The 144,179-nt window shown below is 40.5% G+C and overlaps 2 protein-coding genes across 2 annotated transcripts; one reads left to right on the top strand and one right to left on the bottom strand.

Annotated features, from left to right (window-relative positions):
• Positions 1 to 32,199: 32,199 nt before the first annotated feature.
• Positions 32,200 to 54,080, bottom strand: LOC139450885 (uncharacterized). Its single transcript, XM_071232719.1, has 6 exons — positions 53,999 to 54,080; positions 47,116 to 47,170; positions 41,804 to 41,978; positions 38,026 to 38,252; positions 35,699 to 35,950; positions 32,200 to 33,386 (listed from the first exon to the last, which is right to left on the bottom strand). The coding sequence occupies exons 2-6, from the start codon at positions 47,168 to 47,170 to the stop codon at positions 32,200 to 32,202; spliced, it is 1,896 nt and encodes a 631-aa protein (XP_071088820.1). The 5' UTR covers positions 53,999 to 54,080.
• Positions 54,081 to 64,605: 10,525 nt separating this feature from the next.
• Positions 64,606 to 117,608, top strand: LOC139454398 (Y+L amino acid transporter 2-like). Its single transcript, XM_071236072.1, has 12 exons — positions 64,606 to 64,922; positions 77,141 to 77,299; positions 79,667 to 79,802; positions 92,104 to 92,229; positions 94,110 to 94,209; positions 95,908 to 95,952; positions 97,363 to 97,486; positions 100,631 to 100,734; positions 102,357 to 102,453; positions 103,741 to 103,890; positions 106,109 to 106,286; positions 113,495 to 117,608. The coding sequence occupies exons 1-12, from the start codon at positions 64,698 to 64,700 to the stop codon at positions 113,590 to 113,592; spliced, it is 1,542 nt and encodes a 513-aa protein (XP_071092173.1). The 5' UTR covers positions 64,606 to 64,697; the 3' UTR covers positions 113,593 to 117,608.
• Positions 117,609 to 144,179: the final 26,571 nt, after the last annotated feature.

The raw sequence follows: 144,179 nt of genomic DNA, 5'->3' as shown, positions 1-144,179 counted from the left end.
CAAATGCTGTAGCTGCTGGAATTTGCTCGACATGAAGAGAAAGTTGACTACAGGAATGTTGAGGTTAACCCTCTTGTCATACATCCACGTGGAAAGTTTTTGTTGTTGTAAGGAATCTTTATGCATAGATCCAAATATGATGAGGCGATGTCACTGGTCACTTTTATTTCTGGTTCAGGTGGGTATACCAGTGGAAGGGAATTGGCTATTTGACCGGTATTGAACGATGTCATATCATCAAGATACCCGAATTTTAAGGTAAACTTCATGGCCGTTTTCCTCATTTTTGACAGCGCTAATTCGGACAGTAATTCCAATTCATTTGTATAAAGAAACAGATCAGCAAAAAGGGGGAGCATATTTTGTTCCCATGGGGATGCCCACTTCTTGGCTACTTGTATTTCTCCAAATTTCACATAGAGAGATGTTTTCTTATGTGGTGCTAAAGGGTATCCATGAACCTCGCCTGATGATGAATCTGTCCTGTTTGGTATCCGAGAGAGGTGGGGTCATGGCCCATGGGGTTAGCATCACCTCTTCTTCTTCTTCTTCTTCTTCTTCTTCTTCTTCTTCTTCTTCTTCTTCTTCTTCCGCCTTCTTCTCTTGGGGTGACTTTGCGGCGAGAGCTTGGGATGGGGAACAGGGTGTGGGGTGTTCTTGGCGTGGCGTGAGGCGGGTGTTGCTACTGCTGCTGCTTCTGCATCCATTGCCATAGTTGAGGATTTCCAATTATTTCATGGGGAACGTGACTGCTGGCCAATTGGTGACTCAAAAAGGTCCACCCTGCTGGTCCCTCTTTGGTTTTCCGGTGACGCACTAAATCGTTGATCAAGTCCGCCATGTGTTGGCCAGGGATTGGTTTCCCTTCCACGACCAGGGTCCCCTCTGGAGTCCAACTCAAGTCGGGATTGTTTTGAATCCTTTTCATCAAATTCATGGCTTTACTGGACATGGCTTTAGGAACACTCATGACCACTTCGTCGATCACCTGTTGAGGAGGAGGGGTAGGTCTACTTGGGGTGTCCATAGTTGATGGTGGTGGTGGTGGTGATGGTTTGGTGGTGATGGTGGTTTGGTGGCGGTGGAGGTGTGGTGCTGTTGGTGCTGTTGGCGCTGAAATTCTAGCATGCGTTGCAACAGTTGGCTGTATTCTTGTTCCCGCAGGTGAAAAGGCTGCTTTGACCTCTGCATCAACGTGTCGATCTCTTCCAAAAGAGGGGTGTGAAGGGTCTGACGATGCCGTTGTTTGGTGGCCTGTAGACTTTGCCATGTGTCTTCAGGCACCAACACCATCTTGTGTGCGTACTTCATGGTGACACACCACACACTGATCCCGGCCTTCCTGGTGTCACCCCTTTATGACCTTCCTCCAAACAACGAGGCTAGGGCAGAACCCATAAGAGGAATGAATCCTCCTAAAAATCCTCCTCCACGTTGAAGAAGTTTTCGTTTCTTGCTCAGAGGGACTTGTTTTTTCATGAGTGTATTCAAGACTGAGTGTATGCCATGCCGTTGCAAGTGTTGACCTTGAGTCATGGGAATATTGCCTGCATACAAGTTCACCACACATTCACAAAGGGCGCGAATGAGATCAGTAGGAGCATGTTTGAGAATGGCACTGCGCATCACTGGAGTGGCAGCACACAAATGACACAGAGCGTGTTTCTGTTTCCTGTGGCACCGAGACATCTTTTTGGACTTTCTTTTGGTGCGCATTTGCACCATCCGCATGAGGGCATCAGCTTGATATGCTTTCATGAGAGGGTCATGAGCCTTTACTCCTTTGGGCTTCCTTTTGGCTTTCGTCGACGTCGTCGTTGTCGTTGTAGGTCGGCAATCCTGTTTTTTAGGAGGGGTGCTTGAAAATAATGTGGCCATTGCAACAGGATACGTGTCAAGACCCCTACAAGTGTTCCACTGCCGCTGCGCTGCATCAGGTAGCCAAGACGTTCATCCATAGCTATACGTGGATTGACAATTTTATTCAGGGTATCTTTATATCTTTGCAACCACACCTTATGTTGAGCTTTCAAGGGGACGCGTCCTGATCTCAGGTTCTGCACGACAATCGTAAACCACTGCAAAAGTCGATTTCTTCCTTTTACGGCAAGGGTTGACGCATCCCTTGGCAGAATTATAGATGGTCTCTTGTCTTCTTTCTTCTTTTGCGAGGACGTCTTCTTCTCCTCCTTCTTCTGCTGCTGATGATGATGCGGAGGTTGAAAGTGTTGAAGATCGTGGGATGAGGAGGATGGTGAGGGCGCTGATGATGTTGAAGGACGTGGTTGTGGCTGCTGCTGACGATGCATGTTCACGGGTACCATCGAAGAGTGTGACGGTCCTGGTGGTGAAAGAGTCTTCTTCTGAAGTCCAGAGGACACAAATCCTCCCTCCTCCTCCACCTCCCTCACTCTTCCTCCCTCCCTCCTTCCCACCTTCCCTCCTTCCTCCTTCCCGCCGTCATCTTGGAGGGGGGGATGCCCCCTCGGAACCGGACGTGCCGTCCTCTTGGAGGCACACACACCCCTCCCCCGGAACCGGATGTAACGCCATCTTGGAGGCGCACGCATTACCCACAATGCCCCTCTTCGCGGATCCAAGATGGCGACACTTCCGGATACCATACGGGGTCCACAACTACTCATGGTGTTTCTTCATAGCTATGAAGGTCAGAGCCTTGTTTCCTGTGAGTAAAAGTGCTTGCCAATATACTTCCGCTATCCAAAGTGTGCAGTGAGCCCGTCTTATTGTTGATAGTCATTTTGGAGACATGAATGCGAAGTTTCATTGATGCGAACAAAGACCACTCGCATTTTTTTTCTTTTCAATTTAATTCACGCTCGCGTTAATTTCAAGATTAGCAGTAATTAAAGCTCAAAGGTTTTCAACTTCAATTGAAATAGCCCTCCTGTACAGACCAAGGAAACATTTAAAATAAAACCTACCTTGCCTCCTATGTGCTTCACAAGACAACAGTGAGATGTGTCCTGTGCATCTCGCTGAGGACGAGATCCTTTGACTGGTTGAAGTAAGCCTATCAATGAAACAATCATCAAATTACTCATAAATCAATATGGCGCAAAACATATAGGGTTTCTTCTTGACAAGAATAGTTTGCATTTTTGTCCTTCATGCAAACATTGAATAATTAAAAGGAACCAGACTCGAGCCACAGAGGGAACATCGATCGAGTACATAAAACCTTTCTTAGTCAAACTCATTTACGTAATGAGATAGTCATTTTACACTGTTTGGGACAAATATTGTTGGGCGTGTACTCTGTACTGTATGTTAGTCATCTGTATTTCTGAAAACTTGTGATTCATATTGGAGCACAAATGCATGTATGATGGAACCATTTAGATGTCTAAATTGTGCCTGTCCCTTTTTATTTAATTTAAACTTAAATTCCATCAATTATTATGAAACAGTAATTGTCCATGATTAGTTGTGGAAAGCGACATTTACAAACAAAAGTTCCGAAATACCATAATACCATAATATCCCGGCGATCTAAACATAGACGAAACATTAGAGATTCGAACCTTTGACCAGCAGGAACGCGTCTGTGTACAGCAATGGATAATGGTGGGAAGACGTGCCATTTCAATTTTTTTCAGTTTCTCGTGTAATATAGGGGACGGTCGGGTAGGCTAGTGGTTAAAGCATTCGCTCGTCACGCCGAAGACCCGGGTTCTAATCCCGACATGGGTACAATGTGTGAAGCCCATTTCTGGTGTCCCCCGCCGTGATATTGCTGGAATATTGCTAAAAGCGGGGTAAAACCATATTCACTCACTCACTCGTGTAATATGAGAGTGCAAAATGGATATTCTTCTTCAATTTTAAGCATTTCACAATTTTCACATAGCATTGATAATCGACCAACAATTTTGTTAGAACGTTATTTTGACATGTTTTTACCATGTTTTACAATCCGTGAAGATCCGGGGTAAAATAGGTCTTCCACAACCCATGCTTGCCGTAAAAGGCGTCTATGCTTGTCGTAAGAGGCGACTAACGGGATCGGGTGGTCAGGCTCGCTGACTTGGTTGATGCATTTCATCGGTCCCAACTGCGTGGATCGATGCTCATGCTGTCAATCACTGGATTGTGTAGTCCAGACTCAATTATTTACAGACCGCCGTCATATAGCTGGATTATTGTTGAGTGCGGCGTTAAACAAGAAACAAACAAACAAACAAAAACAAAAACATGTTTTACGCAATAAAATTTCGCCACTACGCTTACAAGATCTTATTCGGTTTCCAATAGTAATTTGCACTAATGTAAATTATTATAATGACTTGAAAATACAGATTTGCTTATGTTTCAATTCCAGTGTGGGGTATCAATATCAATACATCTGCGGGGGCGGTCGGGTAGCCTAGTGGTTAAAGCGTTCGCTTATCACGCCGAAGACCCGGGTTTAGAAAAACATACTCACTCACACGTCTTATTCGACGAGCCTGTATAGTGTACTACCGGACTAAAGAAAGTATACCCCCATGTTTGACGGTGGCTTAAACAAGAAATGTTTATACGATGGTGATGTATTTGATACGCGTATCTTAGTTTGCAGTGTTTCGGCGACTGTTTCCTGCCTAGAAACGTTTTCATGACGTTGGTAAGTTTTGGCTCAAATCCAATTTTCAAGTCTATACTTTCTCCTGCCATGCTGTTTACAACGCCGGTCGCGGAGAGTCCCTTGATGGATCTTGTCCCACACTTAAACACATGTAACACATGTGGTTTCTCCTTTGGGCAAGTGGCTCTGTTCACCCAGCAGTGAATGGGTACCCGGTAGTATGAGATGGCAATGTGGTTTTTAATCTTCTAGCGCTTAACAGGCAACTTGGGTAGTATACTCCCCAGGGAGCTGAGAATATTTGTTGAGTGCACACTGATCCACTCCCCGGGGTAATAATGTCTAAGCGTCTAATAATGTCTAAGCGTCTAATAATGTCTAAGCGTCTAATAATGTCTAAGCGTCTAATAATGTCTAAGCGTCTAAGGCGCTGTGTAGAGTTGCGTCCCTTGGCCACGCCAGAAATCTATGATTGTGGGTTCAAATCCCGGTTATGTTTCTAGGTTTGTCAGCACCATACCCGTGCTCGTGGGTCTCACCGAAGTGGTAAACGTCTGAGCCCTGCATCACTTCGGGCTTTCCTCCCACATTAAGCTGACACGCCGTGATATAACTGGAATACTGTTAAAAGCAGCGTTAAACCCAACTCACTCACTCACTCATTATGCATGGAGTACAACGCCATATAATGGACTCTTGTTATTATTATCTAATGTACACTTTGATTCAGAATCGTCCCTTTGGAATAATTTCGTTCTCAATTTGGTCTTATTTGTGCCCTCATAAGTTGTCCTTTTCTTTTTCTTTTTCTTTGTTTGGTTTTTGTTTTACGCCGCACCCAGTATAATTCTAAATGACGGCGGTCTGTAAATAATCGAGTCTGGACCAGACAATCCAGTGATTGACATCATCAGTATCGATATACGCAATTGGGATACGATGACGTGCATCAACCAAGTCAGCGAGCCTGACCACCCGATCCCGTTAGTCGCCTCTTACGACAAGGAAAGGTTGCTGAAGACCTATTCCTGTCCTGTTCTACTTGCTGCTGTTTATTCTGTCTATCCTTTTGAAACCAAAGGAAGCATGAACTACTTGAGAGCTAAGTTGTTATTTCCATGATTGATACTCAAAACATTCATATCTTAATTCTCGCTACCGCAAAACAAAGATCTGAGGACATCCTATTATGTAGATGACTAATATAGATAGTACATCAATACATGTCCTCCTCAAGTCCGGTAAACACACTAAAAATGTATTGACTGTCGGTATACGTCAAAAATGGGATTGGTTTTTTCAATTAGTTTGATCTAATTTGTTAGGACCGTTATGTGAACCGAGCCAAGTCCTTCTCTTGTCATTTACATTAATTTACAAGTCAATGAGAACGTCCTTTCTTCTTTATTAAAATGTATTCACCTTGCTGCCAGCCGTAGCGATGGAATGTAATCGTATTTCTTAACCGGCTCTTCAGAAACTACGGTTGTGGTCGCAAGGGAATTGAGCTGAAATGTTTCACTGTACCGTGGCACCAGGACTTTAGAACCACCTGCCGTGTCAGAGGGGAAGAACAAATTTCAGCTGCTACATGTTTAATACCCGCGTGGGAACAGTGATGACGGGATATTTTCTTTACCTGTAAATGATCAGTGGGTTGTTGTATTTGAATATTGATTTTAAACATTCGCTGGCAGAGACACAATGCTTTCTGTTGTTTGAATAGTTATTTGAAGGTATCGTTAGTCTGTCCGTTTGGCTCCAAATGAGAACGATGAATTGCATCTTCCCAAGTCAAGGGAATTTACTGACTCTAAAAGTCTAGTTTCCACCCTTGCCGAACTTGGCTGGAATTTCCTGGCTCGATCGTAGCGCCACCACCAGTTACGTCCCTTCTATGACCTTCCTGCTGACAATCAGATTCCACCTCTTGTATCACTGGCATTTGAAAATCAAAATCTATTTTGTAATAAAGCGGGTCTTACTTCGCGATTTGCGTCAGATCACATGAGCACCTTGATTGAAAAACATGAAAAGGTTTGGTAAATATGACATCGAGTTGGTGGTACACATCTGTACGACAGTTTAAGAACCGGATGTCGATTTCGTTACGCGATTTTGATTGGTTTTTGCATAGACTCGTTAGTCCAGCCAAATTATAACTCCAAAATTCCAGCCCAGTTCGGCAAGGGTGGAAACTGGACTTTTATAGTCAGTTAATTTCCTTGCCTCGGGAAGACGGGTGAATTGCAAATAACTCAAAATCGGGAATAGTCTATCAAATGCCAATACGGTACACAAAAATAAATACCCTGTACCCAACAATATCTGCTGTTTGTTATGTTTATTCCCATCACTGGAAAAAGTTGTTTACTGTCATGTTGTCATTTGTACAGGCATTCGCGACCAGCTCGTGTTATTCCGGGAACAAGCCGCATAGCGACTCGTGCCCATCTCGTGGCCATTTTTGCGACTGGGTTCCGTCTAAGCGCAAACGGGCATAGCTAAAAGAATTGTCAACTCCTTGCGTAATGATTCACGTATATTTCCCCCATGTATCGTTTATATTCCAGATGCTATTGAAAACACATCAGGACTTACAGTATTATACAGTATGATTGAACACATTTAACTGTATCTTGGGTATATTTTCAGATGCAAGACGTATGTAAAATCAAAAATTATTCCTGAGGGATTCTTTGATCAAAGTTCTTGAAGTCATATGCGCATTCTAAATGGTTTGTCGTATTTTTTGCACATAATATTCATCGATAGGGGGCCGAGTCTTCTTGCAGGTTACGGAAATGGGCGAGTGGTGACGAATGTCGTGCCCCTCTCGTGACCATTGTTGCGACTGTGTTCCGCCTAATCACAAACGGGCATAGTTAAAGGAATTGTCAACTCGTTGCGTAATGCTTCACGTATATTTCTAGGTTTTTCAGCGCCATAACCGTGCTTATGGATTTCATCAAAATGGTAAACGTCCTGCATCACTTCAGCCTTTCCTCCCACATGAAGCTGCTGTACCTGGAATGCTATTCAAATCGTCCTTCTCACTCACTCACTCACTCAATCATTTTCTTCTTCTTCTTCTTCTTTGTAAACAGCCCCGAGTATCAAGCCACATATTAGTCTCGCTAAATAATACTTAACCCTACAAAAAGCTTAGACGAACAGATCTATCCTCAAGACATGTATAGTTGAATAAAGTCTATGCAAACACGTCATGAGCACTGGCCATGTCCATGCTAATTACGTTTTCCCTTTTATTTCATTTGGTGGTGCCTGCAGACAAATCAATTCAGCAATGTTAAACTGGATCAAGCCTCAGGTTGATATGACAGTTTCTGTTTGCATCACCTGCAGAACAAACATCTTATTAGGTATGGACTGAAATATAGGTAAACAATAGCATAAGCATTCTGTTTGTTTGTAAACAACCCATCAGCGGATTGAAGTAATTCAAAGCAGATTTCAATATCTTTCCAGTTGCACAAATATGCAATCCCTATGCCTGGATTACGGTGGCCCATAAGGGACATGGCGTCTGTTTTTCCATATTTTAATATTTCACTTACTTTTATCGTTACCTTTTGCAAATTAACACGATTTGTCTTACAAATATGTGATAAATCATGTGTAAAGAAGATATTGAATCGCTGAAAAGTGAAACGAAAATGTCAAAAACTGAAATGAAAATGTCAAAAAACAAAAACGAAAATGTCAAAAACTAAAATGAAAATACAGAAAACTATTTCCACCGCGGTGATAATATTTACACCGCGGTGATAATATTTCTACCGCGGTGATAATACTTCTACCGCGGTGTTAATATTTCTACCGCGGTGATAATATTTCTACCGCGGTGAAAACTATTTCTACCAAGGTGATAATATTTACACCGCGGTGAAAACTATTTACACCGCGGTGGAAATAGTTTTCTGTATTTTCATTTTAGTTTTTGACATTTTCGCTTTTGTTTTTGACATTTTCGTTTTGGTTTTTGACATTTCCATTTTAGTTTTTGACATTTTCGCTTCACATTTCAGCGACTCAATAGCTACTTGAAAGTACATTTTCCATGTTTCCAGTTGTTTTTATACATGATTTATCACATATTTGTATGACAAATCGTGTTAATTTGCAAAAGGTTACGATAACAGTACGTGAAATATCAAAATATGGATAAACAGACTCCATGTCCCTTATGGGCCACCGTACTGGATAGATGGTAATATTGTTCTTCTGTCATTACCAAGATACTAACAAGGTTTTCTCTTTATCCCACATCACATCACAACAGTAAAGTACGCCTAGACATGTGCAATAGACAACAACATCTTGACATCGTGGTCTCATTAAACTGATTAAGTACATATTTGGTTAAAGCTATACCATCGTTAAGATAACAATATATACTTGAAATATTAATGCTGGAGACATAGAAATATGCTATATGCATGTCAATGGAAATGTATAAATAAAAACGGCCATTGTACGGCACCGAGTATATTATGAGCATGTTTATGAATTACTGTCAAATAGTGATGACACCAGTTGTTCGCAATACGGTGGTCGTATCCCCCTCACTGTAGGCTGACATCCCGATGTCAGGTATGCATTACTTTGGCTTGATAAGTATCGGACTTCTGCTCTTCACAGGTACGTAGATAAATATTGATATAACCCATCAGGGTAGAATGATCGTGTGTGATAACTTTCCGATATTTCCGTATGTGCATTTTTAGCGATTTGATCAATTGAAGCCACATTACGTCATGGGTGCATCATGGTACATATGACGCCATCCATTGTTCATGACGTCACAAACTGATTTTATTGCGTCATCTGAACAATAGGCTGCCTGCTGTGAAGTATCTCTGTAAGGTTGACATTTCATACGTTGGTGTAATCACTGAATTTAAGTGATCCATTCATATAACTGTCATCGCTATTTTGCCTTTTACTCGATATATTGTTTTAGACGATATCCATGTGAAATCCTTATAATAAGGATGGTCTGATAGTATAGTGTTTTTTGTGAAAAGTTTTGCTCAAGTTTGCGGTTACTTTTCCCTACCACAGAGTTCAAGAAAAATAACTTCGTCGGCCATATTGGTCAACATCTTGGATTTTAAATGGCCGGCTTTTTTTAAACTACCGTATATTCAATAATTTCTGCTTAGAAAACGTCATTTTAGAATGATAAATAAACCAATGGATTGGGTGGTGATGCTAAAGTAAAAGATGTTTTAAAACTGGCAATAACACATTATAATGACTCAAGAATAGCAGGATTCTTCGTTCATTTGGTAATACTAGGTTTCAGAAAACCTCCTAAGTGTCTTTATAACGTAGTTGGAACCGTGCAATAGACTATGCTTTTTGCAGAGATTCTTAACATCATGGAAAGGTTTTTGTAGCGTTTGTTTATTTATCACCGTGAAGTATGCCATTGTCTAAGACAGGTTCTTTACACGAAATATAAAGTTGAAATATATTCCTATTCCTATATAGCAGCCCGTTAAACACGTGTTGTATGTTTTTGAGCAGCAAATTTAATCCACTTTGGGGCAGTGTTTCTATGATTGTACTTATCAAAAAATATAGATTGATAATGACATAACATAGAAGCACTTTCAGTGGTCCATCCATAAAATTTTCACCGCTATTTTATTTATTGCGCCCAATGGAACTTGTTTCGGTGGATAATCGGGACTGGTTATTTTCTGGCATTTACGTTCTATATTTAACTTAATTATTCCGCCAAACGACTGAACTATTTCACTTTATGCACAGCAAGTTGCAGCTCCTGAATACATCCCCCATCAGCCATGCATGTTGTTTCAACCGATTATTTGCTAACATTCAACCATTAAATTTGTTTGTTTGTTTATTTGTTGTCTAACGCCGCACTCAGCCATATTCCAGCTATATGACGGCGGTCTGTAAAAAATCGAGTCTGGACCAGACAATCCAGTGATTGACATCATGGGCATCGATCCACGCAATTGGGATACGATGACATGCATCAACCAAGTAAAGCGAGTCTGACCACCCGATCCCGTTAGTCGCTTCTTACGACAAGCATAGTCGCCTTTTACGGCAAGCATGGGTTGCTGAAGAACTATTCTACCCCGGATCTTCATGGGTCACAACCATATAAAATCCTCTTGATATAACTGTAATATGCATGTGACTGAACATGCCATTGACTGTAACATTCAATCCTTTTTCAGGTTCGGCGATATGCCAGATGCATCAAGCGTTTACATTCGTGTTTGGTGAAGTTCCAACAACATGGAACAGAGCCAAACGTTTGTGTGAATCTAATGGAGCGCATATGTTGGATCTTTATCGTTCGAGGGAGTTTCGAAATGCCCTCGAATACCACACGAAGTCCATGGTCGGGTATGTATGCATCAACAGGTTAACCTCTATGGGGATTCATTGTCCGAGTGTATACCAAGTTCCAAATCTCATTGAAATCAGATTTTAGTGTCCGAAAGGTTTGTTCGTCTAGTGGAGGCGGCCATTGTCCATTCATTGCCTGGGTCAATATAGCGCCAGCGCAGCATACCCAAGGAACCAGGCTGGTCACGTCAGATAGACCTTTCATCCGACCAATCAAAGCGTCGCTTACCAGATCATGAAAGTGACAGTCGGAATGTGTTTTCAAAGTTTTCATGCAACCTCGAAAATGTTAATACGGGGTATTCCGAACGACAGTTACAGAGCGTACGACTGATTCCTTCAAAATTACCGTCTGTCTCTCGCTTCCGTCTCACGCTTACGTGGGATAAACATTTGAACGGAGAAGGCGTTGCACAGTACGTGGGAAGCACTGCCATACAATCGCAACCATATATTAGACATTCTGGAATGTTCGTTTGTTCAGTTTTCAAAATCTTAATCGAGAACTGTGTCAACATATTTTTTTCTGAAATGGAAGTCGAAACGGGTGTCGTAAAGCTCGAGAAAGCTGCTTTCTAATTGGCTGATGTCGACTTCTTGTCAGTCGTTTCAGTGGTCGGTCAAAGTTCGCGAAAGTTCGTTCTGACGTGACCCGTAAAGGGATGTAATGAAATTGACCAAGTTCCTCAAAACCGGTAACATTGTGATCGGGTTTTGTATTTTATCTTTGACCAGCAATCTGTGCAGAATATACCACGATTTATCGAGGAATATTTCATCATTGGCATGCAACTGTCCATGAAAGTGAGTGAGGTGTAACGCAACAACTGCAGGGTTCATATAACGCCCCCATGGAGAAAGTATCAGACCCATGGTGTTGTCGTGCAGTTACCGTTGTTGTCATCACTTTGGTATTTGCCATGTAAGAATTGACGTTCACTTCATTCGGTTTGGCTTTCACTCTATAAAGGTTTGTATTCCTATGAACTCACCCAAAGTGAAAGTCAAATCTATTTTTCGTATTCCTATTTGTTATCACATTTAAATAATAAATTATATTCTGATGTGTAGTTGACCCCTTTATGTAGAGGACGCACGGGCTGCCCAGTCGTGTAATTCGATGTGAATAATTGCCTCCCTTAGTCACGCCAGAAACCTGTGATCGTGGGTTCGAATCCCGGTTCGCCCCGATTATGTTTCCAGGTTTGTCAGCACTATACCCATGCTCGTGGGTTATAACAAAGCGGTAAACGTCTTAGACCTGCATCACTTTCGGCTCCCTGCCCCCATACATTTAATTTATACATTGCTATCGACTGCTGTTGTCAGTCTAGACACGGATCGCGTCGAGTGTGGAAGAAGTCCGTCAGTGTTTACGTCATTTCAAGATTACAGTCTCGTCCAAAACGTCTGAACGTCATAATGTGTCGTTCATACTATACTGAACCGCAAAAGAAACGTCACCCCAAGTAACATTACATGAAAAGTTGTCATTTAAATATCTGGGTAATTTTTGTCAAAGTTTCTAAAATTTAACATTACCTTGTCCGGAAAAATTAAATTTGATGATAAAAAAACAACGCAGATGACAATAAAACCGATCGCCCAAACGCATCACGGCAACGGCCATGGTAACCCGATGCACGTGAGTTCCGTGCAAATTGAAATGCACATGCGTTTCCCCATTTCTTGCGCTATAAAAATCCACCCAGATCGGATAACATTCATTCGTTATTGAATTGCTACCACATGCCATGATTGACACAAATCAGCGACACCAAGCCCTTGGACGATTGAAAAAAGTTGGACAAACCGCCCGGCAAGTAGGCAATGCATTTTAAGTCCACGGAAGGACAATACACAGGCTCCAGCAACGGTACCTACGGTGGCCCATAAATGACATGGAGTCTGTTTTTCAATATTTTGATGTTTAACTTACTTTTATCTTAACCTTTTGCAAATTTACACAATCTGCCATACAAATATGTGAATCATGTATAAAAACATCCAAAAACATAGAAAATGTACTTTTATGTAGCTTTGGAGTCGCTGAAATGTGAAGTGAAAATGTCAAAAACTAAAATGGAAATGTCAAAAACCAAAACGAAAAGGTCAAAAACTAAAATGAAAATGTCAAAAACACAAAACGAAAATGTCAAAAACTAAAATGAATACACAGAAAACTATTTCCACCGCGGTGGACATTTTCATTTTAGTTTTTGACATTTTCGTTTCGTTTTTCAGCGATTCAATATCTTCTTTACATATGATTTATCACATATTTGTAAGACAAATCGTGTTAATTTGCAAAAGGTTACGATAAATGCAAGTGAAATATCAAAATATTGAAAAACAGACTCCGTGTCCCTTATGGGCCACCGTAGGTACCAGACCACTAACACGACAGATGACCGACCACGTAGTGGAAGACCAAGGGTCACCAGTCGACGCCAGAATTGTCAGATTGTGCGACAGCATCTTCAAGATCGCTTTGTTACTGCTGAGGAAACTGCTCGACAGACCATGGGGACATACCAGCGAGACATTAGTGCGGACACCGTGCGCCGACGATTGACGAGCAGACACCTTCACTGTCACAGGCCACACCGAGGAACCATTCTGACACCACGTCATCGCCGGGACCGTCTTCAGTGGGCAACACAGTACCAGCATTGGCGCCACCAACAGAGGAGAAGAGGACTCATCTCAGACGAGAGCCGTTACTGTATCTCAACAGCAGATGGCAGAGAGAGAAAGAGAGAGTCTGGAGACGCTGTGGGGAACATTATTCGGATGTTTAGGTTGTTGAGAGAGACTCGTGGGGTGGTCCGAACATCATGGTGTGGGGTGGAATTGATCTTTCAAAGAGGGTCGGCCCTGTGTCACAGCAGCTCGGTACATTGATTAAGTCTTGAGACCAAACGTCATACCTCATTTGGCACGTCGCCGCAACCACGAGTTTCAGCACGATAACGCCCGTGCCCACACTGCGAGAGCAACAAAAGACTTCTTCCAACAGAATGGCACCAGAACCATGCAGTGACCTGCCCTCAGTCCCAATTTAAATCCCATTGAGCACCTGTGGGACGAGATTCAAAGAAGGCTGAATGACGTCCGACCAGGGCCGACAACTGCAGCTGAACTGCGTCAGGCGTTCCTCAGAGTGTGGGCTCAAGGGCCTATGGCCTTCATCAACCACCTCATCCATTACATGTATCGAAGTTGCACGGCAGTCATCAATGCACATGGCGGACACACGAGATACTCACTTGTGATGACATTTTTCGCTTTAAGAACATTTGACACTTTAATTTCAACCTTGATGATCAGTTTTGACACAAGTGTCATCTTTCTAATATGTCTCAAAGTATGTTTACAGTGTTTCTCATAAGGTTTCTCATATATCTATGTATGGTGACGTTTCTTTTGCTGTTCAGTATATAATGAACGTCAGTTTCGTGGGTGGTCATGTGACCGGTATCTCATCAAGTGATACGACAGATGTGCATTTCATCGTTTTTTCAAATTGATGGGTCGTAGCGAAGATAATCGTGAACGATCATGCCGTCAAACTCCCTTACTTAACCCAATTTATACTAAAAAGCTGACCCCAAGATTAAAGGGTCTAAATTATCAGAAACAACGCTTCTGTATGAACTCTTGCAAGATAATTCCCAGGGATTTCCCAAGGAATGTGGAAGTAGTCAGCGTTACGTCAGTTCAAGAATACAGTCTCGTAAAAAACGTGTAAACGTCAAAATGCGTCGTTCATATACTTATGAACGTCGGTTTCGCAGTCATGTGACCGACCTCTCGTCCAATGGAAAAGCCTTTTGTCGTGTAAACTTCACATTAAAATTATTTGTAAATATCGAGTACAATTCAACACTCCCTATATCTGTTGAAATAATAATGAATATATCCATAAATTGATAAAACCTATAATTCTAAAAAGAGAAAGCTAAATGTATTAAAATTAAACCTTTTCCTTTAACTTCACGATGCATTCATGTCTTGAAACATTTTAAGCATTTTGGGCTCTCGCAAGAAAATACGATTTACAGTATATGATCAGAATACTGTGAACATCGACGAAATTTGACACAGCTGTCTAAGTAATTGTCATAGACACTGATGATGTTCATAAACGCTCATCCCCATGACCACACCCACCCCCCCACACCCATCCCCAGCCCCAGATTATATTTACTCAGTTCTCGTGTCCACATTCAGGTCTGGTGGGGTATGGTTGGGTCTCCACGACGCTGGTAGTGCTGGTCTCAGGTGGAGCGACTGTACACCTCTCACGCGGTCTCGCTGGGACGCTGGCCAACCATGGAACAACGGGACGTGTGCGAAGATGAACAGTACCTCCTTCAAGTGGAGCATGGATCGCTGCAACAACCTGAACCTCCCCGTGTGTGTTCGGGAGACTGGTAACAAGCTCTCTCACATCACACAGCACTGTATGCATTTTGGGAATCAAAATCAAAGCTTTCCACCGCCCTGTTTGAACTAGATAAAATCACTTGAATATAAAGAATTACCTCGTTACATTCATTATAGCAGCTACATTTGTTCAAACATATCACATATTACACCTCAATAGAAGAACACACGATTCTTCATATAACTACATAACTTTATATTACTATAGTTAATCTGTCATGGTATGTAGCATGAAGGAATCTGGTGTTCTTTAATTGTTTTTATGTCTATGAAACAAAGGAATTGCGACAACTGTTCCTTGATCCTAGTCTATTAAACATTTGAAAAAAAAATATTGTCCAAATCAGTTTGAGACCAGATCGAGGTTTTGTTTGTTTGTTGTTTAATTTCACACTCAACAAATTCCAGCCATATGACAACCTGTAAATATTCGAGTCAGGACGAGACATTCCAGTGACTGATCTTGTGAGAAACGACCAACGTAATCAACCAAGGTATCTTGCATGCAACATACACCATGTACGTGGATGCATGCCCTTTGATAGTCAGTTGCCCCTCGCTCAAGTCTGATATTGATTTTAACTTTAAGTAGAGCAGCAGAAAAATGTCCTTGAAACGTGGATAATGCCGCTTAGTGCCAATCACTCTGTCAATACCTACATTCATACACAAGAACATTGATCAAACACAAGGAAGTTAAAATTGTGATTGCTTGCATGACTTCCTTATCTTTGTTAACAGGAAGTTGCCGTTTCGTCATTTCCTCAGACCAGTGTCAACAGCCTAGGGAGGTCACGCCAGTCGGAAAAGTGTCCCTTCAATCGTGCGTTGTGCAATGTTGGTTCCACACACAAAATGGCACCGACTGTTGGAGGCTCGCCTTCAACAATAACACGTGTAAACTCTTCTTCGGGCAAGACCCATATGCCTGTAAACGTCCCAACAAACAACATGACTTTAATGTGGAAACAGTCGCTGCCTTAAGAAAATGTCAGGTATTTTTCGGTACGTATTCCTGTGTCACGTGAATTGTCGGGCAACAGAAAGTATACACTTGGATATATGTAATATCGCCTGTGATGCCCGATTCAAATGCATCACCACTAAATAGCCATTCTTGTTTGTTTCAATTTAAGCCAACATCAAACAACATTGGGATGTACTTTCTTTTGCCTGGCAGTTTATACACAACAATGTCTACCAGGCCGCCATGTCTGTTTGCGTTTTGTCAGGGTTGTCGTAAACAATTGAGTGAGTATGGTTTTACGCCGCTTTTAGTAATATTCCAGCAATATCACGGCGGGGGACACCAGAAATGGGCTTCATACATTGTACCCATGTGGGGAATCGAACCCGGGCTTAAACCACTAGGTTGTCGAAAACAACTTTCATAGGGCGTAAAAGCCAAATAAGTAGTGGAAATTATGTGAATGATTCACTGAAAATATCGTTATCATATGGAAACGTCTCCATTCCTTACGTCTATCATATTGTAACGTTTCCATTCCTAACGTCAATCATATGGTAACGTCTCCATTTCCTTACATCTATCATAAGGTAACGTTTCCATTCCTTACGACAATCATATGGTAGCGTTTCCGTTCCTTTCGTCCATCATATGGTAACATATAATTCCTTACGTCAATCATTTGGTAACATATCATTCCTTACGTCAATCATATGGAAGCGTTTCCATTCCTTTCGTCCATCATATGGTAACATATCATTTCTTACGTCAATCATATGGTAACATATCATTCCTTACGTCAATCATATAGTAACATATCATTCCTTACGTCAATCATATGGTAACATATCATTCCTTACGTTTAACATAGAGTAACGTTTCCATTTACCACGTCAATCATATGGTAACGTTTCCATTCCTCACGTCAATCATATTGTAGCGATTTCATTTCTTCCGTCAATTATATGGTAACGTCTCCATTCCCCGTGTCAATCATATGGTAACATATCATTCCTTACGTCAAACATATAGTAACGTTTCCATTCCTTATGTCAATCATATGGTAGCGTTTCCACTCCTTACGTCAATCATATGTTAACATACCATTCCTTACGTCAATCATATGGTAACCAACCATTCCTTATGTCAATCATATGGCAGCGTTTCCATTCCTTACGTCAATCATATGTTAACATACTATTCCTTACGTCAATCATATGGTAACATACCATTCCTAACGTCAATCACATGGTAACATACCATTCTTTGCATCAAACATATGGTAACGTTTCCATTCCTTACGTCAATCATATCGTTACATATCATTCCTTACGCCAGTCACATGGTAACATATCATTCCTTACGTCAATCATATGGTAACATATCATTCCTTACGCCAATCACATGGTAACATATCATTCCTTACGTCAATCATATGGAAACATATCATTTCTTACGTCAATCATATGGAAACATATAATTTCTTACGTCAATCATATGGTAACATATCATTCCTTACGTCAAACATATGGTTACAGGGGCGGTCGGGTAGCCTAGTGGTTAAAGCGTTCGCTCGTCACGCCGAAGTCCCGGTTTCGATTCCTGACATGGGTACAAAGTGTGAAGCCCATTTGTGGTGTCCCCCGCCGTGATATTGCTGGAAAATTCCTAAAAGCGGCGTAAAACCATACTCCCTCACTACTTCATGTGTTTTGGAGGTTTAAATGCAAAATACACACGGATCCCTGCATGCATTTTATTAACATATTAGCAAAAACAATAACGGTTCCAACAAACATCCATTTAGTACTGTTCTCATGTGTATCATTCGCGGATGATGTCATTAAAAGATTGATACAACTGAATTTAATTGCTCAGAAATATCAATGACTTATTAAAGTTTGATTGCTTAAGTTTTCAGGTTAGCAGACAAAGCGACTTTTCGATAAACTTGCAGCAAACTTTCTAAATGGTTACACTGGCTAGAGCCTTGTTCCCTTCCTACAAGTTCGGAAAGAGGCTAATTTTATCAATATAATTCATGTAGTAGTGGTAGTAGTAGTAGTAGTAGTAGTAGTAGTAGTAGTAGTAGTAGTAGTAGTTCATCATATGGTAACATGTCATTCCTTATGTCAGTCATACGGTAACGTTTCCATTCCATACGTCAATCATATGCTAACATATCCATTCCTTACGTCTATCATGTGGCAACATATCATTCCTTACGTTTGACATTTAGTAACATATCATTTCTTGCGTTTGACATAAAGTAACATATCCATACCCCACGTCAATCATATAGTAACATATCCATTCCTTACGTCCATCATATGGTAGCGTTTCCATTCCTTACGTCTATCATATGGTAACATATCCATTCCTCACATCTATCATATGGTAACGTTGCCATTCCGCACGTCAATCATAAGGTAACATATCCGTTCCTTATGTCAATCATATGGTAACATCATTCCTGACATCAATCATATGGTAACGTTTCCATTCCTCATGTCAATCATATGGTAACACATCAATTCCTTATGTCAATCATATGGTAACATATGTTTACGCCAAACATATGGTAACATATCCATCCTTATGTCAATCATATGGTAAGATATCCATTCCTTACATCAATCATATGGTAACATGTCAATTCATTATGTCAAACATATGGTAACAAATCCATTCCTTATGTCAATCATATGGTAACATATTCTTACGTCAAACATATTGTCATTCCTTATGCCATTCATATTGTAACATCTCCATATCGTAGCGTCCATCATGTGGCAACATTGACCATATGACCACTGAATTATTGTTAATCCCACTCACTCACTCAATTTTACAGAAGAGTGGGTATGCTGGTTCCAGCACATAAGAAACATATCCAAATGTTTCCCAGAGGGTCCGAACTACAGCGATGTCTTTGAGGCCGACCATGAAATTTGTCAACGTACATGTAAATGGTACTCAGGTTGTTGGCTCTTTGTTCACAAAGAGGGACGTTGCTACCTATACGACCTCGAAGTCTCCAGTGTTTGTATCAGAGCAAACACGATTCCACTGTTTATCAACAAAGAGTGTTTCAAATGTAAGTTTGTCTCAATAGCAAGTACAAACAAAATTATACCCTACATGTCAGATAATAATTGTCATTCTACAAAAACACAACTTGCTATTCAGCAATCATCATCGTTCGGGATATGAAATGATGGCTTTTAGAATGTATTTGTTCATGTACGATATTCATAACATTCGCCAAACATTAACACTAGAAGGTTTTGAATCAAACTCATTAAAATCAGATCTTAGTTCTCGCTATCGCTAAACAAAGATCCTTTTGTGAGCGGGAGTGAAAACTAAGGTCTGATTTTTATGAGATTGGTTTTGAGAGGAATGTTTGAAAAGTCATACCTTGGAGACCATAATCAAATATTTCATACAAATGACAAATTGAGTCACCTTACCAATCGGTCTTCAGCAACCCATGTTTGACGTTAAAGGCGACTATGCTTGTCGTAAGATGCGACTAACGGGATCGGGTGGTCAGGCTCGCTGACTTGGTTGATGCATGTCATCCATCCCACTTGCGTGGATCGATGCTCATGTTGTCAGTCACTGTAATTTCTGGTCCACACTCGATTACTTACAGACCGCCGTCATACAGCTGGAATATTGCTGTGTTAAACAACAAACAAACAAACAAATCTTGTAAATCATATTCTCTGCATGTGCCTGAACTTCTATTATATGAACTGCGTTATGATTCTGTAAAATGTATACTAGGTTCTGTGTGAAAAGTTCCAAGCATAGCTTTTATCAAAATAAGACATTGTACCGAAAAATATGAATACAGTTTCGACGGTAATTGTTTCCTTTTCTGCTTCAGCGATATCAGTAACACTAAAGGACAACTACCATAACTCGGAATTTGGAGAGGACTCGCCCGTCAGCAGCTGCTTGGGCAAGGAAAGTAATACCATATCGTCACCAATGACTTCATCACACAAGACAACAACAATGCTGGACGAACCCACAATGATTTCCCGAGGAGATGATTCTATTACGTCATTAGCAAACAATGATATTGATGCTTCTACCTCAAAAGAGTCTGGAGAACCTGTTGTGAGTAGATCGTCCGTTACCGGAGCAACCATAACAAGTGCTCAGGAAACATTAAAAGCAGGTGCTGCACAGCCAACGAAATACACAACGTCTGAAAATGTTCACAAACCCACCACGACAAAGAAACCAACCTATGACGGCAATACTGAATCTACCACGACGCAGACAACAACCGACGAAGGCAATAGTAAATCTACCACTACACAGACAACAACAACCGACGAAGGCAATAGTAAATCTACCACTACACAGACAACAACAACCGACGAAGGCAATAGTAAATCTACCACTACACAGACAACAACCGACGAAGGCAATAGTAAATCTACCACTACACACACAACAACCGACGAAGGCAATAGTAAATCTACCACTACACAGACAACAACCGACGAAGGCAATAGTAAATCTACCACTACACAGACAACAACCGACGAAGGCAATAGTAAATCTACCACTACACAGACAACAACAACCGACGAAGGCAATAGTAAATCTACCACTACACACACAACAACAACCGACGAAGGCAATAGTAAATCTACCACTACACAGACAACAACCGACGAAGGCAATAGTAAATCTACCACTACACAGACAACAACAACTGATGACGGCAATAGTGAATCTACCACTGCACACACAACAACAACTGATGACGGCAATAGAGAATCTACCACTACACAGACAACAACTGATGACGGCAATAGTGAATCTACCACTACACACACAACAACAACTGATGACGGCAATGGTGAATCTACCACTACACAGACAACAACCGACGAAGGCAATAGTAAATCTACCACTACACAGACAACAACAACTGATGACGGCAATGGTGAATCTACCACTACACAGACAACAACAACTGATGACGGCAATGGTGAATCTACCACTACACAGACAACAACAACTGATGACGGCAATAGTGAATCTACCATTACACAGACAACAACAACTGATGACGGCAATAGTGAATCTACCATTACACAGACAACAACAACTGATGACGGCAATAGTGAATCTACCATTACACAGACAACAACAACTGATGACGGCAATAGTGAATCTACCACTACACAGACAACAACAACTGATGACGGCAATGGTGAATCTACCACTACACAGACAACAACAACTGATGACGGCAATAGTGAATCTACCATTACACAGACAACAACTGATGACGGCAATGGTGAATCTACCACTACACAGACAACAACAACTGATGACGGCAATGGTGAATCTACCACTACACACACAACAACAACTGATGACGGCAATAGTGAATCTACCACTACACATACTACAACTGATGACGGCAATAGTGAATCTACCACTACACAGACAACAACTGATGACGGCAATAGAGAATCTACCATTACACAGACAACAACTGATGACGGCAATAGTGAATCTACCACTACACAGACAACAACAACTGATGACGGAAATAGTGAATCTACCACTACACAGACAACAACCAATGACGGCAATAGTAAATCTACCACTACACAGACAACAACAACTGATGACGGCAATAGTGAATCTACCACAACACAGACAACAACAACTGATGACGGCAATAGAGAATCTACCACTACACACACAACAACAACTGAAGACGGCAATAGAGAATCTACCACTACACAGACAACAACTGATGACGGCAATAGTAAATCTACCACTACACAGACAACAACAACTGACGAAGGCAATAGAGAATCTACCACTACACATACTACAACTGATGACGGCAATAGTGAATCTACCACTACACAGACAACAGCTGATGACGGCAATAGAGAATCTACCATTACACAGACAACAACTGATGACGGCAATAGTGAATCTACCGCTACACAGACAACAACAACTGATGACGGCAATAGTGAATCTACCACTACACAGACAACAACCAATGACGGCAATAGTAAATCTACCACAACACAGACAACAACAACTGATGACGGCAATAGAGAATCTACCACTACACACACAACAACAACTGATGACGGCAATAGAGAATCTACCACTACACAGACAACAACCGACGAAGGCAATAGAGAATCTACCACTACACAGACAACAACAACTGATGACGGCAATAGAGAATCTACCACTACACATACTACAACTGATGACGGCAATAGAGAATCTACCACTACACACACAACAACAACTGATGACGGCAATAGAGAATCTACCACTACACAGACAACAACAACTGATGACGGCAATAGAGAATCTACCACTACACAGACAACAACAACTGATGACGGCAATAGTAAATCTACCACTACACAGACAACAACTGATGACGGCAATGGTGAATCTACCACTACACACACAACAACAACTGATGACGGCAATAGAGAATCTACCACTACACACACAACAACAACTGATGACGGCAATAGTAAATCTACCACTACACAGACAACAACAACTGATGACGGCAATAGTGAATCTACCACTACACAGACTACAACTGATGACGGCAATAGTGAATCTACCACTACACAGACTACAACTGATGACGGCAATAGTGAATCTACCACTACACAGACAACAACCAATGACGGCAATAGTGAATCTACCACTACACAGACAACAACCGACGACGGCAATAGTAAATCTACCACCTCACAAACTACAACTGATGACGGCAATAGTGAATCTACCACTGCACAGACAACAACTGATGACGGCAATAGTGAATCTACCACTACACAGACTACAATTGATGACGGCAATAGTGAATCTACCACTGCACAGACAACAACTGATGACGGCAATAGTAAATCTACCACTACACAGACAACTGATGACGGCAATAGTGAATCTACCACTACACATACTACAACCAATGACGGCAATAGTAAATCTACCACTACACAGACAACAACTGATGACGGCAATAGTGAATCTACCACTACACAGACAACAACCGACGACGGCAATAGTAAATCTACCACTTCACAAACTACAACTGATGACGGCAATAGTGAATCTACCACTGCACAGACAACAACAACTGATGACGGCAATAGTGAATCTACCACTACACAGACAACAACTGATGACGGCAATGGTGAAAAAACTACACAGACAACAGCGGATGACGGCAATCTTGAATCTACCACTACACAGACAACAACCGACGACGGCAATAGTAAATCTACCACTTCACATACTACAACTGATGACGACAATGGTGAATCTACCACTACACAGACAACAACAACTGATGAAGGCAATCGTGAATCTACCACTACACAGACTACAACTGATGACGGCAATAGTAAATCTACCACTACACACACAACAACTGATGACGGCAGTAGTGAATCTACCACTACACACACAACAACTGATGACGGCAATAGTGAATCTACCACTACACACACAACAACTGATGACGGCAATAGTGAATCTACCACTACACACACAACAACTGAAGACGCCAATAGTGAATCTACCACTACACACACAACAACTGATGACGGCAATAGTAAATCTACCACTACACACACAACAACAGATGACGGCAATAGTGAATCTACCACTACACAGACAACAACTGATGACGGCAATAGTGAATCTACCACTACACAGACAACAACTGATGACGGCAATGGTGAATCTACCATTACACAGACAACAACTGATGACGGCAATGGTGAATCTACCACTACACAGACTACAATCTACAACCCAGAAGAAGCAACTGCATTGTCAACACCTGCGTACACTCCGGGTGAATCTACTACATCGTCAACGCCTACGTACACTCCAGCTAAATCTACTACATCGTCAACTACATCAGCTGTGTCCAGGGGACATCCCCGACTCTGCGCCTGTTCTAAGCCTCCAGACCTCAACGCCGTGAAGGTGAAGAGGCTGAGGCGGGAGGAGCTGTCCGCATTCAGGAGGCAGAGAGAAAGCGCCGAAGACGACAGACCTTCCTCGAAACAATTGGGGGCTTTGGCAATTGGTTTTCTGGTAGCAGTGTCTGGTATCTTCATGCTGCTTGACGCATCTCGGCTCTGTGGCAGACACCGTACGTTACGCATATACAACTACGCCCGTGACAGTTCTCCAAAATCTGCAAATGTGAAGCGAGGGAACAGGGTGCCCTATGAAAGCGATGAGTGAAAACAGATGGTAACATTCAACTGACTGGGAACCATTGCAACGTAAGCTGAACTATATGGGGCAAAAGAAACAACATCTCTCAGTTGATTTTATCATGTGTTTGAGTTTCAATTATATCCAAAAATAAACTTTATTGGTTCTTAGTCAGAAGCTTATGCATGGTTATATTTTTTTTTAAATAATTAAATTTAACACTTTGTTTACAAATTCGCTTACAACTGCTGATGGGTATCTTCGGCATCCCATCTTTAAAATTCAATAAATTTTCTTTTTTTGTCACAAATTTACAACATTCGAACATGGTAGGGGTCAAGTGGTTTCAAATTCAACTCGTACCCCAGTCTTCATTTAACTAATTGTTACACAAAAATATCCCGCAACATACATATTGTTGCAGGAATAAGTGATGGTCAAATAGACAAAATCAAATTTAACAACCGTTCTTTCAATTTTACATAAATAACAAACTCGGTACACTTTCTTTTGCCCCCCAGTTTATCATAAAAATGATTTTTTGAATGGCTTTGTTTCAACCCTATCTGTCCAAGATCATTCGACTTAATTTGGCATTGAATAAATAATTAATGAATTGCCTCAAGAATCATGTTGTGAATTTACGTTTACGTCCATTCATTGGAATCTGTTTCGGCAGATAATCAAGTGAGAGTATGGTTTTTTTACGCCGCTTTTAGCAATATTCCAGCAATATCACGGCGGGGGACACCAGAAATGGGCTTCACACATTGTACCCATGTCGGGAATCGAACCCGGGTCTTCGGCGTGACCGTCGAACGCTTTAACCACTAGGCTACCCGACCGCCCCGCAGATAATCGAGACTGGTTATTCCCTGGCGTTGATGCTTTATATTTAATCGTAACTTTGTAATAAACAAAGACAAAGGTTACCACTTGACCAACTGCTAATAAGGATTCTGGGTCCAGTCCAGGTAAAGGAGGTACCCGCTAACGTGAGATCACCTGCTCCAGCGTATTGGCAGTCCTTGAAAATGTTCTGGGAACTCAAATGTGATCAGTTGTATAAATCTAACTGTTGATGATCACCTTTAAAGTCGACATCATGAGCTCATTCATGTCAGGCCGCCTCCGTGGTCTTGTGAAAACACGGTATGTTTATCTTCCACTGGTCCTGGTAGTCCTGCTAGCACTGGGACCGCCTCCGTGGGAGGTCGATCCAAGGTCGCGTCATACGAAAAGACGTTAAAAGATGCTACTTGTTGTTACCCTGCCTGGCGCTCGTCCTTATGGGGCTAAACAAGGACCAGTGCAAGCAGCCGCGCACATACTCGGTTTAAGGGTTATTATCGGAGTTTTCTTAATTCAGATCGACAATTCACTCATTGGACTCGACCAATGTCGCTTCACTACATTTTTGCGTCGGTCAAAGAGATCACATTTAGTCATTGTAGAACTGACATACCGAGTTTTCAATGTAGAACTTGGCTCTTGCACCCTGAAAACACGGTAGGTTTATCTTCTACCTGTTAGTCCTGCTGGCACAAGGGCCGCCTCCGTGGTCTCGTGGTAGAGCGTCCGCCCTGAGAGCGGAATGTCCGGGTTCGATCCCTGGCCGCGTCATACCTAAAGACGTTGAAAGATGGTACTTGTTGTTACCCTGACTGGTCGGCTCGGAGTCAGTATACTGTGTCTGAGTGGGGTATTCATGTTAATATGTGGCATGGTATCTCAGTGGGATAGCACTACTAAATCGGCATTAGCCGGGACGAGCACAAGCACACACACACACACACACACACACACACACACACACACACACACACACACACACAAACACAAACTCACACGCCCATAACCATCCCCCTGGCACACACACACACACGCTCCCACCCACTGACACACACACACACACACACACACTGACACTGACACACACACACACACACACACTGACACACACTGACACACACATTTCACTTCACCTATTCTATTCCTCGCTATGCTCCACAGTATGCATGCATCAAGTTAATCCCATCATGGACGGACTTTATATAAAATATACTGCTTGTAATAGGACTTAATGTGTAGGTCTTTTATGTCGGTATTAGCAATGTTCCAGCCATATCAAGGCAGGAGGACATGAGAAATGGGCTTCACACATTGTACACATGCTGTTGTCTTTTCGACGCTTTTAGCAACATGCGAACAGCCCACTTCCGGTGTCTCGCACCGTGATAGTGCTGAAATATGGCTAAAGATGGCGTAAAGCAATACTCACTCACCCACTGCATATCAAAAGGTCGGTCAGCATTTCGCCAGACATATTTCAACACGAAACACGCAAAGCTAATCGTACCATTTTCTTTCGGAGCAGCTGGAGATGCAGTAAGAACAGTTGTCGTGGTCGTAGCAGTCTTGGATCTGGAGGAGGAAGTGTGGGGAGATGTTGATCTGGTAGATGGGGATACGGTACTGGTTCACACACACACACACAAACACAATGACACACGCACACTCACACACACTCACACACACACACACACACACACACACACACACACACACACACACACACACACATGAACTTGTGTTATTTATGCCAATCGTCGCTTAGATCGCCAAACTCTAAGCGTGATACTAGATAAGGTGTGTAAATCAGTGGAACGTTATCGTTATTGAACGATATCAGATTATCGATAAAGCTGAATATTAAGTTAAACTTCTTGGCTAATTCCCTTATTTTGATTTTACCAATTCGGACAGATATTTTTATTCATTTATATAAAGAAACAGATCAGCAAGGAGGGGAACACAACTGGTACCAGCGGGGATGCCGAATTCTTGCCTAAATGTTGTACCCCTAAGTTTTACTACAGATAACACTTGCTTTCAATTTTTGACAAACAGCCCTGGCCCTGAAGATGTAACTATATCTATGGTCACCACATTCAGTGACAAATGTCCCATAGATCAAGGAATACAGCTTTTCCTTAAATTTGTCCTGTGGGAAAGTGGTGTACAAAGCTGAAAAATCAAATGACATACTTGAACTGGGTACATTTCTGAGATTGCAATAATTCAAACAAATCCACTGAGTTTTTGAGAGTCCGCACAGTGTTGATTCCATCGGTCTCAAATACTTTCCGTGAATATACAGATATACATATGATGCGGTTTCACTGGTCTCCGGGTTAGAAGAGGTCTTCAGCAACCCATGCGTGCCGTAAGAGGCGACTAACGGGGTCGGGTGGTCAGGCTCTCTTTCTAGATTGATGCATGTCATCGTATCCCAATTGCATGGTTCGATTATCATGATGTCAATCACTGGATTGTCTGGACCAGACTTTATTATGTTAACAAACAAACCTTTAACTATGTGTATGATATTTTTAGCATCGGAGAGATTTAACAAGCGCTTCCTGTAATGCTGATTTCACACCGGAGTGTCTGTTTCCAAAAAATAATTTACAGTACAATGTACAGCCGACATAATGTTTCAAAAGAGTCGGATAGGTTTTCTTCAGAAGAGTATTTTTTCAACCGGGATGTTAAGTATAATTGCAGTAATGAAACAAATAACAGTTTTAAAGGAAACTGCCGGGCAAAAGAAAGCATACTTGTTTGATGGTGGCTAAAAGTTATAAAAAAACAAGATAAGGTATCATAGTTGTGTTGGACCTTATTTTGCAGTGTTTCCGCGACTGGTTTAAGTCTAGTAACGTTTTATGACGGGATGACGTCAATCACTGGATTTTCTGGTCCAGACTCGATTACTTTCAGACCGCCGTCATATAGCAGCAATATTGCTGAGTGCGGCGTTAAACACCAAACAAACAAACACTACTGCGGTATATGTCAAGGACCCGTGTTTTTTCAGGCTCTCTCCCCACGACCTGACCTGACACCTGGTGATAATACTTGAACGCTGTTCAAAGCCGCGTTAAACCCAGCTCACATACTCAACCTTAAGTCATATGCGTGAGCTGATGGTCGCCACACAATCAATGGCAACGTCTTATAGTCTGTATATACACCAGCTAAACGATGTTTGATGTTCATGTTCAAAAGACAACATAATCTTTATTAATTCTGTTTTAAGGCAATGATTCGTGTCGATTCGAGCACCACCTTAGCAAGGGGATCTGCGATCATGCATTTTAAGTACCAGTCTGTCGATCCACTTTTCACCTTCTCGCACTCGCTTAGGAAATACAAGAATTCTAACACTCGTTTCGTAAAATTAGTGTGACACACTTGCGAGCGTAATAAACTCCATATATAACGCAATGCAACATGCATGTAATGATAATAATAATAATAATAATAATAATAATAAAGGTGTACTTTATATTAAAGATTCCATTTCAGTGATTGACATCATGAGCATGAATCCACGCAATTGGGATCGATGACATGCTTCAACCAAGTCAGCTAGCCTGACCACCCGATCCCGTTAGTCGCCTCTTACGACAAGCATAGTCGCCTTTTACGGCAAATGTCTTTTGTATGAAATCCTATACATAAAAGTCTACGAAGTAAGACAAGCCCACATCTAGACACAACTGTCTACTTATTTAAATATTGCACATTAATGTCTACTCTATAAAACTTTGCACATAAATTTATACATTTTGAGTGACTGAGTGAGGGACGTATTACGCCGCTTTTAGCAATATTCCAGCAATATCACGGCGGGGGACACCAGAAATGGGCTTCACACACTGTACCCATGTCGGGAATGGAACCCAGGTCTTCCGCGTGAGGAGCGAACGCTTTAACCACTAGGCTACCCGACCGCCCCTTATACATTTTGAAATCTTTGAATAAACATCTCTACAGCAGGTAACTTGCACATAAATGTCTACTTTATGAAATCTTACACATTAATGTCTAATTTATGAAATATTGCACATGAATATATACATTAAGAAATCTTTGCACAAATATGTCTACATAATGTCTACTCTTTTAAATATTGCACAAACATGACTACTTATGACATATTGCACATAAATGTCTACGCAATGAAATCTTGCACAAGAAAGTCTACAATCTGAAATCATGCCCAAAATGCCTACTTAAAAAAAATCTTGCATATAAATATCTAATTTATGAATTCATGTACATGAAAAACCGTCTACATTGTGAAATCCTGCGCAAAATGTCTACTTTCTGACATCTTGCACACAAATGTCAACTTTATGAATTCATTCACATAAACGTCTACTTTATGAAATCTTGCACAAGAACGCCTTTTTGAAATGCGCAAAATGCCTTCTTCGGGAAAGTCTATTTTATGAACTCTTGCACAAGAGAGTTTACAATCTGAAATAATGCGCAAAATGTCTACTTTAGGAAATCTTGGACAAAATGTCTATTTTATAAAAATGTGTACTTTGTGATATACTGCACATGCATCTCTACCTTATGTAAATTTTCACAAAAAGTCTTTTTGATGAAATCTTGGAACAAAAAAGCCCACTTTCCTAACATAATTGTGATGCATATATATGCATATAAACACCTGTATGAAACCGTCATATGTCCGTCATATATAACCTGTATGAAAATGTCCACTTGATTCAATCTTTGACAAAAATGTCCACCTGATAAAAGTAAATATGATGCATATAATTAAGAATTGCCTTTCACTTTGTGTGCATGAACTGGAGTATGAACCTTCATAGAGTGAGAGCCAGGCTCTATGAACGTCGGAGTTTGCGACGTCAAGACAAGACATCAAAATGGCCGACACGACACATGTGACGGAGAAAAGATTTCCGAAGATGTCTAGGACCCTGTGACGATTACAAATGTTCATCATCATTGGTCGATCATTGAAAGGTGACTATAAAGATGTGTCAAATAGATACTAAAGTAAATTCATAAATTACTGTAGACTCACACTGTCAGTCTAGACATAGATCAAGTCGATACGACGATAGTTTGGATGCGCGTTTCTTCGTTTAGTTCACTAGGAAGGGTCGTAGCGAGGATATTCGTGAATGATCATACAGTCAAACTCTCCTTTTTCTCAATGTATGCTAAAACGTTCAAGATTATAGGGTTCAAATGATCAGAAACAAAACTTCTGAATGTATTCGCGCGAGGGAATTCCCAGGGATGTCCCCTAAATATTTACGTCATTTCAAGAATACAGTCTCGTGAAAAACGTATGCTTATGAACGCCAGTTTCGCGGTCGCTTGACCGGCATCTGGTCCAGCGCAAAAGCCGTATATCGTGTCAAAAGCGCCATAGTTTGTTTAAGGGCTATTGTCGGGGTTGTATTTATTCAGATCGACAATCCACTCATGGGACTTGACCAATGTCGCTTCACTACATTTTTGCGTCGGCCAAAGAGAGAACATTTAGTCGTGGTAGAATTGACATACCGGGTTTTCAATGTAGAGGTTGGCTCTTGCAGCCTGAAAACACAGTAGGTTTATCTTCTACTGGTGCTGTTAGTCCTGCTGGCACAAGGGCCGCCTCAATGGTCTCGTGGTAGAGCGTCCGCTCAGATAGCGGAATATCCGGGTTCGATCCCTGGCCGCGTCATACCTAAAGACGTTAAACGATGGTATTTGTTGTTACCCTGTCTGGCGCTCAGCATTAGGCGGCTTAAAGAAGGATCGGTCGGCTCGGAGTCAGTATACTGTATCTGAGTGGGGTATTAAAGTTAAACTTGTGGCATGGTATCTCAGATGCATCACTTCGGCCTTTCCTCTCACAATAAGCTGACACGCTAAAACTGGAATTCTGTTCAGGGCGGCGTTAACCCAACTCACTCACTCACTCATTCGTACTAAACAGGCAACACTGTATCGGTGTCTAATAGTGGGACGCTTCATTACAATATTGGAATCTAAAGATCTGCTTCTTGGCCAAAAGATTGGGGATCCTTTTCTAACACGCACCATGTATTTACATCAGTTCTGGAGATTGTGCAGTCACTCCTTACCCCAAAGGATAACACTACCAACTTCAAATACACATTGTTGTTGCAATTCTAGGAAAATACTTAAAAGTATTTTCAAGGGGTTGAAAACACACGTGATTGTATTATTACTGCCGAACTAAATATAGTATATTCATTGGGGCCAGTGCATTATCCCTCTCTAATACTGAGACCACACCCTCCCGTACTCCCGTGGGGTTTTACGTCGCGTCCAAGATAATTGCACTTATATAGCGGCGTACATGCACGTGTGTGTGCTGCTGCTTGTACTAGTCCGGACTGACGCCGATTGATAGTGCTAGCACACTGAGATACCATGCCGCAGTTTAACATGAATACCCCACTCAGACACAGTATACTGACTCCGAGCCGACCAGTCCTTGTTTTCGCCCCTTAATGCCGAGCGCCAGACAGGGTAACAACAAGTACCATCTTTAAACGTCTTTTGGTATGACGCGGCCGGGGATCGAACCAAGGAATTTCCGCTCTCCGGGCGGACGCTCTACCACTAGATCACGGAGGTGGTCTGTTGTAGTTCCAAGGTCGTCTAATCACACCTACTGCTGTGCAGCGACGAGGTGCTTCTTCTTGAAGCCATGCACCGCGTGCATCAAGATGCTCGTGCAGTCAGGCAAGATAATGACGAGCGCCGCTGTAACAAGCAGCATGATGGCCACCCCTCCTCCCACGTGTTGAGCCGACGGACGCTCATCTTCCGCACTGGACTTCTTCCTCCGATACGAGGAGAGGTTCTTCTTGTCCAGAGAGAGGTCGTCCACCAGGTCGTCTGTTCGCTTCTTTCTTTCCGCCGCGGTGAAAGTCTGCACCGACACACAGACCTCGTAGACATGCCTACCAAGGGAGGCAACTGCCGGGGAAGAGGCAGACGTGGAACTGGCGAGAGCGGCATCAAGACGAGACAGGTAGGTGGTGAGAGAAGGCGTGTAGGCTGCTCCGGTCGAATTACTTGAAGATGCAGCTGTTGATGTGTCTATGGTAGATGTTGGAGTATCAGTGTCTCTTGTAGCCGTAGTTGCAGTGGATGCCGTTGATGCTATTATGGTATCGGTAGTGGTAGCTTGGGACGTAACCTTGTCGTCTAAGGGTGATGATGTCGTTGTTGTCTTGTCTGGTGCTGAGAACGTTGTTTCCAATGTTTCTGCTGTTGCTGTTGTATCTGGTGTTGAAGCTGCTGATGTTGCTGATGCTTCGAATGTTGTAGATGTCATAGTTGTGTCTCGTGTTGTTTCTGGCGTTGATGTTGTATCTGATGTTGTAGGTGCAGATGTTGTTGTTGTTGTTGTTGTTGTTGTTGTTGTTTCGAGTGATGGAGATGTCATAGGGGTGTCTCGTGTTGTTTCTGGCGTTGATGCTGTATCTGATGTTGTAGGTGCAGATGTTGTTGTTGTTGCTGTTGTTGTTGTTGTTTCGAGTGATGGAGATGTCATAGTTGTGTCTCGTGTTGTTTCTGGCGTTGATGCTGTATCTGATGTTGTAGGTGTAGATGTTGTTGTTGATGTTGTTGGTGCTGTTGTTGTTTCGAGTGATGGAGATGTAGTTGTCGTGTCTTGTGTTGCTGATGCCATTGTCAATGTGTACCTAGTAGCTGCGACATTTGTTGTACTTATATAAGGTGTATTATCGCTCGTTGTTGTAATAGATGTTGTTTGTGAAGCTGTCACCTCTATTTTGTTGCAGGTAGGAAAATCTTCGCCTTTTACCTCGGACCCCGTGATGTCTGAAACTAAAGAGAAGCAAAGGTCAATCGAATGAGTGAGTGAGTGAGCTTGGGTTGGACAGTATTACAGTGATATCATGGCGTGTCAGCTTAATGCAGGAGGAAAGCCCGAAGTGATGCAGCCCTCGGACGTTACCACTTTAATAAAACCCACGAGTATAATATATGGGTATAGTAGTGAAGAAATGAAAGGTCAAGGGAAAGAAGCGTCCGAAGAAGGAAGCATCAAGGGAAGGAAGCATCAAGGGAAAGACGCGTCAAAGGCAGGATGTGCGTCAAGGTTAGGAAGTATCAAGGGAAAGATGAGTCAAGGGAAGGAAGCATCAAGGGAAGGAAGCACCAAGGGAAAGATGAGTCAAGGGAAGGAATCGTCAATGGAAAGATGAGTCAAGGGAAGGATCAATCAAGAGAATGAAGCATCAAGGAAAGGAAGCATCAAGGGAAAGATTAGTCAAGGGAAGGAAGCATCAGGGAAAGGAAGCATCAAGGGAAGAAAGCATCAAGGGAAGGACGCATCAAGGGAAGGGAGTATCAAGGGACGGAAGCATCAAGGGAAGGATGAGTCAAGGAAAGGAAGTTTCAAGGGAAGGATGAGTCAAGGAAAGGAAGTTTCAAGGGAAGGACGTATCAAGGAAAGGAAGTATCAAGGGAAGGACGCATCAAGGGAAGGGAGTATCAAGGGAAGAAAGCATCAAGGGAAGGGAGTATCAAGTGAAGGAAGTATGAAGGGAAGGACGCATCAAGGGAAGGAAGCATCAAGGAAAGGAAGCATCAAGGGAAGAAAGCATCAAGGGAAGGGAGTATCAAGTGAAGGAAGTATCAAGGGAAGGACGCATCAAGGGAAGGAAGCATCAAGGAAAGGAAGCATCAAGGCAAGGATGAGTCAAGGAAGGAAGCATCAAGGGAAGGAAGCATCAAGGGAAGGATGAGTCAAGGGAAGGAAGTATCAAGGGAAAGATTAGTAAAGAGAATGGAAGTATCAAGGGAAGGAAGCGTCAGGAGAAGGGATTATCAAGGGAAGGAAGTATCAAGGGAAGGAAGCATCAAGGGAAGGAAGTATCAAGGAAAGGAAGCATCAAGGGAAGGAAGTATCAAGGAAAGGAAGTATCGAGGGAAGGAAGTATCAAAGGGAAAGAACCGAACAATTGACATATGCGGGAGAGGTCGGGATTACCAAATATTAATCAACTTGAAAACCTTAATGTTATATGGCCGGTTGCTAAGACAACAAGTTTACACAGAAACTGTCATAGCACCACAGTACAAAAAACGATCTAATATCCATCGGTGATAGGCTTCCCTTCACTACATGTAATATTTCTTGACGACCATAAGCGACTCTGCTTGTGTTAAATCAAGTATTAAACATCCAATATGGTAGTGAATAACATTGTCGGTTTGCTACTGTAATTGTTATAACACACTGAACGCATATTTCGATGATGGTCCCCTACACCTTCACAATATGCAGTGTTGTGGCAGTATTCGTCATGATCACACGTTTTAAACATGTCCGCCATGGCCTAAAATCAGTATATATCAGGATGTTGTTGAATTAACCCCTAATCTAGTGTAAAGCTGTTGACTTTACTCTCGTCTGATGTAAAGTGGTTATTTTTACTTCTGGTCTGATAAAAAGCTTTCGACACATACCTACTCTATATTAATGTGCTGTAACAACTCTGGTCTGAGGGGGGTATCATTTCAGTGAAATCTACAAACCTAGAAACATAATGAGGGTGAGATGAGATTTGAACACACGATTATAGGTTTCTGGCGCAGCAAACTTCGTTTTGGTCGGCTGTGCCACCCATCTCCATTTGGTCTATTTACTTGTTTGTTGGTTGGGCCCGTCGAGATCCGGGTTAGAATAGGTCTTCAGCAACCCATGCTTGCCGTAAAAGGCGACTATGTTTGTCGTAAGAGGCGACTAACGGGATCGGGTGGTCAGGCTCGGTGACTTGGTTGATGCATGTCATCGATCCCAATTGCGTGGATCGATTCTCATGATATTAATCACTGGATAGTCTGGTCCAGACTCGATTATTTACATACCTACGTCATATGTTGGTTTGTTGGTTTGTTGTTTAACGCCGTACTCACAAATATTCCAGCTATATGACGGAGGTCTGTAAATAATCGAGTCTGGACCAAACAATCCAGTGACTGACCCATGAGCATCGATCCACGAAAATGGGATACGATGACATGCATCAACCAAGTCAGCGAGCCTGACCACCCGATCCCGTTAGTCGCCTCTTACGACAAGCATAGGTTGCAATATATGCGTTGTAAAGAATACGTGGAATGTGACCTACATTTGAAGCATCTTCTTCTGCCTGTGACGAAGCCCATATTCGCTTGCAGTGTCTCACACATGTACGGGTCAGACCCAAACAAAAGTTTGCACTGCTTTGATTGCGTGTTGTATTCATACGCCCAACAGATGTCACTTCCGTCCATGTCCTCTTGACATCGAGTTGCGCATGCGTCGTTCTCCATCTCACTTCTCAAGAGCACACCACCCATTTCGCACGTTTGTCCATCTGCTGTTTCGAAGGTACAGTCACCTGTTTACCGAAAACAAATTATTTAAACCATAAGTTTGTTTGTTTGTTGTTTAACGCCGCACTCAAGACAAGACAAGAAGTTTATTGTATAAAAGGCCTCCGGCCTATATACAAATACACACAATGTATACATACTTTCAACATATATGTGCGTTCTAGGAGACATTTGTATTTTCAAGTTCTTGCCGAATATTGAGTGCTTGATGGAGAAACTGAGCTAGACTGTAGATTACACTCAGCAATATTCCATCTATATGACGGCGGTCTGTAAATAATCGAGTCTGGACCAGACAATCCAGTGAGAAACACATGTAATAGTTTACCAGAATCGGTTCGGGTAAAGTTCTATAACATATCTACGATAAACACATGTCACGAACTGCTAGGGCAGACATGTGACAGGGAGTTGTCTAGGCGTTCGGTAAAAAGTCAAACAATTTAAAAATAAAACATTGGGTGATTGCGGTTTGGACATCAGGTTAAATATATTGATAAGTAACATTTTATTACCCAATAGTTTACATTATTGGACTGGAAGTATTGAAAACCTATTAATTTCTTTTAAAAAACTGCCGTCATAGAGCTTGAATATTGCTGAGTGCGGCGTTAAACAACAAACAAACAAACATTTAAAAAACTGTCCAAAACCCTAACGATGAATGAAATGGCGCTGTATTCACAAATCGCTTGTCATAAGTACCCTGTCTCTGACAGACGGTTTGTTTACCATGAAGATACGTGAGGTGAAATGGAGTTTAACATCGCGTCCAAGATTATTGCACTTATATAGCAACGTGCATGCACGTGTATGTGTGTGTGTGGCTGCTGCTTGTACTAGTCCGGACTGATGCCGATTTATAGTGCTAGCACACTGAGATACCATGCCGCAGTTTAACATGAATACCCAACTCAGACACAGTATACTGACTCCGAGCCCACCAGTCCTTGTTTTAGCCCCTTAATGCCGAGCGCCAGACAGGGTATCAACAAGTACCATCTTTTAACGTCTTTTGGTATGACGCGGCTGGGGATCGAACCCCGGGCCTTCCGCTCTCCGGGCGGACGCTCTACCATTAGACCACGGAGGCGGTCCTGAAGATACGTGAGTATGAATGGGGCTTCTTACACCTGTATCACCTACATCGGCATCCGGTGGAGGATCCATATGAACCAGTGGGTGATAGCATGAGCGACGATCCATGCACTGGTGGCAGGGCTAACTCTTTACTACCATCACTGTGATCCCCCGAATCACATATTAGTCACACAATGTGACAAGCGAGGAGACCCGGTATAGTAGGCTCAAATGACACCCCTAAATTTGACTCAAGAGTCATATGGGGACCCTTTTCTCCCCGCTTCCACTAAGATAGAAACTAATTATACAATTTTCACTCCCTACCGCCTCACTGCAAAACGGACCCGTGAAGATCCGGGGTAGAATATGTCTGTCTTCAGTAACCCATGCTTGCCGTAAAAGGCGACTATGCTTGTCGTAAGAGGCGACTCACGGGATCGGAAGGTCAGGCTTGCTGACTTGGTTGATGGATGTCATCGTATCCCAATTGCGTGGATCAATGCTCATGATGTCAATCACTGGATTGTCCAGACCCGATTATTTACAGACCTGAGTCATATAGCTTGAATATTCCTGAGTTCGGCCACAAAAACATGATCATATATACTTGGTAATCGCCGCCCTCAATTAATTAATTAGACCAGGGACAGATAACACGATTTCTTAGCTGTTACTGTTAATCCTTCACCTACTATATAATTATATATTCTGTACCATGTTCATTATTCAGTCTTGTTTGACAACGGTCAAAGAATCTACGCCGAAACTTGCAATTAAAGTAAAACATAGCAGTTGTTATCCACAAATTGCGTCTACTTTGAAATAGGTTTTAATAACATTTTAAACAATATAGCCAATCGGGGATCAAGGAGTAGATCCTTCAGCGCACATTTGGGCACTTTTCTGTGTTTAAACCGTAGTTCCCACATATAAAAAATATGTTAAACAACAGCTGTATGAGGGGATACGATAACTCCAACTGATTTAGTATAATTACTTTTGAGAGCGTATTCACAAAAGAAGGGGTGTGTTTCGGTACAATCCCTCGTCTTCCACTCGTATTCAAGGGAGGCAATTATGCAGCGGTGAATCTTCACATAGTTTGGTTCCCCGGGATACCAGATGGCGGTGTTGTCGTCGAGATGGTTGCAGTCGGCCCATACGTACACAGGAACGTCGGAAGTTGTATCTGCGTTGTGCAGTCCCATCCAGATGTCTGTTGAACTGTCCCAGGAACAAAAAACAGTCATAGATGTGAGCATATTTGTAAAGAGCACGACAAAGATAATCCGGTCATTTTGAAGTTTTATTTAATAGGATTAGCAATTTGATTTTGTCCTTACTTCATAACAAAAGTCATTGGGTCATGAATTAAGTTCTTTTACGGGTTTTAGACCTCAAGGATTCTAAATGTGAGCTTTGTTTTGAAATAGAAGTGCGTTTTCTGCAAGTTAGTGGTTGAAAAAATTCAAATCAAATTTATTTTTTATGGTCATTTTACCTCATAGAAGAGTTAACAACTGAGAACAACATAAGATATAAATGAAAAAATTACAAGCTTAAAGATTTCTATTTCGAGATTTCAACAGAATCCATGTTTTGTTCTTGGATGCCTGACAAGATTTGTTTGTTTGTTTGTTTATTTATTGTTTAACGCCGCACTCAGCAATATTCCAGCTGTATGACGGCGGTCTGTAAATAATCGAGTCTGGACCCGACAATCCAGTGATTGACATCATGAGCATCGATCTACGCAATTTGGACACGATGACATGCATCAACCAAGTCAGCGAGCCTGACCACACGATCTCGTTAGTCGCCTTTTCCGACAAGCATAGTCGCCTTTTACGGCAAGCATGGGTTGCTAATAGGCCTAATACCCATTCTACCCCAGATCTTCACGGGTCTGCATGTCAAGAAACACCTTTTGGCGGCAATATTTCATTTTCAGCTTTTGAGCCATAACCGAAATTGCCATTAACTGTGTAACTCAGTCAGGGACAGTTTACAGCAATGGACATTCAACATAACATGTCATTGTTTTAGTTTGACTTTACGCCAGATCCTCCGGCAGCGGGGAGATTTCATTTTTTGTGTTTAAAGAAGCGTCCATAAAATCGGTAAAAACACAAGGTTTACCGAAAAGCGAGCCCTGTATAATAAGAGGATGCATCCAGGGAAAAGCAGGTGGTAAGTCAAACAAAAACCTTTGTAGGTTTTATAATTTGAAACTAAACACTTCTACTTTTTGTTTGTAGTCGGCGGCTAAAAACCAAAATAGTTCATCCCTCACGCACCGTGATACAGGTTGCAAATTTCGTGGCTCTCTCTGAGTAAGTTAAAAAGTTAACGGTAATTCTGGTAATGGCTTTCATTGTTTGTTTCTCTTTAAGAGCAACACTCATACGTTTAACAGTAATGGAAATTAAAAAGGTTGTTTCTTTTTTACAACACATTCCCTGTCGATGTATTAAGCGGAAGACAGTTAAGTTGGGATATTTTATTTTTTCGGCACACAAGAAAGAAGCGTCAATAAAATGGCTTACAACACACCGTTCACTGCCTTTGCAATAGACGAAGGATCGGGGGCAGACAAAAAAGTATTGTCAACAAGATACGTGAAATACCCCACTGCCATTGCATCGACAATGGATCCGATGTAAAATCAATAAATCGTCGTAGTTTTTTATGTGAAAGACCTTTACTGTAAACATATGCTTTTCGAAGCTAAAGAGAATAACAATCAAAGCCAAAACAGACATAACCATTCACTTTGTAACTTACTCGGCAAGTGCCATGGAATTTTATTTTATATCTTTCTCACTGTGCTTGGGGGATGGGTTCTTTTGTTTCAAGCGAGTGAGTATGGTTTTGTGCCGGTTTAAGCAATATGCCAGTGATATCACGGCGGGGAGATACCAGAAATGGGCTTCACACATTGTATCCATGTGGGGAATCGAACCCGGGTCTTCGGCGTGAAGAGCGAAAACTTTACCCACTAGGCCAGCCGACTGCCCCTTGTTTTAAGGTCCTTGTGGTTTCCGAAGCGATATATTTAAAGCCATAAGTATAAATACCTTTGCTAATAATTGAGACACAGTGATTAGACTTTCAGTTGTGTGAATAATAAAGTAATTGCAGAAATGGTTGTTCTCGTTTTTCAAATCCAATGGTCCATCTCCACTCCAATAAATCTAAACAAAAAGAACCAATCAAAACTTTTTATACGTTACCATGGTTACTTTAGTAAATATTTCATAATCAACCTGCTTAAAGCGGCGCTAATCCAAACTCATTCAATCATTTAATCACCCGATGACATCCCTTTTGAGATGCTTGCTATGTTAAGAACATATTTCACAATAATGTCATTGCGATGTCTGTATAGTTCAACCTTCAGAAAACCGACGACCCTTCAAACCCCAGACTGAACTCCATCCCTGCCGAGTCATGCATGCACACTTGTCATGGTTGTGACTTATATACATGGGAATTAGTTAAGCACCCCATGTTTGCGACCAGGTATGTCTAGCAAGCAACTTGGTGTCAGTCGCGCCCACGCTGAAGTATGTTTTTAAAAATAAATACCATCTGGCAGACGGGGCTCTGGACTAACAAACACATAAATAATTATTGCAATGTTCAATGTTTTAATTGCATGGATAACAGGTGAGGTGAGGTGAAATGGGGTTTAACGTCGCGTCCAAGATTATTGCACTTACATAGCGACGTGCATGTACGTGTGTGTGTTTGTGTGGCTGCTTGTACTAGTCCGGACTGATGCCGATTTATAGTGCTAGCACACTGAGATACCATGCCGCAGTTTAACATGAATATCCCACTCAGACATAGAATACTGACTCCGAGCCGACCAGTCCTTGTTTTAGCCCATTAATGTCGAGCGCCAGACAGGGTAACAACAAGTACCATCTTTTAACGTCTTTTGGTATGACGCGGCCGGGGATCGAACCCCGGACCTTCCGCTCTCCGGGCGTCCGCTCTACCACTGGACCACGGAGGCGGTCGCATGGATAACAAAGTTTCAACAGTAAACATTAGTCAAAATGGGAACCACAAGAAATAGTGATGATGTGGAAAGGTGTATTGTCGGGTATACATTATCATTGCTGTTGGAAAACGTTCATAATCTCATAACACAGGGGCGGTCGGATAGCCTAGTGGTAAAAACGTTCGCTCGTCACGCCGAAGACCCAGGTTCGATTCCCGACAAGGGTACAATGTGTGAAGCTTATTTCTGGTGTCCCCCGCTGTGGTATTGCTGGAATATTGCTCAAACCGGCGTAAAACCATACTCACTCACTCATAAAGACAATCCAAGACAAAGACACACCGCCACGTGCACGACACCCGATCATAGAACTTCCCAGATGTCATATTTCATGCCTAACAGACTAAAGGTGAATAATAAGAGATGGGGTCTAATATGGGCCGTGCGCTAGGATATAAAAATGAAATACAAGGTACCGTGTGTGCTTGTCCGACTAATGCCGGTTTCCGAGCCGACCAGTCCTGGTTTTATCACCGTAATGCCAAACACCAGGTAGGGTAACAACAAGTGCCATCTCTTAACGTCTTTTGGTATGATCCGACCACCGACTTTCCGCTCTCAAGCACACCCTCTATCCACTATCCACACTAGTCGGGAGTTGCTTTACTAAGGCGTGGCATTGTGGTGGGTAATCTAAACAATCTGAAATAAACCTCTCTCTCTCTCTCTCCTATTTATTTCTAACATTTATTTCTAAACGACTTACATTGCTGCCGCCACCGGCTGAGCACGGATGTAGTTGAGTGCGTTGATGGTGATGTTGTTGTCCACAGTGAGGAGATGACCCCCACTCTTGGAGCAGGTAGCGTAGGCTGTGTTCCATGATACGCCGGTGGAACTGTACGTCAGGTACCGACCTTGGTAACTTGCCGCTTGTGTACCTGGGTGTGTCAAGCATTAGGACTTTTCTTTTGTTTGTTTGTTCGTTGTTTACGCCGCACTCAGCAATATTCCAGCTGTACGAATGCGGTCTGCAAATAATCGAGTCTGGACCAAACAATCCAGTGATTGACATCATGCGCATCCATCTACGCAATTGTGATGCTATGAGTGAGTGTGAGTGAGTTGGGGCGTGTCAGCTTAATGTGGGAGTAAAGCCCGAAGTGATGCAGGTCTTAGACGTTTACCACTTCGGTGAAACCCACGAGCACGGGTATGGTGCTGACAAACCTAGAAACATAATCGGGGCGAAACGGGATTCCAACCCACAATCATAGGTTTCTGGCGTGCCCAAGGGACGCAACTCTGCACAGCGAATTGCTGCGCCTAAAAACGACTGGGCCACCCGTGCCTCCTGTGATGCTATGACATACACCAACAAAGTCACCGAGCTTGACCCCTCTATCCCGTTTGTGGTCCCTTACGACAGGTAAGCATGGATTGCTAAAGATCTTTTCTAACCCGGATCTTCATTTTATCGAGAGTGGCTTGGTGTGCGAATATCCATGAATTTCGCTGAAAGGTGTCTGTGCTTTGTGCAAGTATATGAATGTCAGATTGGGGACACTGATTCTGATTCCAATGTGCTATTTTGATACGTTTTACCGTTTCGGGTTGGATTTCTTTTTGGACAATGAATTTGTATTTGGGATTTTTTTATTTTCATTTTTGGATACTCTCATTTTGACTTGTGATGTAACTGATTATTGGTCACATGTTGTTTGTTGGCGTTGTGTGGCACATGTCATCGGACTTTTGTTATTTAAATATGTCTTCACCCAATGTTGTCTTTGTTTATTTCAACAGATGCACAAACTTTCACGTATTACCTTTTAAAGTGGTGATCCTTTGCAAACTTTGAGTAGTATATTACGTGATAAAACATAATGACCAGCTGCCTCGGTCAGTACGGTTGTCTCGGGATGATACGGGGCATGATATGGAAAACAGAGGGTGATAATCTCTATATATCACCCGACGTTAATTAGAGGCCGGCGTGTATTGGAGTCTCGGCGTCGAAATACATGTAGAGGAGATGAGTTAGCTGAGTGTGACACTAAAAATGCATTCAAGCGACCTGATCAATATCTGTTCAATACAATCTGAATATTATTCTGTTTTCCAGAGCCTACGAAGATAATTCGGGCATCGCTTGTGACATTTCTAAGAGGTTTTCAATCGCGTATGTAGCCCAATATGCCAAAGAAAATCGAAGAAACACAATTAAGAATTTATTTTTAAAGAATCAATAAACAATTGATTACATTTGTATTCTCACATTTGACATGATACTTGCCACACTCCGGCGCAGTGAAGACTTAGCATCACACCACTGCAACAAGCTAATTTGCATTTTACGTGACCAGACCAAATACTTTCATTCTGAAATGAGAACTGACGGGCTCAATACAAGCCTTTGGGTGCGCTTTACATATTGTTTTGCATAATTATATAGATCTGCTACTACAGCTGACACAGTAAGATGCATGACAATATATGTTTATACATCAAAGACCGTATCGCTAGCTCGCACGATGAGCCGTAAACATAGGATAACTTCGCAAATGGAAATGGTTTTTCACGTTTTAGGATATTTTTCTCAATGAAAGTTAAAACTTCTGTGACATGTGTTTACTACATGACTTGTTTTGAGTTGACTCCAGTAGCGGGGGTTCTGGGGGTGGCATCTTTTCATGCATAAAATAATTAATAAATCCGTTTGTGGACCATGATTGGTAGACTACCGTTTTTTTCCCCGCCTGTATGTTGTCATCACCGGACATTTTGTGAGAGAATGCAAAGAGCAGGAATATTACTATTTTCTAGACCGTCCACGAAAGCACAACAAGACATCAGTAAATATTTATCGAACTTATTGTTTACTCTAGATAATATATATGGTTTATGCTTACGGCTGTTGATCTCGTACACATTTCGACCGTTATTACGGGGGTATTAAAAAGACTATAGAACACATGTAGAATTGGTTATAAAGGCGCGTCTTATCATTGAAATCGGTTGAGATTGTATGACTTCTCTGGCGCATTTAATACCTCCATCTTTAGTATCACATATTATTTGGGAGCTTTTTATTTTGTTTGGTTTATTTCCCCACAAGAATATAAAAACATTCTGTTTATAATAATATTGTTTGGGGCGGATATGGAATAGAGAATATGTGGTTGGGTTTGGGCAGAACTAGTGATTTGAGAATAGTAGTCCTACCAAAAGGTGTTAGGTGTCTTATTGACCATATTGACATCAGTGTTTCACATTGCCGGAACCTGTTTTCAAAGCTAATATCCACCATATCATCCGGATTAAGACAGAATTTTATGCCCAATAACTCGAAAGGTTCCTCTGTCCAGACTAAATACTATTTCAGGCAGAGTTTCATTTTCGATCTCTCCTTTGATCCTATCCAAATTTATTTTGTCCTATCTGTGTTTACTTTTAAACCTGAAGGAATGTCAAGACATGCTAGACTGCGTAGAGGCATCGTTCAGAACCATCTAATGAGCAGGTTGTGTCTTCTGCATATTGTGTCACCAATTGTTATTCCCTTTATATCGTGGTGACCCGTGAAGATTCTTGGTAGAATAGGTCTTCAGCAAACCGTGCTTGCCGTAAGAGGTGACAATGCTTGTCGTAAGAGGTGACCCGTGAAGATTCTTGGTAGAATAGGTCTTCAGCAAACCGTGCTTGCCGTAAGAGGCGACTATGCTTGTCGTAAGAGGTGACCCGTGAAGATTCTTGGTAGAATAGGTCTTCAGCAACCCGTGCTTGCCGTAAGAGGCGACTATGCTTGTCGTAAGAGGTGACCCGTGAAGATTCTTGGTAGAATAGGTCTTCAGCAACCCATGCTTGCCGTAAGAGGCGACTATGCTTGTCGTAAGAGGCCACTAGCGGGATCGGGTGGTCAGGCTCGCTGACTTGGTTGATGCATATCATCGTATCCCAACTGTGTGAATCGATGCTCATGATGTCAATCACTGCATTGTCTGGTCCAGACTCGATTATTGACAGACCGCCGTCATATACCTGGAATATTGCTGAGTGCGGTGTTAAACAACAAACCAACCAATCATATCCTGGTTATTTCTTGTAAGTATTGTAGTATTTCTACGCGAAATAAGACTATATAACGTGATAAGGATCGCCTTGGCGGCATCCTATTGATATGTCAAAGAGTGAGGAGCCAAAACCATTCACAAGACATCATGATAGTATTCCATTGTAGAAAGCATGAACCCATTGTTGATTGATTCTCCAAAGCCAAAGTAACTCAGTGTTTCATTTCTGAAATTCTAATCGACAGTATTAAAGGATTTTTCAAAATCGATCAACTGTTTCAGAATATTGCATGAGATCATCTGTCTTGTTATTTCCCCAATGTATCGCCCAGCCATGAAACCCTTCAGATCTTCGTTAAAAAATATACAGATTTTATACTACGCGATACAGCTATAGAGGCAACCTTATAGAAAACCGATTTTAATGGGTATTGGTTTGGTTTATTATCTTCAGGTACACAAAATTAGTCCTGGATTGTTCACCTGTTTTGTATGCAAAAATGAGAGATCTTATTAAGTATTTACCAATATCATTCGAGAAGAAGTTTAAGAATTTCGCAGTACTCCAATCCGGTCCCGGACCTTTGCCATTTTTCAGACATGTAACTACTTCGAGGACATCATAATCGTTCAGTTCGCCTTCAATCTTCAGAGACAACTCACGGGATAGCTTTGGAACTTTAAATTTACCAAGTAGGGTGGAAAACTGGCTTCCCCAAAAAGAGGAAAATAGATATTCATATTCCAAAAGAAAACTTTTTACACGGATATACCTTACTAAACAATAATTCTTTAAACACAATGATATTAGTGCTGAAAAATGTCATATTTGACAAAAGAATTCCACACAAACTGCCAATTTTTCAGAACATCTAATGGGAGTTTACTCAATACTTCTTACTAACAAAATACATTGCAAATGTAAATTATGATATTGGCTACTTCAACAAGTACTGGCCAAGCTGTCACCTAATCTTCTCTTAATAAGCAGCAACTATATTTGTGAGGCTCAATGTAAAGTGAAGCAACAGAATAAAAACTTAAAAACAAAACAAAACAAAACCCTTAAATGTTACCTTCCATGAAGACATTTTGAAGTAATATTAATAATGGTTTACATATCGTGTTTATGATTTTTGAAATGGACGCCAAACCCCCACACCACTGAAGGTACATTTGGCTTAACTGAACCCATGGTGTGATGCTCTAGTTAACAGGCTCAAAGTGACGTCATCGTTAAAGCTAATTAGTCCATCTATTCAATTATTCTTGAAAAAAAATAGCGAATATAATTAAGTAGGTGTTGATACTAGTATATATGTACATGCGTCAGGCAATTTAACTTTCGTTTGTTAATGTAAACACCGCAGGATCAATACTGCCACTTTGGTGATGATTTTGCATCTGTTTGATGTCCTACGCCTTGTGTTGAACTACTTATCGTGTTACAACTCATAAAGTAGACAAGGTCCAATGGAAGCTTTGTCAAATAATATAACACGTGTTAACCTCTCATAGTTGCATGTTACAGCAAAACACGTGGCTGTCGTGTTTCTCCTACTATTGACAGACATTTTGTATTGTATCTAAGACTGCATTTTTTTTTATTTTGGGTATTTTTCCCAAGATGTGCATGATTAACATTGATTCACTCAGGTTGGATCGTGTCAACACTGGTAGCCAGCAAGGTTGTTTGTTTGTTGTTTAACGCCGCACTCAGCAATATTCCAGCTATATGACGGCGGTCTGTGAATAATCGAGTCTGAACTCGACAATCCAGTGATTGATACCATGCTCATCTATCTACGTAATTGGGATTGATGACATGCATCAACCAAGTCAGCGAGCCTGACCACCCGATCCCGTTAGTCGCCTCTTACGACAAGCATAGTCGCCTTTTACGGCAAGCATGGGTTGCTGAAGACTTATTCTTCACGGACAGAAATGTGGTACCCTCGTTTGTCTCGGTTCACTAACATTTTAATAATCGAAGTCAGGTACTTACCACAGGTGGAGATGCAGAGAACCAGGTATCCGAAAGCAGCATACAATAGCTCCATCTGGTGAAATATTAAATCTAATTTACAAATGATAACCAGAAAAAAGACAATGTAGCTTATGGTACAGGATCTTCATACGTATACATATATGTATACCAATTAACAAAGCAACGGGGGACACGGCGGACCAAGTCGTGTAAGGCGCCGCAGTTCGCCTTGATTACGTTTCAAGGTTTGTCAGAACCATACCCGTGCACGGGTTTCACCGAAGTGGTAAACGTCCGAAACCTGCATCACTTCAGGCTTTCCTCCCACATTAAGCTGACACGCCGTGATAACTGTAATACTGTTAAAAGCGATAGTTGTAATTGCCAAATACATTATTTTGCATGAGTGAGTGAGTTTGATTTTACGCCGTTTTTAGCAATATTCCAGCAATATCTCGTCGGGGGACACCAGAAATGGGCTTCACGCATTGTACCCATGTCGGGAATCGAACCCGGGTTTTCGGCGTGACGAGCGAACGCTTTAACCACTAGGCTACCCGACCGCCCCTTAATTGCATGAACATAAAACATGATTCAATAGTAATTTGATAACATGAAGTGTATATAGGGGCACAATCACAAGTGTGGGGTATATTGTCCGGCATTCGATAATTCAACAATGCATTTGGTGAACCGTTTAAGGTCTGTCCTGGTAGCATGATTGTCACGGGCTCGCGTGTGGAGATGGTCATGAATATGCATGAGGTCGTCTATTTTTAGATATGGACTCCTGTGGGTGAAGAAGCTGAAGGTGACTGGGGTCATGAATATTGAAGATCTGGAATGGGTACAAGAGGACGACTTACAGGGACCAGTCCATGCACGTAGCTCGTTAAGGAATTTCATAGTCTGTCTTACAGACCCTGATACAAATACTTATCAAATTCAGTTGAACCCTTTCGCAGTATCCAAGGGTATACATGGCATTGCAGGTGACGTCAAAAACATTAAACGCTTGCGTTCAGGTGCATTGTTAATTTAGAGTAGTACAAGGCAGCAAGCAACAAACCTCTTGTCAACTGAGTCTTTTATCTGCGTCCCGGTTTCGGTCTCTGCACACAGAACACTTAACACGAGCAAAGGAATTGTGAGAGACCGAGATAGATTGTTTGCTGACATGGATGAAACTGATATCGTCTCAGGAATGAAAGACCAAGGTGTTACTTTCGTCCAACGCTTCACAACCCGTAAAAACAATGTGACCTCTCCGACCAATACGCACCTTTTTCATCTCCTACCTCTTTTTCATGTGCTCACTGTGGTGAGAAGACACATGTAGCAGAAGGTGAGGTGAGGTGAAATGGGGGTTAACGTCGCGTCCGAGATTATTGCACTCATATAGCGACGTGCATGTACGGGTGTGTGTTTGTGTGGCTGCTTGTACTAGTCCGGACTGATGCCGATTTATAGTGCTAGCTCACTGAGATAACATGCCGCAGTTTAACATGAATACCCCACTCAGACTGACTCCGAGCCGACCATTCCTTGTTTTAGCCCCTTAATGTCGAGCGCCAGACAGGGTAACAACAAGTACCATCTTTTAACGTCTTTTGGTATGACGCGGCCGGGAATCGAACCTTGGACCTTCCGCTCTCCAAGCGGACGCTCTACCACTAGACCACGGAGGCGGTTACATGTAACAGAAGATTGTGACAGTAACCATAAAAAGTGTGCCAACTGTGCCGGAAGCCATTCGTCTTTCTCAAAGACCCGTATGGAAATATGAAATGGAAGTAAACACAATTAAATACACCAGAAACATCAGTTTTACTGATGCTAAAAAACTTATCCAAACTCCTGAACTAAAAGAAACGTATGCATCTGTCACAAGATCACCATCTGAAACCACCACAAAACGTCCTTACCAGTCACCAATCAATCCATAAATTGCCAAACTGATCTTACATTGGTGAAAACCGATACTCCACAGTTGTTTTCACCTGAACAATCCACACAAACGCCAGAGACACTTCCCAACACGTCTCAGATTCAATCATCCTGTGATCAGGACTCGTCTCTCACACAGGTACAATCAACATCTCAGTCGGGTTCAAAACATCAGACCCGTGAAGATTCCGGGGTAGAATAGGTCTTCAGCAGCCCATGCTTGCCGTAAAAGGTGACTATGTTTGTCGTGAAAGGCGACTAACGGGATCGGGTGGTCAGACTCGCTGACTTGGTTGGTGCATGTCATCAAACCCAATTGCGTGGATCGATCCTCATGATATTAATCACTGGATTGTCTGGTCCAGACTCGATTATTTACAGACCGCCGTCATATAGCTTGAATAATGCTAGGTGCGGCGTTAAACGACAAACAAAAACAAAAAATCAAAACATCAATCGGAAACAAATGTCAAACAAGTTGTCAAAAGCAAAAGCAAACCACGGTCAGAATCTTCAAAGAAATATCAAAGTGGCAGAGCTTCAGAAAATGAAATCAAAATATTCAATAAATTTGGTTCACTTGAAGACATGGATGTGTCAGAACACACCCATCCAAGGGCACATAGCTTGTCGCCCTCAAACAAAGTGCGGGGTAGATCCCCAATCAATCCCCCCCAAAAGATAGTATATTCAAATAATATTGTGCAGTGGAATTGTAGCGGACTGAAGACTAATTTTAATGAATTGCAGCTATTAGTCCGGGATTTGAAACCTTCAGCATTCTGTTTGCAAGAAACTTATCTAAAACAGACAGATAGTTTTAACTTACGTCAGTTCAATGCATATCACTATTTTTCTCCTCCCGGCGATAGAGTCAGTGGAGTTTCGTCAATCATTGTGAGACATGATGTTATCCATAGTCCTGTTACACTTAAAACTAATCTCCAAGCCGTTGCAGTTTGACTTACTTTGAACGTTGCTTTTACTCTCTGCTCATTGTGTATTCCGCCTTCATCAGCTCTCCAGCAGACTGATCTTCATGCGCTATATGATGAACTCCCTAAACCCTGAGTAATCATGGGGGATCTAAATGGACACAACCCACTCTAGGGTGGTACACACACTAACAGTAAAGGTAAAATAATTGAGGAGTTCCTCACTAATAATGACCTGTGCATATTTAATGATGATTCCAACACTTACCTACATCCTGCATCTGGCACCTACTCTGCTCTAGATTTGTCTATCTCTCACTCAAATCTACTCAACGAATTTGAATGGTAAGTACATTACGATCTTTGTGGAAGTGACCATTTCTTAACTATCATTAAAGCAATCAATCCATCTGATAATCCACCTTCAACTAGACGGAATTTTACAAAGGATAACTGGACTTTATTTAAATCATTATGCACAAATAAGCTCATTCCTGAGTGTTTCAGTGATGTTGCTGATCCTAATCAGATTTTTTCTGACGTTTTAAAGGAAATTGCTGATGAATGTATACCCAAATCCTCTACAAATCCACAGGGTGACACATTACTAACTGATAAATCTGATATAGCCAATAAATTAGGAGAAACTGTGGCTGAACATTCTTCATCATCTAATTATGTACCAACATTTCAGAAATTTAAAGACCAACAAGACAGAAAGAAAATTAATTTTAACTCTGATAATGGTGAAGATTATAATGAAGTTTTTTTTCCATTCATGAGCTAAATACTGCCTTAAGGCAAGCTCATGATACTGCTATAAGGACTGATAATATCCACTATCAGTTACTTAAACATCTACCTGAATCCTGTTTAGAAACACTATTAAATATATTTGATAATATCTGGACAACTGGTAATTATAGACCAATATTGCTTACTAGCTGTGTATGCAAGACCATGGAAAGAATGCTCAATAATAGATTAATATGGTACTTAGAAACAAATTATTTAATAACAAATATTCAATGTGGTTTCAGGAAAAATAGAAGTACTATGGACCATTTAGTTAGATTAGAATCATTTGTTAAAAATGCTATCATCAATAAACAACACACGGTATCTATATTTTTCGATTTAGAAAAAGTATACGATACGACCTGGAAACATGGAATTTTAAAGGATCTTCATGAGATGGGGTTGAGAGGCCGTTTGCCTTCTTTTATATCTCAGTTTTTAACAGATAGAAGTTTCCACTTTGTCTGATTTTTACGATCAAGATCAAGGTGTCCCCCAAGGTAGCATTTTATCAGTAACGTTGTTTAGTATAAAGGTAAATAGTTTAGCTAAGGTTTTGAATGACTGTTGATGGGTCATTATTTGTTGACGATTTTAATATATCATGTCGAGGTAAAAATATGCACACGATTGAAAGACAGTTACAACTTTGTCTAAATAAATCAATGTATGGGCAGAGCAGAACGGATTTACGTTTTCTAAATCTAAAACAAATTGTATCCATTTCTGTCGAAAATATAAACCACACCAGGACCCAGAATTAGATCTAGCTGGATCTCCAATTAGTCGTAAAAGAAGCTAACTTTTTAGGAATAATTTTTTATCATCACCTTACTTTCTTACCGCATATTAAATATTTGAAAGCTAAATGTCTGAAGGCACTAGATTTATCAAAGGTCGTTTCTAATTCCAAGTGAGGAGGAGATCAGACGACCCACCTTCACTTATAGTGATCACTTGTCCGTTCTAAACTCGACTATGGCTCCAACATCTATGGTGGAGCCTGTAAAAGCAATCTTAAACTTCTAGATACAATCCATCATCAAAGTCTAAGACTCTGTCTTGGATCTTTCTGAACCTCCCCTGTTGACAGTTTGTACATTGAGGCTGACGAGCCATCTCTTATACAGCGCCGTATTAAACTTTCGTTACAGTACATCACAAAGTTATATTCTAATGAGTCACACCCCGCATACAGCTGTGTATTTAATCCCCTTTATAAGGACCTGTACAGTAAAAAGTCATCTCTTATTCCGCCTCTCGGAATAAGAATTAAACCTTTTATTTCTGCTGCTGATATTAAACTGCGTTCCTCTCCTCTTGGCAAATGGTAAAGCCACAGGTGGATCTAAACTAAAGAAGTCTGACACTAATCAACTACAATATCAACAAGAATATAATCAGTTAAGAAGCGAAAATAACACTTACAAAGCAATATTTACAGGTGGATCCAAGGATGGAGGTGTTGTTGCCAGCGCAACCATTATTGGATCCAGAACTATATCAAACAGATTACCAGATGACTCTTCAATTTTTACAGCAGAATCAAAGGCCATATTAACTGCTCTTAACTACATAAATAGCCAGTCCAAACATAAGGAATTTATCATTATTCAGACTCATTATCCTGTCTTCAAACAATAAAAAATATGTCGTGTCAGCATCCAATTTTACTTGAAAAAAATGAATTACACAATAATCTTGCAACTGGCCAATACGACATCTCTTTTGTTGGTTACCCAGCCATGTTGGGATCGTTGGTAACACTCTGGCTGATGCTGATGCTAAGGCAGCACTCAACAAATCTGTGACACCACTTCTTATACCCTATAGTGATTATAAACCTGTTATTAGATGTTTCATCAGAGATCTAATACAGAAGAAGTGGGACACCCAAGTGGGTATAAATAAATTACATGCAATAAAAGCAAATATAGGTTATAACTACTTGGGTTGTCAGTCCAAATTTGAAGAGGTCGTATTAAGACGACGTCGTATTGGTCATTCTCGTTATACTCATTAATATTTATTGAAAGGTGAGGATCCTCCATTTTGTATCCCTTGTGATGAAAGAATCACGGTCAAGCATGTCCCGCTTGACTGCATTGATTTTTCCATCACAAGGGATAACTATTTCAAAGGTTCATCGCTCAAGGATCTTTTTTTATCAGGTAAGTTCTCATTTATTTATTGTTTTTTAAAAAGAATAGAATTATTAAATAAATTTTGAATATATGTTTTATAATTAATAAATATTTTAGAAATGGTCGAGGAAAACTTGCTAACGGAGATTGTTAGTGGCTTTACCCTTGATGGGGGTTGAAGAAGTGTAAAATGATTGTCCCCCAGGGAGGGTATGTCAGACCACGTCATTCAAAGTAATTGTTTTTCCACCACAATTTTAATCGTAGTATATATATGTTCATTTAACCTGGCTAAATTTGTCATTAGTCGCCAACAGCGGATGATGTAAATCCGGCTGGGGTCCATGCAGGTAGCAAAAATACTTTAAGTCGCCATGGACCCTAGCATTGTGATCTACCTTCAGCTGCTGGCGATCTATAGCCCTTTTTTATATTGTACCGTTATTTATAGTGATATCTTTTTTTATAGTTGTATGCTAGTTTTAAATATAATCTGTGATATTCTAGTAATTTAATTGTCCAGGTTTTTAATTTAGCTAAAATATATATGTAATAAAAATGTATATTTTTTCGTCACGATATGGCTGAAATATTGCCGATGTGACGTAAAACATTAACCCACTCACTCACAGTAAACTACGTTCATAACGAACACGCTTATAAAGAACTGACGGATATAACGAACTTATTTTTAGTCCCTTTTAATCACTTTGGTGAAACCCACGAGCACGGGTATGGTGCTGACACAACCTAGAAACGTAATCGGGATGAACCGGGATTCGAACCCACAATCATAGGTTTCTGGCGTGCCAAAGGGACGCAACTCTGCCACCCGTGCCCCCAAATAGCACACAACTCGCCATGCGGTTATAACTGTAAAGTCATAATTCCCGTGGCATTTTCATCATCAATTTGAATTTTGATTCATTTAATTTGCTTTATTGCGAACTGTTTTTCGCATAAAGACACTTGTTACATAAAAAGTCATCATGGTTAACCCCCACAGCGACAATGATAATGAAACCAACACCAAAAATCCTTCACAGTATTCAACAACACAGCACATTTCACACTTACCTTTCCACACCGACTTCAACATGAAGTAAGTCCTATTCACAAGGTGTCGTTGTAACTTTAAGATGTGTTGGTTAAAGAGAACACCATCTGCAGTCTTCACTTGAGGAGTGATTAAATGCCTGATGCGCGAAGCGCATCAAGGTACATTTGCTCACGTGCGGCAATGTCTTCATCAGCTGATGAACGTCAATAACTACAACTTCTATTGACAACAATCCTATTGACCGTTGTCAAGCAAGACTGAATGAGGGACATAGTACGGAATATATATAGTAGGTGGAGGATTAACAGTAGAGGATTAACAGTAACAACAATTAAACATAGTAGGTGGAGGATTAACAGTAGAGGATTAACCCTAACAACAATTGCATATATATATATATATATATATATATATATATATATATATATATATATATATATATATATATATATATATATATATATATATATATATAATAAAATAATAAAGTCCACGTTAGTCCATCATCTTCTTTATATCAGTATGAAACTGATATAAAGTAGATGATGGACTAACGTGGACTTTATTTTTTCATTATATATTACATATAAATCGAGTGAACATTTACCTCATTTTGGTATATATATATATTTGCAATTGTTGTTACTGTTAATCCTCTACTGTTAATCCTCCACCTACTATGTATATTCTCTGTCCATCGTGTTGTGACAGAATTATATATATACTCTTCAAAAAAAGAAACTTGACATAGATGTAAAACCACATTTTGCCAAAAATCTAAAATAATTACATTTAATGAGAACCAAATAAGTCAAACAGAAAGATGATGTGTCTATAATTCGCGAAAACACATGCAAAGCACATAAACGTAGTGTTTGCGGATCCATTTTACAGCTTCATCCAAACGCAACCGCCTGTAAAACACGTGCAGCATAGGATCCTGCATTTAGGCATGCAGGCCCCCCTGGGAGGCCATTGGGAGATTACAAGCTGGAGCAACTCAGCAAGAAGTGGCCGGGCACTTTGGCGTATCCAGACAGACAATCTCCGCACTGTGGACCCGATACAAAAACACCAGTAGAGTTGACGACAGACCAAGGTCAGGAAGACCAAGGGTGACAACCCAAGCACAAGATCGATACATCTGGCTGCGACCGCACTACCACAGCCACGTCTACAACCACACAGATCCCTGGGGTACGCAGAATATCAGATCAAACGGTACGTAACAAACTGAGGGAGGCTTGACTTTTTCCACGAAGACCTCTTCGACGTCATGTATTGACCTCACGTCGTCTGGCGGACCGTCTGCTTTGGTGCAAACAGAGGGTTAGATGGGCACGTGCAAGGTGGAGAAATGTACTCTGTTTACTGACGAGTCCCGTTTCCTACTCACACGTGCTGATGGGCGCGCACGTGTCTACAGACGTCGTGGTGGACGTTACGCCCCCGACTGTGAGCAGGTTGTCCCATTTGGCGGCGGGAGTGTCATGGTATGGGCCGGAATTCATCACGGTGGTAGGACGCCTCTCGTGCATGTGGCAGGTGCATTGACAGGTGTGCGTTACAGAGACTTGATCCTACAGCCTTACGTTCTTCCTCACGTCAACGTTCATGGCGGACAGTTCCAGCAGGACAACGCTTGACCGCATATTGCACGTGTTTGTCAGGACTTCTTACAGCACAACAACATCCAGACACTACCTTGACCAGCCTGGTCACCAGATTTGTCCCCGATTGAGCATCTGTGGGACGAGTTGGATCGACACGTTCGCAAAAGGAATCGACCGCCCCAAACACTTCCGGCGCTTCTTGATGCACTTCAGCATGAATGGCAGCACATCCAACAGCGTGTTATTGACAACTTGATTGAATCTGTGGGTCGTCGGTGTCAAGCGGTGATTGATGCACGTGGTGGGCACAACCGATACTGACATTTTCTGTACCCCTGTGACATTAACTGTATCGTGGACGTGTGTCTGCCTAGGTGACACGATTAATGTTTTGAACATTGTGTACATTGATCTTCAAACAGTGTTTCAATTATAGTTTCTGTGTCCTATTTTGAAACAATCGCATTATATTACATTTTGAAAGTCAGTGTCAAGTTTCTTTTTTTGAAGAGTATATATATAATACTGTCACAACACGATGGACAGAGAACACATAGGTTGAAGCCAATGGGACATGAAGCAAATTAAACAGGATAAGTTTACATAGGTGTGGTGATTATTGCTTGATGAGTTGATAGTAGGCGAATGGGATGAAATAGACTTGATCTCTGTTGATCGATGGCTTGTGGCGGCGAATGTGGACTGCTTCTGTTAGTTTTCTTTAAGTGAAATCATGGACGTAGTCCCAGTTGATGATGTGATTAGGACAGTTGCTGATATGGTTCGAGATGACTGATTTACTGTCGGATTTAATGATGGAGGTTTTGTGCTCTTTCATTCTGGTGTTGATTGGGCAGGATGTTTCACCTACGTAAGATTGTCAACAGTTGCAGTCAATTTTGTAAACTACACCTTTAGGCTCTTGGTGTTTGGTTGTGTTCCTGACGTTGGCTCTTAGCAGGGTGTTGAGGGAGTTGGAGCTGGTGAAGTGGGTGTCGATGTTGGCTTGCTGTTTGAGGAGGCGGCGAATGATGTGGGAGGCTTTTCCTATGAACGGGAGGGCGATGCGGAAGGGCGCTGTTTCGGGTTTAAGAGTCGCAAGTATGGGTGTGGGATGGATTACAGAGGTGATGACTTTGTCGACGAGATTGGGTGGAAAATTGTTGAGGTGGGTGAAGACTTGGCGGAGGTGTTCGATCTCAGGTTTCGGGTCAGCAGAATATAGGTTGATGGCTCGTTTGGTGAGGGTGGAGATGATGCCAGTCTTGGTTCTAAGGGGGTGGTTGGAGTTGAAGTGGATACAGTGGTTGGTGTGGGTGGGCTTCCGGTAGACACTGGTTTGGATTCTGTTTGTTGGGCTTCTGGGGACGAGACAATATAGGAAGGGTAGTTGGTTGTCCTTTTCTATTTCAATCTTTAATCATTTAAAGGAACTATATATTTTAACGCGGCGAGTTACTTATGGTAAGTCACCACTGCGCCGGTGTGTGATACCGTCCCTATTTGACGTTATTTTTAGACATTGGGGGATTCCCCTAAAGTAGTTCTGTGTCTCTCTAATCGATTGATAACGTAACATTTCACACGACATACTGACGTTCATATGGAAATGAACGACAATTAGCTTGGTAATTAATGTTCATCTAGGCGGGATCACCCGTTACTGTCAATATTAACAAATGCTTAGAAAGGGTAGACTGTCACACGCCGGACACTGAATGAAACGTTGACAATATTATTTCAAGTTCTTGAAAAAACTGGTTCCATGAATGAGAAAACTTAAATATCGGTTAAGTAGATCAAACTTGCAAGAATGAATCTTGTTTTTATCTGAACGACATTAGAATATGACTCAGTTGTCTGGAACACAGTTGCTCTTCTTATAAAGCTAATAAATTAGAATCACTACAGCTTGGGACGGCTACAGTATTCTATTTTATGATATCACAAATTCGATTGCTTGATATCCCAAACAGAATTATTGATATCTCAAAATTGAATTTATGATATAAAATAATTAAGACTTTCAGACATCACAAATTCGATTTAGTGATATCATAAAATATAGTTTTAGATATCACAAATCACATTTTTAGATATCACAAATTCATTATATTACATATACACTTCTAGTTTGTGATGTCAATAACTATTTTACGGCATCATTAATTCGATTTTGTGATATCAATAATTCATTTTGGATATCAAAAAATGATATTTGAATCTGGATTAAATTGTAAAACGGTGCCTCATATGAACAGGATTAACCAAATGTTCTTCCCGTCGCAGCCTACCTCACAAAACTGGATGGCAGCCATTAGTGTATTATACTGTATAGAAGGAACGTCAAAAACTTAATTAATAAGTAATGCCTGATCTTATATCACAATCTATGTCACAGAACGTCCGTTATAATCCCATGTATTGTTGTACTATTGGCACGGACGCCTACGTTTATAATGTCTTATGTCATAGATACACAGGGCCAATGCGGTCAGAAGTTAAGGATAGTTCGTCAATACCTTCTTTTAAAGTGAGTGAGTGAGTTATGTTTAACGCCGCTTTTAACAGTATTCCAGTTATATCGCAGCGTGTCAGCTTAATGTGGGAGGAAAGCCCGAAATGACGCAGGTCTCAAGACGTTTACCACTTCGGTGAAACCCACGAGCATGAGGTATGGTGCTGACAAACCTAGAAACATAATCGGGGCGAACTGGGATTCGAACCCACAATCATACTGTATGGATGAGAAGCCGGCAATGGGTGTTACACTTGTGCCCATACCCATTGCCTTTTTGGACAACATTTTTAAACTAACATATAGAACACGCACAACGAGAAATGAACTACACACACTACTGTAAGCAGTCTATAATGGTATACTGCGCCAACTCATCTCGTCTTACGGCAATTGCAATTAAACTGAATACCTGTTCATCGGAGTTTGTCAACCATGGCATGGCAGTTTGTTCACTGGCATAATGTTAAGAATAAGGGATAACAAACAAACAAAACATAACAAAACTTTCTCTTTAAACATCATTACAACGATTAGTAAAGGAAAAAATATCATTTACAAGAACTTGACGATAGTTTTATTGATATAAAAGTGTTTTCCACATGGAATATAATAAGATTTAAATGATTTTTTGGGACGCTGTATTCAGCAATTTCCCAGCTATAAGACGGCGATATGTAATATTAATCGAGTCTCGACCAGACAATCCAGTGATTGACATCATGAGCATCGATGCATGCAACTAAGTCTGCAAGCCTGACCACCCGATCTTGTTAGTTGCCTCTTACGACCAACATAGGTTGCTGAGGATCTACATTCGTACCCGGAATACCCACGGCTTGATGATGATGATGATGATGATGGTGATGATGATGATGATTATGATGATCATTATTGATGATGATGATGGTGGTGGTGGTGGTGATGATGATGATTGATGATTGATGATGATGATTATTATTATTGATGATGATTATTATTATTATTATTGTTGTTGTTGTTGTTGTTGTTGATGATGATTGATGATGATGATGATGATGATGTGTTTTCTCTTCTTCTCAAGAATAGGTTGTTGAAGTGTTAGCTGCTCACGCCTAGTACATGGTTACAACATCTGAAACCCTTTCGCAGCAAAAACTCCGTGATATTGCTGGGCAATACATGTATAATCTTCGTGTTGATATATTTGACAACAACGTCTGGGGTGAAGTTCAAGATCTAAAAGCCTACTCACTCGTAAACAAAAGCTGATGAAGAAATACATTGTGTTATTTAATTAAAGTGTGTGTTGATACGCCCGCGTTGTTACTTTTAAACGGTTTTATTTATTCAACATTTCCGCAAAGCTTCACATTGCAGGTGGCAGCGACTATCAGGCAGATGTACTTTCTAAGAACAAAACTTAATGAAGCGTGAATTTTCTGCGCTCAAAGCCCCATTGAATGCTGTCCTTTAAAAAAAAATAAGTGTGCTACAAACTGTTGAAAAAAATGAAATTGTCAGCTACAAAATGTTCTGAATTCATTATGGAAAATTAATTGTCTAATGACTGAAATATTTTTGCATTTTGCGATATGCCAAAGTAAAAAAATTAGTCATTTACACATTGACTGAACCATCTGTAGTGGAGCGGCATACAAAGGGAGATAACTCCTGTTGGTATATGTGGTTGAGGGGCCGGCTCAAAAGTTCTATGTCGGATAAAATAAAACAAAACTATATCCTTAAATTTGTGACACAATTATAAAAATACTGACTTTCCCAATGAGATTTTTTTTTTCTCACCTGTATGGCATCTAGTTTCACCTACGTTAGTGAATCTTTTCATTTAAAGTGTACATATGACGATTAGAGCTGCTGCGTACTGACTTTCACTGTATAAACCGTTTAAGTGAATGAAAGTTGTCTGAACAAGGCAAACCATGGCTAGTGGTCGAAAGCATGAGCACCGATCCACGTCCTCACGTTATGGGGACTTCCGGAATTCATGCTGAGTTGTATAGTTAGTTATAAGGTACTTACTTATCGTAAGTGGGTTTGGATCTTAAGGGCGTTTTGAACAGTATTTCAGTTATATCATAGCGTGTCAGCTTGATGTGAGAGTATTTCAGTTATGTCACGGCGTGTCAGTTTGATGTGTGAGGAAAACCCGGGACGCATATCTCACTCTTGGCACTATAAATTGGCACCAGTCCGGGCTAGTACAAGCAGCCATACACACATACACGTGCATGCACGTCGCTATATAAGTGCAATAATCTTGGATGCGACCTTAAACCCAATCTCACCTCACCTCACCTCACCTCACCTCACCTCACCATATTAGTTCCCAGCTTAAACCGGCGGCAAAATAAAGTATGCATTGCAAATTGAATTGGATCTAAAAATAACAAACGTTATCAAAACGTTACTATGCTGAAAACAGTTGACGAAAAACTGCTAAAACATAACCATGATACCCTGTATCAAATACATCACCATCAAACATGGGTGTATATTTTCGTTATCCGGGAGGGTGAGCTCTAGAGGTTTATACACCATATTGTGTGTAAAAGCTGAATTATTAGGTTAACTGCCAGGACTCGGTTGTGTCAAAACATTAGCTAATGGAAATATTGAACCGTAATGGTTCATAAATGTATTTCATTAGTTAATGGCGGCATAAACGTGGGTAGTACACAGCTGTCATTGAAAGATAAATATACTAGGTCCGTTAGTGCAAGATGCCCGATAACATGTCCTTAAATTAGGGCATCCCTATAATGTATCCACAGTTCCTTTTTCGTAAACAGTCCCGTGAAGATTCCGGGTTAGAATTGGCCTTCAGCAACCCATGCTTGTTAGAGGCGACTAACGGGATTGTCACTGGAGTGTCTGGTCCAGACTCGATTATTTACAGACCGCCGTCATACAGCAGGAGTGCGGCGTTAAACAACAAACAAACAAAACAAATCTTTGGCAAACAATCATTTTCTCGTTCCTGCCATCTGCCCAGTGACTTGAGTCATAGCAGTACTGTCGACTCGAAGGTTTTTTAAGTCATAACTGACAAATTTTCTACTTCTCACGTTTGTTTCGACGTACTTCATGTGTTTTGGAGGTTGTGTGGTGGTGGTGGCGGCGGTAGTAGTAGTAGTAGTAGTAGTAGTAGTAGTGGCTTTGGTGGTAGTGCCACCTCAAAATGCAAAAGGGGTTCTTGTACTTTGAATGCCAGAACCTTTCTTCCCCGTTGTGGCTGTTTCACATCATGTTTACTCATTCTTATGTAAACATCGGGGTCACGTAAGCGTCTCGCCTTCACCTAATTCTTTGGTCTAATTTAAACGATAAACCTGCTTAGAAATTATACCTGATACTGATCGACATGCGGAATATGACAACCTCGGGCGATGAAGATATGGGTCGGCTGTATCTTGGGGTACGGGTGGAGAAGTCGTCAAGCTGCCGTGTAGAGTTGCTTCCATCAGACCTTCAAGGGGCCTTTCATCATGGGTTCGAATCCCAGACGTGATACGAACCTGCGCGAATTCAGCGCCAAACCCGTGCTAGTGGATTTTGTCAAAGTGCTAAACGTCTTAGACCTGCATCACGACTCTACTCCCAAACGAAATGACAGTGTCACTCTTTTGACGTGAATGAGTGAGTGAGTATGGTTTTACCCGGCTTTTAGCAATATACCAGTAATATCAAGGTGGGCGACACAAGAAATTGGCTTCACGCCCATGTTGTAATTGAACACGGGTCTTTAGTGTGACGAGCGAACGCTTCAGCCACAAGGCAACCCCAACACCCCACTCTCTTCTATATCTGAGTTAAATCCTATTCGCTCGCTCATTCTACACAGCATCTATTTCTGTTTGTTTGTTGTTTAACGCCACACACTGTCGGTCTGTAGATAATCGAATCTGGTCCAGACAATACAGTGATTGACATGAGCATTAATCTTCGCAATTTGGAATACGGTGACACGCATCAACGAAGTCATCGTGCCTGACCACCCGATCCCGTTGGACGCCTCTTACGACCTCTCTAGGTTGCTGAAGACCGAGATCTTCGTTGGTTGGTTGGTTGGTTTGTTGTTTAACGCCGCACTCAGCAATATTCAAGCTATATGACGGCGGTCTGTGAATAATCGAGTCTGGACCTGACAATACAGTGATTAATATCATGAGCATCGATCCTTGCAATTGGGATCGATGACATGCATCAACCAAGTCAGCGAGCCTGACCACCCGATCCCGTTAGTCGCCTTTTAAGACAATCAAATCACCTTTTACGCAAGCATGGGTTGCTTAAGACCTATTCTACCCCGGAATCTTCACGGGTCACCAGGATCTTCACTGGGGAGACAGCTTCTATACAGCAGACCTCTATGTAAACCCAGCAACTGCAGCCCACAATGATATGGATGGAACCAGGGATGTCACACAAGAGACTAGCGTGTCGTGCATGTTACAATTTGTATTGTCAAAGACAGCCTCCGTGGTCTGGTAGATAGAGCGTCTGTCAGGAGAGCGGAATATCGGTGGTTCGACCCCCGGCAATATTTCAGCTATATGACGGCGGTCTGTAAATATTCGAGTCTGGACCTGACAATCCAGTGATTGATATTATGAGCATCGAAACCACGCAATTAGGACACGATGATATGCATCAACCAAGTCAGCGAGCCCGACCATCCGATCCCGTTAGTCGCCTCTGACGAGAAGCAAAGTCGCCTATAACGACAAGAACGGGTTGCTGAAGACCTATTCTAACCAGGATCTTCATGGTTCGTTGGCAATTGTTGTTTTGCCTATGTGTAGTTACGCCACTGTATAAGAAAACAGGTTTTGGCTGGAACTATATTGACTGTCGTCTTTGTCCGATCTGACACATCACTTACCTTCTGACGTAATATATATTAATGCGCATATTCCAGTAAAACCTGCAATATTAACGCGTTCGGTTCCCTGACACATTAATGCCATTCTATACTAAAATCAGTGGCTATTTGAATTACATCGTCGCAATTGTTATGCATTGAAGCTCAGTCATTCACCACTGTACACACAATATCGATTTTCATAACACATACATGAATATAGATTTTTATCTTATAATGGGTAGGTTTCTCGGCAGGATAAAGCCAACGGATAAAAACGCTATTCGTTTGGGTCATATACGGATAGAGATGCAAATATCAAAGGTAAAGTTGGGACTACTTTCAGTGTTTACAAACAAACATGGCGTCGCTATTGTCATTCGTCGATCGAGTCAGTATTAACCATCGGTATTCTGGAGAAACTACTGGGATAATTGCTATCGTTATTAAAAGAATAGTTTCATATACTGAAAATCAGTGTCTAACTGTGACGTAGCTAAGATTTTGCAACTTTGGGCGTAACAATTGAGCGAGGACGCTAGCCTAGCATGATCAGTTTCCATATAATGTGCTTGTAGACCTCTTCGGCTTGGAACCATTTCCCCAAATTAAAACAGTTGGATTTGGTCGAAATATGTCCAAATTGTTACTTTTAAAAAAAACCTGTTTCATACAGACTCAACAAACGTGACGTCTCATAGACTAGGATTAGAGTAGTTTCCCTTTGATAAAGGACAGTTACTCGAGCGGACAGAAAAATGGATTGCCGTTTGTTTGTTTGTTTGTTTGTGTGTTGTTTAACGACGCACTCAGCAATATTCCAGCTATATGACTGCAGTCTGTAAATATACGAATCTGGACCAGACAATCCAGTGATTGACATCCAGTAATTGATTGAGCATCCATCCGCACAATATTGGAATACGATGACATGCATCCCGTTAGTTGCCTCTTACGACAAGCATAATCGCCTTTTACGGCAAGAATGGGTTGCTGAAGACCTTATTCTATCCCGGATCTTCATGGTCCGTAGGCAATTGTTGTTTTGCCTATATGTAGTTACGCCACTGTATAAGAAACAGGTTTTAGCTGGAACTATTGACTGTCGTCTTTGTCCGATCTGACACTTCACTTACCTTTTGACGTAATATATATTAATGCGCATATTCCAGTAAAACCTGCAATATCAAGGCGTTCGGTTCCGATTTCAATTCAACGCGGTTAAATCTACAGGTAACCTAGCTCTACATTGAAAAGACAGTATGTTTATCTCCTAATTACAAACTACGATTTTTTTGCGAATTTATTTTTTATTCTTATTAGTTACATGGTACTGTATAGGTTTAGATTTTCTATCTACGCAGTGTGCACATAATAATAGTTCATGAATATTAACACGTTATTCATATGCTGCGATACAAATCTCTTGTTTAGTAGACAGGTAGACGCCAGGAGATTCTTCTCTACTCCCATTTTATATCCAAATATAGATTGTGCAGACAGAACATGTATACTCCTGATGCACTGAGTTCGGCGGGCATTGAAGCGAGTGACCGCACTGTAGCATTCTGACACACCAGTTCGTAACGGGCGGAAATTACCGATGGTAGCCGAACGCCTCTCGCTATGCGTACACGTGGGTTAGACCCGGCAATGAATGTGATGGGTTCGACAGATACACAGTCGGTTGGAAACCATCAGACGTGATACAGGAGCCCAAAATGCCTCCGATAGGCACTGGTCAGGAGGGCCAGCTTTTGGATGCGGTGGACGACAATAAACAACCAAACGGACAGTCGTCAACACCAGCAGGAAATCAACCAAACAGTGTTGTTGAGTTAAAAAAGAGGATCACGTTGTGGAATGGAGTGGCGATCATTGTCGGATCTATCATAGGCTCGGGTATATTTGTCAGCCCTAAAGGTGTATTGAAACATACAGGATCGGTAAGTTATATTTAAGTTTATGTTTCCTTTGTTTATGAAGAGAACGTTGTGTGATCTGTAGAGTAACCTGTCACATATGTTACAACTGTCAAGAGGACCGGTAGACTCAATATTGTAAACAAGACTTGGCATTGATCACGATGATGCAATACACACGTAATGATCACACGAACATGCTGTATGCCCCAAATGAAGGGACAAACCATATGTGAATGGCAGTGATCACATCTTTAGTTGTGGACAGATTTATGATTAAGAATAAGAAATCGTGCTTTGGCACATATTTTGTGGACGGGATTTGTTTCCTGAATCTTGGAGGGTTTTTTTCCCAACTCATTTTTGATAGAATTGGGGATCTGCAAAGAGAATTTCATAGAGAAACTACATCTACCTGTACATTTTTATGTGTATTTCACAATTATTTGTATCATCATTCGTTGTTGTGATTATTATTGTTCAATATTAATATTATTATTATTCTAAACATGCAAATTCAAGAGACATAGCTTCACAAACAGAAAGCATTCATTTACTAAAATGTCATAATAATTATATGCATAGTATTAATTGTACATATGAATAAAAATTCCTACCACATGTATGCGCTTCATATTGTCTAAAGATATAAATTAGATACAAGTATGTCTTGATTGGAGCATGTGGAGGGACTCAGACAATTATTAGGAAAGTTTTTCACATGTAAAAACCTGCGTAAAAACGAACTATATGTCTGGGCATTTATTGGAGGAAGTACAGTACTTCTAGCCAACGGTTAGAAAATAAAATATTTGAGGCAAGGTTATATGCGCAGAAGTTTTACCAATTTAGAGAACAAGCTAGTTTAAGAGTCATTAATTATTTTATCTTTATCAGCATCTATAGATGTCTATGATTACTTTTAATTATATAATGACAATACCTTCATTTCACTTGAGGCACCCAATAAATACAGAAAAGGTTGGAGGTGATAAAAGATGGAACTTGTTGTTAACTTGCCTGACGCTCTTCATCATGTTCATTAGGTGACAAAACAAGAACTAGCCATCTCGGAGTCAGTGTACTTTGACTGAGTGGCGTATCCATATTATACTGCAACTTCGTATCTCAGCAGGCTTGCTCTATGAAACCGGGAATTAGATCACAACATCAGACTTCATTTCACACCACATGTAAGGGACTTGTTGTTTATAGGGAGGGTCTTTAGAACACATGTTTAGGGGATAGTTAGGCGAATAAAGGTAAGCTTTGTGGGGAGTTATGGTTAAAAAACCCCAGTAATTTCTTGAAGTTTTGTCCAGTAGTCAATGGTAGAACTTGCTGAGTAATCACTGGATTTAGGAATGTGCTTCTATAGCAAATGTGTTTTTGGTCTATCAAAAAATGTGTTTGGTTCCTATTATGTGGAAAAATAAAAGAAGGTAGGTAGGAACATTATTTTACATGGCACAGAGCTCCAGATAAGCTTTTGGTGTTGTGGGTATTTTACCCATGCATTTTAAAATCATTGGGTATCAGTAATTCTATCTGGGTATTCAAATTGCTGTTACCCACTAGCTTTTACACATGTGGGTATTTAAGTTAAATATTTAAAAACACTATTCATCTAGTCCCTGCAAACTGGTGTCGTGTGGGTACGAGAGCTTTATAGCACTCAAAAATACCACGATACTTCCACAAGAAAGTGTGATGGCAAATGATCATGATGTAACTGTCATCATGGAGTTTGGCAAGATTGACGGAATGCCCGTTTATAATTTCAAAATAAGTTGCTGATTTGCTAATCGAATACGCAGGGTTACCTCACAATATTTTGATGATATGCACAAGTTTTATTTTTGTAGCGTATCTGTAATGTTCGTTGCGTATTTGATACACTTGGATTTTATTTTACTGCATATTTCAGCATTTCTGATGCATATTTTATGCAGATACGCAGCTTATCTGGACCTCTGTGGCATATCTAGCACTTCAAGTCTCTTGTTGTTGCTTGGGTGACAACAAAAAACCTTTATTTAAACAGTGTAAAAAGAATTTAATGAAAGTTGAAAACATATTGTCAGCACTGAACAAAATTATGAAAATTACACCAAGATAGGGTCGGGGGATTGCCTTATTTATTAAATCTGAGTAAAATTAGGAAGGAACGGGTGATAAATGTAGGCAGGGCCGGGTAACTGGAACCAGGCATATATTTTTTATACGCCTTACTTAATGGCATTGTCGTGACACTTATCATACTCATGAACCGACATGTGAACTGCACATATGTCCACACAAACAAACGGCATTGAAGCCACATCTCGCATGTATGCAGCTTTGAGAAAGGTTCATTTTCTAGGACATTGACAGACTGATTGTCATTTTAAATGTCCTAAAGAAAAATTTCAATGTTGGTCAGGGATAGCAAAATATGATTCAGGGCTTTACATGACACATATTTGTGCGACCAGAAATAAGGGGCGCTTATTAGAATAGTATGTTGGTGAAAAAAAGAGAGTTGAAAGATAAATTTCGTGGTTTATGCTGACAGCATGAAATGTTTATGTACGACAGATATATTTTCCTGAATTTAATTGCCCATAATCAAGGGTGCATATAACACACAAGTGCATATTACACGGGAATAAATAAGTCGTGTGTACATTGATCAATCGGAAGGGGTGCTAATTGGGATTTTTCACCAGCCAATATCTTAGCAAATGTCGCCGTGGGCGCTTATTAGAGCGGGGCACTTATTACGTCGTACACGGTAGTTGGCAAGGGAGGTTGGAGCAGCGTGTTTGTCTGACAGTATACATGGTATAGACTTGCCAGCATGTGTCTGGACTACTCGGTGTTATGTAAGCAACTTGACAAGATAACTAGATGTGCTATTGCCCTGGATTTTTGTGCAATGTCATGAAAGGAGATACATCGAGAATAAATATTTCTACTTTTTTCAACAAATCTTGATATATTTGAGCTTTGATGCTACAAGGATGAGATTCTGTTTTTCATCAAGTCATTCCTCCAACTTGTTCTGTTTGTTTACAGTAATAACCAGTGTCATGAATGTAAATATACAGAACAAAAACAGTTAGGGATCATGAATATTTTTGGGAGATGTTTTTAAAGTGAAGAAAATATCCCCAAAAGATGTTCTTGATCTTGAACATTTTTTGTTTAGTAGAGATCAAATACTGTTTCAGTGGCAGAGAGATTAGTGATGTCATTTGATTGTAGCATCAGGGTAACTGATGTCACAATGGTCTGTACAGCATTGGGATGCAATTTAATCGTAGCGATATCTCCCCCCAAAATATCTCTGGGAGCCAGTTTAGATAATTGGTTTCACTAAACAATATATCGCGTGACTAACCACGGGTCCGGGTAGTCCTGTGGGTACCTGGGTCCTAGTCAGTACCCACCCGACTCTTGTACCAGAGTTACCTGTCCCAGCCCAAGTTTCTAGGTTTGTTAGCACCACAAGGACTGGTCTGCTCAGGTCAGTACACTGTGTCTGAGTGAAGTATCCATGTTAAACTGCAGCATGGTACTATGAGCCTTAGCCTCACCTTGAAAACAAATGGTATTATTTTCCACCAGAGGATTAACACTGTATTGTCACATTAATACTTGTCATGAATTTCTTTAGACGAAGGTGAACATCGTGAACTACAGGTACTCATTGTTTACTGCATACGTCTGCATTGCCACCTGCAGGTGCAAAGCAAGTAAGAATAATGACTTCTTCATGCTTGACTAGGTGAGTGGTCATGTGGTCAAAAAGGTTTTAAGAACCCATGCATTTGCCATATTTGACTAGCTTTGCAGGCATGATTTATACTACTCAAAAGAAGTTAAGGGACTCTTGTTGTTTCAGATACTGAACAAAAGTGTTAAAGGGGCACTGATCTAACGCAATTCCCCGGGACTGGTTGTTGCCTTTGTTATTGTTTTTTCCCAGTGAGTACCCGGATGTAGAGCAGAAATCTAGACTAGCTCGCGACCTCTGTTGCGCCATTCGTAAGCCCATTAGTCACTTTTATGGATACCGGTAGTAATAAGAGCGTATGGTCACATTGATCAACAAAATGAAATACAGTTTTCGAGATAATAAGGAAATGTAGGTATCTTTGTGGGTAGCATCGGTAATGGTGACGAAGTTTTGATAAGTCACTTGCTTGGTAATTTTGCGATTTTCGTTTACACTATTTTGACTTGCAACACAAAGTAAATATTTCACCTGAGCATTGCTTTTTTTATAGTGTGTATATTTTTTTACTGTCAAAATGTGTAACATATTTATTAAACGTCTAAATATTCAGTTATTTTACAAAGTGACTGAAAAACATTTCCATCTGTATTATTATGATAACGAATTCCAAACATTTTGATGTTTAATGTCATCACCAAGAGACTGAAAATGTTACGTTGAAAAGTACATTTCTATGTTGTTTGGCTTCTAATCCTACATAATAATCTGTTGTGATGTTTGTAGGCCCTTTTGATCGTCTTAATCAATCTGGACAGATTTTTTAGTCAAAATGACTGAAATATTTACACATTTTAAAAATTGCCTGAGAGAATCACATTTTACAAATTGACGGTAATCTATACACGCTCACAAAGGAAATGACCTGTGAAAACAACGTCTATCGCGCATTGAATAATTTCCCAACCAAGACATAGAAAAACAAGAACGAATCTGTTCAAATGAAGGAAAATAAAATGCAAATACCATTATTAGAAGTTACCAAATTTATGTGTATAAATAGGCAGCTTCCTTATTCGAAGCATGTATCCGTGAATATCCACACAAAGGAATAACATCCCACTCGTCTGCAGCTATACAAAATAACTTATTCGATGTCACGTGTCTCTGTAACTATCAAATATTCTAAAAGATATATATCGTTTCGGGTGTCAAGTCTCAAGGGTCGGCTGAGAAAGGCCACGTGACAACTATTTTCATTACGTCGACGGTTCCTAAAAAATCCATTGAGTTTGATAACAATGAGCAACCAATCAACGTATTATGAGTTAACCCTTTGAACAAATTGTATGTTGTTTTTACATCGGCACTTCACGCCATGATATGAGTGTATTCCCTTTGTTTTAGTAAACCTAGACATGTAAACACTCACTTTTGACATATCCACTGTGCAAGATAACAGTGATTAATCAATCAACATATTTTCTGTTAATCCTTTGATGACTTGGAACGATCCGTTGATTTACCAAAAAAAGTAAATCAACTGATCATTCATCTCTTGCTGGGCTGCCACGTGCATATTACATAACCTCACTTCAAACCTGGATTTAGATTGAATAATTACCCCAGACACAATAAATGCCAAATGAGAACCTTTGTCAGGTAATCTAAGTGGTGCTACCACTAATTGTACCTGTAATAAATTCATTAACTGAGCATCAAGTGAATGACGACAAATACACAAGTGTAGGGTTATACGAGAAAACGTGTATGACAACAAGGGAGTAGTAATCGTATTACACAATCCGAAATCCGAAAATGCTTTCACTGCATGGATACTTTTTTTAGTATTAAACTATAACCATCTGGGGTATTTCCAAATGACGACTTCCGAAGAGCTCCGCCGTTCTTTTTGTCTGTTTGTTTAGGCTGAAGAAATTATTTAACATGCGCCCTTTTTCGAATCTTTATAGATCACAGTTAACCAATCAGTGTTTATGCAAAAATGCGTAAAACAAATATTGCCTCCAGCCTCCAAGTTTATTTAGCTGTCCTTGCAGACGGTAGCCCAGTCTCTGGTCACGCTCAGTTGCGTTGCGTATCATCCGGGTACTCACGGGAGAAAAAACAATAACAAAGGCAACAACCAGTCCGGGGAATGGCGTTAGATCAGTGCCCCTTTAAGGGTCATGAACATTTTTGGGGATGTTTTTTTTTGTAGTGAAGACTGAGCACACAATTTCATAAAATATTCCAAAAGAATATTCATGATCCCTAACTTATTCCCTGCACAGCATGTTGCTATAGTCAGGCTGTCAGCAGTAACTGGAGTCATATGAAAACATTGGGTGTTTTTGTCCCCCGCCGTGCGAAAGCGCGAAGCGGGGGATATAGTATTCACGACCATCCGTACGTACGTCCTGTTTGTTGCCGCGATATCTCAAGAAATAAACACTGGATTGTCTTCATATTTGGAACTATGGTGTATATACAGACTCCGCAGACATCAGTCGGTTTGGGTGACCTTGACCCCATTTCAAGGTCACAGCAGGCAAATCTGCTTTTGGAGTTGGAAAACGGTGTTGCCGCGATATCTCAGGAACTAATCAATGGATTGTCTTCATATTTGGAATTATGGTGTATATACAGACACCGCAGACACCAGTCGGTTTTGGTGACCTTGACCCCATTTTCAAGGTCACAGCAGGCAATCGCTATATAAGTGCAATAATCTTGGACGCGACGTTAAACCCAATTTCACCCCACCTCACCACAGCAGGCAAATCTGCTTTTGGAGTTGGAAAACGGTGTTGCCGCAATATCTCAAGAACTAATCACTGGATTGTCTTCATATTTGGTACTATGTTGTATATACAGGCTAGGGACATTTCGTCACTTTGTGACAAATACTTGTTTTACTTCTTTTGAGTAGTGTGTCACAAAGTTTTTATGAAAGTTCCATCAGCATCCAGAAAGGCATTTTGGGTAAAAGATTATTTCTTTGAGCAGGATTGGTTTGGTTTGTTGTTTTTACTGAGCAATATTCCAGCTATATGACGGCGGTCTGTAAATAATCGAGTCTTGTCCAGACAATCCAGTGATTTAAATCATTAACATCGATTCACGCAATTGGGATCGATGACATGTATCAACCAAGTCAGCGAGTTTGACCACCTGATCCCGTTAGTGGCCTTTTGCGACAAGCATAGTCGCCTTTTATGGCTTGCTGAAAACCTATTATTCCCCGGATCCTCACAGGTTCTTTGAGCGGGAACCTTCTTGATCATAGCTGAACTATAGTTGTGGAAGCTCCCATGCTTTAGCATAGACTTATAGCAGCGTTCCCGTTTACCGGTAATTACCAGTTTTTTACTGGTAAAATTAGGCTTGGACCGGTAATTTCACGTGACTGCCAGTCCCTGTGGACCGGTAAATAAAGTACCTTAGAAATCTTTGTTGTTGAACAAAACATCGGTGATATTCATATAACTACATTTTTCAAACAAAGTCAGCTTGTCAGTTACCGGTACCATTAGGGTTTCCACTTGTCTATTTCAAGGTTAAATTTCCATTTGTAGCGACTTATTATTAAAGAAAGAAGAAGAGGAAATTGTGACTGAAGTTAGTGTGAATGACGTATAGACTTACTAAGTTACTTCAGAGATGATATCTTTGCACTGAACATGATGTTGAAAGAATTAAAACCAAATAACTTTCATATTTTCTTTTATTTGTTGAAAGTTGGGACTGGCAAAAATTAGGAAGGGATTGGAAATTTATAAAGTTGCCAGTCCCCAAGGACTAGCAGTTTCAAAAGCCAGCGGGAACACTGCTTATAGTCACAGGATAACAGTAACACTTAGATTGCTCTTACCTCATGATTCTGACTTCGTGGTACTGAAGGACTTGGTTTAGGCCAGGCTTTTTATCATTCTTGATTGTGGATTTTTTGTGAAAGTATTTTGTCGTGTTCTTCGGAAAGTTAATGTGTTGCCATATATGTGGGGATAGAAATTAGCACTAGTCCTATAGTCCTTGACAAACTGTCCTATAGTTAAGGTGTCATAAGTTCTTTAAATGGCATTTACAAGTTGGTATAATGAGTGTGAGTGAGTTTGGTTTGACGCCGCTTTTAACAGTATTCCAGTTATATTGCGGCGTGTCAGCTTAATGTGGGAGGAAAGCCCGAAGTGATGCAGGTCTCAGACGTTTACCACTTTGGTGAAACCCACGAACACGGGTATGGTGCTGACAAACCTAGAAACATAATCGGGGCAAACCGGGATTCGATCCCACAATCATAGGTTTCTGGCGCGCCCAAGGGACGCAACTCTGCCTAAGAAACGCAGTGCCTTAGACGACTGGGCCGCCCATGCCCCCTGGTATACAGAACAAGGGAGATAATTCTATTGATATGTTCTTTAATGCAGTGAATGTGATATGTAGATACTAACACTGTATATATTATAAAGCATGTAATATACCACATAAATATGATAAAAATCGAACAGATTAATCTTATCCATTTTTCATGTTTTTCTAAGTATCACCTTGCAAATACTAGTCATGTGCAACAAGTTGCAATATCTTTGTCATTGATGAATACTGCAATAATATTTGAAACTCGAACCCCTTAAATCTGTAATTCGGAACAGCATGGTTATGATAAGGACTCCCTGACTTTCATGCCTAATTTGGACTACTGAGCGTGATGTGCATGTTTGACAGGTGAAGCTAGACACACCAACAGATGTTGTCTTAAACGCGCTCACATCACGGAGAAGGGATCAGCTTCAAGCCTGTTTCAATAATTCACGCACAATTTTGATGATGCAACACCAGGCAAGGAGGATGACTCACAGTGCTGACACCTGAACTATTTACTCTTTAAATTTGAAATTCAAAAGAAATAATCACGCAAATAAGGAAACATTACTTCAGTGAAAAAAGTGGCTGATGCAATATTGGCAATTAGCAGATTAGTGATGAAATGACATGTATTTTTAAATTTTGTCGTGGACATTTTGACAAGAAGCATTGACTTTTATTGATTGAGTTTTCGTCTGAAATTTGTTCAGTCAATCTTGGGGTACATAAAAGTAATGTCTGTGTCTTGACATGCACCTTAATTTCAACCACCATTCCCCCAGTGTCTGATGTGTCTAGCTCAGTGAGAACATTGTTGCATGTTGTGAGTTCTTTGAGTGGCATTTAGAAGTTGGAATGGTAACTAAGACAAAATTGTTATGGATGAGCAACTTCTTAATTACAATTGGGCGACGTTTCGGTGTAGATTCTAACATCATTTGCTTGATAACGGAGTTAGAATCTACAACGAAACGTCCCAATTGTAATAAAGAAGTTGTTCATCCATAACAATTTTGTCTTAGTTATGTTGTGAGTTGTGGCGAGTATGGACCATGATGCAATACTTGATTTTAATATTTGGGAAATAAATCTTTAATCAACACCAAGGTGTCTGGTATTTCAAGGTCTACGTGAAAATTGTCTGATGTTGTGAATTGTGGAGGGTATGATGCAAGACTTGATTATATTATGTGGGAAATAAATCCTTAATTAACATCAAGGTGTCTGGTATGTCAAGGTCAATGTGAAAATTGTCTGATGTTGTGAATTGTGGAAGGTATGATGCAAGACTTGATTATATTATGTGGGAAAGAAATCCTTAATTAAAACCAAGGTGTCTGGTTTGTCTCGCCAAGCCTGAAAATCGTCTGAGGGGTTGAGTTGTGGAGATGATGATGCAATACTTGATTTATATGGGAAGTAAATCATTTGAGGTTGAGTTGATATACTTTGGACATGGGGTTTTCTCTTCCCATTTCTTTTTTCAAGCACTGTCTGGTCAAGACTTGTTTATTTACAGACCGCCATCATATAGCTGTAACATTGCTGAGTCCGGCATTAAACAAACAAAATATTATCATGATAGTTATCAAGGATTGTCTGGTCCAGATGTGGTTATTTACAGACTGTCATCATATTCCTGTAATATTGCTGAGTGCGGCATTAAACAAACAAAATATTATCATGATAGTTATCAAGGATTGTCTGTTCCAGACTTGATTATTTACAGACTGTCATCATATTCCTGTAACATTGCTGAGTGCGGCATTAAAGTTAAACAAACAAATCATTGTCATGATTGTAATCAAGGATTGGGGGCGGTCGGGTAGCCTAGTGGTTAAAGCGTTCGCTCATCACGCCAAAGACCAGGGTTCGATTCCGACATGGATACAATGTGTGAAGCCCATTTCTGGTGTCCCCTGCCGTGATATTGCTTGAATATTGCTAAAAGCGGCGTAAAACCAAACTCACTCACTCACTCACTCACTCACTCACTATCAAGGATGGTCTGTTCCAGACTTGATTATTTACAGACTCGTGTCGTCATAATCCTGTAATTTTGCTGAGTGCGGCATTAAACAAACAAAACATTATCATGATTGTTATCAAGGATTGTCAATCAGAATTGAAAGTGAAAACCTTCCACAATTTATTCTCCAAAACATTGATCAATTGAAACATTTAAAAGTTAGTGTCATATTGATTCCGAAACAAAAATACAGCTTACTGGCTGGTATCCACATGTTGAGAGCTCCATCTGTACCATTGTCAATATTTATGCTTAGATTGGCCTGGTTTGTTCGCTTGACTTGATTGATGGTCGTCATGGTCATAGTGGTAGCAATATAGTAGTTTTCATCTTTGGTCCAATCAAAAATATTCAGAAACCTAAGAATACTGGTGAAAAGGATTTAGGAAGCCTACATATTTCAAAACTGTCTGGCTTAGAGATTTTTTGATTATTACAAGACCACTGATTTTCTCAAAATCTGTGCGACTGTCTTATCTTGATAGCAAGTTCAACATTGTGTTTCAGCAATGTGCAAAGTGCACTCAGCAATATTCCAGCTATATGACGGCGAACTATAAATAATGAAGGCTGGACCTGACAATCCAGTGATTGACATCATAAGCATCGTTTCAAGCAATTGGGATACGATGACATGCATCAACCAAGTCAGCGAGCCTGACCACCCGATCCCTTTAGTCGCCTCTTACGACAAGTATAGTCACCTTTTACAGCAAGCAGGGGGGCACGGGTGGCCGAGTCATCTAAGGCGCCACGATTTGCTGTGCAGAGTTGCATCCCTTGGGCACGCCAGAAACCTACGATTGTGGGTCCGAATACCGGTTCACCCCAATTATGTTTCTAGGTTTGTCAGCACCATACCTGTGCTCATGGGTTTCACCGAAGGGGTAAACATCTGAGACCTGCATCACTTCGGGCTTTCCTCCCACATTAAGCTGACACGCCGTGATATAACTGGAATACTGTTAGAAGCGGCACTAAACCAAACTCACTCACTCACCCAATTTTACAGCAAGCATCGGTTGCTGAAGACCTGCTCTACCCCGGGTGTTTTATTAAGGTTTATTTACTACTTAGTACTAAGATGCTATCAGATTAACTCTGATGTTCATTTGGTAAGGATGGTCCGATCATCAATAACGATTATACAGCCAATTCCTAACACTAATACTGCTTATACTGACGATTCCTAAAAGTATATTGGTGTGTAGGATTTTATTTCGGGTGAGCTGCAGTACCTCTGCAGTTGGATTGTATTTTTTCATTGTCCTAAGTTGAATTGTTTTACCCTACTAGAAACAATATGCAGTGTCTCTGGGGCAGTGAGGGACTTTTTCTAAAGTTGTTTACGTCAGTGTCCTGTAGACATGGTAGAAGTAATGTATTGTGTCCGACTGGACACACCCATGAAATGCAGGACACATTCCGTCAACTGTATCAAACATTACACAATGCATTTCCTCGAATATCATTAAATTGAGAGTTTGGGTTGAATAAATTCCGATGTCAGTGACTTGGAGTGTTGACAAGGAAACAATAATTGTCTTTGTTTCCGACATTCCAACTGACCATTGTTTCACTTGCTATTTTGAAATGTTTATCACATCTGTGAGCAGTTGTCATGAAAAAAAAACAGAACTATGTCATTCTTTACTTACCTACCTGACCTACTTATTGATCCCAAATATATGAATCCTCCCTAGTGCTGGTGATGCGCATTTTGTTTGTTTGTTTAATGCCACACTTAGCAATATTACAGCTATATGGCAGCAGTCCACAAAAAAATTGAGTCTGGACCAGACAATCCGGTGATTGATATGATGAGTATCAATTCACACAATTGGGATACAATGACATGCATCAACTATGCTTGTCGTAAGAGGCGACTAATGGGATCAGGTGGTCAGACTAGCTGCCTTCGTTGATGCATGTCATCATATCCCAATTGCAGGGATCGGTGTTCATGATGTCAAACACTGTATTGTCTGGTCGAGACTCAATTATTTACAGGCCACCGTCATATAGTTGGAATATTGCTTAGTGCAACGTTAAACAACAAACAAACAAACAAAAATCCTTCGGGACTATGTATCATCCGACTCCAAATACCCCTTCGTTGTGTTCCAGGTCGGTTTGGCGTTGGTTGTCTGGTCAGGATGCGGGGTGCTGTCGCTGATTGGGGCAGTGTGTTACGCGGAGCTCGGAACAACTATTGCAAGGTCCGGAGGAGACTATGCCTATATCCTGGAGGCGTTCGGACCATTCTGTGCATTCCTTCAACTCTGGGTGAGATTTTACTTTGCTGTAATCGAGTTATGTTTTCATATTTATATGCTTTTTGAATGAGTTTTTAAGCTCATCAGATGAGCTTATGTCGTGGCATGTGGCCCTCTCAGAAACCACAGAACCTAGAAAACTGAAACTTCACATACTTGTTCCCACCAATGATGACCAAACTGTTCAAGATGTTCAAATCCAATTTTCAATATGGCTGCCATGTCAGCCATATTGAAAAACCCATTTATGGACATTCATCTGTCATTTTTGTACAAATACAATGAAATATTGTATATGTTGTTGGCAGTGCCGCTCCACATATCAAAAGGGAATTACCCCAACTCGTTTGTTTTGGTTAGTAAATGAATATCTTTAGATATGAGTAGTGAGAATCTTTCTAAATAAACATCTTAGTTTGTCCTCAAGGTGACATGGTTATGATTTGGTGCTTGCTACTTTAATTTTCTGTTTGAGATTTGAGGTTATCTGGGCCAAATCTGGGTTTCTGAACTTGCTCTGTTATCACAACTCAAGGCCACGAACCAAGTCACAGAACTTTAGTGGACGTGATTAGATGCTACCTTGTCCATGAATGCCAATTCTTCTGTGTATTAAGTGGCCATGTTGTGAACTGGGGGATTGACTACAGATCAGATCTATTCCGTCAAAATACCAAGTTACCAATGTTAAGAATATTTATTTTAGTTTTTTCAGTTTACCAGCAACTATTATCTTGATAATTCAGTATTTGTGGAACATTTATTTTAATTCTAACATACTAAGTCTGGCATGGTATTTCTATTCTACATTGTTATAAAGTCTATAGCCAAATAAATGCCAAAGCTAATTTGGTATTGTTTTTTATGTCAAGTAGGTAGAGAATTAAACAAATTTCTAAACTTTGCTACTTGACAGTCCTTGTCAGGTTAATTCAAAGTGGATGTATACTACTTAAAAAAACTTAAGGACCACCGATTCTTTCATATTTCGGTAATTAATCTGTCATGGCATGACAAATTGACTACAGCATGTACAGTAATATGAAAGAATGGGTGTTCTTTAACTTCTTTTGAGTAGTATAGATTAATCACCCAGTCACTTATTACCCTAATTACAAAGGGTTGTCATCACTCGTCCTACTGGCAAGGCAGTGTCTAGACACACACTGGGGATAGGCACAGAGTCAGGTCAGGTCACCTTGTTACAGAAGGCACAGTTACCTCAGCACTCTGCTGAATAATCAATTTAATAATATTATTATTTAATAATATTATTGTTATATTTCTGTTCAAATGGTACTTCTTCAATCAATAACAAGGGTGTGCACTGTTATTGGTATATTGGTAAATTGAGGTTCATTTTTTCCACGATACGTATCACAATATAATTTTTTCATGCTCGATTTATCGGGTGACGTCAAATAACAAGTTTTTATTGTTATTTTCTTGCCAAATGCCTTCGTTGTCCTTGAGCATGCATCTTGGGTCCCAAGATTGCTGCATATTTTTTTGTGTTTTTTATGTTGCACCAGCATCTTGTTTTGTTCCATTGTTGAACTTCAATTTATACCTTAAAGTATCAGATTGCTTCCGAATTCAAAATTTAGAATTATATTATATATATTGTGATGCATATCGCTAGACCTGTGAAGAACCGGGGTAGAATAGGTCTTCAGCAACCCATGCTTGCCCTAAAAGGAGACTATGCTTGTCTTAAAAAGCAACTAACAGGATTGGGTGGTCAGGCTCGCTGACTTGGTTGATGCATGTCATCAGTCCAACAAGCGTGGATCGATGCTCATGTTGTCAATCACTGGATTGTCTGGTCCAGACTCTATTATTAACAGACAGGCTACATATAGCTGGAATATTGCTGAGTGCGTTGTTAAACAACAAACAAAAACCAAAATCAACATGCTCGGTGAGCTTTGTTTGGTTCTCTATGCCATGTTGGTGAAGCGTTCTCTGACGTTGCATGGTATTCCATGCTTCATGATATTCCCTTTCATGGCATTCATTACAAGATGTTAATGCTGTTTCTCCTGTTCCATGCCGCTGAATCTTCTATTGTCCTTAACATGCTGATTAAGGGAGAAAAATTGTTTGCATCAAACATGACCTCATTGGTATTCCGGGTTGGAATAGGTTCTTTTGTTGTTTACTAGATGATTTACTCTGTGAATGGATGAGACGTTACACGCTCGGTGGCTTGTTTCATTGCTTACCCAGGCAGCAGGGGAAGGTGCTGAAAATATCAATTACTGGTTTTGCTTGGATAATTGATATATTTTGATAATTACCGTTTGATACATGTTGGTAATTGACATGCGATATGTTTTGACAAAAAATAACAATGTTTCTTTATTTTTGTTTCCAGGTAAATTTAATAATTATTCGACCTACAGCTCAAGCTATTGTGGCCTTGACCTTTGCAAATTATGCACTTCAACCCTTCTTCGTTGACTGTGTTGCTCCCGACACTGCAGTTCGTCTGTTGGCAGCATTGTGTATTAGTAAGTAGCCTGTGTTTTTTGTTACTTTTTGAGATATACCGTATAAGGGCCCCTCCCCCAATAAGCGCCCCCCCCCCCCCAAAACAAAATAAAAAAATTATATAGTAATTATTTTGTTTTAAATGAAAATCGTCCGGGAACCGAGGTTTCCGGATATTTGAAGTCTGCATAAGCGGGGCATGACTGTATTCTGTTTATTTTAGATATTTGTGACTTTGAATATCGTGCGCAGAGAAAAATTACACCATACCCCTTCAGCGAAGTCCGGCAAACGAACGGGTGATGAGAAACTTCGTCAGTACAAATTCGAAATTTGAGATAAAAAATCACCAGACATGTTGATTTACCGTTTAAATTGTATTTTTGGTTCAGCTAGGCATTGTTTTATATCCAGGGATTAAGATTACCTTGTGCATTTTCTCGTAAACTAAGCCGGACACAGCAATCAGCTGTACACACGCTTGCTTGGAATCTACCGGTGATTCGGTCAAGACACACCAAATGATATAACTTGACAGGATTTTAATGCCAGGATCGGCAAACGTTGTATCTGAAACTATTTTTTTTATCAGGAATAATATATTCCAATATCTTGTTAATTTAGATGCAGCTTTTACTAAACATATTTAAAATAATAATAACCCTAAGCGAAGCAGCTGATCGTTATTGCCAGGTATTATTTTTCACATGGAACCAGTCTGACCAGTCACCGTGATCGCGAGAATTACATAGAATCGTCCAACAAAAACAAATATGACTTTTAACGAATCAAAGTATGGCATTTATGATATATGTATCCATTCTCTGTCAACTAAAGTTCATTTAAAGGCGTCAATAGCGGTAATCTGACTGTGGTTGCTGTTAATAACGGTGAGTTGTGCGATCTTCTGATCGCTTTACACACGATTTCGCCAAAATTAATTAAAACAATATTAAAAGGAATTTTGAATAAAATTAATGAATTAAGTTACAAAGATAAGTCCAGATATACAAAGAACACTTTTTATAGCAAGACAGTGTAATTACATGAATAATTTGCGAACTTCAGTATGGATTTGCTGACATGGTATTTCCGGTGTTACGTGCTCACAGTAATGTCTTTCCATGGGGGAAAAAACATCAGAACTCATTAATTTGTGTATAATGCGAACCCCCTTCTACACAGCTGTGTTTTTTTGGAAAAAAAGTGTGCACTATTCTCAAGAAAATACGATAAGGCTTACTGATGAATTTACGCCAATTTGACTCTGAATTTGTCCCAATAAGCAATGGGTCGAATACGGAATCTCAAGTAACCCATGCTTGTCGTAAGAGGCAACTAATAACAAGTGGTCAGGCAACTCATGGCTGGTCAGGCTTGCTGACTTGGCTGATGCAAGTCATCCTATCCCAATTGCATAGATAGATGCTCATGATGTCGATCACTTGATTGTCAGGTCCAGATTCTATTATTTACAGACTCATTGAAAGTAGATTCGGCATAATGTTATTTTACTTTCAGATGTTTACAGTGGTGTATAATCACTTAATATATAATAAACAATGAGATTCTACATGTATTTTCCAACCCGTGAAGATCCGAATTTGAATAGGTCTTCAGCAACCCATGCTTGCCGTACATCATCCTTGTCGTAAGGGGCGACTAACGGGATCTGGTGGTCAGGCCCGCTGACTTGATAGATGCATGTCATCGTATCCGAGTTGCGTGGATCAATACTCATGATGTCAATCACTGGATTGTCTGATCCGGACACGATTATTTACAGACTCAGGGATTATCCTGGAAATGTTTACCTATGAGAGAAAATCTCCCCTGGTCCAAAGGCGATGAGATTTTTGGGCTTGTAATGAGATTTTGCTAATTTTTAGAGATATTTCATATTCACCCAGTGTGGAAACTGTATTTGATTTTTGGTACTTGTGACTCAAAAAATTGTTGCAAGTAATATTACTAGATTATATAGATATATCCTTGGATATCCCATTTTCAAACATTAGTTATTCCACTGCGAGTACATGTATTAGCATTAGTATTAACCAAAAATTACAATCGACTTACATTTCTGTTCTACTTTGGGAGAAATTACACTAATATTTGTGTATTTCTGTTCATTGTCGACTTGATGGGGAATTATTCGCGAGGACAATTATAGATCGTTTAGGAGGCATGTTTATCACCATCAGCTGTTCATTTCGTTGGCATGCAGGAGACAACAATCTGCAGTTATCAAATTTCGACAATATGTGTTTAGATCGTAATTCAATATATTTAGAGTGATGACATGAAATTGCGACTTTTGTAAATGGTATTACAGTTTGTTCGCAAAAAATATATTATTTACATTCCAGTGCTTTTGTAGCAGGGCGTGGAGTCGTCCCACAGATGACATCCTTACCTTGTCAGCTTTCTGACGGTGTTAACCTCTTTGGTCATGTGGACAAGGCCTCCGACCTCGGTTCAGAATGTCCGTGGTTCGAATCCCATCACGGGACTCGGAAATTTTATGGCCGCTACATTGGCGCCCAACGTGGGGCTGAGCACGTTCATATTAAATTTGAGCAAAATAAGCATCAGTACCCTACTATGCGGCCCGAGATGTGCCTTCTGTTGACGGGGGAGTATGTAGCAGGGCGTGGAGTCGTCCCACAGATGACATCCTTACCTTGTCAGATTGCTGACGGGGTTAACCTCTTTGGTCATGTGGACAAGGCGTCCAACCTCGGTTCAGAAGGTCCGTGGTTCGAATCCCATCACGGGACTCAGAAATTTTATGGCCGCTACACTTTCGTCAATTTCGCCGTCTTATTTCCATCTGAAGTGTGTACCATATCAGAGGCCGGGTCTCTGATCGTATCAAATGAAATCTTATCAATATGCACTTTTCATTGAATTTGAAGTGACAGTTCGTTATACAATGACTATTGCTCCAGGTTCACCCTCTTGTTTAATTAGCCAGAATTAAGTCATTTATTTCACCCATGTGCAGCAGCCAGAAAATGTTTACAGGTAACCGGAAGTTGCAAAGACTTGACATTCATGATGTTTGCGTTAGATTTGAATGATTAAGTAACAGTTTCAATTTTGATGGACAAATTTGGAAGCAAAGGTATCGAAGCATATTCTAAAAAATCTAAATCCAACTTGCTGTTGGGCCACTAGAAATAGTTCAAAATTTGTAATTCAAGCTCGGGGGCCATTCTTGCATGACGGTACGTTCATGAAAACTCTTCCACCAGCAAGGCGAATCTCATCTAAATTGCAATCATTTCTGATCTGCAGTTCATAAATTATTATGGAGAAATAGTTGTATGTATATTCATATAGTTTTTTGTTTTGCTGTCATTCCAAAATCGAAAGTTGCTCGTGTTTTGAAACTTTACCTGTGATTGCCTTTTTCTCTCTTGATTTCTGCATGGAGGCACATACATGAAGATCATCATCTTTGATTTCTGCTAGGATTTAAGTCTTAAAAAAATATGTTTAATGACTTGGATTTGTAGATCACGGAGTAAGATTTTCGTGCGCTACCAAAGTGTTTAGTTTGTAAAAACAACGCACTCCACCATTGTCAGCTGATACAAATCTCCATGTAGTGATATAGGAATCAGTTATTCACAGTAAGAGATAGCATGCAATGTTGCTAGTTTGCAAATCGCTGTTTCGATTGACAACATTTTTAGGTAGCGTAGATAAATTTATTTTTTATTTTTGTAGGTGAAAATGAGAGTGTTAATGCAGATAAAACTATTGAAAGATCTACGCGATTTTCAATCGCGCTGATTGAATGTTTATGAGATGTCTACGACAACTATGCGAGAATATCGCGGAATCACGGCCTAAGTCAATCCCAGCAGACTGCTGTCATATAGCTGGAATATTGCTGAGTGCGGCATTAAACAACAAACATAACAATGGTTGACGTAATATGGCAGTGTTGATGTAGCGTTCAGTGACACAGTCAGATTCATGACACGGTTTGAGCTTCAATACAGAAGAAACTACTTCTTCACCACACAAACGAACATGTATTTTCCTGTTTGTTTGGAGCACACAAGATGTTTTTTAAATGACACAACACTTGGCACATGCTTTTGGCTTTCAGCCCATATCGAGCTGACATGCTGTGACACAGAATCTTTTCTTACGTATAGAGCGCACTTTGATGTGAAGAATATTGTACTGAATATATGAACTGGGATGCTGACATAATGTTCAAAAGGGCTTTAAACTGTCCAAACTGTCTCACTATAGTGAGTGAGTATGGTTTTACGGCTTTTAGCAATATTCCGGCAATATCACAGCGGGGATCACCAGAAATGGGCTTCACACATTGTTATGTCACACTATAACATCCATTTGTCATCTCCCAGACCTCAGATAATTAATGAGAAAAGGAATTCAACTCAAGTCTAGAAGGGGGGCACGGGTGGCCCAGTCGTCTAAGGCGCTGTGATTCGCTGCGCAGAGTTGCGTCCCTTGGGCACGCCAGAAACCTATGATTGTGGGTTCAAATCCTGGTTATGTTTCTAGGTTTGTCAGCACCATACCCGTGCTCGTTGGTTTCACCGAAGTGGTAAACGTCTGAGACCTGCATCACTTCGGGCTTTCCTCCCCCATTAAGCTGACACGTCGCGATATAACTGGAATACTGTTAAAAGCGGCGTTAAACTCAACTCGCTCACAAGTCTAGAATGATTTGGCAAGTCTAGATTGCCTGAAATTAAGCGTTGTTCTGGGCTCCATTTGGATGTTGCTTTGTAGTTTGTAGAGATATATGTTTAAATAAGATGACATTTCTTGGACTAAATGTTAGTCTATAACATATGTTATTTCAGTGGACCTGTGAAGATCTGGGGTAGAATATGTTTTCAGCAGCCCATGCTTGCCGTGAAAAGGCGACTATCGGAATCGGGTGGTCAGCCTCGCTGACTAGGTTGATGCATGTCATCGTATCCCAATTTGCGTGGATCGATGATCATGATGTCAATCACTGGATTCTCTGTTCCAGACTTGATTATTTACAGAGCACAGTCATATAGTTGGAATATTGCTGAGTGCGGCATTAAACAACAAACAAAACAAAACAGAACAAAATTTCAGTGTGGACTAAGTAATCTTCACATATGCAAGTTTTTGGCCCTTTCAGTGTGTATGTGGCTACAACATGGGTTATTATTTCAGCTTCCGACTGAGGTACAATTTTCGTAATGGCAGTAATTTCTGTGATGGAGGTACATGCCAGCGCACAAATCCCTATGAAAATGAAATGGCTTAGTTAATGTGATATTTGTGGGTTTTTTAAATAATTTGCTATCATTTCTGTCAACTAAACTGGAAAAATGATCTGCCTTTTGCAGGATTTATAAGGATATGCTACTTCACATCATGAATATATACTGAACAACAAAAGTTCCTGTGACATTGAATAAGATTTAATGCAAGCTTATGTTTTTTACCAAATCTGAAACAATTTCGGTTTGCAACAAATAAAAGACTCCTGTAAGTGTTCAAATGGTTTAATATGCCATACTGACTTCAGAAAATGTGTGATTTAAAAAAAACCATGAACATGCCGAAATGTCAAGCAACACATTTGCATCTCATGGAATGGACTAGGCGTCGCACAAAGTCCTGTTGGTTATCTGTCCATATCTGCTGGATATATCTCCTTTTTTCGAAGTTCCTGGTGTGTCTGTGGAACATGTGGTTGACGTCGAAGGCGCCAATCCATCTCATCCCACATCTGCTCAATTGGTGAGAGATCAGGGGAGCAAGCCGGCCAGGGGATGACATTCACGTTGTTTTGTTGAAGAGAATCCTGAACAAGTCGAGCAATATGATACCGGGCGTTGTCATGTTGAAAGGTAATGCCTGGGCCATGACGACGCACGGTAGAACAACAGGGACGATGATCTCGTTGCGGTAGCGCTGTCCATTGAGATTTCCCTCTACCACTATCAAACGGGTCCTCTGTCTTGCTGTAATCCCACCCCATACCATAACGCTGCTGTCCCCCAACCGATCTTCTTCCATGACACAATGATTGACGTAACGTTCACCTCGACGTCGGTACACTCGAATCCGTCCATCGCTGTGGCTGAGGTGAAAAAGAGACTCGTCAGTGATTAGAACTTGTCTCCACTGCATGGCTGTCCAGCGTAGACGCTGTGTGCACCACTGTAGACGTGCTTGACAGTGGTTTCCTGTCAAAATGGGACGTCTGGAGGGTCTTCTGGCGACAATCCCTGCACATCTGAGGCGACGACATACACTTTGTGAAGATATTCGTCGAAGGCCTAGTACAAGCAGGCACAAACACACACAAATGCATTCACGTCGCTATATAAGTGCAATAATCTTGGACGCGACGTTAAACCCCATTTCACCTCATCTCACCTCACCTCACCCCACCCCACCCCACCCCACCCCACCCCACCCCACCCAGGAGATGGTGTGTATCTTACTGGGTTCAGAATGATCAAGACTTTTCCTAAATCTTGCAACTTTAGTGGTTGTTTTTGTGACTTGCTGTTCATGGACAGATTTGACAGGGATTACAGTTTCTGGTACAAAGAAACAGTTATTGGAAGGGGGTGTACCGGTATTTAACAACAAATTTGTATGTAACCAGCAGGGCTTGCCCCGTTTGAAAGTTACTGTCCCTTCTCCAAGCTACCTGGCCTACAACTAAACGGCTCTGAAAACTCCTGACCACTAAAACATTTAATTGTTATGAAATTTCTACCTCTATTACATATCTGCCATAAATCCTGTATTTTGGCTTCAATCACACTAACTAAAATTTTCAGATTTTCAACAGACGTCCTCTTCACTGTCAATTACACACAATTAGTTGCCGCCAAGTAGTCTCGTAACTACCCTGAAACTACTCTGAAAACTACTGACCACTAAAACATTTATTCCTTCTCTCTGAGATTAGATCTTGGCTTCCATTTGCCGCATTTCATGGCGATTTATGAGCAAATAAGGAAGTTGTTGCACACAACATTACAAAATGGTGGCTGGTTGTCATTCTACCAAGATGATGCAGTTTAAAAAAATTAAATATACATGGAGAAGGGTTGAAATTTTGACAAGCCATTTACTCTACGATTCAGCAAGCCCTTTGTATTTTGAACTGGCCACAGACCAACAGCTAGGCCTGCTAGAGGAACTCTGTAAACTCTAAGTGTATTTCCATGTGTCTTAGTGCAGAAGCATCACATCTATGTGCACAAGTGTCATGGACTGAGTGACTGGTTCTTCATCTAAGTGCTTCACAGATCAGATCCTCTGATAAGGAAGGGAAGCCTCACAATCACAAAGGAATGTAAATTCTCTGGCTTCTGTCATGTGTTCTTGAATGCCAAAAATGTCCTGCTTGGATGAAGACATGTAATTGTAAAGGACCTAATCATTGTGCCAAGATGTTTCGACATTCTAGTAACCATGGTAACAAACTCGAGAGCAGTCTGTGACTAGTCCAAAGCCCGAGTCTAGAAAAATATTCTTCGATCTAGTTATAATATATCTGCCAATAAAAGTCTGTACATTGACACTGAGATGTTTGATGGGTTTGGCCAGTAGACACCAAAGTTTTGGTACAGATTGCAAGCATGTTGGTGTTGCAGGGATAATTCTAGGATGGGGCCTTGTGCTTTAAGCCCCTAAATTTGAGAAAAGGCCCACATTTACAAATACAATGGGGCATTTTAACATTTAGCTGTAGGGGTATACCTCTGGAATATTTGAAATTTTCACATAAAGGGTCCATGTCAGAAAATCCTGTTGTTGTCTACGAGACTGATAATGATGATGATGATGATAATGATGATGATGATGCTGCTGATGATGATGATGATGATTGTTATAATTGATCAGTACTGAGGTCTGTATTGTACAAAATGTACTATGGACTAAGATTTTGGCAGAGATTATAGAAAGGGTTTTGTCACTTGTTTACTCTGAAATACAACACGATAGGTACCACGGCAGACTCCAAGATACTTGCACAGTTGTTGATGACAGTTAGTATGGCAACTGTCCAAGTTGACTGTTGAGAATATTCTTCCAAGGAAATACTTACCAGATGGTAGCAAGGTTAACCATTAAGTTAAGTCAGGAATATCTGGTTGAGAATGTGGAATGGGACAGAGGTATGACCTGATTAGAGCTCGCATTGCTGGTTGTCAAGAATCCTTGGAACAGGACAAAAATAAAGTGATGAGGTTGTTGTTGTTATTGCCGATACAAGTGGCTGCTATGTACCATTGCTGGGATCCAGGGATTCTCAGTAGATGGGTTTTGTCACCTTGAATGTTGATAACATTGTACACATGAACCCCTCGGGGATTCCGAGACAGACATGTTCCCCAGCAGCATTGCTGGCTGCTAGAGGCAACTTACTGAATTGAGTTGACAGTGACTTGCTTGATGGCATGTCCTTGAACTACAATAGTGTGGACCGCTGCTCACAATATCAGTTACTTCATTTTCTGGTTAAGACTTGATTGTTGACGTGTAGCCGTCATATAGCTGGAATATTAGTTATGAGTTATGACTGCATGAGTTATGAGTACATCATTAAGCAACAAAGTGTTTAAATATATAGCTCCTTTGAGACCGTAGTTGGTAGCGTTGATCATGTTGATGATGCTAGTTGTGTTAGTTCTGACATTGGATGTTATGTTTTTCAAGAAGAATTTGGAAAATTACCTTGCAAAGTACACTTACAAGTTGATCCAACGCTACAGCGTACTGTCAGTTATCAGAATTGAGTGCCAATTTCGCATCGTGATCAGTTGAAGGTTGAGTAGAGAGTGTTAATACCTGAGAACAATATCTTTTATCATGGATATTTTGTTTGGTCAGAGCAATCGAAGCAATATGTTTTCAGGAAACTGTCCTGTGTCATTGTAGTTCTTAATTTGTCGATTTACTCTGTTATGTGACTTGACAATCTGTAACTTCATATTGATGCTGATATTTAACCGAACAAGTCCATTGACTTGGTGCGAGTATTTCCTGCATATTTATTATTTTACACAATATTTTCACTTCCCTGTTTGTTCGTTTGTTTTCTTCACACAATACATGTTCAGCAATGTCTCAGGACCAGCTCAGAGGCAGACATTCTGTCCCAAGTCTGCAGTATGCTCTCTTTGAAATTACAACTATGGCGCAGAGCACATGGGTACAATTTGAATAGCCTGTTTCTGGTGTCCCCTGCTGTGGTATTGCGGGAATGTTGCTTAAAGTAGCATAAAATCAAACTCACTCCCTCACTCACTGGTGCAGAGAAGACTTTTAATTCACACGGACATCAGGGCCAATAAAGATACAGGGGCTTTGATGCTTACTTTACAATGTTACATTTTATTATCCATTTATTTATTCCAGATATCTATGGAAGCCTTTTAGGGCCATTTGTTTTGGGGTTGTTCTTGAAATACCAAGATGCTATTGAAATTTCAAGTTTCTAAGTTTGTTTGACGCCACTCTCTGCACTATTCCAGCTATATGATGGCAGCCTGTAAATATTCCAGTCTGGAACAGACAATCCAGTGAACGATGTTGTGAGTAATATCATACCATGCTATCGGGTACGATGACACGCAATAAACCAACTCAATCAACCTAGCCTGACCACCCAATCCATTTGGTCACCTGACAACCAGCATATGTTGTTGGGGAACTAGCATCCCCAGAGTGTGGGTTCAGAATTGAAATTAGTTGATTTCTTCACAGAATGCCACAAGTAAAGTGACACCTAAGACCATTCTAATAGAACAGAAGTGTACTGACAGATGAAGTGCCAGTCAGAGGGGGTGGTCGGGTAGTCTAGTGGTTAAAGTGTTCGCTCATCACGCCGAAGGCCCGGGTTCGATTTCCCAGTAGGGTACAACATGAAGCCCATTTCCGGTGTCCCCTGCCTTGATATTGCTGGAATAGTTCTAAAAGCGGCGCAAAACCATACTCACTCCAGTCAGAGGTCTAACATTTCACATGCCATTACATCGGAAGTATATATCTAAGCTATTCATGCAGTACCCACAGAAACCGATATTGTTAGATCCCAATTAATTTAAACATAGAAAATAATGTGAACTGATACATCAGACACAAATATTGGTTCTATCAGGTTCATGTATCTTGTTATGTTTCATGTAAAAATGACTTTTTTTAGGATTATTTAGTCATCAATTACTCAGAGGAACGGTCGTCGAGATGTTTGCCTCCTTGCCACAAGGTTTCCATCAAACAAGTCAAACAAACATGTCAAACAGACATGTCAAATATTGCATTGTCTCGGCTTGTAATGATGTGGAAGTTCCTGGATAACTGTAGAGCCTGGCTGTGATTGCTGCTGCTATCTATAACATTGGCATTGATTTTCTTAATACTATTCATTGGAAAGGATCACAAATTCTCCAACATGCGGGGGCGTGTTCGATTCGGTGTATTTATCAGGAGGGTGGGTGGAAATCTTGTCGTCATTCAGTGTAACAGATAGATAATTGACTTCTCAAAGTAAAGATCTCAAAGCTTCAGTTCTGTGTATCTTTTTCCTGTGTTCTGGGAACTGGATTGTACAAACCAAAGTTGTCTATTTGATCACAAATGTTGATAAGTGTTTTTTATGCGTTGTATCCCTAATCAATATTCTGGTATTGTTTGCTTGCTTGCTTGCTTGCTCGCTCGCTCGCTCACTCACTCACTCACTCACTCACTCACTCACTCACTCACTCACATTGAAATGGTGTGATCCCATTGAAAATAATGCAGAGCTCGAGATAAGCTTCATATTTGCGTAAAATACACATTTATTAAACTGAAATATGCAAACAAATCAAATCCTTGTGTATGAAATACGCAAGAAAAACTATATACACGCTATGAAATAAATTCAATGCATATATTACAACTGTTAGATAAAATGATTGTGTATCAGCCGATTGCCAAGAGACCCGTGAAGATTCCGTGGTAGAATAGGTCTTCAGCAACCAATGCATGCCGTAAAAGGTGACTATGCTAGGCGACTAACGGGATTCGGGTGGTCAGGCTCGCTGACTTGGTTGATGCATGTCATCGATCCCAATTGTGTGGATCGATGCTCATGTTGTCAATCACTGGTCTGTCTGGTCCAGACTCGATTGTTTACAGACCGTCGTCATATAGCTGGAATATTGCTGAGTGCGGCGTTAAACAACACAACAACCAACCAACCAAGTTGACTTACCCAACAGTTTCAACAGTATGCAACAAACATACTGGTAGATGCCAATTAAAAAGCACATCCTGCCTTGTCAATGTACATGTTGTTTCTTAAACAGTCGCTGATTGGTGATTAAAGAAATAGCAACTTTCTTACAACATGTACAATGCTAGGTTTTGCCAACAAAAATGGCTTCTCTGAGAGGGAGCCATAAGCAGACCCAGACGGGTATACTACTATTACATAGTTTTAAATGATTTTCAGGGCTTATTACGAAACAGTTTTTCAAGTTAAAATACCCAAATGTCAGGAAATAAGGGGATAAAAAAAAAATTTGCATGCCCTCTAAAAATTGTGGATACCCAATCAAGATCAAACCACTGGGTAAACTACCCAAACAACCAAAAACTTATCTAGCCCTCTGGTATTATGACACTTTTAGACATTATACTTTCAATTATGTAAAATGATTTTAAAAGAAACCACACAATTAGGCAATCGGCAAACATATGCCACTGATTAGTTGGATATGTGAGTGTGTGAGTTGGGTTTTAAGGCTGCTTTTAACAGTATTCCAGTTACATCGCGGGGTGTCAGCTTAATGTGGGAGGAAAGCCGGAAGTGAAGCAGGTCTCCAACATTAACCGCTCGATGAAACCCACAAGCACGGGTATGGTGCTGACAAACCTAGAAACTGGGATTCGAACCCACAATCATAGGTTTCTGGCATGCCGAGTGGATGCAACTCTGCACAGCAACCGCAGTGCCTTAGACTAATGGGCCACCCATGCCCCATCTGATATGGGAAGATCTGAAGAAACAAAACAGCAATCTCATTGAAGTCAGATCTTCTACTCCTATACGATACCTCGCTGCATGAAGATCTGACGACACCTCCAATGAAGCTCCAGTCAGTCAATCAAGAGTTGAGGCTTCTAAATTCTTGGTATTAATGAGCGATGTATTTTGACCGGCATGTCAGATTTCTATGTCACAAGATACATGATATTTGTGTACACAGGATTTTCACAAATGTCTTATCCAATCTTTCCTTGTGAATTGTTATCAGTATGGTATGTTTGCAGGTATTCTGACGTTTGTGAACATGGCCAGTGTGAAGGCTGCCACTCGGATCCAGGACTTGTTCACAATAGCCAAGCTTCTCGCCCTAGTCATCATCACCATCGCTGGCATCGTCATGATGAGCCTAGGTGGGTATACGATGCAATAATGTCCTGACATTATCATGATGGGCCTGGGTGGGTATACGATGCAATAATATCCTGACATTATCATGATGGGCATGGGTGAGTATACGATTCAATAATATCCTGACATTATCATGATGGGCCTGGGTGGGTACACGATGCAATAATATCCTGACATTATCATGATGGGCCTAGGTGGGTATACGATGCAATAATATCCTGATATTATCGTCAAGATGGGCCTAGGTGGGTATACGATGCAATAATATCCTGATATTATCATGATGGGCCTGGGTGGGTATACGATGCAATTATATCCTGATATTATCGTCATGATGGGCCTAAGTGGGTATACGATGCAATAATATCCTGATATTATCATGATGGGCCTGGGTGGGTATACGATGCAATAATATCCTGATATTATCATGATGGGCCTGGGTGGGTATACGATGCAATTATATCCTGATATTATCGTCATGATGGGCCTAAGTGGGTATACGATGCAATAATATCCTGACACCATCGTCATGAAGGGCCAGGGTGGGTATACGATGCAATGATATCCTGACCATATCATGCCAGGCCTAGGTGGGTAAACGATGCAAAATTATCCTGACACCATTTCATGATGGGCCAACATTGCCTGGGGGGTACTACGATACAATCACATACTGAGACATTTGGCAGTTGGTCATTTCAAGCTGCAAGACAGTCCCTTTAGGACAAACATCCACTTGATATAAGATCAGTTGTAGAACTAGGTATTTTGAAATCGAGATTGAAGAGATCTACTCAAAGCTTTCAACATGCACACATAAGTGTCTTTCAGATCTCGAAAGAGGCGACTAACGGGATCAGGTGGTCAGGTGATCCCAATTGCGTGGATTGATGCTCATGATATCAATCATTGGGTTGTCTGGTCCAGACTTGATTATTTACAGACCGCCGTCATATAGCTGGAATATTGCTGAGTGTGGCGTAAAACAACAAACCAAACCAATCTTTCAGATCTGTTCAGACATGACAGCACTTTTGAGCAGTTTTATGTTACTAGGTTCTAGCGCTATGTGATCCATTTTGATGGGTAACCACAATATGTTATATTAACCGGTGTACATTTTGTAAACTGAAAAAGGCAAGTAAGCATATTTTATTTATTTCACAATACTTGAAAGTGCAGTGTTTACTGTTTCCAGATGAACATGATGAAGAGACGTTACTATAAAATCATCAACCAATCCCCAGGTTAGACTAGACCGCCTCCGTGGTCTAGTGGTAGAGCATACACCCAGAGAGCGGAAGGTCCGGGGTTCGATCCCCGGCCGTGTCAAACCAAAAGAGTTTTAAAGATGGTACTTGTTATTACCCTGTCTGGCGCTCGACATTAAGGGGCTAAAACAAGGACTGGTCGGCTCGGAGTCAGTATACTGTGTCTGAGTGGGGTATTCATGTTAAACTGCGGCATGGTATCTCAGTGGGCTAGCACTATAAATCGGCATCAGTCCGGACTAGTACAAGCAGCCACACTCACACACACAGGTACATGCACGTCGCTATATAAGTGCAATAATCTTGGACGCGACGTTAAACCCAATTTCACCTCACCAGGTTAGACTTGGTCTTCAACAACCCATGCTTGTTGGAAAAGGCAATTAATGGGATCAGGTTATGTGGCTAGATGACTTGATTGATGCATGTTGTGGTATCTCAGCTGTGTAGAGCGATGCTCATGATGTCAATCACTGGAGTCTCATCTATACTTGAATATTTTTTACAGACCGCTGTCATATAGCTGGAATATTGCTGAGTGCGGTGTTAAACAAAAAAATAAAGTATTAACCAAAATATAGAAAATATAGACGTGTACTGTTTCATTGCAGGTGAAACGGAGCACCTAGCCACAGGCCTTGAAGGGTCGTCTTACAGTGTCGGGGATATATCGTTAGCTTTCTACTCCGGTCTCTTTGCTTATGCTGGATGGTGAGTTTGTTTCATTCATTAAGAGAGAGCCCCGCCGTGATATTGCTGGAATATTGCTAAAAGCAGCGTAAAACCATACTCACTCACTCACTCACTCATTAAGAGAGAGCCCCGCCGTGATATTGCTGGAATATTGCTTAAAGCAGCGTAAAACCATACTCACTCACTCACTCATTAAGAGAGACCCCCACCGTGATATTGCTGGAATATTGCTAAAAGCAGCGTAAAACCGTACTCACTCACTCACTCATTAAGAGAGAGCCCCGCCGCGATATTGCTGGATAATTGCTAAAAGCGGCGTAAAACCATACTCACTCAATCACTCATTAAGAGAGAGCCCCGCCGCGATATTGCTGGATAATTGCTAAAAGCGGCGTAAAACCATACTCACTCACTCACTCATTAAGAGAGAGAGCCCCGCCGCGATATTGCTGGATAATTGCTAAAAGCGGCGTAAAACCATACTCACTCACTCACTCATTAAGAGAGAGCCCCGCCGCGATATTGCTGGATAATTGCTAAAAGCGGCGTAAAACCATACTCACTCACTCACTCACTCACTCACTCACTCACTCACTCACTCACTCATTAAGAGAGAGGAGTTTGGGTTTAAGTCTGCCACTTTAAGAGCTTTTGAACAGTGTTTCAGTTACAGCAGCAGTAAAACACAACTCCTCGGTTTCGGTTGAAAATGTAAAACATTGAGCTCGAAGTTTTACACATTCGAACAAACCCGATGAGTGACTTAACTGATGAACAATCTAAAATCCAAAAAATAACAGGACAGATAAGAAAATCTGGGGATCCCTGATAGTGAAACAATACAGTAGTTGTATGAAACGAATTCTATGACAGAGGGCAATATGTAGACAACTGAAGTCATGACATGTAAGATTGAACACCTTTTCTTAATCTTCCACGGTGTCTCAGTGGGAAAACAGTGGGTTATAATACTAAACGTGATTACTAAAGTTGCAGGTTCGATTCATGTCATGGAGGGGCGTTCGGGTAGCCTAGTGGTTAAAGCATTGGCTCGTCACGCCGAAGACACGGGTTCGATTCCCGACATGGGTACAATGTGTGAAGCCCATTTCTGGTGTCCCCCGCCGTGATATTGCTGGAATATTGCTAAAAGCGGCGTAAAACCATACTCACTCACTCACTCATGTCATGGAATTTTCATGTCAGTAACCAACATTTGATACATGTTAAAGGCTGTTTATACAAATGAACTGGAAAACACAGAAGCAGGTGTTACAATTCAAATGTGTCTGACATGAAAGTTCTACCTCTTACTATGAGATAGCAAGATACCTACTAAACTGTTGTATCTCCGCCTGGCATTATGCTGACTTGTTGACAACCCAGATTGGACTCAAACTCAACAAACACTTTGTATCAATCAAAACGGTCTTCACTACACCATCCCCATAGTACAACTGCCGCCTCAACCGCTATCACACTCATACGTCATCAACTTACCAAGTTTCGAATATTTACTTTAGAACGAATGATAGTTCGCGGCGAATCCATGGATGTCGCCATGTTAGGTCATGTGACTTCTCTAGCTCCTTACACATAATACCAACTCCATGCATTGCATGCAACTTACCACGAATAAAAAAAACTATAGGCAAAAGTGGCAGTTGTTTATAAAAAGAGTTATCATATTACTGAATGCTTTGTTTGTCTCCACAGGAATTTCCTCAACTTTGTCACAGAGGAAATGATAGATCCTTTTAAGTGAGTGAAATGTTTGTTGTTGTGTAGTAATATTAGAGCTCACAATATGTACTACAAGTCATGGGATATACTACTCAATGTTTGATACTGGGAAACCTCTATAGTCTGGACCCCATTAGTCAGGAAACCTTGCTTTACAGACCACCTTTTGACATATATAGATGGTCCATAAACAACCTCACTCCACACACAGTTTGCTAACCCATACATTTGGTAATCTGGACTATTTTACTAGGTATTGTCTGGATGAACAATATTCTACAGTATTCTATATAGTCATACTGATTTCATGCATGGGTGTTGGATTGTTTGTATTTCCCAAGCAAGTCTGCAATTGCAAGTGATGTTATCATTACATATAGTAGAGGTAGTGTAGTAGTGGTAGTTGTAGTAGTACCAGTAGTAGTAGTGGTGGTGGTGGTGATAGTAGTAGTAGTAGTAGTAGTAGTAGTAATAGTAGTATTGGTGGTGGTAGTAGTGGTGGTGGTGGTGGTGGTGAGGGTAGTAGTAGTAGTAGTAGTAGTAGTAGTGGTGAGGGTAGTAGTAGTAGTAGTGGTGATGATAGTAGTAGTAGTAGTAGTGGTGATGGTAGTATTAGTAGTAGTAGTGGTGATGGTAGTAGTAGTGGTAGTAGTAGTAGTAGTGGTGAGGGTAGTAGTAATAGTAGTGGTGATGATAGTAGTAGTAGTAGTAGTGGTGATGGTAGTATTAGTAGTAGTAGTGGTGATGGTAGTAGTAGTAGTAGTAGTAGTAGTAGTGGTGAGGGTAGTAGTAGTAGTGGTGAGGGTAGTAGTAGTAGTAGTAGTAGTGGTGGTGAGGGTAGTAGTAGTAGTAGTAGTAGTGAGGGTAGTAGTAGTCGTAGTGGTGAGGGTAGTAGTAGTAGTAGTGGTGGTGGTGATGGTAGTAGTAGTAGTAGTAGTAGTGGTGAGGGTAGTAGTAGTAGTAGTAGCAGTAGTAGTAGTAGTGGTGAGGGTAGTAGTAGTAGTAGTAGCAGTAGTAGTAGTAGTAGTAGTGGTAGTACCTGTTGATGGAGTAAACATATACTCCAAAACGTTATGTTCCTCATAATAAAGAAGTTGACATCCATAAATTCTCTTACTTGTGTGTATCACTTCTAAATGCCTTTCGAAGACTTGTTATTTACTTGACCAGAAACAATGTAAACTAACACACAGGTTTGCTTCAGACACATAGTATATGTTCATGCTGACCCGACACTGTTTGCAGGTGACGTAAATGAACCAATCGGAGCTTTTTCTTTCGAGGTTAAAAGATACGGGTTATATATTAATCATAAAAAATGTTATTTAAACTAATGTTTTTTATTTGACTGGTTTAAAATGTTGAGCAAGTACCCTTGTTAGCGGTTTGTTTGTGTGTACTTGCAGTCTGTACCTGGTTATATTTCAGAAACCTACCCCGAGCCATCTACATATCCATCCCCATAGTAACGGTTGTCTACGTGATGGCCAACGTGGCATACTTTGCAGTCATTTCACCAGCAGATATCTTATTATCAAATGCCGTAGCTGTGGTGAGTGGGATATACAAAAATGAAATGTTTTTGTCTACTTCTTTCCTGAGTACTTTGTATTGTTTGTTGTTTACTACCAAACTTTTCAATGTTACGGCTAGATAAATAGTTAAGTCTAGACCTGACAGTCCAGTGATTGATATTGTCAGCAACGGACCCTGCTATATGGGTATGATGACATGCAATCAGCATCATCCCGAGGCAAGAGAGTTGACTGACTATAAAAGTCTAGTTTCCACCCTTGCCGATCTAGGCTCGAATAGTCTGGCGCCCGGCCGTGTCATACCAAAAGACGTTAAAAGATGGTACTTGTTGTTACCCTGTCTGGCGCTCGGCATTAAGGGGCTAAAACAAGGACTGGTCGGCTCGGAGTCAGTATACTGTGTCTGAGTGGGGTATTCATGTTAAACTGCGGCATGGTATCTCAGTGGGCTAGCACTATAAATCGGCATAAGTCCGGACTAGTACAAGCAGCCACACAAACACACACACGTACATGCACGTCGCTATGTAAGTGCAATAATCTTGGACGCAACGTTAAACCCAATTTCACCTCACCTCACCAAGACTGAAATACCAATATCTTTATTAGTATGATGGCACACAAACAAGTCATAGAGCTTTATGATTGAGTGAGTCATAGATTATTATGAGTGAGTGAGTTTGGTTTAACACCACTTTGAACAGTATTGTAGTCATATCAGCAGACCTCAAAGTTGCGACTAAAACCGACGCCAATGCAACCTAAATTTCAGTTTGTCTACTGTTCAAAGTTCAGAGGTAGCCGAATGACTACCTTGAAAAATATCTTGTGCCGACTAAATTCTATTGCTACACATCTGTAGACACAACATTAAATAAAAGCTGGTCTTGGAAAATACATCTGCTAATAATTGTACTCACAAATAATTCCTCCTAAAGTCGACAATGAACCGAAATACATAAATATTAATGTAATTAGTATTGTATTGCAGTTGACAATGCTCATTGGATAAGCAAGGATATACCTACATAATCCTGTAACATAAAATGCATCATTGTTTGAGTCACAAATAACAAAAGTTAAGTACAGTTTCCACTAATATACAATTCCAAGACTAGTGCTATAACTTGTACATATTATAATAGTTATTTGATAAAAGATCATTTCAAATGCTTTTGGCTACCTACAATATTGGCCTGACTACACTGGCAACCTGGAAAAAAATACTGGTAGCCATATGGCTACTTGGTGGAAATTTAAACTTTGAGGCCTGATCAGGGTGTTAAACTGCGGCATGGTATCTCAGTGGGCTAGCACTATTAATCAGCATATCACACACACATACGCACACGCACACGCACACGCACACACGCGCGCACACCACACACACACACACATTTGTCAAGTCACAAAGTCTAAATAACTAGGATCTGGTGTTAAGTGAATTTACATAGTCACTGTCTCGTAGTTAGATTTATCGTGTGACTGCACCATATGATGCACCAGACAGTGAACATCTGCTCTTGTACACAGCTGGTGTGAATGGCATAATTAATGTACCAGGAATTGTATATCTGCCTGAGGGAAAGAATAGATTCTGACTTATTCATGAGTTATGAACAGATTATTTTGATTCTGTTTGCAGTTGTTGGGACTGGTCATCACCCAAAAACATGACAGTCTCTAGGAGAGGGTCATACAAATTAATACACCTGTTCGACAAGGGTCATGAAATTATGGACATTTTGTCTTTTCAGAGAGGGTCATGAAAAATATGGACAAGGACATGGGGAGAGTCATCTGAAATTTGACAAGCATTAGTGGAGGGTCATTATTTCCTGTAAACTAGTGCATCAAAAGCACCTGACCACCCACCCCTGTTTTAAATAACCGGGCCCTTTTTTAAATGTACTCAGTGTTCGACATTAAGCTTGAAAATCAAGGAGTCCTTGTCTTAACAGTGGAATGACCCTGTTGATGAATTGAGATTGAGGGGCCGTGGAATCAAATAGGGCAGCAGCTAACCTTAGGACACCTGTCTTTTGTGAACACTGCACTACAAAACCCCTGGGTTGTTGTGGGTGTTCTATTGCACAATAGGTCCTCAAAAACCCATGGTTCTGGTGGGTGTTCTATTGCAGAATAGGTCCTCAGAACCCCATGGTTGTTGTGGGTGTTCTAGTGCAGAATAGGTCCTCAGAACCCCATGGTTGTTGTAGGTGTTCTAGTGCAGAATAGGTCCTCAGGACCCCATGGTTGTTGTGGGTGTTCTAGTGCAGAATAGGTCCTCAGGACCCCATGATTGTTGTTGTGGGTGTTCTAGTGCAGAATAGGTCCTCAGAACCCCATGGTTGTTGTAGGTGTTCTAGTGCAGAATAGGTCCTCAGGACCCCATGGTTGTTGTAGGTGTTCTAGTGCAGAATAGGTCCTCAGGACCCCATGATTGTTGTTGTGGGTGTTCTAGTGCAGAATAGGTCCTCAGAACCCCATGGTTGTTGTGGGTGTTCTAGTGCAGAATAGGTCCTCAGGACCCCATGGTTGTTGTGGGTGTTCTAGTGCAGAATAGGTCCTCAGAACCCCATGGTTGTTGTGGGTGTTCTACTGGACAATAGGTCCTCAGGACCCCATGGTTGTTGTGGGTGTTCTATGGCAGAATAGGTCCTCAGGACCCCATGGTTGTTGTGGGTGTTCTAGTGCAGAATAGGTCCTCAGAAACCCATGGTTGTTGTAGGTGTTCTTTTGCAGAATAGGTCCTCAGAACCCCATGGTTGTTGTGGGTGTTCTAGTGCAGAATAGGTCCTCAGAACCCCATGGTTGTTGTGGGTGTTCTAGTGCAGAATAGGTCCTCAGAACCCAATGATTGTTGTAGATGTTCTATTGCAGAATAGGTCCTCAGAACCCCATGGTTGTTGTGGGTGTATTCATGTTAAACTGCAGCATGGTATCTCAGTGGGCTAGCACTACAAAACCAGCATTATTTCGGACTAGTACAAGCAGCCACACACACACACACACACACACACACACACATGCATGCACATCGCTGAATGAGTGCACTAATCTTGAATGCATGTGAAACCTCATTTCACCTCACCTCACCTTACCTCACCTCACCTCACCTCACCTTAGCATGTTAAATGCAGTTGTTTTGTTTTTTGCAGACATTCGGAGATCGCCTGTTTGGTGTTATGGCCTGGATAATGCCTGTGTTTGTGGCACTCTCCACATTTGGAGGTGTGAATGGACTACTCTTCACTTCAGGAAGGTAGGAAAGCTTGACTTGACCTTTGAACTGTAGCGAGTTTAGATTTTATCATGTGTATGTTGCTTGATTGTTTTGTTTGTTTGTTTGTTTGTTTGTTGTTTATCACTGCAAAATTGGTTGGATTGTTATTTTAACGCCGCACTCAGCAATATTCCAGCTATATGACGGCGGTCTGAATAATCAGGTCTGGACCAGACAATCCAGTGATTGACATCATGAGCATCGATCCATGCAATTGGGATACGATGACATGCATCAACCAAGTCAGCGAGCCTGACCACCTGATCCCGTTAGTCGCCTCTTATGACAATCATAGTCACCATTTTGGCTTGATTGATAGGTAGACAACAGTAAACCAAAAAGTACTGGAATTTTATCTTTACTTTGATGAAAGTGTAGTCCCAAATATAACATTTGTTACACTTGACCACTTTCTAATAGGCATTATGAATTTATAACCCTGAACCACATCAGGAGGCTGGGGGTACCTGTGGTTACCATGGTTACTGTTAAACAAACTTTTTTAAAAATTGGAGCCAAATTTTGGAACAGTAGACTTACTCAATGCACCAGAAAAATCTGTTGAACTGGAGACAGTGGTAGAGTGTTATATAGTGCACGTGAAGTTCCTACTCTGCCTGAGCCACTTGACACATGCACTGTAGCCAACAAACATTCCTTCCACTCATGAATTATTCCATATGCAGATCTGGTGGATGTCAGATCGTGATTTTTCTGAACATGCTGAACTTATGAACTCAGTTTAGCAGTAGACCATGGTTTTGTTCCCCATATGGATTAATGTTGTGAATCCTGTTCCTGGTAGTAATGTTGCTGGAATATTGCTGGAGGACAGTTAAAACCATGGCCACCTTGTGATGTTGCTGGAATATTGCTCGAGAATAGTTAAAACCATGGCCACCTTGCAATGTTGCTGGAATATTGCTGGAGGATAGTTAAAACCATGGCCACCTTGCAATGTTGCTGGAATATTGCTGGAGGATAGTTAAAACCATGGCCACCTTGTGGTGTTGCTGGAGGATAGTTAAAAACATGCCCACCTTGCAATGTTGCTGGAATATTGCTGGAGGATAGTTAAAAACATGGCCACCTTCCGATGTTGCTGGAATATTGCTGGAGGATAGTTAAAAACATGGCCACCTTGCGATGTTGCTGGAATATTGCTGGAGAATAGTTAAAACCATGGCCACCTTGCGATGTTGCTGATATTTCTGGAGAATAGTTTAAACCATGGCCACCTTGCACAATGTTGCTGGAATATTGCTGGAGGATAGTTAAAACCATGCCCACCTTACAATGTTGCTGTAATCTTGCTGGAGAATAGTTTAAACCATGGCCACCTTGCAATGTTGCTGGAATATTGCTGGAGGATAGTTAAAACCATGCCCACCTTGCAATGTTGCTGGAATATTGCTGGAGAATAGTTTAAACCATGGCCACCTTGCAATGTTGCTGGAATATTGCTCGAGAATAGTTAAAAACATGGCCACCTTGCAATGTTGCTGGAATATTGCTGGAGGATAGTTAAAATCACTCACATACTGCTATTATATTCAGATATTCTGTAAGCTGAACTAAGTTTCCATATTTTTGTCTTTCAGAATGTTTTTTGTGGGTGCTCGTGAGGGGCATTTACCAGACTTCCTAGCTATGATCAACGTGAATCGTTTCACGCCGCTACCTGCAATGTTTTTTACGGTAACTGTCATGAGCGTTGTTTTTGTTTTTGTCTTTTTGTGTAAACAAACAGAAGCCAATGTTATCAGTTGGTCTGACCTGGTATATGCATAGGCTTTTCTATTTGTGACTCGGGGTACCAATGGCTTTGTCTAAAGCGCCCCTTGAGCACGGGGGAAACCTATGATTGTGGGTTCGAATCCATGCTCACCCCGATCAGTTTCTGGTAAGTCGGGGCGGTCGGGTAGCCTAGTGGTTTAAGCGTTCGCTCATCACGCCGAAGACCCGGGTTCAATTCCCCACATGGGTACAATGTGTGAAGCACATTTCTGGTGTCCCCCGCCATGATATTGCTGGAATATTGCTGAAAGAGACGTAAAACCATACTCACTCACTCACTCTGGTTTAGTCAGGACCATAACCATGCTCGTTGGTTTCACCAAAGTGGTAAACATCTGAGACATGCATCACTTCGGGCTTTCCTCCCACATTAAGCTGACACGCCGTGATAAAACGGGAATACTGTTCAAAGCGGTGTTAAGTCCCAGCTGCTATGTATCCTGGGTACCCTCCCCTGCCTGGGGAAGGGGGTCTTAGGCATGGGGTCGGACGGAGTAAATGTCACCAACATATACTACTCAAAAGAAGTTAAGGATCAACCGATTCTTTCATATTGGTAATGTTAATCTGTCATGGCATGAGAGATTAACAATTGTAATATGAAAGAATCGGGTGATCCTTAACTTCTTTTGAGTAGTATATATATATATATTAAATACAGTGATCCCTCGCTACAACGCTACCTTTGGGGTCCAAATAATTTATGCGCGTTATAGACGATCAGCGGTATAACCGAGGTGGAGTCGTAGATGGTAGATGACCAACAAAACAGTATACATGCTCTGCCTACCTAACAGGTGTAACAAACTTCGTCAGTAAAAATATGAAATTTGATATAGAATATCACTAGACATGATAATAATGGGATTAAATTGCGTATTTCAGTTCGGATTTGTTGACTGGTAGTTTTAGTGTTTCACTGAGCAGGGATCAGCTATTAATGGGTTTTTTTAGATCGTGTCCTTGTCCTTTATTTTTGGAGCCATGCATTACCGCACGCTAGTTAATGTTAATGGGTTTTTTTAGATCGTGTCCTTCTCCTTTATTTTTGGAGCCATGCATTACTGCACGCTATAACCGAGTTAGCACTATATTGAAAAGTGAAATAGCGAGGGAACACTATATGCCAATAAACGCGGAATGAGATTGTCAATTCTTATGTAGTAATGATTGTTGTCACAATTACAGGGTTCTATGTCAATCCTGATGCTGGTGTCCAGTGACGTGTACGCCCTCATCAACTACCTCAGCTTCGTCCAGTGGCTGTCAGTCGGGGCATCCATCCTAGGGATGTTGTATCTGAGAAAAACTAAACCAAACCTGCCTAGACCTATTAAGGTGAGTACATGTGTACCGATGGTTGTGGTTGTCGTAACCCCCAGCCTTCAGCATAGATTTAGGGACTGGTCATGTATTGTGTCTTAGGACTGTATCATAGTTTGCTGCCCCCACCCCCAATTTTATGTGTGTTTTTTTTGTCCACCGCCACTCGAAGGCGCGAAGCGGGGGATATAGTATTCATGACCGTCCGTCCGTACGTCCCACCTGTTTGTTGCCGCGATATCTCAAGAACTAATCGCTGGATTGTCTTCATATTTGGTATTATGGTGTATATACAGACTCCGCAGACACCAGTCGGTTTTTGTGACCTTGACCTCATTTTCAAGGTCACAGCAGGCAAATCTTTTGGAGTTGGAAAACGGTGTTGCCGCGATATCTCAAGAACTAAACACTGGATTGTCTTCATATTTGGAACTATGGTGTATATACAGACACCGCAAACACCAGTCGGTTTTGGTGACTTTGACCCCATTTTCAAGGTCACAGCAGGCAAATCTGCTTTTGGAGTTGGAAAACGGTGTTGCAGCGATATCTCAAGAACTAAACACTGGATTGTTTTCATATTTGGAACTATGGTGTATATACAGACTCCGCAGACACCAGTCGGTTTTGGTGACCTTGACTTCATTTTCAAGGTCACACCAGGCAAATCTGCTTTTGGGAGTTGAAAAACGGTGTTGCCGCAATATCTCAAGAACTAATCGCTGGATTGTCTTCATATTTGGTACCATGGTGTATATACAGGCGGGGGACATTTCGTCACTTTGTGACAAATACTTGTTCTCTCTTATTTCATGACCCACCCCATGATATAATATGTTCATTTGGTTTTTCTCTTCTATTTTTTCATGCCCCACCCCATCCTATGATATTTTCATTTAGGTTTTTTTTTTCCTTTTTTCATGCCCCCAACCCCATCATGTAATAAATGACCAGTCCCCAAGTAATGTTCATTTGTATTTATGTCAGTTTTTCATTTACTGTTTCAATTAGATTACTTTTTTAAGTACAAAGTCAACATAGACTCGACCCTAAGTCTGCAGCAAATGTCAGTAAAGGTTCCCAATTTGAATTAAACGTTGCCCAATTCCTCAGAGTTTCCAAAAATAAGAATATTGAAAACATCCAATTTTGAACAAGATCACAATACATTCCCAATTTGCCCACCAAACACACTGAGTTTGGAATCCTAGATAAATCCCTGCATGGTTTGGCCCACACTTGATTATTTACAAGCTACTATGATAAGGCTGTAATATTGCTGTCTGTGGCATAAAATAACATTCGTTCGTTCATTCATAAATGTCACAGGGGGCACGGGTGGCACAGTCGTCTAAGGCGCCGCGATTCGCTATGCAGAGTTGCATCCCTTGGGCACGCCAGAAACCTATGATTGTGGGTTTGAATCCCGGTTCGCCCCAATTATGTTTCTAGGTTTGTCAGCACCATATCCGTGCTCGTGGGTTTCACCGAAGGGGTAAACGTCTGAGACCTGCATCACTTCGGGCTTTCCTCCCACATTAAGCTGACACGCCGCGATATAACTGGAATACTGTTAAAAGCGGCGTTAAACCCAACTCACTCACTCACTCACTCACTCATAAATGTCACAAGATTATTACCTGTCATCTTCCCGAGGCAAGCGTGTCCACTCGCCAATATCAAAGCCTAGTTTCAACCCTTGCCACACCAAGGCCACTTTTCTTGGCTCGACCCTGGCGCCATCTTACATAGATCAAGAGTTATGCCCCTTGTAATGAAAACGCGATATCCAATCAGATGGCTGCTCTAGCTTCACAAAGATGGCGATGACCCATTTGTGATTTCATTCCTGACAAAAACAAAGGCAATCGTTGGGAGAGACGTGTGCGTGCGTGTGTGCATGCGTGCGTGCGTGAAAAGATGTTAAAGACAAAGACAGGCAGTGGTAAATCACTTTCATATGAAGGTGTACCAGTTGTGGATGTTGATTTTGTGAAACGTTCTCTGATAAGACTATCGATATGTGCGATAGTCCAATCATATTTTAGCACAGGAAAGTGGACTTGGTGTGGGAAGGGTGGAAACGAGATTTTGATAAAAAGGCTAGTGGACGGCCTTGCCTGGGGAAGATGCTTGCCTGTTGTCATTATTGTGATGGTGCTTGTGGACATTGTTCAGTGTTGATTATGTCTGGTAGGTTAAGTCTGTCAATATATTTTCTTTCTTCTTCCAGTTTCCCATAATCATACCAGTTATATTTTTGGTGGCTGTGGTCTTCTTGCTGATCGTGCCACTTTATGCAGCGCCTCGGGACACAGGGATGGGAGTCCTTATTGTGTGTTCGGGAATTCCTGTCTATATAATCGGAGTCAAGTGGAAGAGTAAACCCAAGTCTTTCAACACTTTTGTTCGTAAGTATTACTTCAGATTGACTTTATGCTGCTTATTTGTCAAGGAAACCTTTGTCAACCATCTTAGTTTGACATCTTGCACCCATCTTTCCAAGATGAGGGAGCTCACTGACTGTAAAAGTCCAGTTTCAACGAGGCTGGAATTTCATGGCTTGATCGTAGCGCCTCCACTGGCTATTACAAGTTATGTCCCTTCTATTGACCAATCAGATTCCAGCTCTCGTATCACTTGCATTTGGTTCAGAAATCATATACTACTCAAAACAAGTTGAAGAACAGCCACACTTGGAAGACTGTGTTGCAATACCCACCAGCCATGATAGATGAACAAATTGGGTGTTCTTTAGCTTTTTTTAGTAGTATATGTACAATAGTTGTCTACATGTGGTTAAACATTATTGATGTTATCTTTATTTTCTTATTTTTTTATTTCTTTATTTCTTTCTTTATTTTTTTATTTATTTATTTCCAACCATAGAGTGGAGTACAAATACACATACATTGTATGTCATCTTGGCATGTCAGCAGACTGAAATACTGTTAAAAGCAGAATTCAATTTTAAAACACTCTTACCCTTCCTCTGAACAACCGTGCTGTGCACAGTAATGACAAGTGTTGAATACGTCCCCAACACGCTGCTGATAGGTGTTAAAGGCAGGGGTACTAATGACTCAGTGGTTTTAGCTGACACATTTTGCTGTGCAGGGTTGTGTCCCTTAGGTGTGACAGGAACATGTGATTGTGAGGTCTGTCGGCACCATTACTGTGCTCGTTGGTTTCACCAAAGTGTTAAATGTCTTCACTTGAGGCTTTTGTCCCACAGTAAACTGACACAATGTTCAAGGAGTCATTAAGCTCACTCACTCACTCACCTATGTACACATGATTGTATCGACCCGTGAAGATCTGGGGTAGAATAGGTCGTCAGCTACCCATTCTTGTCGTAAAAGGCAACTATGCTTGTCGTAAGAGCTGACTAACGGGATTGGGTGGTCAACCTTGCTGACTTGGTTGATGTATGTCTTCGCATCCCAATTGCGTGGATCAATGTTCATGATGTCAATCACTGGATTGGTCGGAATTGTTCTCTGAAGTATGGTATCACTTTATATTATCACGGTATCAGTAAATCTGCTAATCCACATCCCCTGTCTACTGTTTACTTATGCAGATCGAAGCACGATAGGGCGGTCGGGTAGCCTAGTGGTTAAAGCGTTCGCTCGTCACGCTGAAGACCCGGGTTCGATTCCCGACATGGGTACAATGTGTGAAGCCCATTTCTGGTGTCCCCCGCCGTGATATTGCTGGAATATTGCTAAAAGCAGCGTAAAACCAAACTCACTCACTCACTCACGAAGCACGATATTTCATCGCTTGATCGAACAAGGACTTGGTGCGGTATGTCATGGCTACTCTTAAGTATACACGATAACGTTTTGTAATAGTTTCTGGAATGTTTTTGAAGTTGAAATTGATTAGAAAAGAACCCATTTCTTTGGACAAATTCCCTTGACTCATCCTTGGTCGTATGCTTACTGATTATGCATAACCAAACTAAGAAGTGATGTACAGCACATATTCCACACGTATCACACCACAGCATAGTGATACCATGATGATATAGATTTGCCCACACTTGAGTTGCTAATGACAGGTACTTTGTTTACCGGACTTGGTAGAGAAAATCAGCATCGATCAATCCTAATTGATGTGTCATTTATGTTGAACAAAGAACAAGAAACATTTTCCATTTGACTTTTAATAAGTTAGTAAGAGTGCGCCATTACGATCCATCATAAATTAACTACTGCAATAATATAGCGTACCATGCTACACGAATATATTATATTCTCGAAAAATCCTTAAATGCTTGTCCTCATATATATATATATAAGTTATTCTCCCTTGAAGTAGTAAATCCTATTAACTGACACAGTAGGAATTTTAGTCCAGATATAACTGTTCATTTTTGCCGTGGCCCTCACCAATTTTATTTTTCCGACCCCTTAACGCTGTCATGTATTACATGATTTCTTGTAGGAATTCTCTACCATTTAATGAGAATTCCTAGACAAGTCTCTAAATCATCATCACATGATAGAGTAGGTGGATGGTATGCCCTACATCCCTGAGTAGAGCAACAGGAGTGACTGAGAGAGACACAGCCCTTTTGATATTCTGAGGCAGGTCTGGTTTCATTGGCTAAATGAATTTTTCATCAGGTTTTGCAACAAAAAATTGATTGCCAGACATTCTGGATGCCCCAGAAAAAAATGTGTTGTGAAAGAAATAACGCATTTCGTCACTTCCTTAGAAAATAAATGCATGTTTTGAAGCAGTGACTGGAAAAATATTCTGTCTACCCCAGAATGTATAAAAACATGCAATGTAGAGTGGACAACATGGAGGGAATTCATCAAGTTTCAAGGTTGAGACAAACCATACATCACTATTTTTCATTGAACCAATCCATAAAACCTGTTGTTTTTCTTCATAAATAATTTTTAACCAGATGTATCAGCCATTAAGTTTAGAGTTTCAATAGTGGCCGAAGGGGTTTTACAGCCGTCTAGATACATTCGGTGTCGTCTGCATACTGTGGGAGAACATTCAATGATTGGTTACTTCATCCATTGATACGGACAGAAAGTGTTCGCAGGTTTGATTCCTCACATGGGTACAATGAGTGAACCTTATTTCTGGTGTCCCCAGCCGTGATATTGCTGGAATATTGCTAAAGGTGGCTTAAAACAATATGATCTGCTAACTCACTGACTCATCCATAGATATGCCTTTGACATTATCATGATTATCATTCTTCCTGATAAGATTGACAAGTACTCCAGCACATAATAAAACTACATATGACAGAAGGGGTCTCCTTGTCTACAACCTCTCTGAACATTATTGTTTGGAAACATGTTTCCATTTATGATTAAGCTGGAATTAATATCATAGAAAGTAGAAACTCATGTACATATTTTTTCTCCAAACCAAATAATCTTTTTCTTTTTTCCAGACTATAAAATGGTAGGCTCTTATTACTATCAACATATTATGAGAAGACTAGATTCCAAGCATACCATATATTTTGTAACTCTATGATGAATAAGCTTTTAGAAAGTACTTTTTTCTGAAAAAATATGTACATAGGAGAAAATCGCTTTCAAAAACAGAACATTTTGCTCAATTTTTGCACATTTTTCTCCCAATTTGACTGTTTATTATTTTGCTTATGACATTTTTTTTCATGTCATACGATAACTAGTATAATTATCAATATAACTCTGAGTAATTTTGTTTTATTATTTTCACAAATAACGCTTGTAGAGACATTTGTGTGCAACATGCAGAAATCCATGGTCCACTGACAGGCCGTCACACATACGAGTGACCCCCTCTACACGTTACGTCCTCTACTGATAAGAAATACTGGTGATGCATCAAATGGCAGTCTGGCAAAAGAAATCTGGCCCTAACTCACAAACAACATGACTTGGCATGGAATTCAAACAGTGACTGAGATTTGAAATCAGTGTCAGATAAACCACGCTCTGGCATAACATCACTGTTGACAAGAAAAGACAGCCGTCATTATCTGATGTATTTTTGTAGCTGATCTTATCAAGCTGTTACGCACACCCACACCTACAGATTGTTTCTAGTACACATATCTTTTTTGCACTGTCAGCAGCCATTGATTTGTGTCAATTTGTAAGGAAATTTGGTGGAAGTATTTTTGAGCTAAACAAGTGTCTTATAGATATATATGTATAAATTTTTGAACATCAGCAGTGTAGAGTGGACAACATGGAGGGAATTCATGGAGGATTGGTTTTGATTATTTGTAGATACCACTTTGTTTTCTTTGTTTCTTTGTTTGTTTCTTTGTTTGTTTGTTTGTTTGTTTGTTTGTTTGTTTGTTTGTTTGTTTGTTTGTTTGTTGTTTAACGCCGCACTCAGCAATATTCCAGCTAGATGACAGCGGTCTGTAAGTAATCAAGTCTGGACCACACAATCCAGTGATTGACGTTATGAACATCGATCCACACAATTGGGATACGATGACATGCATCAACCAAGTCAGTGAGCCTGACCACCCGATCTCGTTAGTCGCCTCTTACGACAAGCATAGTCGCCTTTTACGGCAAGCATGGGTTGCTGAAGACCTATTCTCCTCGGATCTTCACGGGTCAGATACCACTTTGTAATGAGTTCTGATTGGTTAATAATATTTGGTGGATTTTTAAATAAAATTTCTTTTATTTGTGGGAAGGTGGGGCAGCCTAGTTGTTCAAGTGTTTACTAGTCATGCTAAATTCAAGGGGTCGATTCCCACTTGGTTTAACTTTGCAATGATGTTGCTGGAAGATGGCTAAGAGCAAAGACCAATCTAACTTACCCACTCTGTTTTAACTGTCACCTTGAACTTTCCCGGCATATGGTTGAGCAATGATAATGGTAAAAAGGCTTTGAACTTGAAGCCAATGAATATTCACATGTCAAAGTGTCGCTTTTATTAGCTCATAAACTACCAGTATGTTAAAACAAAAGGATTTTTGTGGCTGTGACTTTGAGAATATAAAAACATCATCCTCAGGACACACTGAGTTTGACTCCGGCAGTCAACATTGTTAAGTGCAGCTGTACCAAAAGTAGCAAATGTAATGTCATATACAATTCCAACCTTTTCTTATTGTTTTATTTAATATTTCGATTTGCATACAGTTCCTACCTGACACAGATCCACTCAGACACTGACCAGGGGTCGTGGCCTAGTGCTTTAAAGTGCCACACTAATTGTGAAGAGTTGCATGCCTTAGCTGTGACAGGACCCGCTGATGGTGGGTTCAAATCCCACAACCCCCATTATGAGCCTTAGCCTGTCAGCACCATACCATGCTCGTGGGTTTCACCTCAGTTGTAAATATACATTTACAATATCCTACAATATCACATTTGGCTTTCCCCCCATGGTACGATCTCCCATTGTGATATAACTTGTAAAGGGAGTGGCCATTGGATATTCTTGAATTTTGTATGGAGACTGGATATTTTTTCACCTACAACTGCCAAACCAGATGTATTTTTTAATGACAACTATGACCCTAAATATATATTTTTTTCAATTATCCTGCAACAATCTATTTTTTCTTCTTTTTCAATAGTCAATCATTCCCCCCCCCCCAGAATAACAAATGATCGGTCCCCAACTGTGATACTGTGATACTGAAAGAATTCTTCATAACCCAACTCACTTACTCCATTATTGCAACAGAATTACCTGTGTCTGGTAATATATTTTGCATTTACTTTCATTCATTACTCAAAAATAACAACGGCTGATTGTTGAACAATTTTCAACTACCATAAGAGTTCTTGGAGATGTTACATTGGTGTTGTTTTCTCACGTTTCTACCTGATAGCCTCCTTTTGAAACAATGTTGGGTCAGTCAAGGTCGTCTGTTATTAATGACGGTCTTATCTTACGTTTCTGTCTCACATAACTGACAGCAATAGTCTTGCTAACAAGGCCGAGGCCATGAGATGTATTTAGTGTTCCGAGATGGACAAAAACTTGCATCATTCGTTCTAGAGGACAGATCTCATTTGTTTACTGGGTCTCCCCGTGTACCATGTGATACAGCTGACCCCACAAGTTGGGGATTATATGTTACACGTTGTAGTTGCATGGTAACATGGATGAAAACTTAGTCAGTCTCGGCAAGTAGGAGTCAAGTCACACCTTCGACCTTAATAAATTATTTAGGTCCACGGTCACACTAAAACATTGTATTTGTATACTAAGGCCTAATATTTTTTTTATTTTCTATTTTTTTTATGAATTATATTATTTAAAAAATTAAATTACTTTGATGGGGTGGTCTCTATTTGACAATTGATTGAAATGAAAAACATAGATGATTTTGTCACCACTATCCGTAAAAAATAGTAAATGAATTAATCCATGTAAAATCTTTGTTCTAACCAAAATTAATCAATTATTGTTAAGGAATTTTGGCATGTCAAAACGTGTTTGTTTTTCATTCATTAGCAGCAGTTCTAGTCTAGTTGAAATTCTTTTTAATTTTCATTGGGCCACCTACTTTGAATTTCAGCCACCATTTATTGTGGATATGTTTGTCACAAGAAGCTGCAGTTCTTTGGATAAGGGCCTGATGAGTGTATTCACAGCGTGCAGCTTCTAAAGTCTGTGGGTCCTGATGGCATCCTGGCAGGTTTTTAATTTCAAACACTGCTCTGGTTATTACAGACGTAAAATGTAATAGTTAACAGTTTGACATAACAGAAATGTGATTTGGGGCCAAAAAAACTTGTTTGGCTTCTCCATTCTGAGAAGAAAGTGTCTTGGGCAGTGACCGAAGATACTCTGTCGCTAACGAAACTCACCGGAGTCCGACTCAGCTTTTAGGGTGTTTATCAATCTTGCACTTAATAATTACCCTAATTACTCAGAACCCCATAGAATCCTTGGTTACAATAGGTCCCTAGCAACCTTTGCTGGTCGTAAGAGACAACCAAATGGATTGGATGGTCAGACTCGGTTACTTGGAATGGTGCAGGTCATTGCTCACGATATCAATCACTGGATTTTCAGGTCCAGATTTGATTATTTTACAGGCTGCCATCATTCAGTTGGAATATTGCTGAGTTGATTTACGACAAACAAACAGGTGTTTTAAATGTTTTAACTCTTGGCAACAATTACAATGTGTACCCTTGGAGCAAAGTGATACAAGGTGATGTTAATGTTAAATATGGGACGGCCAGGTGGCCAAGTGGTTAAAGCGTTTGCTCATCACGCCGAAGACCCGGGTTCAATTGCTAACATGGGTTCAATGTGTGAAGCCCATTTCTGGTGTCCCCTGCCGTGATATTGCTGGAGTATTGCTAAAAGTGGCTTAAAACCCTACTCACTCTCACTCACTCACTCACTCAATACCTCACTACCTCACTCACTACCGTTAAATATTGCTCTCTGGAGTAAAGTGGTAAATGGCTACGTGAAGTACTTCAAGCCTGTGACTGCCAACAAGCCTGCATCACTTCATCATCAGCTTTCCTCTCACATGCAACAGACACGCCGTGACAAAACTGAAATTCTGTTCAAAGGCATAAAACTCAACTCACTCAAACATCCCACAAATTATTCATTAAATATTTATGGTTCTTCTTTATTTTTCAGAAAAAATTACCAAACTTGCTCAGAAGCTGTTTCTTGTGGTATCAGAAGAGAAGGAAATCGACGACAACGACACGGAGAAAATTGAGCATGTAGAGTAACGCGTCAGTTGTCATTGTCACTGTTTACAGTACAGCCTATATTGATGCTCAGTGTTAATGAATTGTCTAGTTTTAAGCACGTTCAGTATCAGATTCTGTTTATCCAGGGTACATATCCATCTGAGACTTAGTTTTTAGTTGTGATAATGAAGGTTAAAAGAAAATAGGTTTGCTGTTTGTTCAAACTGAGCATTTAGAACCAGAAAGTCAACAGAAATATTCTTTACGTCAGTGCATCAGAAGTATTCAAGGAAATTGTGTTTAGAGTGTCTAGGTTTCAATAGAAATGGAGACAGTTTGAAAAGGTATACTGAAAACACATGTAAACACTAATGGTGGGACGATACACAGATGCATCGGTGGATCGCGACTTTTTACTTCTCGATTCAAGTATCGATCACAGTCGTGCACTAAGTAAAAAATATTGATTCTGACCTGAAATGTTTGCTTTAATAACTGTTCCACTAAACACCAATCAGTAGTGCAAGAAGTTATTTGTGAAAACATACATTTTTTCATTTGATGTGCCATACTTCACACTGGCAACTGTAAATCGTCAGTGTGCCAGGTATTTGGCCATCCTCTCTATGAAAATGCAAGTATTGTGATACATATCGGATCGTGAGTAAGCTATTGTGATTCATATCTGATGGCACAGTTGGTGTATTGTCCCAGCCCTAGTAATCACTGCCTACTGTATTCGACGTAATAAGCGCACCGCTCTAATAAGCGCCCACGGTGATATTTGTTTATATATTTGCTTGTGAACAATCCCAATTCCTTCCGATTGATCAATGTACACAAGACTTATATATTTATGTATAATATGCACTCGTGTGTTATATGCACCCTTAATTATTGGCAATTAAATTTTGGAAAAATATATAACTGTCGTGTATAATACACAAAGATCCCTTTTGTATCATTTCAGGGTGTCAGGATAAACCACGAAATTTGCGATCTTTCAACTCTGCTTTTTTTCACCAAAATTTTATTCTAATAAGAGCCCTCTTTTTCTTATTTTAAGAGCGCCCTGGGCGCTTATTACATGGAATGCGGTATATTGTACAGATCTATTGCCAGTGGATCAACATTGTAGACATCGAGATGTTAACATGACAGAAGCACAAATCTTGTTTGTTTTATGTTGATTTTGTTAAGTATTGTGAGACGCACAGCTAAATGTATAAACTCAGATATTACTACTAAGTTACTACTTATAGTTTGAAATTTTGAATATTTTACTGCTTTTCTCAGGAAATATTGTTTGGGGGATTTGGTGCATTATTCAATATATTCTGACCTCTTCTCACTAAAAAATCCTAGAAATATGAATGTATTGCCATGGAAAGTTTCACAAACCTCATTTTCGACACAAAATTTCACTTTATGAAGCAGGCATGCTCAGAATATTCGAAAACATTACCTACATAATCAGATCTCTCTTTGGGACCACGATGTTAACCTTTACAAGATTTAGGTGTGTTCAATAGAAGTCAACCAAACTTGTACATATATGTCCAGGACTGACATTGTTTTGTTATGTCAAATTCTGCGCACACTGGAGAAAGTCTCGCCTGTCTCATACACGTAAATGACTATTGTTACTATGGTGTTTTAAATGAATCTCTCAGACTTGAACTGTGTGATGGTGTTATGGAGATGCTAGTCCTATACAGTCAATGCTAATCAGTTCAGGGTAAACAGAATGGAGTTCTTTTGCCAACTGGATTCTACTCTTCATTAAATTATGTACAAGAACTGCCATTTGCTAGCTAGGTAGATGTTAGTCCAATTCAAGATTGGTTTTACCTCTTTTCTGTGAATAATTATGTAGCTTGTTTCTGATTACTGAATATGGATGGATGATGACCAGTCGTCTGAGGTGCTGCAATTCGCTGTGCAGAGTTGTATCCCTTGGGCACACCAGGAACCTATGATTGTGGGTTCAAATCCCAGTTATGTTTCTTGGTTTGTCAGCACCCTGCCTGAGCTTGTGGGTTAAGACCTGCATCACTTTGGGCTTTCTTCCCACATCAAGATGACATGACGTGATATAGTGAAACATTGTTCAAAGCGGTGTTAAACCCTACTCACACAGCGTATAACAGATTATATGTGGCAGTATAACAGCAGTGAAGTTTTTTAAACTGTATGATCTACTACAAACACTCACGACAGGCCCGGTGGAGTATTCGCTTGCTCTTTTTAGCTAAGATGTTTTTACTTGAGTTTATATTTATATCATATATTTTAAAACACTTAAAATTAAGAAATTGAAATATCAGTCTTGCCCTTAATTAAGCATTATATACCCATATGAATGTGTAATTTGATATGCTGTGAGTGTACATTGTAACTGTTATGTTTTTAGGAAACCCTTGTATGACATTATGATCATATGAATCAAAAGACTTTTCAAATTTATGAAACAACTGTAGCTGAGCTACAGACCCTAACCTTTTTATTTTATTATGCCAGACATATTTTTCTCAATTTGCAGATGTGCCAAACAAAATGAGAAAATTCATCAATTATTGAAATATGTTTATTTCAAACTATTAATTGTATTAGTTTTGTTTTACCTTTAATTAGCATGAAGACGGACCCTAATTCCTCTTATTATCAACATGGAATGTGTTAACTTTATCAAATTCTCTCTTATTCATAATATTTTTAAGTTTTTTTCGTTATGACGGCTTGCAGTGAGCCCTATTTTATGACCTTGAAAGCTTTGTAAGCTTGGATAAAAAGTTTTCTGGTATAATGGTGAAGTTTACCACAAAGGTCACATAGCAGGATTGTTGAAATATTTATTGGAATGTTTATTGGAATTGGAGCCATCAATCTGGAATATCAGGAACGAGGACGTTGGTTTAAGGCATGGAGTGCTGCTGTCAGGGGGTATCACGGTGATGCTGTTTGACCCTCCTCTGTTGGGGGGACACAGTGCCGGAGTCTCCCACATGGCAACAGTGTAGGGAATCCCTCAAAGAAGACTCGGAATGTTTGTAAACTGATTCTAGATGATTATTATGATGATGCTTTGTATTACCGGTACATACATATTGATAGCATATGATGAGCATTCTTATTATTTCAAATGATTATTATGTGTGGAATATTGAATGTATAATGAATTTGTATTGATACAAAATGGGCATTGTTGACTTTTCTTACTTCCCATAGTCGAATTCTGTTGTATTCATATTTTTTTGTATGTCATGAAAATTACGTTTTTTTTCTTAAAATGTACATAATAAGTTTTATTTATAATAAGAAAAACAACCAAAATAGTTTCACCATTGATTGGAAGGAACTGATCTGGTGTTGGCCAAGACAAAGAACTTGACATGGTAATAACAAAAAGTATTGAAAACTATTTAAATTATTTGCATACATTATTAAAGTCATCATTTAACAAAATTCATAAACCATTTTTAATTAAGTAAGATGATATTGTCATGCAACCAGTCAGGTCAGTGTGCACAGTATGTAACGGCGTACCATAACATGTTGTTAATATTGTGGGGTTGGTCTATCTCCATGACATGGCATTTAGGTTGTGATTGCATGGGTCAAGTTGTGGGGTTGGCCTACATTCGGTTATGTGTAGTATATTAGCCAGTGTGTTGGTTCTCCATTAATCGTTCTACCTTCAGAGACCAGCAGTAGAGGGTGAATATGGCTTATAGCTACACAGTAACCAGTCATCCTTGTATCGGCACACCTGCCTTGTATCGGTACATATGCGTCGTCTAAGGTGCCGCGATTCGCTGTGCAGAGTTGCGTCCCTTGGACACGCCAGAAACCTATGATTGTGGGTTCGAATCCCGGTTCGCCCCAATTATGTTTCTAGGTTTGTCAGCGCCATATCCGTGCTCGTGGGTTTCACCGAAGTGGTAAACGTCTGAGACCTGCATCACTTCGGGCTTTCCTCCCACTGTAAGCTGACACACGTGATATAACTGAAATACTGTTAAAAGCGGCGTTAAACCCAACTCACTCACTCACTCACTCACTCACTCACATATGCCTTGTATCGGTACACCTGCCTTGTATCGGTACATATGCCTTGTATCAGTACATACACTTTGCCACTGTACCAGAGATGGATCATGAGATCATATAAGTGTTTTTATCCTAGTCCTTGACCTCCTTTGAACTAAAAAAAGCAAAGTTTACAGATAAGTTTGAACGATTCAATATGTCTAACTCCTGCGATGTCATGACACGGTGAAACCTTCCGAGGGCATTAGTGAATGATGGAGAAGTAAATTAGTTATGAGGGACACGGATCGGTTGACTCAGTCGTCACAGAGTTGCATCCCTTGGCATGCCAGGATCCTATGATTGCACCTTGATTATGATCCTTCACCGTGCCCGTGGGTTTCACCAGTGCGGTCATAGACCAGAATCTCTTCATAGACATATGTAGCTGAAATAGTGTTTAAAGCAGCATTAAACAGAACTAACTCACTCACTCTACTTAAATCCTTAAGCACACCAAGTGCAGTGGTGCGGCCTGGGCGATATATGTTCATTGTGTTTGATCAAGGTGCACTCTCACATCTCCACTGGTGTTCAGTAATTGTTAATAAGCTTATCAAGATTAATGTCATATGCTTACCATATGTCAGTCACTTCTAGAATTAACAGCTTTACAGTTTACACTGACGTAAGGGACTGGTCATTTATTATAGGGGTGTGTCAAGAATGTATGTCTCAGCGAAAGAAATTGGGGTTGTCAAAATTAATTTTAAAATTAAATTCCAAAAAAAACTTAAATAGGGCAGCAAAATATGACAAGCCTAAGACCAATCCAAATGTTTGTTATTTGAATAGAAATATATATGCACCGTAGTCTTTAAAAAGAATTTGCTCAAATTATAGGATTTATCAAAAGGACCATTTTCATTTTTAATTCATTGGCGACATACGCAGATTATTGTAATAGAAAAAGAAAGATTTATTACAGTTTCCAAAGCTCATTATGTCCTTAAAGCATTATCACAAACAAAATCAACAATAGTTTCACAATTCACACTGGAAATCAAAGAATGTTTGCTCAAACTGGGTTAATCAAAGTTTATGATATATTTGCACCATTTCAAATTTAGGTAGAGTTGCTTTAGAAGAATATATTTCTTAATGATTCATAAATGGTTAGATTCTGGCAAGGGACTGCAGCCATTAATCATTTTCTTTGTAGGGGATGGGTAGATAAGATGCATGCGGCCTGGGCTTTAGTGAATGATATCTGCCAAATGTCATCGACTGACTGATAAACTGAAAGTACTGGGCCCACTTGCTCAAAGTGATCTTAGCACTACGACTCTCGTAAGCCTACATTAAAGAATAGGATTTACGAACATCTTAGCGCTAAAATCGCTTTGTGCAAGTGGACCCTGGGCCCACTTGCACAAAGTGATCTTAGCGCTAAGATGATCGTAACACCCATACTTTAACATAGGCTAACAGTCATCTTAGCGCAAAGATCGCTTTGTGCTAGTAGACCCTGGTCTTCATTGATGTAAATAAACAAAAATTGTTTGTTTTGAATGAATAGGAAAATGTTGGTCTTGAACTGCAATCCTAACATTATCATCATAACATTTTTGTATTGCTGTCATCTGTGGATCACTTCAGCAATCTCTCCATATTCATTATGAGGGTGGCATTGTACAAGGACATAAGCACTTTTCATCTTCTTGGGTGGGGGGGAATATAACTCGATGTTGTGACCTGCCACAAAAGCTCTAAATCATCGAAACAGTATCCTTGCCCACGTGTGTCATGTTCAGTGTTATTTATTATTCTCATAGGAGAGGATTTGATGTCAAATTGTCAACTTGTCTGTGTTTAGTACTGTTAATAATTTATGAAGGCAGGTGGAGACTTGCCATGTTTTAGTTAACCCTGTGTCAATAACCCAAGGGCATTGTTGTGGTCAAGCTATTGGCACAGATTGTAATAGAAATGAAAATAGGTCTGTAACTCAACAAACTTATATTTCTTTTGGCATATAGCTGTTTGGGTAGGTTGACTTCACAGAAAACTAAATGCTAATTTAAAGTGCTGAATGTTTAATAATATTCACTGTATATTTCACAGGACATGTATTTACTTCAGTCAGAAAGATCTGGGGTAGAGTAGGTCTTCAGCAACCCATGCGTGCCGTAAGAGGTGACTATGCTTGTCGTAATAGTCGACTAACGGGATCGTTCGGTCAGACTTGCTGACTAGGTTGATGCATGTCATCGTATACCAATTGTGTGGATCGATGCTCATGTTGTCAATCACTGGATTGTCTGGTCCAGACTTAATTATTTACAGACCACCGACATCTAGCCGAGTGCAGCGTTCAACAACAAACAAACAAAACTTCAGTCAGAGAAATTCTTGATATAGTTAGATGTGGCCTGCAACTCATTAATTAGGCCTTTTAGTTTTAATAGTTGGTAACAAAACAATTAGCCTAAAATTCAATGTAGGTGATCGGGGAGTATAAGTCCACTTCCAACTGCTGATGAATGAAAATCAATCATAATCACAGAAGTATGATTCATAATACGAAAGATAGTTGATAGTTATTTTTTATGAATAGTCACAATTTCTTACAAACAGAGTTAATGAAAACAGTGACCAAATATTGTCAAAAGTCAATGCATATTTTATATTTTCATTGTCTTTTTTGGTTGGTTGGTCTCGTAAATTAACTATAAAATAACTTCTTTCAGTGGCATTTGGAAGTTGGTGTGATGAAGTAAGACAGGTTCTATGGATGAACAACTTCTTTATTACAATTAGTGCGACGTTTCAGTGTACATCCTAACATCACTTGCTTGATAAAGGTGTTAAGATCTACACCGAAACGTCGCACTAATTGTAATAAAGAAGTTGTTCATCCATAGGCCTTAACTCTAATACATTGTGCATGAATGATTTATTACCAAATTAAATGTAATATATCGATATGTATACTATTTTTTATCATGGTACCGGTATATGTGGCATAACATGCCTAGTGCTGTATAGTGTTTAATGTGACCACATGACCTTCATTTTCATTCATACGAGCTGCTCCCTAGGGCACGCCAGAAACCTATGACTGTAGGTCCGAATCCCAGTTCGCCCGGATTGTTTCCAGGTTTGTCAGCACCATACCCGTGCTCGTGGGTTTCACCGAAGTGGTAAAGGTCTGAGACCTGCATCACTTCGGGCCTTCCTACCACTTTAAGCTGACACGCCGTGATATAACTGGAATACTGTTAAAAGCGGCGTTAAACCCGACTCACTCACTCTGAGACCTGCATCACTTCGGGTTTTCCTCCCACATTAAGCTGACACGCCGTGATATAACGGGAATACTGTTAAAAGCGGCGTTAAACCCAACTCACTCACTCACTCATACAAGCTGCAATATACAACATTGGGTAATGTGTTTGGCTTTTGGTAAAAGCTATGGTTGTTGGTTTGCGAACTTGTACATGATTTTTGTACCTTGAACATGTGCCTGCTTCACATTGGTGTCGGAACTTGTGTTCATCTTGTGTGTTGGATGTGTTCATATTGTGTTTATCACTTGGCAGCCTATTTGAATATGATCTGATCTCCTTGAGCTTGTAAAATTCCATATCATATGAACACGCCCACAGAATTCTGACATCCGAAGAGGCTCAGATGTAGGTAGAATGTATAACAGCCTTGACAGCCTCTGACTTAGTGTAGTAAACAGGCCCCCATTCCACAAAGTGATGAAACTCCAAACATTTAACATAGGCCTACGATAGTTGTATAGTGTTGGAACCCTTTGTGGAAGGTGACCCTGGTCTATTTTCTAAAGTTTTGAACAAATATGTCATTATTTAATTGACATGAACCTTTAGCCCTTCATGTCCAGGTAGGTCTAGCTTACATGTCTGCTTGTCAACACGTAGAGGACAAGGCATGAACTTGAACCATGCGAATTTGCTAAAATTTTGAAAATATGGCAAATTGTAAATATGTGCATGTATGGCGTGAGTGAGACTTAGTTGAATCTGAAGGACTTACAAGATCTTTGACCCATACTTTTGGTTAAACATGCCCCAAAGGGAAAGAAATGTTCACGTTTGCAGTAACTCTACAGGCCCATCATTTGTTGCCCCAAATATGCATCCTGTAACAGGGTGGCGAGAGTGCAATAAAAGTTGTTTAAAATATGGATAATATTTTTCATGCTACCTGAAACAGGTGTTTTTCAGACTCATTCATGTTCTGGACTGAAATATTTCTTCTGATTTTATTTCACACTGAAGAAGACAGTTATCTAAACATTATGCTCATATTTTTTCAACAGAACCATCGAACAGCAATACAATCTCATTACAATCAGATGTTTGTTCTCGCTACCACTTCTGCAAGAACTAAGATCTGATTTAAATGAGATTGAACCGCAAAACTGACAATATAAAACACATTTGGAAAGAAGATCAGTAAATGTAAGCTTTGAACTGTAACTAAAAAATATGAATATGTCTTCCAACATTGTTCTTTGTCCAGCCTAGAGGGGCTCCGTCTACTATGGAAATGTTTCACTTCTTGCCAAGTCCTTAGTGAATGCCTTTCAATAGAGCAGATGTTAGTGGATTGAGCTTTTGAATGAGTATGGTTTTACGCCGCTTTTAGCAATATTCCAGCAATATCACGGCGGGGGACAACAGAAATGGGCTTCACACATTGTACCCACGTCGGGAATCGAACCCGGGTCTTCGACGTGACAAGCTAACGCTTTAACCACTAGACTACCCGACCACACCGGATTGAGCTATTGGGTGTCCCCTAGTGATGTATTTGAGTGTGTTTGATGCATGATGTGGAGCAACCCTTCCCCTTTAGTGTATTTGGGTGTGATAGTGCTAAACCTTCCAGTGTTAGATTTCTGTGGACGGCATGAAATTTTAATATATATTTTTCTGTCTGTAAAAGGTAGCTTTTTGGAATCTTTTTATTTTCATGTTTCCATTCTTTGTTTCATGCTTTGCTGTACAAGTTTATTACATATCATCATTTGTTATTAAAATTATGTGATGGTTAAACTGTTGTTTATGTCGTCTTTTAGCTTATTGATTAGGCCGACCCATGAAGATCTGGGGTAGAATTGGTCTTCAGGAAACCATGCTTGCTGTAAAAGGCGAATATGCTTGTCGTAAGAGGTGACTAACGAGATCGGGTGGTCAGACTCGGTCACTTGGTTGATGCATGTCATCGTATCCCAATTGCGTGGATCGATGTTAATAACGTCAATCACAGGATTGTGTGGTCCAGACTCGATTTTTTACAGACCGCTGTCATATAGCTGGAATATTGCTGAATGCGGCGTTAAACAACAAACAAACCAAACTATTGATTTGTTCAGTAAACTTAAGTTCTGTTCCTTAGCTGAAGAAGGGCATGGGTGGCCCAGTCGTATGAGGCGCCGCCACTGTGCCGTGTTGTCTCCGGTGGGTAAGCCAGTAACTGAGGATTGTGGGTTCAAACCCTGGTTCCCCACGACTATCTTTCTTGGTCTGTCAGCACCATAACCGTTGTAAACGTCTGAGACTGCATCATTTCAGGGTTACTATCCACATTAAGGTGACATGCGGTGATAATACTGGAATACTGTTCAAAGTGGTGTCAAACCCCACTCACTCACTCACAAAATTAACTTGTGTAAGGTCTGGTGTTTCAGTGTGTGTTATTGAGAGCAATTGAGTCCAATTCTTCGATAGAGTGAGTGAGTATGGTTTTACGCCGCTTTTAGCAATATTCCAGCAATATCACGGCAGGGGACACCAGAAATGGGCTTCACATTTCACCCATGTCGGAAATTGAACACGGGTCTTCAGCGTGACGAGCGAACGCTTTAACCACTAGGCTACCCGACCGCCCCTCTTCAACAGAAGCTGAGACACATAAATAAGGACAGTTCATGACAATCATGTTTTTAGGTAAAGGCTAAACGAGGCCAATGTCCACAACAGTACACAGGACAAGGCTGCAGGAGTGGTCAGCTGTTATATAGGGCAGTTGAGTAACCAAATGTTTGCTGTTTATGCTCAAGCGTTTCTGGTGTCTTTTGCCAGAATATTGCCAATAGGTGCATAGAGACTTATTCATTAGGGAGGGAGAGGCTCAATGTTGTACTGGGGCAGCGTGAATCAGGGAGGGACTGGTCCACTGTTGTACTGGGACAGTGAATCAGGGAGGGAATGGTCCACTGTTGTACTGGGAGGGAGTGGTCCACTGTTGTACTGGGACAGAGTGAATCAGGGAGGGTGTGGTCCACTGTTGTACTGGGACAGAGTGAATCAGGGAGGGAGTGGTCCACTGTTGTACTGGGACAGTGAATCAGGGAGGGAGTGGTCCACTGTTGTACTGGGACAGAGTGAATCAGGGAGGGAGTGGTCCACTGTTGTACTGGGGCAGTGAATCAGGGAGGGTGTGGTCCACTGTTGTACTGGGACAGTGAATCAGGGAGGGAGTGGTCCACTGTTGTACTGGGACAGAGTGAATCAGGGAGGGAGTGGTCCACTGTTGTACTGGGACAGAGTGAATCAGGGAGGGAGTGGTCCACTGTTGTACTGGGACAGTGAATCAGGGAGGGAGTGGTCCACTATTGTACTGGGACAGTGAATCAGGGAGGGAGTGGTCCACTGTTGTACTGGTACAGTGAATCAGGGAGGGACTGGTTCACTGTTGTACTGGTACAGAGTGAATCAGGGAGGGAGTGGTCCACTGTTGTACTGGGACAGTGAATCAGGGAGGGAGTGGTCCACTGTTGTATTGGGACAGAGTGAATCAGGGAGGGAGTGGTCCACTGTTGTACTGGGACAGAGTGAATCAGGGAGGGAGTGGTCCACTGTTGTACTGGGACAGTGAATCAGGGAGGGACTGGTCCACGGTTGTACTGGGGCAGTGAATCAGGGAGGGACTGGTCCACGGTTGTACTGGGACAGAGTGAATCAGGGAGGGAGTGGTCCACTGTTGTACTGGGACAGTGAATCAGGGAGGGAGTGGTCCACTGTTGTACTGGGACAGAGTGAATCAGGGAGGGAGTGGTCCACTGTTGTAATGGGACAGAGTGAATCAGGGAGGGAGTGGTCCACTGTTGTACTGGGGCAGTGAATCAGGGAGGGAGTGGTCCACTGTTGTACGGGGACAGAGTGAATCAGGGAGGGAGTGGTCCACTGTTGTACGGGGACAGAGTGAATCAGGGAGGGAGTGGTCCACTGTTGTACTGGGACAGTGAATCAGGGAGGGAGTGGTCCACTGTTGTACTGGGGCAGTGAATCAGGGAGGGAGTGGTCCAATGTTGTACTGGGACAGTGAATAAGGGAGGGACTGGTCCACTGTTGTACTGGGGCAGTGAATCAGGGAGGGAGTGGTCCACTGTTGTACTGGGACAGTGAATCAGGGAGGGAGTGGTCCACTATTGTACTGGGACAGAGTGAATCAGGGAGGGAGTGGTCCACTGTTGTACTGGGACAGTGAATCAGGGAGGGGGTGGTCCACTGTTGTACGGGGACAGAGTGAATCAGGGAGGGAGTGGTCCACTGTTGTACTGGGACAGAGTGAATCAGGGAGGGAGTTGTCCACTGTTGTACTGGGGCAGTGAATCAGGGAGGGTGTGGTCCACTGTTGTACTGGGACAGTGAATCAGGGAGGGAGTGGTCCACTGTTGTACTGGGACAGAGTGAATCAGGGAGGGAGTGGTCCACTGTTGTACTGGGACAGAGTGAATCAGGGAGGGAGTTGTCCACTGTTGTACTGGTACAGTGAATCAGGGAGGGACTAGTCCACTGTTGTACTGGGGCAGTGAATCAGGGAGGGAGTGGTCCACTGTTGTAATGGGACAGAGTGAATCAGGGAGGGAGTGGTCCACTGTTGTACGGGGACAGAGTGAATCAGGGAGGGAGTGGTCCACTGTTGTACTGGGACAAAGTTAATCAGGGAGGGAGTGGTCCATTTTTATGGCGCACAGTGAATAGAGAAGGGAATCCAAGGAGAGTCCACTACCTTTGTGGGCACGAAGAAAAGGGAATGTCAGAGTGGGACATTACACCACAAACAGTTGCGGCAACAACAGAACTATGATCTGCCATTCTGCAACATAGGGTGATAAACGTCACTGGTCTTTGGGACGGGTCATATAGTATGTGGTGATTGGGGTGGACGGTTGTCATAAAATGTAAGATACATATATGGGGAGATCATGCAATAATGGACATTATATAATGAAATAAAAAAAAAAAAAAACTCAATCTCTATTTGCTTGAAAAGATATCTCATCCTCAAAATAAAAGTCTTGACCGCAATATGGCCATCCTCATCAATACATAGTACATAGTATCAGCAAAGCCCTAATTGACGTGGAGACATTATGGACAGTTTGCTTGTAATACTTATTGTATAATATTCATTTCAAATCTTCCATTTCAAGAGGCCATATGATGCAAGTCACTGTTGTATCCTCGGACAAGGTCTTCACTCCGCTTGTCCCGCTGTGATATGACTGAAACAGTTGTTGGCTGTGATGCGAAATGCCCATTAAGCATCATTTACGCTTACTTGGAAAAAAACCCTCCATAAATATATAGTTTATTGCAATAACCTAAGCCAACAAACAAACGAAACGTTGCCAACCAGCATTGTTTTTCCTAAAAACAGAACCAATGTGAAGGAAGTAACTTATATTGTCAAACGCCCGTGAACATCCGGGTTAGAATTGGTCTTCAGCAACCCATGCTTGTCGTAAGAGGCCACTAACGGGATCGGGTGGTCAGGCTCGCTGACTTGGTTGATGCATGTCATCGTTACCCAATTGCGTGGATCGATGCTCATAATATAATCACTGTATTGTCTGGTCCAGACTCGATTATTTACGGACCACCGTCATATAGCTGGAATATTGCTGAGAGCGGCGTTAAAATAAAAATTCAACCAATCAAAAGGCATGAATTTGTTCAAACACGGTTCGGGGATTCTGTGGAGCTGTAGTACAACGGTGTAGAGACTGGTCAATGCAACGCTGTCCAGTGATGTTTCCTTCCCAAAAACACCAGACCTGTCTTGACACCGCTAAACATACAGGTAGGTGAAATTGGATTTAACGTCGCGTCCAAGATTATTGCACTTATATAGCGACGTGCATGTACGTGTGTGTGTTTGTGTGGCTGCTTGTACTAGTCCGGACTGATGCCGATTTATAGTGCTAGCTTACTGAGATACCATGCCGCAGTTTAACATGAATACCCCACTCAGACACAGTATACTGACTCCGAGCCGACCAGTCCTTGTTTTAGCCCCTTAATGCCGAGCGCCAGACAGGGTAACAACAAGTACCATCTTTTAACGTCTTTTGGTATGACGCGGCCGGGGATCGAACCCCTGACCACGGAGGCGGTCGCTAAACATACAGCATTGACAGGGCTACAGATGCCGCATTGGCTTTGCTGCAGATGACATGCACGCACGCACACGGATCTTCACGGGGTACAAAACACGTATTATTACAATTAGTTTACTGAAAGTGTTTTAATGTATTGACGTTTTTCCTTCATATGTTTTACTTTATCTTTAATATCTTTGAAACTTGATAAGTGTTCATTATGGTCTGCGTGTCTTACGAGACGCTATAAACCTTTAAACTGTCTCATAATGTCACTTTATGTCTTGAGATTAAATCAAAATAAAGTGCAAAATAAATCCCTCTTTCACTGTGTACATGCATAGTGTATTTGTTCGTTAAATCTATAATACCGTATTTCCTCTATTTCCTCTATTAGACGCCTGGGTTACGCCTGGCCCGGCGTCTGGTCTATAAGAGGAGGGCGTGTCTCGATTTGTTTGTTTGTTTGTTGTTTAACGCCGCCCCAATATTCCAGCTTTATGACGGCGGTCTGTAAATAAACATATTAGAGGCCCCGCGCGTATTTTGTTTAAGCTCAATTGCAACTCACTTCCTTACTGAATCCCAAACTCTACAGTTATACAAAGGGCACATTTGCAGGTAACGGTAATTTATCATCATTTGTATTGGAGTCCTGAGGTGTGTTAGAGATCCGGCGATAGAGGAAATACAGTATTTCGAAATTAATTTAATCATAAGTGCTTTGGTGTTGAGACAGAATGGTAAATGAGATGTCGAGATCAAATGACGTCAACTGCACTTTTTTTCATTTGGGCTTAAAACTAACCCGTTTTATTTCACGGAAAGGCTGACAGAGGTCAGAATGATGCATGCGGCTTTGCTGTCGTTTAGCCCTAAATTGATATGAAACTTCTTTGTCATGGGCACCGCTATATTTCATCCTTAAGTTAAGGCATTTATCCTTCGCGAATTGTGTCATAGTTCGCGTACTTGAGACAAGAATCATTGGTTCACTTCCATGTGAAAAATGTACGAATTTGTTAACAAACGAGGGAGAGGGTTGGCTTGGGTTAGTTAATGATGTTACGTTGAACAGTGTGTCATTTAAACCTCAGCTAAGGTCATACAATCATATTTTACTTGGGTTACGTTCAACGGTGTGTCATTTAAATCTCAGCTAAGGTCATACAATCATATGTTACTTGGGTTACGTTGAACAGTGTGTCATTTAAATCTCAGCTAAGGTCATACAATCATATTTTACTTGGGTTGCGTTGAACAGTGTGTCATTTAAATCTCAGCTAAGGTCATACAATCATATTTTACTTGGGTTACGTTCAACAGTGTGTCATTTAAATCTCAGCTAAGGTCATACAATCATATTTTACTTGGGTTGCGTTGAACAGTGTGTCATTTAAATCTCAGCTAAGGTCATACAATCACATTTTACTTGGGTTGCGTTGAACAGTGTGTCATTTAAATCTCAGCTAAGGTCATACAATCATATTTTACTTGGGTTACGTTCAACAGTGTGTCATTTAAATCTCAGCTAAGGTCATACAATCATATTTTACTTGGGTTACGTTCAACAGTGTGTCATTTAAATCTCAGCTAAGGTCATACAATCATATTTTACTTGGGTTGCGTTGAACAGTGTGTCATTTAAATCTCAGCTAAGGTCATACAATCATATTTTACTTGGGTTGCGTTGAACAGTGTGTCATTTAAATCTCAGCTAAGTTTATACAATCATATTTCTATATTGCCTGGGCATTTCTTTGGCACGTGTCATGAGAAGGTCAAAGAGGAAGGTACCACTTTCACATTCGTGGTTATACTTTCTCAGAAATTAATAAATTATCATTACAAGAAAATCCTCTAGGATGGGGCTGCTTTGGATGGTTTAGGTTAAGATAAGTCAAAGGTCAAGGACAGTGTTAACGTATATATAAAATATGATTGTGTTTTTCTCTGTTTGGGGGACACGGCTATTTTCTTAACATTCTACTGTATCTAAACTTATTTATCAAAACTATCGAATCAAGTGTCAGTGCCATATCAAGGTCATCTTTGATGCTATTGTTGCAACGTGGTTGTATCATTCATTGCACATAACTGGTCATGATGCACCTTTACTTGTCCAGTTCTGGTATTTGGCACTACAGTAAAGTACGGTTATAACGAACTCAAAAGGACCACTAATTTTAGTTCGTTATAACAATAGTTCGTTATAATCATATATACAGCATAACTACAGCAAATAGTCTTGACCAAAAAGGTAAGTTCGTTATAAGCGTGTTCGTTATAACCGTAGTTTACTGTAGTTGCGTCTTAAGAAGTTTTGATTTAGGAAATGGCGCTGAAGGCAACTGTACACACATCATGTTGATCAATATAAAAATCAGAGTTTGTGGAAATACTTTATCAGAAAATGCACAATATTCTTCATAAACACTCGTGCCCCTACCAACCTGAAACCGAAACCACACCTGATTCCCCCACAAAAACCCAACCTCGCTCGTGTCCATACAAACTCATAACCGACCTCACCGTTTCCACCTACCAACCCCAACCGTGCTCCTACCAACCACAGGCCGCCTCCGTGGTCTAGTGGTAGAGCTTCCGCCCAGAGATCGGAAGGTCCGGGGTTCGACCCCCGGCCGCGTCATACCAAAACACGTTAAAAGATGGTACTTGTTGTTACCATGTCTGGCGCTATAACAAAAACTGGTCGGCTCGGAGTCACTATACTGTGTCTGGGTGGGGTATTCATGTCAAACTGCGGCATGGTTTCTCAGTGGGCTAGCACTTTAAAATAGGCATCAGTCCGCACTAGTGCAGGCAGCCACACAAACACACACGTGCATGCACGTCGCTGTATAAGGGCAATAATCTTGGACGCAACGTCCTCACGAACCTCAGCCTCACCCGCCCCTAGCACCCTATTGTCACATCATCAAAACACATCTTCCCGAGGCAAGGGCGTTAACTGACTATGAAAGTCCATTTTCCACGGAAATTGGACTATTATAGTCAGTTGACGCCATTGCCATGGGAAAATGTTAAAACCACGATGGTTGCTTATAGATTGATTATTTTACGTCCGCTTCTAGAAATGACGTCACGTGAAAGACAGCGAAGCTTTCATAAACGCTAATCAATCAATAACGGCACGTTTGCGTGGGTCCTCTGATTAAAGATACCTTAAAACATAGATGACAATGGAACATAGTGTACGTCAAAACGATTTAAGTCATAAATGTAACATCAATACAGAAAAACATGTTTAATAAATTTGACATTACACCAAAAGCGGTTAACCGCTCATTCGCTAAGCACTGTGTTTATCACCTTTCCCACGTGTTCCAACTACTATCCATACAACTTATTACAACTTTCTAATGCTACGCCTTCCTGTTGAAGAACATTGCCTATATGTCATATTCGTATTTACTTTTAATACCCAACTTGTGATAGGCGTTGTTTTTCTTTGTTTATCATGTCATTTACCAGATTGAATTATTAAAAGCCTGTGACATAAAGTTTGGTTTGCTGTTAATCGTCTTCATGATAATAGTATGGAAATGTTCTGGCGTTTTCGGGAAGCCGTGTTCTATAATGTTTTAACGCAGCCTATGCAATACATTACCTTTATAAAGCAGCCAGCATCTACAGTACGTAACACACAACAGTCACTGCACTCACGGCGAGGTGTCATGATTATCAAATGCATAAAGTAACACGATAGTTAAAGGATCATCACACAGCACCTCACAACTCCTGCTACCAAGGTTCCAGTCAGACAGAGGCACAAGATGAACTGGGCAGTTGTTGGTTATGTGAAGGCCGTCTGATCAGTGACCCTCTTGCCTTGAAGGATCATCACACAGCTCCCCACAACTCTTGCTACCAAGGTTCCAGTCAGACAGAGGCACAAGATGAACTGGGCAGTTGTTGGTTATGTGAAGGCCTTCTGATCAGTGACCCTCTTGCCTTGAAGGATCATCACACAGCTCCCCACAACTCTTGCTACCAAGGTTCCAGTCAGACAGAGGCACAAGATGAACTGGGCAGTTGTTGGTTATGTGAAGGCCTTCTGATCAGTGACTCTCTTGCCTTGAAGGATCATCACACAGCACCTCACAACTCCTGCTACCAAGGTTCCAGTCAGACAGAGGCACAAGATGAACTGGGCAGTTGTTGGTTATGTGAAGGCCGTCTGATCAGTGACTCTCTTGCCTTGAAGGATCATCATACAGCTCCCCACAACTCTTGCTACCAAGGTTCCAGCCAGACAGAGGCACAAGATGAACTGGGCAGTTGTTGGTTATGTGAAGGCCTTCTGATCAGTGACCCTCTTGCCTTGAAGGATCATCATACAGCACCTCACAACTCCTGCTACCAAGGTTCCAGCCAGACAGAGGCACAAGATGAACTGGGCAGTTGTTGGCTACGAAGGCCTTCTGATCAGTGATTCTCTTGCTAAGAAGGGTCGAAGTACATCCTAGGGCATGTCACTTAAAAATACTGTTTGGAAATTCAGTTTGTTTTTTGATGAATGCTGCACTCAGCAATCTTCCAGCTATATGATGGTGGTCTGTAAATCATCAAGTCGGGACCAGACAATCCAGTGATTGACATACTGATACTGCAGCACTTTTGTTGTGACGATAAGAGGATTGATACAAGTGTGACATTGATACAAAAATCTTGAAAGATCTGCTACATGTGTTATTGGTTACCAGTTACCAACCTTACCTGTACTATTTAGTGATTGAGTTGTATTTAATGCTGCTGTGAACAGTATTCCAGTCATATCACGGCGTGTCAGCTTAATGTCAACCCGAAGTGATGCAGGTCTCAGACATTTACCACTTTGGTGAACCCACGAGCATAATCGTGTCGATCAAGGAATTCGGACCATCGGCCACAAGTTTCTGGCATGCTCAAGGGACGCAACTCTGCACAGCAAAATGTGGCACCTTAGACGACTGGGCTAACTGTGTCACCTCTGCTATTTAGTTTTCAATTTTTTTTCATTGTTTGTTTTCAATTGGTTTATTGATTTTGCTTCTCAAACCTTGGGTCAGTTGTTGAAATGTACATAGAAATAAACTGAAACCCTTCAATTTTGTAAAAATATTATTAAAAAAAATAGGTCGGTAGGATGCAAAAGAAATACAATTTCAAAGTCTCTATCTTGCATTTGTCATTTTTGTGAAAAGTGACCTGGGACACTACCGGTACTTGGAGTTCCAGTAGGAATGTGAGTGGCTAGTTCATGCAGTCAGTTTGTGTCATGCAGGGAAACGACTTGTGGCGAAAAAAAAAAAATAGTCTTGGTTCTCAGGCACAGCCCGCATCATCTTCAAGTTACCTGTACGTTTCGTTTCTCTTTCCATTTTTAAGAAAATAAAAAAAATCCTTAGATTTTCTAAGCCTTAGTGGTAAAAAAATGTAATTTAACTGGAATTTAATTGTTTTCCTTCATTTATGAGTTCAAGGGTCAGCTGATCTATCAACGAGAGTATATGAGAGAATACAAGGCCTAACTTTAAATAAAAACAGTACACACATTATGATGAATCTTTATCATGTTTATTGTCACTTTTTTCAACTATAATATGCTTTCAACCCATCACTATATTTTGCGTAAGAATATTATAAATACAATATTGTGACTCCATTACAAACAGGTAAAATATTTCTATTCTAAAATACCAGCATGGATGGGTAAGTCCAGATTTACAGGATGAAAGGTGTGACACTTCTCCTAATCATGCTAATCTCAACACTTTCTGGTACCAATTTGCTGACATAAATGTATCGAAATGGGATGAAATGTCGTCAAATACATACCATGAACACACAATGCCATTTAGAAAGTGGTCAAATGTAACAAATGTTATATTTGGGATAACGCTTTCTCAGTAAAGTACAGATTTTTGAGTCCCACCCGGAGTATATACCAAGTAAAGAGATAAGTATCGTTTACTATTTACTCATAAAATAGCCAACTTTTTAAATCATCTCCTGTAGTAATTGCCTGATGACACAGTTGTTTTTGTTTACAAATTTGTGGTTTCTTTGTTTGTTGTTTAACGCCACACTAAGCAATATCCATATGAGAAGGTTTTTTAAATAATCGAGTCTGGACCAGACAATCTATTGACTTACATCATGAGCATCGATCCACGCAATTGGGTAAACGATGTTTACAAAGTAAACATACTCAGTAATCTATAGAAATCAAAATAAAACTATCTATTTACCTGATTATCGAGTCACATACATTGTAGCAATAGTTACTTGACTACCCTTCCTGTAGCCTCCTCCACTTCGTTGCATTATAATGTACAACTATGGTCTAGCAGTAGAGCATCCGCCCGGCGACATAAGGTCTGGGGTTCGATCTCCAGCCGTCATACCAAAAGGCATTAAAAGATGGCATTAAGGGTCTAAAACAAGGGCTGGTCGGCTCGGAGTCAGTATCCTGTGTCTGAGAGGGGTATTCATGTTAAACTTCGGCATGGTATTTCAGTGTGCTAGCACTACAAAATCAGCATTAGTCCTGACTAAGTGTGACAAGTTCTATGGATGAACAACTTCTTTATTACAATTAGTGCGACGTTTCGGTGTAGATCCTAACACCTTTATCAAGCAAGTGATGAAAGTGTTAGGATCTACACTGAAACGTCGCACTAATTGTAATAGAGAAGTTGTTCATCCATAGAACTTGTCTTACTTCATCACATCCAACTTCTATGCCACTTAAAGAAATTAGTCCTGACTGTTTTTGAACAAAATTAATTGACCCAGATTATTCTTTAAACAAATAATTATGCTTCAGACTGTTGAAAAATATTGCCTGTCACAAAAATTACATTGTTGCAAGGTGTTTTTTCTTATTCAGGTTCATATTTTTAATAAAAATATTCTGGTTTTGCAGCTCTAGCTGAAAAAATATGTTATATCCAGACAAAATCCCAGATAGACATGATATCAGTGAGTATTCCAGTTATATCACAGGTTAAGGTGGAAGGAAAGCCCAAAGTGATGCAAATCTCTGACATTTATCACTTAAGTGAAACCCATGAGCATGGGAACGGTGCTGACAAACCTTGAAACATAATCAGGGTGATGGAGATTCGAACCCACGATGATAGGTAGACATGAAAAATAATGAATCAGAATGACTCATGCATAAGTAAGTTTAATAACTAACAAGTTCAGTACATTTAACAGCAGTAGAAACAGTGCATGAAATATGTGGGACAGTGGACAAGATGGTTGGAACTACGGAACTAATGATCACTGGCATCAAACACAAAACATTTACAACAATCTCACTGGTGTTTTGATATTTAGACACTAATGAACATTTATTCTCACCAATTTGATTAATAATTAAATTAAATAAATTACAAGCATATTTTTAAACAACAATATTGTAAATTAAATGATTATTTGTGTGTGTAAAAAAAGACTGACTACAGAATAAAGTGCAAATGGTTATTTGAACATGTATGTTCGGTAGTAACTGTGAACATGGTAACACTATAGTATACAATATGGACCATGCAACAGAACACATACCAACAGATATAACACATGCAAGTACAATAAACAATATATATCACAACATGATATCATTCATTTTCTCATAATATCTAAAAACCTGTGAAGATTCCGGGGTAGAATAGGTCTTCAGCAACCCATGCTTGCCGTAAAAGGCGACTATGCTTGTCGTAAAAGGTGAGTAACAGGATCGGGTGGTCAGGCTCCCTGACTTGGTTGATGCATGTCATCGATCCCAACTGCGTGGATTGATGCTCATGATATTAATCACTGGATTGTCTGGTCCAGACTCGATTATTTACAGACCGCCGTCATATAGCTGGAATATTGCTGAGTGCGGCGTTAAACAACAAATCAACCTACCATAATACTTAAAAGAAGTAAAGGACCACTCGATTCTTTCCTTCGACTATGCTTGTCGTAAAAGGCGACTTACAGGATCGGGTGGTCAGGCTCACTGACTTGGTTGATGCACGTCATCAATCCCAATTGCATGGATTGATGCTCATGATATTAATCACTGGATTGTCTGGTCCAGACTCGATTATTTACAGACCGCCGTCATATAGCTGGAATATTGCTGAGTGCAGCGTTAAACAACAAACCAACCAACGATTCTTTCCTATTACCAGAGACCATTAACCGTTATATGGTGAGTGAGGGAGTTGGGTTTAACGTCGCTTTTAAAAGTATTCCAGTTATATATCTGGACCTTTCAGCTTAATGCGGGGGGAAATCCCGAAGTGATGCAGATCTCAGACGTTCACCACTTTGGTGAAACCCATGAGCACGGGTATGTTGCTGACAAACCTAGAAACATAATCGGGGCGAACCAGGATTCGAATCCACAATCATAGGTTTCTGACCGGGCTACGTGTGCCCCCAACCGGTATATGATCTGATATTACTATAGTTAACATGTTAAAGCATGACAAGAACTAAAGTAATACGAAAGTATGGTGATCCTCTTTTGAGTAGTAGACATTTTGGTAATGAACTGTGAACCTATGGTTTATTCAGTGAAGATTTCTGTTGCCTGAACATTTGACAGACATATATTTGAAACCAAAAATATAGCCGTCACATTCACCTTCAAATGCAATTCTGCACTGTCAAATCAAGAAATATGTCTTCAGGAAACGGTTTCCAAGTCTCTGACACCTACACATACACTTGACACCCACTTGGTGTTTTGTTCTGAACAGGACTGACTTTAGGGCAGACCAGTACATTTCACCTCCACTGCTACCCAATTCCTTTTGTTTGTTTGTTGTTTAACTTCGCACTCAGCAATATTCCGGTTATATGATGGCGGTCTGTAAATAATCGAGTCTGGACCAGACAATCCAGTGATTGACACCATCAGCATCAATAAACGCAATTGGGATACGATGACATGCATCAAAAAAGTCAGCAAGCCTGACCACCAAATCCCGTTAGTCATCTCTTACGACAAGCATAGTCGCCTCTTACAGCAAGCATGGGTTGCTGAAACCCACTTCCTAGCGTGATAAAACAACTTGACAACACTACACCACCTTTGATCAGATGTCACTCTATCTAAATGTACACATGACAATGAGAATCATTTTTGTGTATCACCGAAATATGAAAATAGACCTATCAAAAGTGCAATAGCATATTGTTAGGAACATTTCAAGAGTGAGTACGGTATAACGCCGCTTTTAGCAATAATCTAGCAATTTCACGACGGGAGACACCAGAAATGGGCTTCACACATTGTACCCATGTCGGGAATTGAACATGGGTCTACGGAGTGACAAGCCAACGCTTTAACCACAAGGCTACCCAACTGCCACAAATATTTCAAGAAGTTTATAAATGTTTATTTAAAAAAATGTGAATGAGGTTATCAGTCCATTATACTTATGGGTTGAAAACATGTCATATTGGTGAGAGATGGTAACACATGTTTATTCAATTTATAAGGATTCAATAAACATTGCATGATATACATAAATTGCAAGATTTCTAACTGAACATGGATCAGAGGAAGACATCAGCTCATTATATTTACAAGGAGACGGGCAAACATACAACACACTAAAACAAAACTATATTTTGCCCTAATGGCATTATAAACATTACAAATCATAAAGTGAAACTCATCTTTATTAGCGTTACAGTTACATCCCTTACTGACTCACAGTTACCATGGTTGCCGAATATATCTTCCCTTTTCTATTTTTAATTAATGTGACCTACACAGCGCCAGGGCTACTCTACGCTTTGAAACAATTATAATTATAAGTTACAATTTTGAGCAAAAGGATAGTTTATAACGAGTATAACTGTTTGTTACTGAGAACCTACAGAACTCTTGCCTGCCTCCAGGTCACAGGGCTCATATACAGATTGAGCACTGAAATTCAAGGCCTTTTGTGACCAAAGATAACATGCGTGTGGGGTGAGTGAGTATGGTTTTACGCCGCTTTTAGCAATATTCCAGCAATATCACGGCGGGGGACACCAGAAATGGGCTTCACACATTGTAACCATGTCGGTAATCGAACCCGGGTCTTCACGGTGACGAGCGAACGCTTTAACCACTAGGCTACCCGACCGCCCCAACAAAAGATAACAACCTAAGTAAAACCAATCATTTATAAAAGTTAGCATGCTGACACCTTAAATGAAGTATACACTGCCACAACTTATATGGAAGACAGGTTTCACATGGCCACATCGGTAATTTTCTGTTTACTACGAGATCTAACCAATACTGAAGGGAATTATAAGTTATTCCAGAGACCATATAATTATTGTCTCTGGTTATTCTATTTGAAAAACTAAACATAGACCCTGTCAACGATCAGGTGACCAATATTTTTTACATTTCAACATTTTGATGAAAAAGAAATGACAACAGAAGAAATGTTTGTCATCAGTAAATGACACTAAGTACAAGTTCAAGGCTTTCAAGCTATTTTGGTGATTTTTACGATTTTTTAACATAAAAAGTAAACATCAAGGAGATTCAAGCCGAATACCCTATTTCCTCGATTAAATGCCTGGTTGTATATTTCTTTCACACTCTTTACTCCTGGCATTTAATCATATTACCATCTTCGGTACCAGATAATAAAGTGTAGAATTCCATGCTTAATGACTACCTGGCGTTTAATCCAGGCCCTGTGTTTAATTGAGACCCAGTGTTTATTGTCTTCAGATACCCCGTTCCCGGCGTTTTAACCGAGGCCTGGCGTTTAATTGAGGAGATACAATATTCACATTCAAGCCTTTTCAAGCTTGTGAATGCTCTGCAGGAAGCTGTACAATATGAAGCTCACCATCCATGACACTTTACCCTGTGTCCCAATTGTAGCATACACTGTGACACATTAGAAATACTGAGTGGTGTGGAGTTCAGAGCTCCATACAACTTCTTGAGCAATTGAGTTTTCACTTGAAGGATTCAATTTCAATTGAATTTTTACATTTTTCATTGGGTAACCAATATTTTTTCACTCATCTTTTCATCACTCTATTGGGTTTTTCCCAAAATTAGTAAACATTTTGAGATTTAAAAAAAATATGAAATAATGTTTAAGATGTATATATGTACGCAAGCTAATTAAAAGTAATTCAATCTCATTGAATTCAGATCTTCGTTCTCGCTACTGCTAAACAAGGATTTGAGGACATTCCATTAGGGGTCACATCAGAACGACCTTTCATCCGACCAATCAGAGCGTCACTTACCAGATCATGAAAGTGACAGTCTGAATGTGTTTTCTAATCATGCAACCTTGAAAACGTTAACACGGGGTATTCTGAACAACAGTTACGGTCCGTACGACTTATTCCGTCAAAATTATCATCTATCTCTCACTTCCGTGGAAGAAACATTTAAACAGAGGATGCGTTGCACAGTACGAGGGAAGCGCTACCATACAAACGCAACCATATATTAGACCTTCATGTTCGTTTGTTCAGTTTTTTAAATTTTAATCGAGAACTGTGTCAACATATTTCTCAAGCGTAGTCTGAAATGGAAGTCGCCAGATTAAAACCAGTGACGTAAAGCTCGAGAAAGCTGCTTTCTAATTGGCTGATGTCGACTTCTTTGTTAGTCATTTCAGTGGGAGGCCAATGTTCGCGAAAGGTTGTTCTGACGTGACCATTATGGGATGTCCTCAGATCTTTGTTTAGCAATAGCGAGAACTTAGATCTGATTTTAATGAGATTGAAAGTAATTAGGTTTTGAATAGTTTTGGGGGTATTTTACGCAAATATACAGCTCATCTGTAGCTCTGTAGTTACAGAAAGCAACCTCAGCTGCAGTTACCTTCCCCCTCATCCCTCCATCACTCATTAGCAGCTGTTCCTATACTGTCACTATGGGGGCTAGGGATCAATCACCCAGTGTGTGCTGTCAGACAGTATACCACTCCTTAAAACACATCTGTGACATCATGCTATTGTTTGAACGCTCCATTATTTTTCAGGAATGGAGAGTTGCTTGTCAAATGTACATTATCTTGAAGTAGCATTTGAAGTTTTCAAATATTTTCAACAACAGAATATTTTCTCAAAGTGTAAAAGTAGGGATGAGTTTTAAGTAGGGGAATATCCTCGTAACTCTCCATTCCTAAAAAAAAAAATAGTCTTGGTTCTCAGGCACCGCCCGCATCATCTTTAAGATACCTGCACGTTTCGTTTCTATTTCCATTTTTAAGAAAATAAAAAAAATCCTTAAATTTTCTAAGCCTTAGTGGTAAAAAAATGTAAGTTAACTGGAATTTAATTGTTTTCCTTCATTTATGAGTTCAAGGGTCAGCTGATCTATCAACGAAATATGAGAGAATACAAGGCCTAACTTTAAATAAAAACAGTACACACATTATGATGAATCTTTATTGTCACTTTTTTCAACTTTAATATGCTTTCAACCCATCACTATATTTTGCGTAAGAATATTATAAATACAATATCGTGACTCCATTACAAACAGGTAAAATATTTCTATTCTAAAATACCAACATGGATGGGTAAGTCCAGATTTACAGGATGAAAGGTGTGACACTTCTCCTAATCATGCTAATCTCAACACTTTTTGGTACCAATTTGCTGACATAAATGTATCGAAATGGGATGAAATGTCATCAAATACATACCATGAACACACAATGCCATTTAGAAAGTGGTCAAATGTAACAAATGTTATATTTGGGATAACGCTTTCTCAGTAAAGTACAGATTTTTGTACTTTTAGAGTCCCACCCGGAGTATATACCAAGTAAAGAGATAAGTATCGTTTACTATTTACTCATAAAATAGCCAACTTTTTAAATCATCTCCTGTAGTAATTGCCTGATGACACAGTTGTTTTTGTTTACAAAGTTTGTGGTTTCTTTGTTTGTTGTTTAACGCCACACTAAGCAATATCCAGATCATATGAGAAGGTTTTTTAAATAATCGAGTCTGGACCAGACAATCCATTGACTTAGATCATGAGCATCGATCCACGCAATTGGGTAAACGATGTTTACAAAGTAAACATACTCATAGTAATCTATAGATATCAAAATAAAACTATCTATTTACCTGATTATTGAGTCACATACATTGTAGCAATAGTTACTTGACTACCCTTCCTGTAGCTTCCTCCAATTCATTGCATTATAATGTACAACTATGGTCTAGCGGTAGAGCATCCGCCTGGCGACATAAGGTCTGAGGTTCGATCTCCAGCCGTCATACCAAAAGGCATTAAAAGATGGCATTAAGGGTCTAAAACAAGGGCTGCTCGACTCGGAGTCAGTATACTGTGTCTGAGTGGGGTATTCATGTTAAACTTCGGCATGGTATTTCAGTGTGCTAGCACTACAAAATCAGCATTAGTCCTGACTAAGTGTGACAAGTTCTATGGATGAACAACTTCTTTATTACAATTAGTGCGACGTTTCGGTGTAGATCCTAACACCTTTATCAAGCAAGTGATGAAAGTGTTAGGATCTACACTGAAACGTCGCACTAATTGTAATAGAGAAGTTCATCCATAGAACTTGTCTTACTTCATCACATCCAACTTCTATGCCACTTAAAGAAATTAGTCCTGACTGTTTTTGAACAAAATTAATTGACCCAGATTATTCTTTAAACAAATAATTATGCTTCAGACTGTTGAAAAATATTGCCTGTCACAAAAATTACATTGTTGCAAGGTGTTTTTTCTTATTCAGGTTCATATTTTTAATAAAAATATTCTGGTTTTGCAGCTCTAGCTGAAAAAATATGTTATATCCAGACAAAATCCCAGATAGACATGATATCAGTGAGTATTCCACTTATATCACAGGTTAAGGTGGAAGGAAAGCCCAAAGTGATGCAAATCTCTGACATTTATCACTTTGGTGAAACCCATGAGCATGGGAACAGTGCTGACAAACCTTGAAACATAATCTGGGTGACGGAGATTCGAACCTACGATCATGGGTAGACATGAAAAATAATGAATCAGAATGACTCATGCATAAGTAAGTTTAATAACTAACAAGTTCAGTACATTTAACAGCAGTAGAAACAGTGCATGAAATATGTGGGACAGTGGACAAGATGGTTTAAACTACCGAACTAATGATCACTGGCATCAAACACAAAACATTTACAACAATCTCACTGGTGTTTTGATATTTAGACACTAATGAACATTTATTCTCACCAATTTGATTAATAATTAAATTAAATAAATTACAAGCATATTTTTAAACAACAATATTGTAAATTAAATGATTATTTGTGTGAGTAAAATAAGACTGACTACAGAATAAAGTGCAAATGGTTATTTGAACATGTATGTTAGACAGTAACTGTGAACATGGTAACAGTATAGTATACAATATGGACCATGCAACAGAACACATACCAACAGATATAACACATGCAAGTACAATAAACAATATATATCACAACATGATATCATTCATTTTCTCATAATATTTAAAAACACGTGAAGATTCCGGGGTAGAATAGGTCTTCAGCAACCCATACTTGCCGATCCTGTTACTCACCTTTTATGACAAGCATAGTCGCCTCTTACAGCAAGCATGGGTTGCTGAAACCCACTTCCTAGCGTGATAAAACTTGACAACACTACGCCACCTTTGATCAGATGTCACTCTATCTAAATGTACACATGACAATGAGAATCTTTTTTGTGTGTCACCGAAATATGAAAATATACCTATCAAAAGTGCAATAGCATATTGTTAGGAACATTTCAAGAGTGAGTACGGTATAATGCCGCTTTTAGCAATAATCTAGCAATTTCACAACGGGAGACACCAGAAATGGGCTTCACACATTGTACCCATGTCGGGAATTGAACCTGGGTCTTCGGAGTGACAAGCCAACGCTTTAACCACAAGGCTACCCAACTGCCACAAATATTTCAAGAAGTTTATAAATGTTTATTTAAAAAAATGTGAATGAGGTTATCAGTCCATTATACATATGGGTTGAAAACATGTCATATTGGTGAGAGATGGTAACACATGTTTATTCAATTTATAAGGATTCAATAAACATTGCATGATATACATAAATTGCAAGATTTCTAACTGAACATGGATCAGAGGAAGACATCAGCTCATTATATTTACAAGGAAACAGACAAACATACAAATTTTGACAACTATATTTTGCCCAAATGGCATTATAAACATTACAAATCATAAAGTGAAACTCATCTTTATTAGCGTTACAGTTTCATCCCTTACTGACTCACAGTTACCATGGTTGCCGAATATATCTTCCCTTTCTATTTTTAATTAATGTAAACTACACAGCGCCAGGGCTACTCTACGCTTTGAAACAATTATAATTATAAGTTACAATTTTGAGCAAAAGGATAGTTTATAACGAGTATAACTGTTTGTTACGGAGGACCTACTGAACTCCGGCCTGCCTCCAGATCACAAGGCTCATATACATATTGAGCACTGAAATTCAAGGCCTTTTGTGACAAAAGATAACATGCGTGTGGGGTGAGCGAGTATGGTTTTACGCTGCTTTTAGCAATATTCCAGCAATATCACGGCGGGGGACACCAGAAATGGGCTTCACACATTGTACCCATGTCAGGAATTGAACCCGGGTCTTCGCGGTGACGAGCAAACGCTTTAACCACTAGGCTACCCGACCGCCCCAACAACAGATAACAACCTAAGTAAAACCAATCATTTATAAAAGTTAGCATGCTGACACCTTAAATGAAGTATACACTGCCACAACTTATATGGAAGACAGGTTTCACATGGCCACATTGGTAATTTTCTGTTTACTACGAGATCTACCCAATACAGAAGGGAATTATAAGTTATTCTAATTGAAAAACTAAACATAGACCCTGTCAACGATCAGGTGACCAATATTTTTTACATTTCAACATTATGATGAAAAAGAAATGACAACAGAAGAAATGTTTGTCATCAGTAAATGACACTAAGTACAAGTTCAAGGCTTTCAAGCTATTTTGGTGATTTTTACGATTTTTTAACATAAAAAGTAAACATCAAGGAGATTCAAGCCGAATACTGTATTTCCTCGATTAAATGCCTGGTTGTATATTTCTTTCACACTCTTACTCCTCGCATTTAATCATATTACCATCTTCGGTACCAGATAATAAAGGGTAGAATTCCATGCTTAATGACTACCTGGCGTTTAATCCAGGCTCTGTGTTTACTTGAGACCCAGTGTTTATTGTCTTCAGATACCCCGTTCCCGGCGTTTTAACCGAGGCCTGGCGTTCAATTGAGGAGATACGATATTCACATTCAAGCCTTTTCAAGCTTGTGAATGCTCTGCAGGAAGCTGTACAATATGAAGCTCACCATCCATGACACTTTACCCTGTGTCCCAATTGTAGCATACACTGTGACACATTAGAAATACTGAGTGGTGTGGAGTTCAGAGCTCCATACAACTTCTTGAGCAATTGAGTTTTCACTTGAAGGATTCAATTTCAATTGATTTTTTACATTTTTCATTGGGTAACCAATATTTTTTCACTCATCTTTTCATCACTCTATTGGGTTTTTCCCAAAATTAGTAAACATTTTGAGAGTTAAAAAAAATATGAAATAATGTTTAAGATGTATATATGTACGCAAGCTAATTAAAAGTAATTCAATCTCATTGAATTCAGATCTTCGTTCTCGCTACTGCTAAACAAGGATTTGAGGACATCCCATTAGGGGTCACGTCAGAACGACCTTTCATCCGACCAATCAGAGCGTCGCTTACCAGATCATGAAAGTGACAGTCTGAATGTGTTTTCTAATCATGCAACCTTGAAAACGTTAACACAGGGTATTCTGAACGACAGTTACGGTCCGTACGACTGATTCCGTCAAAATTATCATCTATCTCTCACTTCCGTGGGAGAAACATTTAAACAGAGGATGCGTTGCACAGTACGAGGGAAGCGCTACCATACAAATGCAACCATATATTAGACCTTCATGTTTGTTTGTTCAGTTTTTTAAATTTTAATCGAGAACTGTGTCAACATATTTCTCAAGCGTAGTCTGAAATGGAAGTCGCCAGATTAAAACCAGTGCCGTAAAGCTCGAGAAAGCTGCTTTCT

This window comes from Haliotis cracherodii, unplaced genomic scaffold (assembly GCF_022045235.1).
Source record: "Haliotis cracherodii isolate W230 unplaced genomic scaffold, xgHalCrac1.p SCAF_10, whole genome shotgun sequence".
Taxonomy (NCBI): domain Eukaryota; kingdom Metazoa; phylum Mollusca; class Gastropoda; order Lepetellida; family Haliotidae; genus Haliotis; species Haliotis cracherodii.
Note: the sequence above shows the minus strand (reverse complement) of the source record. Positions and strands in the feature narration are given on the sequence as shown.

Coding starts and splice junctions, on each gene's coding strand:
- LOC139450885 (XM_071232719.1), bottom strand. CDS start 47,170: ATGGAGCTATTGTATGCTGCTTTCGGATACCTGGTTCTCTGCATCTCC. Junction 41,979..47,115: donor TCTCTGCATCTCCACCTGTG/GTAAGTACCTGA, acceptor TGACACACCCAG/GTACACAAGCGGCAAGTTAC. Junction 38,253..41,803: donor CAGCCGGTGGCGGCAGCAAT/GTAAGTCGTTTA, acceptor TTCCTGGGACAG/TTCAACAGACATCTGGATGG.
- LOC139454398 (XM_071236072.1), top strand. CDS start 64,698: ATGCCTCCGATAGGCACTGGTCAGGAGGGCCAGCTTTTGGATGCGGTG. Junction 92,230..94,109: donor CATCGTCATGATGAGCCTAG/GTGGGTATACGA, acceptor GTTTCATTGCAG/GTGAAACGGAGCACCTAGCC. Junction 106,287..113,494: donor GTCTTTCAACACTTTTGTTC/GTAAGTATTACT, acceptor TTTATTTTTCAG/AAAAAATTACCAAACTTGCT.